The sequence below is a fragment of the Acipenser ruthenus genome, chromosome 23 (assembly GCF_902713425.1).
Source record: "Acipenser ruthenus chromosome 23, fAciRut3.2 maternal haplotype, whole genome shotgun sequence".
In the NCBI taxonomy this organism is placed as follows: Eukaryota; Metazoa; Chordata; class Actinopteri; order Acipenseriformes; family Acipenseridae; genus Acipenser; species Acipenser ruthenus.
The window spans coordinates 15,737,069-15,881,247 of NC_081211.1; the positions used below are offsets into that span (position 1 = coordinate 15,737,069).

A 144,179-nucleotide genomic window follows, 5' to 3' on the forward strand; every position below is an offset into this window, starting at 1 on the left:
CAGGGACTGGGCATCTTGTAAAAATTGAAGGAAGAATGGATGGAGCAAAATACAGGGAAATACTGCTAGACAACCTGCTTCAGTCCACTAAAAAACTGAAGCTTGGGAGGAAATTCACCTTTCAGCAAGACAATGATCCCAAGCACAAGGCCAAAGCAACATTGGAGTGGTTCAAAAACAAAAAGGTGAATGTCCTACAATGGCCCAGTCAAAGTCCTGATCTCAATCCCATTGAGAATCTGTGGCACTATTTGAAAATTGCGGTCCACAAGCGTCGTCCAACCAACCTGAACAACCTGGAGCAAATCTGCCAAGAAGAATGGGCCAAAATCACTCCGACACTGTGTGCAAAGCTGGTACATATTTACCCCAAAAGACTTAAAGCTGTTATTGCAGCGAAAGGTGGCTCTACCAAATATTAATGTGTGGGGGTTGAGTACTTATGCAAGCAAGATATTTCAGTTTTTTATTTTTCTTAAAAATATTTCCCAACATAAAACCAATGTCACCTTACAATAATTGATTTTGAATTTCAGTGTTTTAAAATAAAATATGAAACGGAATGAAATTTCAATGTACCATTTGTAATTCAGTAATATGAGAGAATTGGTCAGGGGTCTGAATACTTTTGCAAGGCACTGTATATGTGTGTGTGTATATATATATATATATATAGATATAAAAAATAAAATTAGGAAAGTTACTAAAGTATCATTTGATATATACATCAAATGATACTTTAGTAACTTTCCTAATTTTATTTATTTATATATAAAGAAAATCTATATATCAATCAATTCTATATATATATATACTGTATATAATATATATAATTGCATTTATGTAGCGCTTTTTATACAAATGTATCGCAAAGCACTGTACAGTACATAGCAGAAAAAAAGAATAAACCACAGTACATTTGTATAGCATGTCACACATACAACTGCCACAATCAGACCATTTAAATAACAGATTTAAATAACAGTATACACATAATATAAAAGCAGCAATTTTAAAGTTACATTAAAACCCACTAAGATAAGAAAGCTGTTTTATAAAAGTGTGTTTTTAGTCTTGACTTGAAAACTGTAATGGTCCCACCTTCCCTGACAAACGAAGGCAGAGCATTCCATAATTTAGGAGTTCTACAAGAAAAAGCCCTTCCTCCCGTGTTGCTTTTCTTGACTCTAGGTATAACCAGCAACCCTGCATCCTGTGATCTCAGAGTGCGGTTTGGAAGATACGGGGTCAATAACTCCTGCAAGTAACTAGGTGCTAATCCATTCAGTGCCTTGTAAATTAACAGCAAACTCTTAATCAATTCCATACTGCACAAGCAGCCAGTGCAAAACGGGTAACGTTCACTTTTCCTGGTTTTAGTCAGAATTCTAGCAGCGGTATTCTGAACAAGCTGCAAGCGGGATACCACACGTTTTGGGATACTAGAAAAAAAGTGCATTACAATAATCAATTCTAGATGATACAAAGGCAGCATTAGTCTATCAGCATCAGATAATTGGTCTAAGTTTGCCTATATTTCTCAAATGATAAAAAGATACTTTAGTACGTTCCCTAACGTGAGTCTCAAATGAGAGATCAGGATCAAAGATTACCCACAAACTTAATTTCTAGTTTAAGTTTTGATGGGAGACTGCAAGGGTTGAGCTCATGTAATCCCATATTTCCTTTTAGTTGGTTTTGTGATCCCACTAGCATAACCTCTGTTTTATCTGAATTCAACATTTAAAAAGTTCTGAGACATCCAACAATGGATGTCTGCAAGGCAATCGGCTAATAACACCCCAGCAGAAGTATTTACTGGCTTTAAAGACAAATCTATGATGAGATTATTGTCAGTATAACAATGGAAATTCACTCCATGTCTGCGGATAATGTCACCTGAAGGTAACACATGTAACGAAAATAACAAAGGACCTCAAATGGAGCCCAGTGGAACACTGCAGACAACTTCACACAATGCTGATCTCCACTCTCCAACAGACAAACTGAAACCAGAAATCAGAAAGATAAGACCTGAACCAAGATAGGACACCTGACCATCCCACTGAGCTTTCAAGATCATTCAATAACATTCAATAAAATGGAATGGTCCACAGTATCAAAAGCAGCACTTGGATCTAGGAGAATTAAAACTGATGGAAAGTCAGAGCTTATGAACAGATCATTCACTACTCTAACAAGGGCTGTCTCGGTGCTGTATGCTAAATGAGGTCCAGATTGAAATTTTTCATATACGCTATCAAGAGCTAGAAATGTGTGTAATTGAATTGCTTTGCATTTCGTCTGTTCACAACATTCGAGCTAGGAAAATAACAGCTGCTATACACTGCAAGTCTCTACTGGAGGTGGTGTTTCTCTTGTGCAGGGATGACGATCAGCTGAATACAGGATTCACCCTGATGAACCCTAATGGAAATATATTCCTTAGTTCAAACTGAGCTGCTCTTCACAATGGTCAGGTTTGTCGCACAGGCAGTGCTGCACAGCAGGAGGTTCCAGGACAGTGTGTGTGTGTTAGTTTTGAAACAGATACCCAACAAGTTTATTTAACCTGGGTTTGACTTGTTTGTACAGTATAGGAGTTCAGGACGTGATGACATGTTGATGCTGTTATTATGAATCAGTACAATGCACAAACACACTCGCACAGTATATGAACTGCAGTACGGTTGCTGAAAGCCTTAGCGCTGTGTGTTTGAGAGTTCTTTCTAGGTCTAAAATCCACTACAGACTGTAAAAGGAATGCTTTGGCTTCATTGGCAGGACTGAGTATCGAAGGTTATGGAGCACAGAAACTCACACTGATAGGAATTGATGAGTGTAGTATCATGAATATGTTTAAAATGTAGGTGTGGCATGCATGCATACAAGTGGTTCCGTATATTCACCTGTATCTTCATTTATTCAAAATGCTCAATCAGAAAAGGTAAAACTCAACTTCGATCAAAACTGTTCGAGCTCTGTCAAGTTCCTTGGGGAGCGTTGATGGACAGCAATCTTCAAGTCATGCCACAAATTTTTGATTGGATTTAGGTCGGGGCTCTGACTGGGCCACTCAAGGACATTTACCTTTTTGTTCCTTAGCCACTCCAGTGTAGCTTTCGCTGTGTGCTTTGGGTCGTTGTCATGCTGAAAGGTGAACTTCTGTCCCAGTTTCAGCTTTCTTGCAGAGGGCAGCAGGTTTTCCTCAAGGACTTATCTGTACTTTGTTGCATTCATTTTCCCTTCTATCCTGACAAGTGCCTCAGTCCCAGCGAATGTGAAACATCCCCATAACATGATGCTGCACCACCATGCTTCACAGTAGGGATGGTGTTCTTTGGGTGATGCGCTGTGTTGGGTTTGTGCCAAACATAACGTTTTGTATTTAGGCCAAAAAGTTCAATTTTAGTTTAGTCAGACCACAAAATTTTTTGCCACATGGCTACAGAATCTCCTGAGTGTTTTTTTGCATACTTCAAACGGGATTCAAGGTTGGCTTTCTTGAGTAATGGCTTCCTTCTTGCCACCCTACCATTGTCCCGGAGTTCTTTTGAAAGCACCTTGGTGCTCATGGTTGAGTCTTTGCTTTGAAATGCACTACCCAGCAGAGGGAACCTACAGGAACTGCTGAATTTATCCTGAAATCATGTGACTCACTACAATTTAACACAGGTGGAGGCCACTTAACTTGATGTGTGATTTTGAAGGCGATTGGTTACACCTGAGCTAATTTAGGATTGCTATTACAAGGGGGGTGGATACTTATCCAAAAAGCTATTTCAGTTTTTATTTTTAATTAATTTTCTACAAATTTCTAGAATATTTTTTCACTTGGAAGTTGTGGGGTAGGATGTGTAGATAAATGAAAAAAATGAAATGAAAATTTTGAAAGGAGGAGTAGACTTTCTATAGGCACTGTATGCAAGCACCAAAAAAATAAGGAAGGAAGGGGACATCTTAATTATGGGAGACTTCAACTTCCCAAACATAAACTGGGTCCACATGACCTCAGACAACAGTTCAGACATGGGAATGATAGAGTTAGTGCAAGATTGTTTCTTTTCACAAATGATGAATGCCCCGACTAGATACAATTCATGTCTAGATTTGGTATTAACAATGAAGCAAGGATACACAACTTACAGGTAATAGTAAAAACCATAATATGACAGAGTTTGTAGCACATAAATCAAGGGCAGTATTAAATCAAAAACAATTGTTTACGATTTCAGGAGAGCAGATTATAAAGGAATGCAACAGGGGCTTCTAAACACTGGGATAGGATACTAATAGATAATGAAGCTGAAAACAATTGGATTACATTCAGGGATATAATGTTAGAAATGCAGGATACATTTATTTCAAAAATAAGAAAAGGTAAAGTTAAGAAAAAGAAACCACGATGGGTAAATCAATCTATTAAGCTGGCTATTAAAAACAAAAGAAAATGATATCTTTCTATTAAATCAAAAGGAGCAGCCTCACAAATAGAGTATAGAGAAGCCTGTAGAAACCTAAAAAAAACAGACTAGGAGAGTGAAAAGGGAATTAGAGAGACAAGTAGCGGCAGATAGTAAACTTAATGCAAAGGGCTTGTTCAATATGTTAATGCTAAAAGGAAACTGAAAGAGGAAGTCAGTAGTGTACGTGACAGCAGTGGTAATTTAGTGACTAAAGACAACCAAATCACAGATGTACTTAATCAATGAATCAGTAGGAATAAACGGTAAAGTAGCAGCATGGATCATAACTAGTTACAAGATAGAAAGCAGAGAGTTATAATTAGAGGCCAGGCATCAAACTGGAGTAACATAACAAGTGGGGTACCACAGGGATCAGTATTGGGACCATTGTTATTTCTAAACTATATAAATGACCTGGACCAAGACATAATCAGTAAACTACGCACATTTGCCGGCGACACAAAACTGGGAAGGGTAGCCAACTCCAAATCAGCAACTTTAATAATACAAAGAGATTTAGACAAGATTCAAGCTTGGGCTGACACATGGCAGATTAAATTTAATGGGAATAAATGCAAAGCCTTGCACGTAGGGAGCACAAACATTTGAGGCAAGTACGGCATGAACAGTAACAAAATAGAGGAGGCTATGTATGAAAAGGACTTGGGGGTAGTAGTGGATGAATCTCTTAAGCCAAGATTTCCATTACACGAGAGTAGATGTTAAAACTTCATGCTGATTTGAACTCGGCTCTCGCCAAGATAAGCACCAACTAAGACGTAGCTTTACAGTAAACTAATGTGATCTATATGTGTCTCCATCCATTTACGTTTCCTTCCATATGATGATGTAGATATCCTTCTGTCTGGTGTTAATGGCTAAAGTGTAATGCTGGTTCCAGGGATCAGCTTATTTTGCCTCCCTGGCGCATCAGCACACACAACGGCTGCGATGCTGGCTCCGGGGATCAACCAAAGTGCGGCCTCCCCAGCGCATCAGCATGACAACCGTCTGGATTGAGCTAAGTAGGGTACATCTCTGGGGTTTTCAAGTGGGCACCTTCCATCCTCAGTGTTTCGTCGACTAGCCCACGACACCTCAAGAGGGCTCGACGTCCCCCACTCAACTCAGCCCAGCTTACTTACCTGTACATCAGCGTTTCTTTCTTTCTATTGTGCTTGAGATCCCCAGCCAGAATCTTTCCGTCTCAAACACAGCCAGTTGCTGCTCCTCTCTGCTGCTTCAGATAAGTTCTTCACTGTGCGACGCAACTCTTGGCCACTGAATCCGACATCTCTGAGAAACCGGGTTGTAGAGTGTGCCACAAATCCTCGACAACCCACTTCCACTGGGTAAACCCGGACTCTCCATCCTCGCTGTTCCGCTTCAGTGGCTAGTTGAGCATACCGCAGTTTCTTCCTCTCATACGCCTCATCTACAGCATCCTCCCATGGCACTGTTAACTCTACCAGGTGAACAAGGCGTGCTGATCCAGACCACAAGACAATATCTGGTCGAAGGTTAGTGGTGGCAATCTCAGGTGGAAAAATAAGCCGTTGACCAACATCTGCCAGCATTTTCCAGTCTCTAGCAGCTTCCAGTTGTCCTGGGCGAGGATTGGTTTTAACACCTTTTCTTGGTGGTTGCTCTCCTGGGCGGAGGAATGTTGTCTTTTGTGTGTAATGTTTTGATGGAACAGGTGACAACTTATTGGTCATGTTACGCTTGTCTTCCAATGCTAAGGCCAAACATCGCAGCACCTGGTCATGGCGCCAAGTAAACCGTCCTTGGCTAAGAGCCACCTTACATCCTGTCAAAATGTGCCTTAATGTTGCAGGTGATGAACACAAAGGACATGAGGGATCCTCTCCTACCCAGAGGTTTAGGTTCTGTGGTGATGGGAGAACATCATATGTTGACCTGATGAGGAAACTGATCCTGCTCTGTTCCATTGACCATAGGTCTTGCCAGCCAATCTTGCGTTGTTCCACACTCTCCCATCTCATCCATTCTCCCTGCTTGGCCTGGGAAATGGCCTTTATACACCTCATCCTCTCCTCCTGCTTTTGTACCTCGTTGACTACCAGCTTCCTCCTTTGAGCTGGGGCTGCCTTGTGCCATGTAGGAGGAGCTGAACTGAAACCAAGACCCCCTCTCCCATGCTGAACTTGCCCCATGATATCACCAATTCGAAGGGCAGCCTTTGCATCTTCCACAGCTTTCTTTGCTGCCCACTTTCTTCCAGTTTTCAACACAGGTGCTGCCTCCCTTACGCATTTATCGCGTGACTCTACTAATGTCATTTCCAGTCTGACCTTGGCGCACTTAAACTCCTCGGTTAGAGCAGAGACTGGTAGCTGCAGTATTCCTTTACCATAAAGTCCCACTCTGCTGAGGCAGCGTGGAACTCCCAACCATTTCCTGATGTATGAACTGATTAAAGCTTCCAGCTTCTCTACTGTTGTCAAAGAAACCTCGTACACAGTCAGTGGCCACAGCAACCTCGGCAGTAGACCAAACTGAAAGCACCAGAGTTTTAGTTTACCTGGTAGAGCGCAGCTGTCTATGCTCTTCAACCCTTCCACTGCTTGTTGTCTAACTTCTCCCACACGAACTGTGTCCTTTAGATCCCCGTCGTACCATCTCCCAAGACTCTTCACTGGCTTCTCAGACACTGTTGGTATTGCCTCACCATTAATGAAGAATGTTTTATCTACTACTTTGCCTTTAATTATAGAGATGCTCCTTGATTTAGTGGGCTTGAATTGCATTCGTGCCCATTCAATGTTATTGGTTAATTTGCCCAATAATCGATTAGTGCAGGCTACTGTTGTAGTCATGGTTGTCATGTCATCCATGTATGCTCGAATTGGTGGTAGTCGCATTCCAGAAGCCAAGCGCTCTCCTCCTACTACCCATTTTGATGCCCTAATGATTACTTCCATTGCCATGGTAAAAGCCAGTGGAGAAATGGTGCATCCTGCCATTATTCCAACCTCTAGGCATTGCCATGTAGTGCTGAATTCTGAAGTTGAAAAACTGAATTGCAAATCTCCAAAATAGGCTTTCACTAAATTTGTTATTGTTATCGGTACACTAAAAAAATCAAATGCTGCCCAAAGTAGTTCATGTGGCACTGAACCATATGCATTAGCCAAATCCAGGAATGTCACATGGAGCTCCTTCCTCTCCTTTTTAGCTGATTGAATTTGTTGCCAGATCACATTGATGTGTTCTAAGCAACCTGGGAAACCTGGAATGCCCGCTTTTTGTATTGAAGTGTCAATGAAGCAGTTCTTTAATAGGTAAGCTGACAATCTCTGAGCAATAATGCTGAAGAAAATCTTGCCTTCTACGTTTAATAGGGAAATGGGACGAAACTGACTGATGCTTGTAGAATCTTTTTCTTTAGGTATAAAGACTCCACCTGCTCGGCGCCATGCTCTTGGTACAACCTGTTTTTCCCATGCCACTTTCATCAATTTCCACAGAATTCGTAGAACTCCTGAAGCACTCTTGTACACTGTACGGAACTCCATTAGGCCCTGGAGATGATGAAGCCCTTGCTTTTTTCACAGCTTGCTCTATTTCTTTCCACTTAGGTGCACAGTCCTCCATTTGGTATTCTGGTGGATTGATAGATGGGATGTCTGACGGAATTGACATAGGCTCCTGCCTTTTTGAATCTGTATGTGTTTCCTCCAAATATCTCTCCAGCTCAACCTTAGATGCTTTTAGTTTGCCATTCTTCTCACTGGTGAATAACTTCTTTACAAATTTGAATGGGTCTTTATAAAAGTTAGCTCTCGCACGCTCCTTCTTTTTGTAGCGTTTCCGTAGGCGCTCAGCTCTGCGCAATGTTGCAAGCTTATCTTTTATGACCCTTTGTAAGAGATTGAGTCCCTCCTTCTGACTTTGTTCTGCTCTTCTCCATTGGTTCCTCAGCTGTCTCCTTTCTCTAACTAAGCGTTCAATCTCCTGTTGCCGTCTAGACTTTCCAGGAATAGTTTGTACTTTTTCCTTCCTTTTTTCAACTCCAAACCTCTCACTTCCATATGCGTAGATGATGTCCCCAAATTTATCCAGCTTCTTTTCAACTGTTCCACTTAATCTTTCCAATGTAACGCAGAGATCTGTGTTTACTGTGTCCCATGCAGTTTTCTCACAAGCTCTTGGCCATTTAACTCCAGGCTTGTGCCTGTTGAGGTTCTTTTCTCTCTTATGCTGGTTTGTCTGACCGGGTTCACAAGGATCATTAGGTTCATCACTAACTGTGTCCATGCAAGTCCTCCTCACATCTATGACAGGGGTGCTGATATCCTGCGAACTGTGGTTTGCTTCCTGTCGCTGGATTTCATTCGACTGACTTGACTGACTTTGTAAGAAGTACTGATCAATGCGAGGCCCTTGTCCCTTCTCCCTCAAGCATTTCATTCTCCCTTGATGAATCTTCAAACCCCTGACCATTGTCGCCTTGCTCCAGCCGCAGACACAAACCTGGAGTTCCATGTCTTTGTTAACTGCAGATCTTGAACTAGTCTTTTGTGAAGTACTCTCCATACTCATATCCGTTTCCGTTCCTAAGTCGTTAACCGTGTTGTCCAACGTTGAGTCATCTTCCGCCCCCGCTCTCGCAGACTCTAGGGGTATTTTTCTCTTTAATTTCTTAGAAGCCTTGGGCGGGTGTCTCCAGCATCCTGTAAACACAGAGCTGGATACTGCCGACAAGGATAGCTAACCCTTACCAGCCCCAATGGGGTCTCTTTCCTCCTGTCAGCTGTCTCTCCAGGCTGTCACAAGGTCTTTCCCTTGTTGCCAGCTGCACTATTCACAGCAGTCACTGGACATATCCAGATCTTCATGATTTCCATTACACGAGAGTAGATGTTAAAACTTCATGCTGATTTGAACTCGGCTCTCGCCAAGATAAGCACCAACTAAGACGTAGCTTTACAGTAAACTAATGTGATCCATATGTGTCTCCATCCATTTACGTTTCCTTCCATATGATGATGTAGATATCCTTCTGTCTGGTGTTAATGGCTGAAGTGTAATGCTGGCTCCAGGGATCAGCTTATTTTGCCTCCCTGGCGCATCAGCACACACCAAATAGAACTAATGGGAATAGCCAAGATGAATTCAAATCTAGAGAATTTATATTAATTATATAGCACTGGTACAACCACACCTACAATACTGTGTACAGTTCTGGTCCCCATATCATAAGAAAGACATAGAGGCCTTGGGTACAAAGGAGAGCAACACGATTAATTCCAGGATTAAAAGGGGGGCAGTGTGGAGTAGTGGTTAGGGCTCTGGACTCTTGACCAGAGGGTCGTGGGTTCAATCCCCGGTGGGGACACTGCTGCTGTACCCTTGAGCAAGGTACTTTACCTAGATTGCTCCAGTAAAAACCCAACTGTATAAATGGGTAATTGTATGTAAAAATAATGTGATATCTTGTAACCATTGTAAGTCGCCCTGGATAAGGGCGTCTGCTAAGAAATAAATAATAATAATCATGAAGATAGACCTTAAGAGCTGAATCTGTACAGCCTAGAAAGAAGGAGAGCCAGAGGCGACTTAATAGATGTATTTAAAATTGTCAAGGGGTTTAACAAAGTAACTTCTGAGAATTATTTTTCACAGGTCACAGAGAACAGAACCAGGGGCCCCGGGTGGAAACTGAAGAAGGGCATATTCAGAACCGAGGGGAGAAGGAGCTTTTTCACAGAAAGGGTGTTGAACCATTGGAACAGGCTGCCGAACAGAGATGTTGAAGCAGAGACTATTGGATCCTTCAAGAATAGACTGGATGTTGTCATCTCCCCCCTCTCCCTGCTCCTCCTACCCCCACTGTCACCTCTCGCCGTAACCTCCGCTCTCTCTCCCCCTCTGTCCTTGCCTCCACTGCTCTCTCTCACCTCCCTCCTATCGACTCCTTTTCACAACTCTCCGTAGACTCTGCTACCTCCACCCTCTTCTCCTCACTCACCTCCTCCCTCGACTCCCTCTGTCCCCTCACCTCCCGACCTGCTCGCCCCTCCCCTCCCCATCCCTGGCTCTCCTCTGCGCTCCGCTCGGCAAGAATCACACTGCGATCTGCTGAAAAGAAATGGAAGAGAACCAAACTCCCTGCTGCCCTAGACCTTTACCGCACTCTCCTCTCCTCCTTCTCCTCTACTCTCTCCTCTGCTAAATGTGCTTATTTCCAATCTGTAATCCAAGCCTCCACTAACAACCCACGTAAACCATTCTCTACCTTCTCCTCCCTCCTAAACCCTCCCCCCCTCCTCCTCCCTCCTCTATCTCCCCTGATGACTTTGCCTCCTTCTTCTCTTCTAAAATCTCAGATATCTGCAAACTCTTTAACACCTCTCCCTCCCCCGAACCCCCTCCTGCTCCAACCCCTACACCCACTACATCCCCTACTTACTCGCCCTCCTTCTCCACCTTCTTGCCCCTCTCAGACTCTGACCTCTCCTCCCTGCTCCAGGGTCACAAACCCACCACGTGTGCCTTGGACCCCCTCCCCACTCACCTCTTTCAAGCTGCTGCTCCTGCTCTACTCCCCTTCATCTCCTCCCTCCTCAACACCTCTCTACTTTCTGGTATCTTTCCCTCTGCCTTCAAAAAAGCCTCTATCACTCCCCTCCTCAAAAAACCTACCCTCGACCCCACCTCCCTCCAGAGCTACCGTCCTGTCTCCCTCCTACCCTTCCTCTCCAAAACCCTCGAGCGGACTGTACACTGCCAGCTCTCTGCTTTCCTGTCCAACCACTCTCTGCTTGACCCTCTCCAATCTGGCTTCCGCTCTGCTCACTCCACTGAAACTGCCCTCCTGTCTGTCACCAACTCACTTAAGTGTGCCCGAGCTGCCTCTTTCTCCTCTGTCCTAATTCTCCTCGACCTCTCTGCTGCCTTTGACACTGTTGATCACTCTATTCTACTATCATCTCTTGCTGACCTGGGGATCTCTGGCACTGCTCTGGCCTGGTTCTCCTCCTACCTCTCCAACCGCACTTGCCAGGTAACCTGGCGTGGAGCAACCTCCACACCTCACACTCTCTTAACTGGAGTCCCCCAAGGGTCAGTCTTGGGTCCTCTCCTGTTCTCTCTCTACACCCGCTCCCTGGGCCCCCTCATCGCATCCTATGGTTTCTCATACCATTTCTATGCTGATGATGCTCAGATTTTCCTCTCCTTCCCCACCTCTGACTCCACCATCTCCTCCCGTATCTCTACCTGTCTGTCTGCTATTTCCTCCTGGATGCACTCGCATCACCTCAAACTCAACCTCTCTAAATCTGACCTCCTTTTCTTTCCCTCCTCCTCCCCCTCCTCTGATCTCTCTATCTCTATTCCTCTGGAATCTACCACACTCTCTCCCTCTTCCTCAGCTAAGAACCTTGGAGTCACCCTGGACCCCTGCCTCTCTTATTCCCAGCACATCTCCACTCTGGCACGCACTTGCCGATTCTTCCTGAGCAACATCCAAAGAATCCGACCCTTCCTCACCAACTATGCTACCCAGCTCCTGGTCCAGGCCCTGGTACTCTCCTGCCTAGACTACTGCAACTCCCTCCTGGCTGGCCTCCCTGCGTCCGCCACCCATCCGCTCCAGCTCATCCAGAACTCTGCTGCCCGCCTGGTGTTCTCTCTGCCTCGCTTCGCCCACGCTTCTCATAATGAGTCTCCACAGACCTGGGCACGCTTCTCATAATGAGTCCCCACAGTCCTGGGCACGCTTCTCATAATGAGTCTCCACAGTCCTGGGCACGCTTCTCATAATGAGTCCCCACAGTCCTGGGCACGCTTCTCATAATGACTCCCCACAGACCTGGGCACGCTTCTCATAATGAGTCTCCACAGACCTGGGCACGCTTCTCATAATGAGTCTCCACAGACCTGGGCACGCTTCTCATAATGAGTCCCCACAGACCTGGGCACGCTTCTCATAATGAGTCTCCACAGACCTGGGCACGCTTCTCATAATGAGTCTCCACAGACCTGGGCACGCTTCTCATAATGAGTCTCCACAGACCTGGGCACGCTTCTCATAATGAGTCTCCACAGACCTGGGCACGCTTCTCATAATGAGTCTCCACAGACCTGGGCACGCTTCTCATAATGAGTCTCCACAGTCCTGGGCACGCTTCTCATAATGAGTCCCCACAGTCCTGGGCACGCTTCTCATAATGAGTCTCCACAGACCTGGGCACGCTTCTCATAATGAGTCCCCACAGACCTGGGCACGCTTCTCATAATGAGTCTCCACAGACCTGGGCACGCTTCTCATAATGAGTCCCCACAGACCTGGGCACGCTTCTCATAATGAGTCTCCACAGTCCTGGGCACGCTTCTCATAATGAGTCCCCACAGTCCTGGGCACGCTTCTCATAATGAGTCTCCACAGACCTGGGCACGCTTCTCATAATGAGTCTCCACAGTCCTGGGCATGCTTCTCATAATGAGTCTCCACAGACCTGGGCACGCTTCTCATAATGAGTCCCCACAGACCTAGGCACGCTTCTCATAATGAGTCTCCACAGTCCTGGGCACGCTTCTCATAATGAGTCCCCACAGTCCTGGGCACGCTTCTCATAATGAGTCTCCACAGACCTGGGCACGCTTCTCATAATGAGTCCCCACAGACCTGGGCACGCTTCTCATAATGAGTCTCCACAGACCTGGGCACGCTTCTCATAATGAGTCCCCACAGACCTGGGCACGCTTCTCATAATGAGTCTCCACAGTCCTGGGCATGCTTCTCATAATGAGTCTCCACAGTCCTGGGCATGCTTCTCATAATGAGTCCCCACAGTCCTGGGCACGCTTCTCATAATGAGTCTCCACAGACCTGGGCACGCTTCTCATAATGAGTCTCCACAGACCTGGGCACGCTTCTCATAATGAGTCTCCACAGTCCTGGGCACGCTTCTCATAATGAGTCTCCACAGACCTGGGCACGCTTCACATAATGAGTCTCCAAAGATCCAGCATGCTGGTTCAGAAACATCTCTGCACTGCCCTTTGGGAGCTGGCTGGGTTTATATTTAAAAATAGTTTGTAAAGTGTAATAGAACACGGGCAGGCAGGCAGCTTTTAATAACTGTGCAAAATCCCCAGTCACAGTACACCAGCTCCTCTGCTAAGCAGTAGAGGAGGGTGAGGAGGAGCAGTGCAAACTACAGCCTGCCCCAGACACGGAGAGAACTACCTGTACTGTACCCCTCCCAGCCTCACCACCGGCCACGAGCTCACCCGACTCTCACAGATTAACAGATTGACAGCAGGCTGCTGTGATAGGAGTGCGCAGAGCAGAGGGAGGCAGGCTGCTGTGATAGGAGTGCGCAGAGCAGAGGGAGGCAGGCTGCTGTGATAGGAGTGCGCAGAGCAGAGGGAGGCAGGCTGCTGTGATAGGAGTGCGCAGAGCAGAGGGAGGCAGCCTGCTGTGATTGGAGTGCGCAGAGCAGAGGGAGGCAGCCTGCTGTGACAGGAGTGTGCTGTAGCAAGCAGGAATGTAAAAATTCTGCTTTCTGATTCAAGTGAAACAAGGCACTGGAATAAGGTGGTAATTTAACCACCTAAGCAATTCCATTTTTAAAACATTTATATTCAAATTGAACGTGAACGTGGGACACTGACTGCACCTTTCAATACAGAGGAGAAATGAGTTAAAAGGAATGATTGTGATGAGTTCAAAGGAATGTTAATTCTATTTTTGTGAAGTTGATACAGTTCTGCTGCCTGAAGTGTGTGTGTATGTGTTGAAGTGTACATGTAGATCCATTGCTACAGCACCGGTGGACCATGATGCTGGATGTCTCTTGTGTCTGGAATTCTAATTCTAATCTCTATCCCCTCAGAATCCTATATCCCCTAACACAATGCACATGCATAAAATAAGATCTGCCCACAGGCACGGCTGACTCTTCTTCTGCTCATGTCGGAGGTGAATTACAGGTACGGTGTCCGTTTTAGGACATCCTCAGTCCTCACCCCTCCTCGAGTCAATCCTCACCCCTCCTCGAGTCAGTCCTCACCCCTCCTCGAGTCAGTCCTCACCCCTCCTCGAGTCAATTCTCATCCCTCCTCGAGTCAATCCTCACCCCTCCTCGAGTAAGTCCTCACCCCTCCTCGAGTCAGTCCTCACCCCTCCTCGGGTTAGTCCTCACCCCTCCTCGAGTCAATCCTCACCCCTCCTCGAGTCAGTCCTCACCCCTCCTCGAGTCAGTCCTCACCCCTCCTCGAGTCAATTCTCATCCCTCCTCGAGTCAGTCCTCACCCCTCCTCGAGTCAGTCCTCAACCCTCCTCGGGGTGAAGTTATGTTGTTCCATTCTAAACGTGTATTATTTCGTATTCCCTAAGAACTGAGGCAGTGAAACATGAAATTCACACAGTACTTTTGTTTTAACCACAGAAACATGTTTTAAATGATGATACATGTATTTACAATAATAAACCAGGATACACAGGAAACAGGATCAGAGTGCTGTCTGTACCTCAGAAAGCCAATCTCACACTATTTTGGTAACATGATAATGAGATAACTAGCTAGACACTGTTTATATACACATATAAAGCAGTGTGGAGTAGTGGTTAGGGCTCTGGACTCTTGACCGGAGGGTTGTGGGTTCAATCCCAGTTAGGGGACACTGCTGCTGTACCCTTGAGCAAGGTACTTTACCTAGATTGCTCCAGTAAAAACCCAAATGTATAAATGGGTAATTGTATGTAAAAATAATGTGATATCTTGTAACAATTGTAAGTCGCCCTGGATAAGGGTGTCTGCTAAGAAATAAATAATAATAATAATAATATACAGTATAGAAAATGAGTCTTGCAGGGTTTTTCCATGTTCTCTTGTAGAGACAGCCCTTTACATGGACAACAAAAAAATATTTATCATGATATTTTTCCCATAAGAACTTGAAAGTAAACTGTGAAGTATCTTACAGTACTGAATTACAGTCGAGTCTAGTAGAGTGAATCAGTAAGTCATTTAGTTATTAACTGAGCTACCTGAGGAAGGGCCCATGAACTCCCACATGTCACCAGCAGGTGGTAAATAAGAGCAGCTGTGCTTTGTTTGGCGCAGTAAATGTGCCTGAGGCTGATTTTTATAAAGTATGTGTAGGATTTGTATTTTTTACTCAGTATGGATCAGCTATCCAATTCATCATCCCCACACATGTTTTGTGATGATCATAATATCCATGCATTTATAAAACATTCAAAAAGGAGTGATCATGAACAGGCATGCAATGGTGAATTACAATTAGTTTTTTTTTATAAAAAATGATTTTGAAACTGAAGAGGCATGCAGTTGTGTAGTATGAGAAAGGAGCATGAATTAAACAGAAGTATGTGAAGTGTGCTGTTTGTGGGACCAAGGCATTCATAGCTGTGAACCTGAATTGAGAAGTGCGGGAGATCTATTTCAGCAGTTAACCAAAAAAAAAAAAACAATCGCATTTAGAAGACATCAGGGACAAAAGTGAAATCAATTTAAATGCATTTCTGGCACTCAGTTCCACAGGGACAGTGACAACACTCTTTGAAGAATGATTTTGGTTTTGTAAATAGCATAAACTAAAGCAAACAAAATGCACACAATATGAATGTCAGAACCCTGGAAAACCTTGTTTAGAAAAAATAGTTGAAGCCCTCTCCCAGGAAAATTAATAAACCAATCCCAATAGTTGTGATTCAGCACTGTACAGGGGGTGTTGTTACCTGCTACGTCAATCGTGGGTGTCCGCTGAATGACCAGACAGAGGGATGCAATTGAAAAAAACACTAAAGTCACAGTCTTTTTCAGACTATGATAATCCATGTTAAGAATCCACTGCACAATGGGCTCCCGAGTGGCGCATCCAGTAAAGGCGCTCCTCGCAGGATGTGCCCTATAGCCTGGAGATCGCAGGTTCGAATCCAGGCTATGTCACAGCCGACCGTGACCGGGAGTTCCTAGGGGGCGGCGCACAATTGGCTGAGCGCTGCCCGGGTAGGGAGGGCTTAGGTCGGCAGGGGAATCCACGGCTCACCGCGCATCAGCGACCCCTGTGGCCGATAGGGCGCCTGTGGCTCTGCAGTGGAGCCGCCAGATCTGTGTTGTCCTCCGGCACTATAGGTCTGGTGGCATTGCTGTGGATCTGCAGTGCGAAAAATGACGGCTTGGCAGGAGCAAGTTTCGGAGGACGTGTGTTCCAGCCGTCGTTTCCCGAGTCGGCGGGGGGGTTGCAAGCGGTGAGCCGAGGATACAGATAATAATTGGGCATACTAAATTGGGGAGAAAACCGGGGTAAAAAATTGGCGACGACTAAATTTAAAAAATAAATAAATAAATAAATAAATAAATAAATAAATAAAAAATAAGAATCCACTGCACAATGGCTGTGCATACAGCAAACTAACAGCTATTCTGCACTGAGACTGACACAATGCTCATTTGAGTAACTGGACACACTGACTCAGTGGCATTGCTGGCGCACACAACAAACGCATGTCAGGTTTCTGTAATCTCAAACGCAGTGCTTAACGAATCTAATAAAACACACATCAACACTGGTGCACTTCAGTGAGCAGTTCTGTGTGCGTCCTTACACAGGCTACGATGAAGGCTACTAGCAGCGCCCTGCAGGGCCAGTGTGCCTAACAGCAGAACTAGGGCTGTCATCACGATTACATTTCTTTTTAATTCAGTTAATCTTGGTTTTAATTGCATATTTACCTTACTGCATTTCAAAATAAACTGTATATTTTATTATCAGATTCCTTTAAAAGGGTCTCTGTTATACTCAGACATGCACAGGAATCCTCGTTATTACAAACGAGCTTTATATAGGAATGTCATTCCCAACGTTGGACAAAACAAGGGCAACAACTCAGGTAAGACAACTATTAAATGTATTTATCTTAATGCTAGAAGTCTCAGAAACATAATGTTAGAACTTGAAGCTACTGCACTAACAAGTAACTACGATGTGATAGGTGTTACAGAAACATGGTTGTCTAAGAGTGATGGAGACGAATATAATATTAGTGGGTACACACTGTATAGGAAAGACAGGCAGGACAGAAGAGGCGAAGGGGTAGCGCTATACATAAGAAATAGTCTTGAAGCCCAGGTGTTAAATCTGGACAAAGAAAACAATGCCAAATCAATATGGGTCAGAATAATGGACAAAAATACAAAGGGCATAATAATAGGAGCATGCTATAGACCACCAAATTCAGACACTGAGCAAAATAATCTGTTATACAACGACATTAGAAATGCGTGTAGCAAAGGAGAAGCCATACTAATGGGGGATTTCAACTTCCCCCATATAAAATGGGAAAACCCGGTGGGGAGCACGACGGACAAAATTGAAATGGTGGAAATGAAAAATGACTGCTTCCTAACGCAATTTGTCAAGGCATCGACTAGAGGGGAGGCATGCCTTGATTTAGTCTTTTCAAATAATGAAGACAGAATAACTAAAACAGAGGTCAGAGATCCATTGGCAAACTCAGACCACAACATGGTCTCATTTGAAGTATTTTTTAAAACCCCAAAAGTAATGACTAAAGCTAAGGTTTACAATTTTAGAAAAGCAAACTATGAAGGTATGAAACAGAGACTAACAGGAGTAGATTGCAGTAAAATAGAGAAAACATCCACAGAAAAAGGATGGCTGTTTTTTAAAAATGTAGTACTAGAGGCGCAAAACAATTACATCCCAAAAGTAGACAAATCTAAATCTAAAACAAAATGGCCGAAATGGTTTAATAATAGATACCCTTGTGTGATACTGACTCAATGGTTTAATAGAAAATATTCAGCGAAAAAAGGCACTTTACAGAGCGTTTAAAAGGGACCAAAAACAAAGCACACAGAAAGAGTACTTGGAACTGCAAACACAAGTCAAAAAGGAAGTTAGAAAGGCCAAGAGAGAGATAGAAATCAATATTGCTAAGGGGGCTAAAACCAATTCCAAAATGTTTTTCCAATATTGTAACAGCAAGAGAACATTCAAAGAGGAGGTTAAATGTCTTTCACCTGAAGATCTACAGGTTTTTACAGACGCCACTCCTTCTTGCACTTTTGGAGGTTTTTTTAAAGGGAAATGTCTTTTTTTGGGGTTTCTAAGGTGTTCAGGGTTCACAGCATCTTCTCATCTCTTCAATCCTTCGTTTCACCCTTGTATTAATGACCTCTCCATTCTCTCTTCTGACACTCTTACCTTCCACCTAAAAAGAAGTAAAACCCATCAAGAATGCAATGGCTCTTTGATCTATTACTTCAAACTAAATTCCTGCCTAAGCCCTTATGAATCTCTCCTTTCCTTCCTTCAACTTCGCATCTCAAAGGGAGCTTCAAGTTCAGACCCTCTATTCCTGAATGAAAAGGGAACTATCGTCACTCGCTATTGGTTTATCCACCATCTACACCAGATTCTGTCCAGGTTCTTTTTCCCAGCAGAAAAATATTCAGGCCATTCGTTCAGAATTGGAGCAGCCTCTTCCACTTCCCATCAAGGAATCCCGGACCATGTCATCAAGCAATTAGGTCGCTGGTCTTCCGAAGCATACCAGTTGTACATCAAGATCGATACCACCGATCTTAGAAACGCATTTAACTCATTCTGTTCACAACCCTCTCTTTAGTCCCTAGTTTGTTTGCCTGGAGCAAAAGTATTTCACTTAGCATAGATTCAATGCTGCATTCAATCATAATTCTCACTTTTATTCCTACAGTCAACATCACATTTTCTACTCGTGGCATTGAGACCTGCTTGGATCATTTTTGGGGTCTCCTGTCTCGTCCTACTGCCAGGTAGGGGATCTTCGATCCAGGTAGGTGTTATGCCAGATTGTTTGTTCTATGTTCATTTGCTTCGCATACCTCATCAATAAAGTTTGTTTATCTAATCATTGTGTAGTGGGGTTTGTCCGTAATTAGTGTGTGCTCAGTAAGTACATATTGAACATTTTATGGTGAAACACCTGCCCAATTGTGTAGGTTTGGAATTACTAAAACTGTTTGCTTGGTTTCTTAAAGCTTATTAATTGAAAAATAAATCAATGCATTTGACTTTCTACGCTCTGCAGATAGTCCTTCCGTTTACTGCCCACTTTTTAATAAAGTTAGGCGCCTATGATTGAGTCACAGTTCTTGGACAGCTGCTTCTGACATTGATTAAAACACTGCATTGTTGTACTGCTTTTAGAATGAAATCGGTATAGGTACCAAAACTGACTTGGTGTTCTTGAATAAGAAAGTTTACTGGTCCAGAGCTTATCTACATTCAAAGTGAGTATCATTTAGATTTTTGTTATTATACAGTTAAATAAAATAATGCAAAAGCTTTATTTTTACAGTTGGTTATATTGGTTATCAACACTGAAAACGATGTCAAACTCCTGAAAATTGTTAAAATGGTCCTTGCAATTTGTATAAGAAAAACTGTATGAACCCTGAATGTTTATCTGTTCAAGCAAAACAAGGGAGAAAAAAATCAGAACAAAGGAGAAAAACAGGAGGCAAGGGGCGTTTTAAACAGTGTCATTCATTCTTTCTTTACCTTGGGCAATTCAGAAATCTGAAATAAATATTAATGGCTGACTGCTCTAAAAACTTCCACATTATTTTCACCTGACTAAGGTGACGGTCATAAGATCAATTCATCCAATGAAAGACTGTGCGGTTTTATGAGCCAATGAGGCATCGCAGTCCCGCACCCAAATCTCGTTTTCAGATTGATTATTCAAACAAACTAATATGGATAAGACCAGACTGGCAAAAGTAAACCAAAACTATTATTATTATTATTATTATTATTATTATTATTATCGTTAATTTCGTAAAACTGAGTAAGGGTATTTTATGTATTTATTTATTTTCAGTTACGTTATGTTTCAGATGGGCTTGCCTAGCCGCCCCCAGTCTCTGGTCTAATTCACCGCAGACACGAGCAGAAGAATCAGTTGTGCCTGTGAGCCGATCTTCATTTTACGCATGCACATTGTGTCAGGGGATACAGCAGTCTGAGGGGATACAGAATTGATTACAACACCAGCGGTACAATTGGGTTGCTACAATATATTTCCAAAATGGTGTGCTGGCCGCTGAATTCGTTTTTTCACTGCAAAGTACCCACCTGACTATCTGCAGAGATGTAATATGGGGTTATTTGCAGTACACAATGTGGCCACATGAGGGCACCAAATACAATGCAATACAAGTGAGGTCGGTCCAGTCTCATGGTGTATTTTCTTCCTGCTGTTCTCGTTTATTACAGAATACTGCTACAGAGCTAATAAGAATAAACAGATGTGTATTGAATTTGAAAATACACCATTAAAAAATTCACCAGAAACATTATAAAGTTTACATTACGTGTAAATAACTTGCGTGTTTTGTATTATTTCTGTGTGACGAGGGGAAATCCACCCTCCACATTAAGGGTCTATCTGGCAACTATTTGAGTTTGCCATGTCAAAATAGATTCGGTCTCCCCAGGAGCGCACATCCTGGCCGGGCCATTTTTGAAAGGGGCTCGGTGGCTTTGGCCGCCTATGCAGGACATCGTTCCTCGCTGGATGCTTGATGCGCCCATGAAGCCTCCATTTGAGCCCTTGCATTCAGCTGAGCTGAAACTTTTATCGCTCAAAGAGGCTTTCTTGCTTGAATTACCTCCGCTAAGCGGGTGAGTGAGATGTTATGGTAAAGCCCTGTTAAGCAGATCATCCTGAAAAGCTCACTGGTCATTCCACCAGGGGCATGGTGACTTTGTGGGCTTTGTTCCAGGGTGCATCTGTCACGGACATTTGTAATGCAGCGGTGTGGGTTACTCCGCATACCTTTACTAGGTTCTACAGACTACATGTCAAAACGCTTTTACTGTCTTCATCAGCATTTTTACTAAAGATAAATGTTAGTCTTCTTAAAGTAGTACTGTAGTTTGTAAGTCCTTAATTCTCTTCATTCCATCACAAGGACAAGGAAATCAGACAATTGTGTGAGAGATGTGTGTAACTCTTGACTGTGCAAGCATTTAAAATACGCGTTGGTTATCAGAGACTCCGATGGGGTGTACCATCAAAACTGATATGTAGGGAATCGGACACTGATATTTTTGTTCCCAGTGCCTGTTCAATGGAAAGACTAATTTGATTTCCCCACAGAAAATAGATCACTTCATTGATGTCCAGGCACCGAAATTAGACCGGTTGGGCGCGAAAGCATTTTTATAATCGGCAAAGAGTTTTAAGTCAAGGTTCTGTCTATGAAAAAAAAAGTACCAGAACAATGTTCCGGCTTGTTCCGGCTCGATTACACCACTGCTCCCAGGGTACCCTGGAAGGCCCCATAGTCGTACATATTTTCAACACACAGGACATACAGAATGACGTCCCCATCACCAACAATTTAGCCTTGGTTGCTCCTAGTGGCCTTGGTTGAATTCCAGGTTCTATGAAGGTACAGTATATCCAGTGATTTATAAAGGGGTCTGCTCTGCCACCCTAGAAGAAACACATGGAGCAGCAGTGCCCACAAGTGGCGAGAAACTGTATGTGCTTCTCTTACTTGGATTCACGCCAGAATAAATAGCAGGTAGTGAGTTAGTCTTTTTCTCACCTGGCAAAACCCTTTGATGTGGGAGACATGAGAAGCTCCTGCATGTGAAATGCAGTCATCGGCTGCTGGTATCACCTCTCTCTCTCCTAGGATCATCTCGTTGGTATGTTCCAGTCTGCATATAGTCAACCAGGGCAAGCTCCTGATAATATCACTTTGGTATCTATCATTCATACACCATCTATGGGGAGCAGTGTGGAGTAGTGGTTAGGGCTTTGGACTCCTGACCGGAGGGTCGTGGGTTCAATCCCTGGTAGGGGACACTGCTGCTGTACCCTTGAGCAAGGTACTTTACCTAGATTGCTCCAGTAAAAACCCAACTGTATAAATGGGTAATTGTATGTAAAAAATAATGTGATATCTTGTAACAATTGTAAGTCGCCCTGGATAAGGGCGTCTGCTAAGAAATAAATAATAATAATAATAATCTATCTATCATTCATACATATCTGTTATTCATACACCATCTACTTCTGTTGGGCCTGTTTGTCAAAAATAAAATCACCAGCACAATATAAATATATATATATATATTTTCTGGAAGGACACAGTTCCAGTTTTAAAACACATTTCTTTCCACGTTTGTGCCATTCCGATTCCTGTCATTTCTCATCACATCTTTGAGGCTTGTATTTTTATTTTTATTTTAGCCACAAGCCTCTCTGCCTTGCTCACCTTAGTTTAGTTTATCACAAAGGCTTTTCTGCAGGGAAACTTTCACAGGTGTAGAAGATGAGACTAATAATCACATTAAACTCACTCTCTTAACTTTTAGTCTCACTTGACGGAACATACCCTTGTGTGATACTGACTCAAGGCTATTTGAAATGGTATTTACTAGCAAGGCTGGAGACTTTGCTGAGCTTGCACAGTGTGTTCTGTTGAATGCATGAACATAGCAACACTGGGACTGTTTTACTGGTGCCCATAAATGTTTATTGTGCAAATCTATTGTTAAACTCCTGATAAGATCCATTCGTTTTGCTCAGTCCGTGCACTGTGGCTGACTGTGCTGCATTCCAGGGATAGGTGTAGAGTATATCAAAGTTTCCTTTTCTGGGTGTGAGTTTCTATTACTGTCATATCAAATAAATCCATTAGGAAGGGCTGTGCATATTTAAACAATATTTTGCAATAAGCTTGGATTTGACAAAACTGCAAACACCTGTGATACATAGCAAATAGAGAGCTTTACCCTCATAGGCATGAAGCCAACATAACTGATAAAACACTCAGTAGGGCTCCAATATAGAGACACTAAAAGAAACGGAATCTCTTCAATGAAACATGTTTCGACAAGAAGCTTTCATTGCTGAAACCAACTACAGCGTCAAATAGTTGCATGAATGTCAAGCTTAATCAATGGAGACTCTAGAGTTAAAGCTTAGCCAACAGAGTCTAAACATCTGTAATGTATAAAAGTTGAATTCTTCTCTCAGATTCACTGGAGATGTTGAAATAGAAGCGACAGGACATGCAGGGGGTAGGCAGGGTGAGCAGTGATCGCTCTCAGTGCTACAGTGCCAGTTGAGACAATGTATTGCAGTAGACTGAAGGAGTGGTCCTGGGATACTTGCAAGCCCCCCTCCCACAGTCCTGGGCAGCTGCTGGGAGGAATCCAGGGAGGCGAAGCGTCCCTCAGACACTGGCATCTCTTCCAGGGTCTGTCTTTCTGTGAGCTCCACTTCATCAGAGACAACGCTCCCTTTCCCTTTCTGAACTAGTTTAGAAAGTTCATGAGGAGGGAAAACCCACATCACACTTACTCGGTTGTTCTGCTGAGTATAAAAAAGCAGCCTCCTTTTTCAGTTTTTTTTACTGTTTCTAAATGTATCACTATTGAGTGTTTAATAGGTAGGGTGATCTTTTTAGCATGGAACAGTGACCTCGTCATGATCTCTGCACCTGCACTAGTTCATGGAACATTAACTTCCTCATGATCTCTGCACCTGGACTCTGGACTAGTTCATGAAACATTAACCTTCTCATGATCTCTGCACCTGGACTCTGGACTAGATCAAGGTAAAACAATCTTTTGAATAAAACAATCTTTTGAATAAAACCCCATTCATTCATTTAAAATTGTGGGCTGTTTTTCAGATCTCCATATGAAGTATGCAGTAGGATTTTCAGCACTAACAGTATTCAGGGGGGTTCCTAATAAAGAGTGCACGTCCTGTATTTTGTATTGTGATTAACTTTTAGGTCTTGGTTTTGTCTTCCAATTCTCCTCTAAGGCAATGCACTGCTTTGGGTTTGAGAACAGGACATTGGTGGATTCTCCACAGTGACTCAGAGGGAACCCAATCTGTCTTGAAGAGCGGCTCAGACCTGGTGCAGCCCCCAATGGAAAGGTGATCACTGCAATGTTATTATGATAACCCTGCCAGGAGGAAGGACCAGACAGACTCGTAGGCAGCCCGAGCTCGCATGGACAGTCTGTGAGGCCGTCACTGGCCCATGTCATGTCTGGGTTTGTTTAAGTGTGGGAAAGGCTCTAATAGGGATTTATGAACTGAGAAGCACCACTGTCTGGTTTTCTGTCAAATATCAATTCATAATTGAAGCTTTTGTTAAACTTCCCAACACTGAGTTTTACAGCAGGTTGTAAGGATTAGCAAATAGTGAAGTTACAGGCCACTGCGGCTTGCCAGACAATGAGGGTCTGGGAAATTCCATTCACTAGATCAGGATTTAATCAAAACATGAATGGCTTAACATTGATCCAGATTAGATCTGTAGATTTAGGAGTACTCTCTGGGGGAGGTATGTGCCTGTCTTGTACTGTCTTATTAGTTATAATCTTGGGCTGCCTGATGTTCTAGGTGAGGCGGTCCACGATTAGTCCTAATCAGGGCCGTGAAACCAGCTGTTCCCAAGATGCAGATTTCATGAGCTCACCATTCCCAAGCCAGACACGATGAACTAGTCTGATCCTTTCAGGAATGTGTGCTTCAGAATGTCTGAATGAGAGGTTCTCTACAATATACCCTCAACCTACAATGCACTTAACAAAGGAATTCAATTTACAAAGGGGCGTGGCAGCCCCCAGGGGACTGTTTTAAATGTGTTATTTCTAGAAATCTTTATTAACATAATCTTTTTTTCCCCCTTACAGAGAGAGCCCAGTAGAAACATGAATTATTATATTGTCAACATTATTAGAATTTATTTAATTATTTTCTTTGGAACATGGGAACCAGACATACCAAATGTATAGCAGTAGCAGGCAACACCCCCTCAGTCTACCCCCTTGGGTACTAGCATCTAAACCTTGAGAAGACAGAATGCAATGAAAGACAGTGCAAGTATAATGAGGCTGTGTGCTTTCTTAGGTGTTCTAGGTCATATTATAATTCTCAAGATAGTTTTACAATGTTTCTTGGTGTTTTCATACTTGTTTACTGGTAAGAGCAATGAGTTGCATTAGTGACTTCATATGACTTCAGTGACTTCATATGTACAAGCTGATTAAGTTACATAAAGTGGCTTGGAAGCAGCGCTGGTCTCCAGACTTCTGTCTTACTTAATGTGACTTTTACACAGATTATGAAAGTGCATGGAATTCAGCCACTTAACCCTCTGCTCCTGATTCTCTCGTTGCACAAATCTGTGGGTCTGAAGATCTTGTAATCCACTCAATGCTCTGGTGACTAACTTAGCTTAATGTAGCTGGATGGACGTTACTATTTTTATTTATTTTAGAAGGTGAACCGGGTTCTGCTCAGTTTCTGGGAGGTCTCACATATGAGACACGCATCACATATCCTGCGGAAAGGGCTGACTCAGGTCCAGGATTCCAGAGCACAAGTAAAAGCACAGCCACGGAGCTGCCATTTCACATGTGGATGTGATTGGTCTGAAAGGAAGTCTGCTGAAGACCAGACATGCTGTAGGAGTGCTCAGGAACCCTGAAGCCAATGTGCCAGCTGCCACTGTATGAAATGGGTTAATGTTTCCTGGCAGATGCTGAAGCTTCTAAAACACTTTAAATATACTATTTAAGCGTTATGTATTGTAATGAAACACTACCCGTATTATCTGTGCTAATGAGGATGATTTTGTTAGCTATAGTCGCTTTAAGAGATTTCAGTAATGTGACATGATGTGTTGCTGCACTGATGGCTCCAACTTGAACTCAAATAATTATCTGAAAGTAATAATCTGGATAATATTTACAGCACTGCATCAAAGTTATTCAGATCTGCAGTTGTTGTAACTGTTATTCTAAGTTTGAATTATACTGAGCAAGATCACCACAACATTCTGAGACCAAATGACTGACTTACTTGTGTGTGCATTCGTGTATGTGTTAACCAAGACCCTTGGATCCACAACTTCAACTGCTCAATCAGAAGAAACGCGTCGGAATTAGCAGAAGCATGTAAATGATACTTAAGGGATAATTGCATTTCTGTGGCATGTTCCTTGGTCAGTACATTTATTATACTACAACTTTGTAAATGTATTTCTTTATTTCCTGAAATATTCCCTGTGAAAAAGCTATTTGAGAGCAGGGCTGGCAACAGTTCTCACCAGCATCATTGCAGCCGTGCTTTATTTGCTGTTTTGTTATTTAGTAATAACAGAACAGATGTACTCAGTGGGGTGCTACAGGGCTCTGTCATTGGACCACTGTTGTTATTTTATTTACATCAGTGAATTAGATCAGGGGATAATTAGCAAACTTGGCAAATATGCAGACAAAAACCAAGCTTGGGGGAGCGGCAGACACACTTACAGCCACACAGGAAATCCAAAAAGATTTAGACCACAAACAGAACTGGGCAGAAACGTGGCAAATTAAATTCAGTGTCAAAAAATGTAGTGTTACACGCCAGACAGAAAAATGTCAGATTCAATTGGTATGCAATAGGAGTTTTATTTCCATTCCTGTAGACATCTCTTCACATGTTTTTCCAATGTGATAGCCAAGTCCTTTAACTCTTCAACACTCCAAGCATGAGCCCATTGATCAGCACACGATGATCTGATCATCAATACAGGAGAAGAAAAGATTTGTGTAACTGAACACATTTTTTTATTAAGCTGTCTGGTTTATGCAAGACATTGCAGTGTTGTGTGCAAAATAATTAATAGCCATTAATAAAAAAATTTAAAAAACACAACAAAAAAAACAAAAGTGGTGGACTGTTCCTGTGCTGCTCTTCCCGAATCACTGAGACCTCCTCGCCATCAGCATCTCCCGGATGTTGTCCTCGGCATCCTTCACACTGCGCTCCAGGTAGGTCTTGCGTTGCTGGAAAACACAGAGAATATGGGCTCAGCGTGAAGGCTACAGTGTGCGCTTTGTTCTGATGAGAATTCCTGGGTGGATGTTTACTGCTGTACATTCTAGGGATTCTGTTTAATTCTCTATGTGTAAAAACTTTAGGATTAAACATTTAAACTAGCATGTTGGGTTTATTGTTATAACCAATTAAAAAAGCCATCCTGAGAAGCTGTCCATTAGTTTTTATGACACTACAACAATGTGGATGAGAATACATGTGTACAACAGTTACATGTGCATGGAAAAGAGAATCATTGTTGAATAACTACACTGCACACATGCTACTGTATAATACAACAGCTGACCTCTAGATTTGACATGCATATCTCTGCCAACAGATTAAAGTTTAGAAGCACTTAGAAAACATTTAAACTCTGAACTATTAACATAGTATATTTTTCAACCCAAAGCTCTGTTGGCTATCCATTTGGTTTACAATATCTAAAGGAGTTTCAGCAGCAGGCACACAAGCCTGTTCCCTCTTTGAAGCAGTCTTTTTTTCACACTCACTCAACCACACAGCTAACCCATATCATCTAAACTCTCACTCCTAAATGTTTAACAGAAACTATAAGAAAGCAAAGTTTGGGGTAAATGCCTTTGCCAGTGTTAGGTTGCACTGTATTAGAGATTAGCGGAAACAGTGGTCTCTCAATGACCTATATTCACAGTACGTTGAATAACTTCTAATAGATGTCCAAATATGTATTCTACAAAATGTTCACGCATTTGTAAGTGTTGACTATTGAAATTCCTTGTTTGCTGGTCTCCCAGATGGCTCATTGACAAGGTTGCAGCCAATACAAAAGCAAGAATACTTACACACCAAGTGTATTTGCCATATTTCCCCAGTTTTAAGGCACTATGTTGACTTCCCGTGAATAAAACCTGTCCGTCAGAATTTTAAAACATGGTTTTGAGCTCTTGGCTTGCTGTTTATTTTTGTACAGCACCCTGGGATAGCATGGTAAAATCTGGTAAGTGGTTCCTAAGTCACAACCTTAAATAGCTCACGCTCTTCAGCTCTCTTTAGAAAGTCCTACACAGTTTCTAACAATGATGTACAGGATGTGTGTATCTATGCACTATTTCCCCTTTATGGGGGATATACAGCACGATTATAAAGTCAGTTGGTTTCTCTGCAATGCTGCTATGGATAAACCCATACTAACATGTTCTTTTTCAAGAGGTGGTGTGTCATGTCCTTGTGAAAATGCTGCACTCTGTTGTTTTAAATGACATCTCAATGATGGAGCCCTTGAAAAACTGTGCCCCTATTGGCAGGTAACAGAGCACACTCTATGACCCTGGTGAGCCGAGTCTTGTCAATCATTTGGTGCCTCTAACTGACAAGTTCCATGATATCTGCAGTGAATGTGGCAGCAAAACCTGGCTTTAAAATAACTCTTCAAGGAGAATAACTTCCACGACTAGCCTACAACCCACAGGTCAAACATTAAACACCAGGAAACCTTAGAAGCTTACATTTCAAAAGGGTATGAGGTATTGGTGAGGTCATGCACTTTGTAACTCCTGATAGCATTACAATCTGACAGTGTTACCCTTAGGGTCAACTCAGTAAAGGAAAATGACTGCCCACTAAAGACACTAATCCTGGTCGGAGTAAAAGTAATACAAAACATCAAAAACAAGGTGGTAAAACTATGTCAACCGTGGTAATCTCGGTCGATGCAATCCAGGTGGATTCCCTGGCACTGTACAACGCTGTAATAAAACCCACCTCTGCCTTACCCATGATCTACTCAAACCTTCAGTTTCTTATCACCTGAAGACAGCGAGTGAAACAATGGGGAGGAGAACCCTTCCGACTGGGATTGTCCGTGCTTTCAGAAATGCAAAGCCTGCGAGTGACTCAAGTCTAAGCTGTAATACGAGCAGCCCTCTGACACACCACAGAGGTATTTGGGATTGCCTGCACATGTTGCAGTGACCTGCCGTCCTGCTGTAAAACTCAAACCACACAGTGACGACTGCTGTGTCCTCATCAAGAGCTAAAGGTGAGTTTACTGCTGGATACATGCCGCTGGAGGACACACAGTATTTATCGGATATGAGTAAGAGCACGTTTCTTGTGTTTGAGCAGGTGCTGCTGTGTGCATTCGTTTTTATTGCAGAGTGCGAGTGAGACGTGGAGGATTGGACACACAAAAACACCTTAAAACACTAAGGATGTATTACGTTTAATATAAATTAGATAAACAGGTTTAGGTCAAATTCAAACTTAAAGATTATAACAGTCGTTGTTTGGGTGCTGGGACCCAGAATGTGTGATGGGTCCCTATCAGATCCTATTATAATACAGGATAGATCAATCCTATCAGATCCCATTATAATCCAGGACAGATCAATCCTACCAGATCCCATTATAATCCATCTGCTATACCTTGCAGACCACAGCATTACAAGCAATGGCAACACAATGGGATATATGATGCCAAAAACAGCACAAGCATGCAGACTCCATGAGCATGACAAGTCACAATATTAAACACCAAAGCAAGTTGCCTTAATCACGATATAGCTGTATAAAATCTGGAATTAAATTCAAATGAAAGCTTTTCAAGTTTCACATACAGCAGCAGGACTTATACAATCTACTATGATTTTGTCTTATATACTCTAAGATAATTGCACAATTAAAAAACAAAACAATCTTAAAATCAATAGATACAAAATACGCTTTAATTAAATCAATTACCATTATAGTTTATACCACACACCACTCACAGTAACGTATTGGTTCTAAATCATTAAATATTACTTTAAGCATTAAATACAGTAAATTATATAATCGCCCATTATTGTAGAGTATAATTCTGCCACATGCATTTCCTAATTATTTTGCATCACAATTATTTAGGAAAGGAAAAAGAGATTGTTGGAAGTGTAATAGATCACCATCTGATGTACTCGTTCCTACTTCCAATTGGCATGTCAATACAAGTGCTACCAATGCATCTGCCATTGTGCGATTAACGCCCTTAATGCAGGGACATTGTATTGCCATTGAACAACATTTGGTAAGGGGCCATTTAAATGCATTCTCTAGCCCCAGAAAACCTAGAGTGTATGATTTATAATACAAAAATCCAACCAGAATTTAAAAGCAGGAGAGCAAGGCAGGAGAAGTAAATCATTTAGTAGCGTTTTACGCTCTCTGGTTAGGTGAGCTGGTATTAAGTATTGTAAATCTCTCAACTAGGTAATGCTCTAGTGGTATTTTCTTTGTTACTCCTTCATTGATTTATAAGCAGTAATCTCTGCATTTTATCTCATGAAAATAAAATCAGGAATGAACATGTTTATTATTGTTCTCCATGTGTTTCCATACACCCATTCCTGTTTATCCAGGGCTGCTATCAGGGATCCTCATGGAAAAACAGCCTGGACTCCAGTTCTGTTTCCTGCACACTCGTAGGGGCCAGTGCTGATTTCACTCGATAAGGTGCCTGCTAGCAGACATTTATCAAAGAGAGGTATTCTGAAATGCTATGCCCCAGGCTAGTATAACACCAATTGCATTCACTACTCACCCTGTTCAGCAGTGTCTCCAAGCCTTGGGAGATTTCCAGACTTGTTTTTGGTTGTACTCTGTTTCATTTGCCATGTGTAGCTAAGTGTAATTTTTATTTTAATTATAACCCTATGGCTTTGATCATCTCACCCATTCAGGTTCCCAGTACAGCGGTAATATCCTGCAGACACCCTCTAAAAGCTACAGAACTTCAGAATATTGAAGCTCTCATTAAACACATGATGAACTTCATGTAAGTAGCCTAGAACAAAGAAGAATTTGGGGGTGGGAGGCAAAATTTGTCTTTAAAATCTTAAAAGGAATTGACACAGTTAACCCTAACAAATACTTTAAACACAGTACAGAAACCAGGACCACAGGACCCAGCTGGAAATTAGGTGGAGACAGACTTAGGACAGAGGTAAGGAGACACTTCTTCACACAGAGTGGTGAGAGTATGAAGTGGTCTACCTGTTCATGTTGCTGATGTACAGAAAGTTAAAGAAAGCCATTATAGCAAGTATGTCACTAACATTCATCTTCCATAACTATTAAACACTCAATTGTGCAGATTACTGTAAATTCAATGACAAAGACTCAGTGCCTGAACTCTCGATCGCCTCTTTTGTAGTAAAAGTGAACCGTTACATTTCTATTTCAGGGAACCAGGGTTATGACAATAACCTAACGTTCCCTTTCAAGTACGAAATGTAACCATAACCATATGGGTGAGTGAATCAAAGCTGTCGCAAGGGCAATATTGTAGAACGACTGGTATGGTACAAGGCTAAGCCGAGAGGCTAGGGTGAAAAAACTCGGACTGCCTCCAACTTTTCATCACTGGACAGAGTGTATGGAGCTGTCACTCTCTGTCAGACTGGAAAGGAGGTGGATGGAAAGCCTCCAATTCCACAGACTGGTTGACATGGAATGCCGAGATCGTCTTTGGCAAAAAGGCAGGATTGGTACCCTTTGTCCTGGCCTCTGTAAATATTAAGCAGGCTTTCGCTATGGAGAATGCCTGCCTCTCATTCACTCGCTTTGCGGAGGTGGTAGCAAGCAAGAAAGCCGCTTTGAACGATAACAATTGAATGTATGGGGAGGAGGAATGGAGGCTTCATGAGTGCATTAAAACACCATGCTTAGCCTCCAGTGATGAGCAATGTCCTTCCATAGTGGCTGAAGCTGCCAAGCCTCATTCAAAAATTCCCCAGACAATCTTGGTATGGCAAGCTGAAATACCTGCCAGATAGACCTTTAACGTTGAGGGGGATTTCCCCTCGTCAAAAAAGTCCTGCAAAAATTGCAATATAACTTCCATGGGACAGGTCGTGGGGTCAAAACCCTGAGGCTGACACCATGTCAAAAAAACACCCATAACGTCTCCCAAGCCTGATTTTCAGGTAGTGCAATTGGGCAGTCTCCACGGCTGGCTGCTCAGGAGTTGCATCATGTCCAGTAAGGGGCTACTAGGAGCACCTTGGCCCGGGCCTGCCTTATTTTTTCCAGACACTGTGGGAGCAGGGCGAGTGGTTGGAAGGCATATAACAGTTGCTTCTGCCACTGGTGTGCCAAGGCATCTATTGCTAGCGAGTCCCCGCCTCCTATTATGGAGAACCAGAGGGGACAGTTGGTCGATTCCAGGGAGGCAAAGAGATCTCTCTCTGCTCTCCTGAACCTCTCCCAAACGAGACTCACCACCTCGGGGTGAAGACTCCGCTCTGAGGTGCTGGGGACTCTCCATGGGAGGAGGTCCGCCACCCAGTTTGTCAGCCCGGGCAGGACAATAGCCATGATGTTAAAAAGCAGGGCTAGACATTAACTTTTTAAGGCAGTAGTGAGGATTTGCTACCTGCCTGGAAAGTAGGTAGCAAAATGGTCTTATTCAGTAGTGGTTTATTCAACTAATTATATATAAAAATTTAAAAAATAAACACCTACCTACTGTTTTAAATAGACTGAATATCCCAAACTATCACATAGTAGGCCTATATTTAAATCAGAAAGTATTTATTGAAACCACATTGTGCTCAACTAAAATGGAATTAATGCAATTCCTTGTCGAAATGTATTTTGTCTTATCCTTAAGTTCTACAAAAATGCAACAATATCTGTCGTCTAAGCATTTGATATGCCATCAGTACAGTTATGAGGTTATGTTTTATCGGTGCATCTTAAGTGGTTCAAAATGATCCTCTTGACTGATATTTCGGTAACTAACAAATCATACACACCTATTAAGACAGCAATTTAAAAAAAAAAAGAGAGTAACTTGTGCCACAATATCGTTGAATCCTGCATTGTATGACCTTAAGGTTATAACCACAATCGAGCTGTTTTGAAAATGAAAGCTAATTCCAGAACGGTATCGCTAAATTTAAAAGATTCATTCAATGTGTTATACTATCTGGTTTGTTCATAAATATGTCAGCTCACACCCTGCCTTTTCACTGGATTTTTCACTACAATTTTGAAGAAATTAACTAAGAAGTAATAACAGAATAAGGGATATCAACCAAGAAAAAAAAAAAAAACCTCAGTCATCTACAAATCAGGAAGCTCTATTAGCAATGGTATCCCACTTTACGATACTAATACACGTGTTTAAAACAAATAAATACCGGTATTTCGTGTTCACTCAGGGTCAGTCATATAAACTGCAGTGTAAGGTATCAGAAAAATGCTACTGCATAAAAAAAAAACTAGTAGCAAATTAAGAGTTTTGGGTAGCAAAATGCTACCAAATATATGTTAACTTCGAGCCTGAAATCCTCCTTGACTATTAAATAATAAATCTCAAATTCATTGCAGTACAGTACAGAATAAGAATGTGGTCAAGTCCTCAGGAATGCTTTAAAAGGTGGCTCCACACAGCTCTCCAGTGCCATGCTCATAAAAGGTTAAATGATCCACTCGGGAAACGTGAGGTAGTGGCTGTTGGAAGTCAATCAGGCAGACGTGTTTTGCTGCATGCTAAATAGCATGCTTGTTCTGATTTATGAGTTCTGGACCAAGTACTGATGCAAGCTATTTCTAGTCAGCCCGGCTGCAATTTTCACAAATCCTGTTGTATAAAAAGAGCAGCTAAACTGACGTGGATGTAATCCCAGCAGTGCATTGATGGAATAGCCTGGCTGCAGTGTGCCTGGGGAGCAGTCACTCCAAGTTTAAATGTGAATACACGTCACATCGCTGTGTGTCACCCTGCAGTGCAAGATTAGGACAGAGCTGTGCTCTCCTGCAGTCATTTTACAGACTCCTCTGTGCTGTGGATTTAAAATGCAACACACTAATGTACATAATATAGCTTAAGGGTACACGTGTTGTATTCTAATTATTAAGAAGGTTAATAGCTTAAACATTTAAACGTAAAATTTAAAACATTTGTCAAAAACATGCATGTTATGCAGTGGGATGTGTACAGTGCAAGATCATTTAAGACTACAGGTGCACAACATTCACGTTGAGATGCCTACATCTTTAACGGCACCCTAATGGAAATTAAACAGAAAACATCATCCCTAGTAATTGCATGGGGAGCCTCTTTCCTATATGAACATTACTCTATTGCAGGGCTTCTTATTAGTTAGAAACATTCCTGGTGGTAAAGTTCAATCTTATACTGATTTAAGCTAACATTCTACTCCGTTAAGGGCCCAGGTATCCACAGGCAGCGATTCACCCTGTACCCTAGGAGACTGGAATTCCATCAGCGCAGAGGTGAGTGGCTCAGTCCTCAATTCAGCTCCTGTATCAGTCGCAGCCTGCCATGGGCATCGGGACAAATGGGGGCTACAATCTCTGGAAACAATGGTAACTCCGGCTAAGTTTGCACTGGTTTCAGTTCTGTGTTTGCAGAAGAAGGGTAGGGCAAAATGCTCAGATTGGCTACTCTCCCTGAAAGTGCAGTTCATTGCCTTTGAACAGTCACAGTCTAGGAATCTTGCTACATGTTTCGTTTCTCAGTAATGAAACTACATCATTACGGTAGTTCTCAAGGTTATGTTTTTTGAAGTTACTTAGTGTTTACAGAATTACTTACAATCTCTCAATAGATTATAGCAACAAACTAGATATAACAGTACCCCATGTGACTGGAAACAGGCAGTACTAATGTGGTTGCTGTTAGTGTATTAAATGGGGAGGTATAGTGGAGCTGTCTACACGTATGTCACACTCCTGCATACACCTACAGAACCTGCTGTGGGGGCTACTGAAGAACACACACCTCTATTTTTCTATACGGTGGATTAAGGTCATGCTGATCTTTTATCTTCCTTCTGATACCGACAACACTAATTGGCAGGGGATGTGTGTTGTATCAGCCCTGATAGGTTACAAACCATCTACAGACAAGTTGTGACAGAGCTCAGGCAATGCAACAAGGTCCTGAGGAATCCAGGAGAAGGGAAGCCCTCTCATTAGCGCTGCAGGATGACATGCTACAGCTGAATGCAGCACTTAACTGTTAAACCACTGCTTCCAGTGCGATTGTAATAGCACCTTCCAGGGACTGCTAACTGTTTACTAGTTTCAAATGTGTTTACCCTGAGAAAACAAACCGTACCAAGGAAGGCTGTCCAGTATACTGCTCAGTCTCTGTACATGTGAACATTTTAAAAGATAAAGCAGGAAATAATAACTTTGCAACAATTAAGCATCAGCCGTAGAATGTTTTCTATGTGACTGTATTGTGTGCACAATGCTTCTAGCACAATAAAAAGCACCACAATGTTCTGGAATTGTGTATCTTAATGGGACCTGTTTATTTATAATGTCCTAAGACTGCACACAGCCTTGTGAAAAACAGTGTTATCCAATCAGACCCCAGCTTCATACCCAGTGGAATTTCCTTCGGAAAAAATGTCATATCATAGATACAGTAAGGAAACAACGACTATTTTTCTAATAGGTGTGGCAACAAAAAGAGAAACCTTTATTCTAATTAAATACTTTTACTGCAAAAAAAAATAAATTACAGAGAGAGAGAGAGAGAGAGAGAGAGAGAGAGAGAGAAAGAAAGAAAGAAAGAAAGACAGACCTTGAAGTTATGTTGGCAGCCTTCTACATTGTCAGAGGTCTTTGTTGGCTTTTTATTTGCCGCTGCTGGACTGGCAATGTTACAGGTGGCAAAGTCTAAAGCCTAATTCCCTACAGTAGCCCCTGCTTTTCCAGGAGCTGTCCCGGCACTTTGCACTGGGATGTGAGGAGAGCTCTGGAGGAATACCAGCATGCTTGTGCAGAGACTGACACATTGCCTGATTGGAGAATACAGTTCAGACACTTGGGTGGCTTGATAAAAAACAAGCATGCAAGTAACATACAGCCCACTGCAACTTTCTTCACACAAGATAGAGAGTATAAGCATACCGATTACAAAAACAGGACAGTACTAGGTTTCATCACAACTGGACAGGCAACCACCACACAGTCACTTTCATCCAATGGAAACAGAAACAAAAAATAAACAAGACTCCTCCATCAAATTACCTTGATAAGTAAAGCAATCTGGTTTAAAGAAGAAATACATTTATTTAATCAAACTCATCTCTTGTTTTCCCCTGGGAAGAGCTCCATTTGTGACCAGTATAGAACACCATTGCCAACAGGCGACAGCTACACTCGCTGCTTCTCTCTCAAGCAGGGACTGGCAATTGTGCTGAACAGTGTGGAGGGTTTTCAATGTGAACCAATGCTGACACAGCCTCGCTTCACCATTTACTCCCTGACTTAAAACTAAAATATGTTACACAACTGTAAATGGAATGTATGATTTGGAAAATCCTACACAGTACATGTGTTTTCAGGCCCATGTAAAATGTAAAGAATCTACAACAAAAACATTAACATCTCAGGAATGCTCAAGAGCTCCTGTTGAATTCTGAAGACCAGATACACTGACACTGACATTACTCTGGAAAAATGCCTTGAACATTATAGGAATTCTGAAATACTGAAAGGAACTTCCATTCAATGACAAACACTTTGACTCAAAATCTTTTGCAATGTTTTTGAAATGATGAGTCCGAATGTTTATCATTGAATTTAGGTATATTTCATTATTTCTAAATTCAGCATTATTGTGTTTTTAATAGATATGGATGATACAGGACTTCTGAAAAACGCTGCTGCCCATCTGATGGGAATGGTCAGAAACAGTGTTGCCTTGCTACAGAGTGCTCAGTGAGACAGTGTCTCCGGGGAGCATGGGGAGTGAAGCCGAGGTCAGTCTGCTCCTCTTCCCAACCGATTCCTTTCCGGATCTGGCAGAGCCTTCTTCCCACTGGAATCTCCAGACGAGTTCACCAACCACAGCCTTCCTTCCCCCTCTCCTACCACCCACCAACCTCACACCCCTGCGATGACACATACCCTGCGACAGCACATTAATCACAGTGAAATTTACAGTACCAGCTTTTCAAGACAGAGAGGCTACACAATATTTATAATTAGGCTTTTACAAATTGGTTCAGATGAAATCCCCCAGGGTGGTGCGAAATTCTACCCAGAGCGACAGCTACTTTCTCCCCCCCCCCCCCCTCTCTCTCTCTCCTGACAGCAGATGCTTGACATATTTCAATCCGACACAGACCATAACCTAACCTCTGGCCTGCTGACAGGCAGAGAGCAAAACAAGCAAGGCTTTCTGTGGACAGACTGCTTGATCATTAAAACCTCTTACCAGGCTTTGTAGACAACAAGCTGTAACATATAATGAGGTCTTCTGACAAGCCATAAAGAAAGCCTCAATTACAACCACTGACATCTTGACAGTGCAGGCTGCAAATGCCTTCTCACCACTCTTCTTTTAAACAACTGCTGACAAATCTCATTTAATAGGAAGAAAGGACGGAGCACAAAGAGGTTAAGTGACTTGCTCAGGGTCACACAATGAGTCAGTGGCTGAGCCGGGATTGAAGCTGGAACCTCCTGGTAGCAAGCCCCTTTCTTTTACCACTGGACCACCAAGCCTCCTTTAGGGCAGTAGTAGCAATGTATCAAAGTTATTGTTCTCAATTCCAATACACCCTTGACATGAAACAATGATTTGCTGCAAGCGTTTTGAACCATTACGCCTCACATTTTTAAAGCCAGATAACAGCAGCATCCAAAAGCACAGCTTTTTAGAGAATAACTCCCTTTGCAAAAACACAAATAACCGCAAACAAATGGTGGAGTCAACATTGCTACAAATCCACAAGATAAAATACAAATGGTTGTTTTCCCATGTCATTTATTTGAGAGCACGTGAAACCTAGCCTGTTGACGTAAATGTATATCAGTAATGGCTGTATAATCTCATTGTATAATGCAAAATACTGTAAGAAAAATGCACTATACATTATCAGCGAATACATTATCAACCACAACATCACAAAATTCAGTAGCTGTAGTATACTGTATCAGTGATCCTCAGTTTCTGGCTACGGGCAAACAGGTTTTTTCCAGACATTTAAATGCAATAATCCTAGTAGTAAAATAAAATGACATTAAAAAGCAAATTTATCAAACAGCACAAAAGTCAAAATGATGAGCACAGGGGCAGATGAATGCAATGATTTGAGTTCCTCTGCTAACACACCAGTATAGCAGCGTTACAGATTGTGTTATCTGACTTCACGGGCATAACTTTGCCAAAAGGACCAGCTTTAAAGGACCACTGACCTAAACAGAGGGAGGCTTTTCTTTTTACTGGACTGTGATCCTGCAGTGTTGAATAGATGGATTGCTGGCTCTTAGGAGTGTTTAATTAAAAAACAAACAATGACATTCCTCCTTATCGCCACATCAAAGTGGACAGGCTGGAATGGGGTAAATAAAGCTCACCTCAAAGCTCTGCTTTCATCTCAGCGGACTGGTTGCCTTGTCATTTGAATTGCACTGTGTCAGTATTGACCTGGTCAGCTGGTCAGATGGGCTTCACTATTCTGGAATGTGGTTTGGTTACATGAGTCAGGGTTTTACTCTTCTAACCCCCACTCCACTGTTACTTTGAAGTAAAACGGTCCTTTTAGGATTGTCAGTGCCGGGGGCACCCGAGTGGCGCATCCGGTAAAGGCGCTCCGCGTGGAGTACAGGATGCGCCGTATAGCCTGGATGTCGCTGGTTTGAGTCCAGGCTATTCCATTGCCAACCTTAGACAGGAGCTCCCAGGGGGTGGTGCACAATTGGTGCAAGTATTGTCAGTGCCCACTTCTCTCCACTCAATCGTAGCCCTGCATACCAGGAATTTCACTTTCAGGTTTAAACAAATCAATGTATTTATTTATTTATTGAAGACATAAATGAATCAAGACCACATCATTGGCAAGCCCACTTCTGTTTTGGGTTCAAGTATCTGCCAAACAGAATAGGACACAGTGAAATATTCAGGCTTTATTATTAGGACCCCACCCATTTCACAGCCTTAAACAGGACAAGGACTGTGAAATCTGGTCTGTTTTGTGCACTTTACCCTGCACTAAAATCCAATGAAGTTATGTACCGTTACAGGTATACATATATAATTAATTTCAGAGACTTCACATCCCTAGCTTGGTGCTGTCTGTCAATTCCAACAAACTATGTGGATGTAGAGAGCTGTGTCTAAATACGGACAGGTATTTACACCGCAGAGACAGGGAATGAAGAAAAACAGCATTTCAGAATAGTTTTGGAGTTACTATTGCATACAAAGACGTTTAAAACCAGAACAGTTTTTTTTTTATTTATTTATTTAAATCACTAACAGAAACGCAACAATCACAGAGCAATCCTCTGGATTTCAGATTAATTTTTACTTTGGTGGTCACATGATTTAAATGTTTATATTTTGCCACTTTTAACCACATGTTCATACTTTGTTACACCACTGTGAAATTTAAGATTTAAATAGCTGAAACCGTGAAAATTTAAGATTTTTAAAATGTTATGACTGTGAAATCTACAAATATGTACCATGAATTTGGTAGGGCCCTATTTATTATACTTAGCACTCTTGCTAAAATTCAGAGTCATGCTCCCCTTTAAACGCTACAGTCAGGCGCCTGGGAGCCAATACCAATACACAGTGCAAACAGACATCTTTTAATGGGGATTATAAACTCATGTTGCCACGTTGCTATATTGCTGTGTAAAAAATAAAGCACTGAAGATTCCAGAGCTTCCACCACTGATCTCAAAGGGCCTGGTACTGTTTGAACAGAGGGGTTTCAACAGCGCCCTCCTTACCAAGTAGTTTTTTATACTGTACTGCAATGTGTGTGAATATACTGTATCCCAAGCTAGCACTGTATAGACTGTAGGCACAAACCCTGATTTTTACATATCTCTGTGTTTTAATGATTTGTTCAATCTAATATTTGTCAATTCCAGGATATCTCTGGACTTTTGTTTGCGATTACACACATTAAATGAGATGACTAACAAGAGGCTGCAAATTAATATAACTGCTTCACCCCAACTGAAACTGCAGAAAAATTTAATACTTCGCTCTCAATTACCACAGTGCAAGCGTGGCAGCACAGTGAAATATTCAGGCTTTATTATACTTAGCCCTCTTACTCAGCTTCAATCATGTTAATCATGCAAACAAGGCAGAACACACTTATTTATAGTGATTACAACATCAATCAACTGCACAAAAGTAGACGTTTAAAATGTGAAGCTTGATATGCCAGTGACAAAATAAAACAGCAACCTGCTGTCATCAGCTGAAATCAATTTGGCTACATATGTGTACAATGTGTTTACTGGGGAAAAGGGTTATCTGCTAGCTTTCAGTCCTGTCCCAATGGGTTCCTGCAGAGACAACAAAGCTGACATCATCATGGGCCGGCTGATGAAGAGTTCAGTACCTTCTAAGGATCCGAAACTCAATATCAGTACTCCGACATGCGCTATCTGACTGGGTAGAATAAAATGCTATTAAAAGACAGCAAAGCTAAGGTATCAAATGACAGAGTTAAGAAGCCTTTAGCACCATAACTCACTGTGTCAGGGATCCCAGCACTGCTGTCCTGCACTAGGTTAAATAAAGTTCTCAGTTTGCATGTCTTACTTTCAGGAAGTCTTTTACTGTTTCACTTCCTTGTTCACGTCAGTAGTTGTTTTTGTGGTCTACTCAATTACTGAATATAAAACATGTCAGTTAACAGGGGAAGAAGCTGGCTGGTTAATATTAGAAAAAGAAAAGGAGCTCCCTCCATCCCAGGGCAGGCTTGATGTAGAGAAGGTAACAGTGTCTCTTCTTGGGCTAACCCTACTCATTGAACAATTGGCATGACTCTAGTCTGCTCCAGTGCTACCAACTCAAAGAACAAAGTGTTGCAACGTTAGGTGAAGTGTTTCAAAACCTTTTGAATCATCTGCATCCGGCTCCACCAGCAGCACTGACGGGAAACCACCCTTCTTGAAAGCAGACATGAGGAAGTCTTACTATTTTCCATTAACATATAATTAAACTACCTATGCAAGAGATCCAGCCAAGTAAGTCAATGACATTCACCCCTGCCAAAACCAAGAAGAAGATTAAGAAAATCAGAGCTATCAGTAACATAGAAAAGTAGATCTTCATGACCTACGTCCACCGCATGAACACATACAAATACAGGTTTGGTGTACATAAAGATTCCTTTGTATACCCCAGATACTGATGCTTTCAATAACCTGTGCTTAGTAAGTTTCATCCCAGCTGGATAACTGGTTCTCAAGATACCAAAAATGCAAGTGTAACAGCCAGCCAGCCAGCCTCCATATAGCCCTATAATCTGATATATTCAATAGCCATGCCAAATTTCATCACAATAGGACAAGGTAGATTCATGTAAAAACATAAGTGTGAAAATACTGATTGACAGACACACTTCAAAACCCCAAGTTTCATCCACAAGTGGAAAAGCCAATCAGTTCATTTTTGTGAAACGCTAACATGCAAATACACACAGATCTGCAATATCTACCAGTAACACTGAGCAAGGCATGTCGCTGGCGCATTAGCTGCAAATGCCGCTTTTCAGAGGGCTCTGAAGTGACTGAATTTGTATTTTTATTTGTGGCAGTATTTGGAATACCAGACAGGATCCAAACAAGCTGAATCAGTGTCTCTAAAAAGAAATGAGCAGGGTCCCAGATAAACCCAGAGTCCTGTCTGTCACGGCATGGCAAAGGTAATTTCAACCAGGAAATAATACTCCTGTTTCACAACAGTCTGAGCCGTTCCACTCAACTTTTACAATGAGCCAGAAAGCGGTAAGCCAAGGCTTTACATTTTCTTACCTCTTCTACCCCCTTTTGAGAATATCAGGCCTAATGAAACAGCTGTGCAGATACTTGGATTGGAGGGGATTATAATAAGGGATGTGATTTTGTCACGGCGGTCATGAACCTGTGAATTTATTTCGACTCAGCGTGAAAATAGGAAAGGAACAGTTCACGTATTTTGAATTGGTTTCAGTGTAAAGTTAAAGCGGTTAGCAAGCGTTAGCGGTTAGCAAAAAGTGGCAAAATTAAGTTCTAAGCAATTAGCAGAGCAATATCCCAAACAATTACATGAAAGCGGAGGGAGCAGCTTTAAGGAGAAACAAACTTCAAATTAACCAAAGTCTTTTGTGCAGAAAATATACCTCTGCATACACCTGATCATGCAAAACCTAAAGGGAGGACGGTTTACAGTTCTGCAGAAGCATGAACCCCGATTTGCGGCTCTTGCTTGAGGTGCTTAAACTGTCAACAGTGTAAATGCAGAGCATTTCAGTGCTCAGATTATTATTTAATTAATTATTTTTTTACATCGGACAAGGTATACATGTTAAGGCAAGCATATTCCTGTTACGGCTGTTTTATTTATTTTTTATTTTTTTATTTTTTTAAAGTACTGCTAAAAAAAATCTGTTTACTTTTGACTAGAAGTGTGTGTTAAAAGAAAATACATTAAATACATGTTAAATGCATTCAATATATGTTTACTTTGCACAAATACTAAAATGACAGTATATTACATGAATACATATATTTAAATTCAAATCTTTGTGAATTACATATCACAAGCCTCTTACAAGTGTTCATTTCATAACAAGAAAAGCTAAGCTGCCTTTGCCTCATTTATACACTTGAGTACCAAATCAACGGCAAGAAACTTCCACACCGAGTGATTTAGAAGCTAATTTTCCTCTCACCCTGGGCAATGCCTTACTGCTAGGGGGAGCAGTAAACTGACACAAAACAAGCAAATGCCCCCGATTCATTCACCTTTCCTTAGCCCTGCCTTCAGAGCTAACCACTCGGACTGAATTATCCAGCAGGGCTGTATACTACTCAGTACCCCTGGCCTAGGTTTAGTAGGCTTTATAGATACCATTAAAATGTATCATTTCGTCATACAGGAAAAGTGAGAGAAATCAAAAACACAGCACAAAAACTTTCAGGCAAGATGTTTTAAGGTCAAATTGTTCCCAACAAAGAAAAAAAAATCTGTACAACACTATGAAGGTTAAATGAGGATGCCAACTCTTTAAATGGATGTTTTTCTTCCTGTCTGTGTAAGGACAGTCCGGTCACTCATCTTGACTGACAGCAGAGTCACTGGCTGGTTAAACAGCTGATATGTGCCAGGATTTAACAGAGGAGCGGCTTCGACTCGGTCCATATAAGGAATTCGATTCAATCGCTGGCCGACCGGGACACTGCAGCAGGTCTGCATACAGGGGGTATAAAAAAGTGAGGTGTTTGTAAACAATAACCGCCTCAGTCACCAAAGAAAGAGGAGAAAGCTGATTTATTGATAACGTAAGCAGCTATATCTGAAAGCGAACTGTCTCTAAAGATTTACAGCTAAGACTCAAGAGCAGCAGCTAAAAGCAGTCTGGTATCTGCTGCTTAGGAATCGGTTACACTACAAACTCATACATTTAAACTTATGACTTCTATTTATTTATTTTATTTTTATATAAGTCTGACCCTGAATATTTGTGCCAGTGCCAACCACCAGCCTGCCATTAGAATAGCAGTAACCGCCAGTATGAAGTCATCCTTTCTTTCAGCATGAGCTTGAAACACAGTTATAAATACAGCCAACAGGAATGCCTGCTATGAGGTGCTGTAGTGGCTATGGCAGCCGGCTTTTTTTCTTCATATAAATTTCGTGAAAATGTACCCCTGTAAAATTTGAAGCACTCCCAACCAATGTATTAGCTGCAGCGTGGGGGCTTAAATTAGATGACCAGAGATTCTCATTACTATGACGAAACAGCACTGGAATGCAACACCATAATGTTCTTGCCAGGATCTCACACGTGGCCTGTCAATGACCCTGTTAGAGGCTGAGAACAGGGATGGGCAATATAGAGTAGTGGCAAGAGGTAGCCATGGCAACCACTGCATGTTTACTAGGCCCACTGAAAAGACTGTGGTCAACCCATACTCAGGTAAACAAAATAAATAAATAGGTTTATCCACTGTAGATAAACACACCCTATTCTCAGAAAAAGAGAATTCCACTGCAGTGATGCTCCGGCTTATCATTATATTAATCACACCCGGTATATGCCTGCTCAGAGTATACTATACAATTTAAAGGATACAGTTTGCAAGCTGTGACAGGCTGAGACACTGTGAACCACCTCATACTGCAAGGAACAGCTTATAGATGTAGCAATGCTAATGTTCCACTATGACAGGATGCAAGCTGAATACGTTTCCCAAACAAAAAGTGATTAACCCCGTGTAGTTCTTTTGAAAGACAAAGTGGACGTGACTGACAGGCAGATTCTGAGGATCCTAGCTTTCACAAACCAAACAAATGGTTGGTCAGTACAACTTGTTTTTATGTCTGGACTCCTAAAGCTGTCTTAAATGTATGTATCCATTTAAAGCGAGTTTCACGATTCTGAAAATCCTGTTAGCTTTTACAGGCCGTCTGCTATAGGATAACAGACTCTACGCGTACCCTGGTTGAGATGTTCCGTAAGGTTTCTAATGAGGCATGTAAACCTGTACATGTAATAACTGCTGCAGTTAAACTAGGATGGTACACCCTTGCCAATCTGATCAATATCCCTAAACAGGTCATTAAAAACACCATTATATTTTCACAAGCACGTTGTCATATATTTAATAGTTATATTAGTTTGTGAACTACAGAATCAGGTTGTTTTACCACTTGTGCATTTATTTTCTACCTCCATTGTACCCTCCAGGAAAAGGCATTCGGTATGGTGATCGCTTTACTTGCCTAGAGAACTGAATGTCAACAGGCATCCTCTGTCTCTGTGGTCCAGCCAATCACGTCCCGAACCGTGGAGGTCTCTGCCTGGCCTCGTTGGACACCAGTAGGGGTCTCTGAGGCAAACCATCCTCATCCAATTTTTCCTTCCTAGTCTGTGTGAGCACAATAACCAAAGCATCACTCCCTGTGGGACCCTGCTAGAATAGATGATCGCTTAGGGCTAGAAACGTTTAGTTTTCACTAAACTGTATGCATGCAGTGCAGTGAATCTTTTCAAATCTCTCCTTTATTCTTTTCTCGTTTCCTGCTTGCGTCCGGTTTAGCGAGGGACTACTGATTAAATAAAAAATATGAAAACCTTTTTGATAGACATTTTTTATTTTTATTTGGGGGTGAAGGTGGGGGGGCATCGGCCCTGCTCATGGTTAACCCCTGTATTCCGAATCCTACTTGTAAGTAATTGCAGTGACAGGACAGTGTGCGTGACACCTGCCTGTCACTTTGATGGGGTCATTGATTACAGCGAGACATTTCAGAGAGACAGGCAGACCCCAGGGTCCGGTAGGGAGAGATGCAGGAGGCGCAGGTTGTCAGCACACCTCTCAAGTGTCCCAAACTTTAACTTTGGATTTTCAAAGCGATCTGCCATGCTGCTCAGAAACTGGCCGCTCAACAGTTTTTTGTAGCTCTACTGAATTCTGCATCAGCGGCTTTTGAGTTCAGTGTAGAAGGATGGTAAATGTTTAGTTACATTGCACAGCACCTGTAATGCAACTTGTCTGAGAAAATCATTAAATATGAAGACACCAGGTCAAGATGTGTACACAAATCCTGAAGCAGTGAACGTTTTATTAAACACCACCGGTAATGGAACTTCATTGAGAGAATCACATAATAATAGACAAGGGAACCAAATGTCAAGACCCCAATATACCAGCCATATAATAGGAGAGACATCAATTTCATAGTCAGCAGCACATGTGCAGATTATTATTTACCACTGTAAACTATTCTTGTACCATACTCATAATGCAACGTGACCTAGAGAATCATAGAACACAGTTATTTGCTAAGGACAGTCGACGTCGCCTAATCAGGATACTGATAATTGGGATTGCTGCTTAAATGGGATACAACTCTAGGAGATGGCTCTTCCCAATGCTATTTAATGTTGTTTAATTGAGGTGTCAATTCGTTTAATTTGGATACAGTATTTTCAAATGATGAACGGAGATCACTTTTCAGAGCAAGACAGGTTTGCGTAGCACAGAGCAGCGATTACACTGACTTGTGTAAATTGCGTAAACCACGTTGAAGGAGCTGGAGTCTCCTGTGGTTTCTCAGGCTGCTGTTGCAAAGAAAAGAAAGTTGGCGTGTCAACATCACAGGTGCCTCGTCTTGTGAGAAGAAGTGATTTCATTCTTTTTCATTTCATGTAGTAATAAAAAACAGCGATTAATTTTGTTTAGGAATATTAAAAAAAACAATTGACTCATTTTAAATTATGTATTTAACATTTCATCATAATGTATTATTCTCTCATTTGAATTTGCTCTTATTTACCACTGACTATTGTATTTCACAACTGCTCTTATCTGTAATGTGATATTTTGTAACAACTGTAAGTCGCCCTGGATAAGGACATCTGCTAAGAAAGAAAGAAATAAATAATAATGATTTCATTCTTTTTCTTTTCATTTAGAAACAAAAAAGTATGACTGAGGTCATCTCAAATGCCTCTCGTTTAATTGGGACAGCTGCTTATTCTGGATATTTTTCTTTCTCCCGAGGCGTCCCGATAAAGTGGCGTCGACAGTATGCCGCTAATATCTCAAAGGGTTGTCCTAGCGTCAATCTTTGACATGATGGATTTCTATGTACCCTCACACACTAGGGCATTGCGGCGCGTCCAGATTTCTGATGAGCCGCTCGTCCAACGCGTCTGCACTCAAGCACTAGCAGTCAACTACTTAGTGACGTCACCAGAAATGAAAAACTGACAAAAAAAACTTCAAAGAATGGAGGAAATATTAATTATTAAAGTACAAACATGTCCTGTATTACACAACCCATCCTGTCCCAGCTACAAGGATACAGAAAAATGTTTGGAGACTCATCGCTTTGGAGATGAACAATCCAGGTGATTTATATACAGCTCTGTAATTACTTTGGGAAATTGAATGGGGCTTTGTCTCATCATCTGCCTTCTCCCGCTTTCATAAAAACTATAATCCAATAAACACAGCTAAATCTAAACCCTGTCAATAATGTCAAACACTCTGTACTGCAATCCTATGCAATGAGAAGTTGAAACGTGTGTTAAAACTGAAATATTGCTATCATGTCATTGCTGATACAGTAGAAGTAAAAAATAAATAAATAAAATCAGTCACTACTGTGAATTATCGACATCCCTGTCTGATTCACATACTGTGACTTGATTTGTTGTTAGGTTAACGTAGACCATTCCTTACATCATAGTGTTATGTACACTTTTTCTTCATAAATTATTTGCATTACACAATTCATTAATATGACTGTTGATTATTTTATTTGTATGTGCTTTGTTTTGCTGATTCATTCTTTATTAAATGAAAAATATCAAGATGTAGTGGTCAGATCTTTTGCTGAATAATCAGTTCCTGTAAAACTGTGGTCCAGTAATATTAGACTATTTACACACGTCATACAGGAATAAAAAGTACACCCCCACACACACAAACACACACGTACCAATACGCATAAACACAATGTGATTATCTGTCTGCTTAAAATAGGCATGGTACTAAAAAGAGAATTAAAGACAATGGTCCTTTATTTTAGAAGACTATTTAAAAATTCCCTTTAAGAAGTTTAAGTCAAATGGAAATGTATGTTCAAACTTATGCACAGTACAAATCTCCTCTTCATCCTCTTCTGTTGATGTCACACTTTAAGGGTTGACACCCCTCATTGGTAAACACCGGAATTCTGGTTCCACTCGAGTGGGGTTTTATAAATTCAAGTAATTCTGGATCTACCTTTGCCATTGTGATGTGTATATTCCAAGTCATCAGTATTACACCAACAGCAAGCCCAGAGTCACTGTGTTGGTGGGTCTGTCCTGATACACGTGAGAAGGCGATTTATGCACCTTTTAAAGTCGTTCAGTGTTTTAGACACACACTTTCTATAGCATGTGGAATACGCGTGCTAAGTCACATAAATCATGACGGTGGACTGACTTGAAACAAACCATCTACAAATTGAATTGAATGTAAATTCAATGTAAAACAGGCCATATGATGCAATTCAAATATTTTAAGTCCCATAAAAACTGAGCTAGCCAGAAGCAGAAAACGTGGAAGATTTACTGCACATTGCAAAAAATTGGAAGAACAAAGCAAACACCCCGAGCCCTGCTTTCAACATCGGAAGGAAGGAGCGTCCAGAGGCTATGAAAGTTCAGTATGGCATTCTGCAAATCACTCCAGTGTAATCTGGAGCAATGAATCAGAATGGAGGGTTCACCTGGCTGTGTCACCCGATACCTTCCGGTGACAGGAGTAGTATTCACAGGAAGCACTGAAACAATATTTACTCAACTTACTACTACACTTACCTGCCCACACCCCAGAGGCTACTATATTCCTGATGACACACAATCAAGTGGAACAAGATAACGCATGTGTGGGAATTACTTAATAGCAGCTATATTCAGCATACCATAAAACATTTACTTTAGAGCACGCATTTCCTATGTGCATATGTTTAGTTACAGGCTACCTAAAATGTTACCCAGTTAACTACTTCAGAGTTGTTTGTTTGTTTTCTAATTTCAATGGCTGTTAAACTGTTCTCATGAAACTCTGGAGAAGAAAGTTTGTAAATGGCCCTTCTGTTTTCACAGACAGCTGTACTGATTGTCTGGACATGCAATACCCTCATGAACACGCTGATGTCTTGTTGGAGGCGTAGTTCCAGGGAAAAAGTTGTTTCAGACACACCCAACCCATACATTCACGTCACTGCCCCTATCAGGAAGCCGAGACAGCAGGCCTGCTTTGTAGCGGTCATATACTTAAGCAATTCCTTCTTATCAGCTGCTGTAGCACTGCAGCACTGCAGCAAGCACCCCACTGTCTCCCAGCCTGCACGGGCAGAGAGCATGCTCTGCAACAGACTCTATTGGGATATCGGCGGTTAAACAGCACACAGGAAGCTCTCCTCTGTCTCTCTCGCCTCCATTCCTTAAGAAGAGGAGCTTTCCTGCCTTTAAGGAGCATGTTCTCAACACCACAGATATTTCCGTGTGTTTCTGGAATGACGGAACAATGAAATGCTTCTGAAATTTATATTTATATATATATATATTTTTATAACCACCAAATGCCATTTGTGGACATGCCCAGAAAACATATGTCCTATTTTCATTATCAATCCAGCTATATATAAGCATTGTTGAATATTTGTGACCCCATGCCCCACTGGTTTATCTTTGGTCTGTTTGACCAGCAGGGGAAAAAATAATAGAAAAAATGAACAGAAAACAGGAAGTTCAGTCAACAGAAGGAGCAGCCATAATAACAAGTGAATTCTAATTCGGTCTGGTATTAGCAGCTTTAACACGCCTCACATTTTCCACCTAACAGTTTACAACAACAAGTACCGAGGTCATCAAATATTACACAGCCATGACCAAATACCAAAACCAGCAAGAACAGAGACAGAAGCAGCGCAGGTGTCCTTCAGTGCTGCAGCTGTCACCAGCTAATGGAAGGGCAAGCTCTAAGACCTTCAGATTAGCTTTGCAGTCTGATGGGCAGCTCTGCCACGCTCCCCTCCCACGCAAGACAGACTAGATTCCTTCTGTCCCCTTCCCTCACATACCCATCCCCATCCCTTTCTAAGAGGCTCCTTATTGAGGGTGGTTGCCATGCAAACAAACAAAGCTTTCTGTATCAGTTACTTGACAGTGACGTCAAGATTATACGATTGTTAGCAAATATGTCCAGACAAGCATTTATATCACACAGACACACGCACAGACAAACCAACTGTGCTTCACTGCCCTGCTGCTACCCTGATAAAAGATTAATCACCATAGCATAGCAGTTCAATAGTAATAAAATCCCTTTGATAGTGTAGTGTGTCATTTATGATCAACCTTCCCAATGCCACACCAACAACATCAGCGCACAATACTAAGGTAGTAGTAGGATACTGTTGTTAGGGAGACCAGGATTCGATTGCCTCACCAACCTGTGGATATCATCTCATTCACAGTTTATCCTTGATAAAAGGAGATAAGATTTCCTACACAGAACAGAGGATATGATAACAGGGTTGAAAAAGAACAGCTTGTCTCTAAATGTAATGTTGCAATCCTTATAAACTGTTTTGTATTCCCACTGATCATTATTTGTAAGAAACGGTATATTAAATTGTTCCTAATAATTGGGATTTATAGCGAGAGAGTACTGTATTTCATCGGATTACATTGTGCCAATGTGCTTTCTAAACCACAGCGGCAAAGTTGACGTCACAGACCTTGGCTCGCGGCCAAGGGGCGAATTGCAGTTTTCTGAACTTCGGGCGATTCTGTTTCTCAGCTAAAAAACGGGCTGAAGGTAGTGTAATTATATATTATACATATACACACACACTTCTTTTTTTTAAGAAAGGAAACAATACCCGCAAATATCATTATGTAAAGTAACAACTTTGAACGGTGAAAATGCCTATCACCTTTAAAGCTTCTTATACGGTATGGTAAAGGAGGGCACTGTGCTACACTATCTGGGCTGTGGACATTAAACACTCCTTGTGTACCTTCTCTCTTCACTAAAAGATGCAGGACTGCAAGTACCAGAATGCATTGCAGTGAGTTGGGAAAAAAAACTGAACCTGGAGTCACATGGTCATGCCAGGGTTCATCATCAGTGGGACTGGGAGCAACACAGGGACACTGCATGACAATTGTCAGGGTTATAAAAACATGTTTGCAATGACGACCTTCATTTAAGGCTGTATATATTTTACAGAAGTTCAGTGGATTTCCAATAAAAAAAGATTCTTGCAAAAAGCAGGGCTCATGAAAGGAAGCAGTCAGAGGAGTAAGAATGCAAACCGCCCAGCCCAGGAGTGAAACGGGCTGAATGGAATCTGCATGGCAGGCAGCAGTGAGAGGTGGATTAAGAGAGGAGCCGATGGGCCGGACTGGGAGGGTTTGTGTGGCTCATCTGCGGACGCATCTGAGAAACACTGCTTTACTTGCTCACTTCTTACTCTTGAGTTTGTTTTTGTTTTCTATATATATATATATATATATATATATATATAAACCCCCAGCCACCTTATCAAAAGGAAATAAACACGATGAGAACTACCAAGCACCAACACTAAAAATAACAAGGATTGTAACTAATTCACATTCCATGAGAACAATGTAATCAATGGAACATTTTTGCTGGCATTTTTGCCTTCCAGTGCTGTAAGTGTGGATGGTTTAAGAAACCCCCTGGTGATGCACACAGCCTTTGAGAAAAGATCCTTACAGTTCAATACAGTGGAGAGGGTTAGACAGTGTGTCACGGAACACACTGCGCATTTAAGACTCAACTTAAAGGCACAAGAAACTAGACAGTTTAATAACAATATTCCCAATTTTTTTTTTTTTTTTTAGGGTGATTAATAAAATAGAGACTCTGATGCGTTGATCCTATCTGTCCATCTCACTCAGACGCAAGTGCCTTGATTCTGCACCAGTCTTCACCAAGCTGCCATCGTACACTCCGAGTCTCCTATATACGTTTCACACTGCATTTGGCTATGACATGATAAACTCAAATGTTTTGAGCCTGCGATTATTACGTGATTAAGAGGATCCTCTGTATGTGCGGGTACTGGTTTTGTCAAAATTACAGTTTGGAGTCAAGACTTTTCTAAAAAGACACAGTTAAGTTTGCCGCATTATACGTGAAACCTGGCAAAGTGTACTGAACAGGGAGTCATATGGTTTGTACATTCAGGTCATACAGAGAATCTCTGCATGTTGACTAAATAGAATACAAAACAGGAAGCTAGTGTTTCATAATGAATGGCAGCAATAAACTGCTTGAAAAATGATGTATGAGGAAGCCAAAGCTATGTAGGGTTGAATGAACAAGCATGCCTTAACTATGGGGGTAACGCCGCCGCGCCCGCTCTCGGGGGTAACGCCGCCGCGCTAGCTCTCGGGGGTAACGCCGCCGCGCCCGCTCTCGGGGGTAACGCCGCCGCGCTAGCTCTCGGGGGTAACGCCGCCGCGCCCGCTCTCGGGGGTAACGCCGCAGCGCCCGCTCTCGGGGGTAACGCCGCAGCGCCCGCTCTCGGGGGTAACGCCGCAGCGCCCGCTCTCGGGGGTAACGCCGCAGCGCCCGCTCTCGGGGGTAACGCCGCAGCGCCCGATCTCGGGGGTAACGCCGCAGCGCCCGCTCTCGGGGGTAACGCCGCCGCGCCCGCTCTCGGGGGTAACGCCCGCTCTCGGGGGTAACGCCGCAGCGCCCGCTCTCGGGGGTAACGCCGCCGCGCCCGCTCTCGGGGGTAACGTCCGCTCTCGGGGGTAACGCCGCAGCGCCCGCTCTCGGGGGTAACGCCGCCGCGCCGCTCTCGGGGGTAACGCTGCCGCACCCGCTCTCGGGGGTAACGCCGCAGCGCCCGCTCTCGGGGGTAACGCCGCAGCGCCCGCTCTCGGGGGTAACGCCGCAGCGCCCGCTCTCAGAGGCCCATGCATTTGTACTTTGTGCTTCTACAGGTTTTCCTGTAATGGGGCCAGTTTAGGTTTAACCTGGTCATCCTGACACCACGAAACACACCGAAACAAGTCTCCTGGCAATACTTTACAGGTGCTGTGATTCTAACAGGATTATATACAAGTAGGAAAGCTAAAAATGTATTTTATATTGAACACCAAATGAAGTCATTCGAAATGAAAGCAGTTACTGATAACACAGCAATTCCATCAATCTTTCCTGTGACGCACTTCCATAGAGAATGGAAGTACACAGCAGGTACTATTTATAGAATTATTTTATGAGCTATTTTAACCATTTTAAAGATATATTCAAGCTAGCATGTAAAAACATAACACAAACTATTTCACACAGAAGCCCTTTGTGTAAACTACAGTGTTTATTCCAAATGCCTTGATGTATTTATAGTGCTTCACAACTGAGTTTCAACAGACTGTTTCTATTTTTGAGTCAGGGGCCTATATTTCCTTCAATGGGAAAAGCACAGACGATCTGCCCCGTCCACAGTAAATATATTAGATGGCCATTGTGCCCACAGTGGATTTTTTTTTTTTTTTTTTTTTTTTTCTGATTATTCAGAATATTCAAACCCAGCTCCCCTTGGTGAAATGCATGACATGCCAGTAAACCGGTTGCATCACCTTGGCCTCTTACTGTGTGCATTAACATTTCTACAACATGTGTTAAAAGACGTAACGTTGGATAACTGTTTCATGTTCAACTATAGAGTTGACTTGCACTGTTCCAAATTACTGTACGCTGCACTGCTAACCAAATTAATTCCTAGAATCCAGATAATGCATTTAGGGTTCAACATACGGTCATGTGCATGGTCGATTGGCCATGTTTCAGAACTTTTCATTTGGATGAATCATTATCTAATGTTCTGAGTAGCTTCCCTGGTACAACCTGTGATTATATCATTTTAAAAGATTGATAAGTGAGGCTTGCTAAAACAAAAATAATAATTGAAAAGATTCAAACTACGTCAGACTTCACACACCAAGGCCAATAGAGATACATTTTATTCTGAGCTGCAACATTTCAGTATCTTAGGTTTTGGGTTCAGTTACAGTATATACCATGATTTTAAAGCGCAGCATTACTGAAGACAAAGGCAATGTAATGGTATTGTTGCATTAATTTAAATGCGTTTGTTACTGTGTGTGACTGACGGTTTGTGAATTAAAAGGATGTGTACTCTGTATATATTTTTTGCTTTGATGTTTAGTTGAGCATTTTTTTTTTTTTATATGCGAGAGTTTAGTTTTCAGGACCTTGCGTGACTCCCTAGAAATCTAGGGGAGTTTTTCTAGCAAAAGAACGTTGCGACAAAAGAAGAAAAAAAGTACTTGTCCGACATGCAGAGTATAACAGTAAAATCTGTTGTCCCTCACACAAATCTTGTTGTCCCGGGCGTCGGGTGATATGAATTGCACACCCCTGCAGTCACTCAAAACGTCTGCTCTCTCAGCCAGCAGTAACTTTGGAGAGGACCAATAAAAGCTGGAAGAAATGAATCAGCACAGCATGGCTTGTAACTGGTGGGTGTGTGTCATATGTATGAAGAGGCGCAGTGTGATGTTTGTATTTGTTATTATCACTTTGTCTAAATGTCTGAAACTAGTCAATATGCAGCAGCTGTCTGCCCAGGATACCATGGTCCACAAAACATAATAAACACACTTGAATCTCTTGTACAAGAGCCATGAGGAGCTCTCGTCTCTGGATGCCTTTGAAATGAATCTACACTGAACCCCCAGAGGATATCCTCCACACCACTAAACCACCGCAGTGAGGTCTGTGCTCGAGAGGCCCAGGAGTGACTGCAGGCAGGGGCTGTTCAGCTCAGGACTGAGGTGCAGAGCTGTGAGGGGAGGCTCTCATGGTACCGAACTGTAAACAGTGCCTTTGTCTCTCCTAAATTTGAAATATAAAATAAACGAAAAGGTCTAACTTTTATTCAGATTCACTGACATGATAACGCAGAGCAGTGCAGGCCATGCTGTGACTCGTGCCCTGCTGTATCATGGAAGGAGTGCGGGTGTGTGAAAGCACTTGCTCTCTATTTCCTAAATCCCTTCTGAATGGTGCTAGGGTACCAGTGAGTGGGCAGCATCACTGCAGCAGAGTGGACAAAGCAGACGAACTGAGTGACGTCTGTGTCAGCACTTTCAAAAGAACGCTTTACAAAAAAGGTCACCTCATCTTCAGCCTTTCAGCACCGCCAAGAGCTGGAGAAAGTCCCCAATAGTCCTCCCACGTGTTATTTTCAGTATTGCCCTGCCAACGCCTGTCTACTAAAAGTTCCCAGAATAGCAGTGCTGGGAGAGCGAGCATATCACATGTCAATAATCAACAAAGAAAAACTAAGGAAGTCAGATTGTCATACTGTAAAAGTCCATATACAGATTGTAGACACAAAACTCCAGAATAGAAACATTATTTCCTGCTACAGAACACAAGTTCCGTCTCTTTATCTAGCTCTGATAACTCTGCTGGCTCTGAGGGCTTCAAACACTGCAGCTTTCAGACAATCTCTCCCAAAACAGACTCTGTCTTCTCATACTTGGACAAAGAGATAGGGGGGGTGCCAAAAACATTATCTTTAAGGAAAGATGTCATCAAAAACAAATATTACAGCACACTAAGCAAACAGGGAACACAGGCTCTGTCATCAAACAGGGACCACAGGCTCTGTCATCAAAGCTGTGCTGGATCAATAGCTGCGATCCTCGAGTGTAGCTGCATGGCCGCCCCAGACACCAGTCTGAAAGGGGTAAGCTAGGACAGGCAGTTCAGGAGAGGTAAATCCAGTATTAGCAAAGGAAGAAAACACACTCAATACCAGGATTAGATTCAGCAGACAGACACAAGTAATAGCAACTGCACAGCTGCCAAGCTGAAGTGGAACGAGCAGACACTGCTGGAGGGGCTACAAAAGAGGCCCTCCAGAAATTCATGTGAGAATGTTGGTTGTTAGCTGTGAGAGAGTGCGTATAGACTAGACAACTGAACTCAAGCTTGATTTCATCTCGAACAGAAAGCCTGTTGTGGCAGTCAACGTTAGATCATGAGCATGATGCACCCAAACCATTGTGGTGCAGAACAACGACACTAACGTCACCGAATTCCATTTCAGAATATAGCAAGTAGTGTACAAATCCCTCCGCCCTGTAAATACAAAATCTAACCTTCCATTATTAACATGAAAGAACTACTTCACCATATGTACATGTAAAAAAAGACATCTCTCTATATCTCCAGATTCCAATACTCTCAATAAAATGTAGACACAAGGGCCTATTGGTACAACAGTGAAATACACACGGACAGATGTACTGCACAGACACCTACAATATAACCCCCTCAGGAAAATGCATCCTCTGAAGGGTACAAGCATGGACAATGTTGATATATGCTAGCATTCAGGGTAATCCTTATTTTTAACCACTGTTGTAACAGAAATATTTTAACATTCTAAGATAAAACTACCCAGCAGACTAAACATTTTGACCAATGACTAACACAACTGCATTCAAGTAATTTAACTCCAACAGAAATAGAAAAAGCATCTGTGTGAGTGAATGTATCGTGCCATGCGGAAGGAGACAAAACAATGGAGCTTTCTAAGGGAGACAGAAAGGGGCGCCTTGAGACGGAGAAAATGCAAGAGCTTGGCATGGGAACACTGGGAGAGTTGGAGCTCTGCTACAGAGCAGTCTGTGAGGCACTGGGGCTGGAGAGGCGAGTTCAGACACTGCAGCGTCAGCACCAGCACAGCACAGCACAGCAATCCACCTCCACTCCATCCACTGCCCTGAGACAGCCTCCTGATCTCCACACTGCATCCACTGCCCTGAGACAGCCTCCTGATCTTCACACTGCATCCACTGCCCTGAGACAGCCTCCTGGGGAATTCCTCTGAGGCAAGCAGGGCAGCAATCCGTCACCACACTCCATTCACTGCCCTGAGCCAAGGGAAAGCGGGTCGTGGACTCTCCAGGGAGAGCAGCAGCTCTTTCCATCAGTAACACCTATTGTGGGTCGTGGGCGTACAGGTTTCCTTGTATTTTTACATTAAATATCCAAAGTAAAAAAATTACTGTATATACAGCACAAGTCAAATCCCTATTAGAATGTAGTACGTACCCAGAGTGTAGATCTCACTCTCAGAATGTAACTGACAAAAAAAGTTTAAACCACAACATCTTCTACATAAACAGATCAAATACATTATCAGCCTTACATCTGTTTTATTATTTAGATGCAATGACTTCTAATACATTCATAAGTGTTTTGTGGCTACCTCTAAACATGTTGAGTGGATTCTGTTCACTTGCACTCTTTGACAGAGCCCGACACCCCTGAGCGATATGAAATATACTCGCAACATGATCACATTTATCCACAGAACACCAGAGGCCAGAGTTTCTCTTTCCTGTATCATTGCTTGTTTAGTCTCTCTTAGGCAAGGAAACAAAAGAGGGAGCCCCAATGCCTGAACCACAAACACTCCTTTTTCATAGCACTGAGGAGTTCACATACTCCAGTTTCTCTGAGAGAGTTGAGAAATGTTTACCAAAGCATATGCAGGATGTTCAGATCAAATATATATTACAATTTTTTAGAATAACAAAACTGATTTTAGTTCCAGTTACAGCACACGTGTACATACATCCAAGATCCACGATCCAAGATCCAAGAAATGTAAAAAAATGCAATTTTGAGAATCTCTTGGCATGGTGTCAAAGAGAAACATCAATAAAATGAATTCTTACAGCATTTTCCAAGGACACTGTAGAGCTAGACATGGGCATGCTGCTGTTGCTTCTCACAAAGTGGGGATTTTTGGCTTGTGAAAGCCCAGCGCCTTTTCCCTGACATGTATACCAGCTCAGCAAGTAACCAGCGAGGGCTCAATGACAGTCTCATACAGACGGACTCACAGGCCCAGGTTAGCACTGATCTTCACTCATGTCATTTCCGATCTGTAATGAATCGACAACACCTCGGTATAATGATTTTGACTGAAACAGGTGCCTGCCTTTCTCCTTCTCCACAGTGAAACACTACAGCCCTGGTTCAGGACTCACCTCAAGTTCCTTTATTTTCTCATCTGCTCCCTTCTGCTTTTCCAGGAGTTGATTATGAATCACTTCTTTAGACTGCAGGATAAACCTAAAACAACAACATTACACAATATTAGAATCCGAGACAAGCTGAAATACACAACTGCCAAAACCTTCCAACAACAAGCTTACTCTAGCTCCCAAACACAGGGCAAAAAAAATAAAAAATAAAACACTATGGCTGGCCAATTATTTTATCACTAGCTAATTGCTGCTAAAAAAACAAAAGTACATTTAAAAATTGATGATGTGTGCGGCTTTCATGCAAGCCTTAAGAGAAATGTTGCATTTGTTGTGGTTTATGTTACTGGCAAATTTCACATGAAACATATATTTCCTTCTCCAAAACCAAATAGGGGTAGGAGCGCATGCCTGCAATGGAGGGAACCAGAGAAACAATTCTCATTCAGGGACAGGGATAGGGATAAACTAAACCAAAACTGTGAAGCACCTGGACACGCCTCCTCAAACTGTCATCCTTGACATGCCCAGTGCTGCGATGTTACTAAGCACTCGTACATTTAACAGTGAAGACCAGGAACAGCACATCTATTATGAGTCTGTGTTCTGATCCCCTGTGTATGTGCACTAGAACAATGTTCCAAATGGATGGTCATCCCATTCTGAATCCACAGATACAGGTTCATGTCACCGCACCACACTGCTATGACTAGAATGAAACCACCTCTTCATGGGGCATTGACATCATTGCTTGGTAGCTGTGGAATTTCTTATTTTATTACATACACCAGGCTAGACCATGTACTACCAATGTGACAGACTAGGTGAGATACTTATTCTTCATTTGTTTTTCTGCAATGAGGACTGTCACAACTTGTGTACTGGGGTACCAACTCAATTGTGTGTGTGTGTGGGGGGGGGGGTCTTGTTATCCTAAAACACTTCTAGATTCAGGGGTGTGCAATTTCTGAAAAAAAACTTTTTGTCCGTGGGAAAAACCTACTTGTCCTTAAAACCAAAAACATCTACTTGTCCTTGGTTTCATACCCGGATGGCTTTTTTTGGGGGGGTGGGGGGTGGTTGGGCAACATTCGTTCCCTGCACTGCTCTCACTGAAAAATAAATACATACATTAATCAATACATAAACCCATTATCATGAGATTTACAGGCTGTTTTATTTTAAAATAATAGTAGAATATTGTACAGATAATCGCATATATAAGCATTTCATTTCTATCACTATAAACAAATTAGTCAATCTCTATGTTTTAATAGTTTCAGAAAACAATGGATTGTGCATGTCCAATAAATAACTAATATCGTTTCTGTTCAAATCTAGTAAAAAAAAAAAATAGGAACACTAAAATCGAATTAAAAAAATAAATCATTACATTTTTTTGCCAGGGAAAGTTTGTCTTGAAATGCTTCTGAACAGCAAACTTCCTGTTTTTTTTTGTTTTTGTTTTAAACATCCCAAGTACACACTTGACCACAAAGTAGACTTGGAAATAATTTTATAAATTACAAAACACGACTTTTTCTAATCCGCTAACACCTTAGCAACTATAGTATTTTTGAACACTACTAGATTGCTGCATTTAAATGTCAGGTTCATGTATTAAGAAAGCAGCATCACTTATTTGCCAATTTACAAAAAATTTAAATAACGTGTTAAAAGATTAGTCTGTGCCTTGCCAGAGGCTCTCTTGGAAGCCATCTGGCAAAACTTGTCGCTCACACAAATGTTGTTGTCCCGAGCGTCGGGCAATATGAATTGCAGGTCCCTGTAGATTGAACGTTTACTTGTCAGAGGTTGTTATTTTCTTGGTATGCAAGGGTTTCTGCAGTGGTCTGATGGTATCACTCATGAAGTGACACCTGTAACAGGTTATTAATAGTATTTGTGGGGGTATTACTAGAGTCACTGAAGTTTCTTTAACTAGCTCATTAACGATGCATTGGTTGACAGTGAGTCATTCCAACCCGGGAGATGGGAAATTCCCCAGCACACACTGAGACAGTCATTCAAGCAGCAAAGCTACTGAAACTCTGCCAAAACAAACCTCGGAACCTTTGCCTTCCGCAGAGGTTTCAATTGAGCAGGGCACGACTGGAAGAGATCCTGTGAGAACTGATCATCCTCCTAGATTCTGAGTCACAAGCCCGAATAGAAGGATTGTTCCTGGGATAAGCTAAAAGACAAAACTATAGCAAACTGTGCAAATCTTTTTTGGAATGCAGTACGGTTCACTGCGCTTGTCTTAATTTCTTGATGAGAAACGTGAATTTGAAAGCAATTGTTTTTTTCAATGGAACACCAGGCTTATTCAACCTTGCGCCCACATGCAAAACTCTGATTGGCCTGGGAAAACTTTTAACCCCTCATTAACAAGAAAAAGCACAGAAAGTATATATTACATTTTTTAATTTGATAAGAGTAAATGAAATGTGGAACATATGAGAGCATACAACCACGAATGCTGAAATTCTGTCAAAGTCAGTATCTGACCTGCAATCGCTGGTAGTATCAACAAAGAGCAACGCATTTCTGGAGAGTCTGACAATGGCACAGGAAATGTTCGGAGGCCCTCTAATATCTGCTTTTGCTCCCTTTTATTTGATTATTCGACCTGATGCTTGTGAATTTAGTTCCCATGAATGGTGCTGAACAATGGCTCTGGTAACACAGTCACTGATTGGGCCTTGTTTAAAATGAAGATGGCCAATCAGTGCCAGAATGCAAGTTGCATTTGTGATAAAGAACAACTTCTAATAAAATTAGCCTGCTGGTGCACCCAGCCCCATCTCAAATGAAATCCAAATGTGCAGGTGGGACAGTCTTTATGGTAGAAGAATTCGGACTTACTTAACTTTCTGAAATTCCAAAACCAATAAAACACCTTGCTGCTGAAAATAGACTTCAAATAGACGCAGATTTAAATATACAAATTCTTATCTTTTCAGTGAATAGGATCCATTGTGTCTTTGTGGGATGCCCTTCAATAAAGAGTTTCATCGAGAGTGAAATGTGTATGCAACCCTCCAGAAACTGTCATAAAGATGAAGGTGCACTGCTAGAGACGCACACTGCTCCCAGTCCCACCCAGTCACAAGTCCAGGGAAGCCTACAACAAACAAGGCTATCCCGGGTTAATCATTTCTAGGGCTGCAACGAAGGGTACATTTTGACCTTCGAAGGATCCGAACACATTACCGAAGGAAGGTTCTAACCTTCGATGGTACTCATTTGCATAATTTACTAGTGACATCACCATAGCTACTTGTTTATATTGGACTAAAAATCCTATTATTTTACCATTATCCATATAAATGGAATAAAACATTCACATATAGTTTAAAAATACATTATATAGAACAGTAATCATGTTTTTATAATTTAAATAAAAATAAAAATGCATGTTGTTTACACGTAATTGAAGATGTTTGTGATATATACAGTAAGCTTGCATTGCAGCAGCACCAACTGCAGCGGACTGAGGCAAAACAAAGCTTTATTTAACAGTGACCGTTCCAAGCAGGTTATCAGTCACATTTCACTGCTACTAAAAATATTAATACTACTAATAATAATAATATTGGTCGTCTGGGCATTTAACAAAAAAATCCCAAAACAGCAGGGGGGTTTCCAAGACATTTCTTGTAACACAGCTTAAGCTATAAAACGCTTTGCTGTCATGATGGTGAATTAATAAATTGAAGGTTTGCCTCTGGATAAGACGAACTGGAGAGGTGAGGGACAGACGGTGCTCAGTTTTCAAAATTAACATGGATTAGTGTTAGCGTATATTTTGCATGTTTCATACTTATTCTACCATAGCACTTCTCTTACACGGACTTGTACACAATGTAATCAGTACATATTTTACTGAGATCTACAACCCCTCCCCCCAGTGCTTTGGATACCATACCCTGCTCCAGTACCCAGCACTGGCGCCATATAGAGTTGCTGCGTATAAGAATTTGGTAGTGGATTTTATATAAATAATACAACAACTTTTGTTTACGTAATATGCATTATACTAAATCAAAAGGCTGAATTGTGCATGTGAGTGACATTTAACGTGTGATTTATAACATTCACACATTGTCAAACAGTTTCTGTTGACAGGAAACAATGTTCACTTTTGCATGAATGGCGTCTGACGAACCTTTGAAGGTTTAAAACAATCTTCAAATCCCTGGCAAGAGAACGAACCTTCGAACACAGCCCTAATCACTTCTAAAAATGTAATTAACTTAATGCAGTAAGGGGGAACCAAATGGACTAGCACTACCATAACTGGCCATAGTGGGAGCTGTAGCTTTACAATGGCTAAATAAGGACAAGACCCGAGACAATCTTTTCTGTCATTTTTTAAGCAAGTTCCACCGCAGGCAATGTTCAAGAAAAAAAATCTTCACATTCATTTTGAAGTCGCCTTCTGTTCTGTTTTTCTCATGAATAAAAAGAGTATGAACACATTTAAACCTAAATTAGTCTCAACTTTTACATTTCAGGTGTTGGCTTGGTATCATGAACTGGATAGAGAATAAGCAAGTTCAGATCTTTAATTAATTAAAATGTTTAAAAAGACACACCAATATCATACCGAATATTTCAACATGCCTTCTGAGCTAACAATATTAAAAGAATGGCTATTTCATAAACATTGCCAGACCTCATCATTAAGCTACATGGCATTGCTGCAGATCACTTCCCCAGACTTCATTTTAAGCTCATCCTGCCACCACACTACTGATTCACTTCCTGTGCAACAAGCACTAGGAGTTTCACTCACGTTGCTACACATAGGACTTTAGCTGGGGTCCAATTCATTGCGTCAAAGTAAAGTCAGTTTTGAATACAAGACAAAACAATTCCTCAGGGGTGAATAACTGCTATTGTAGACTGGGGGAACAGAGACCCCCAGTGCTGGCAATGGAAAGGGTTTTTAGATCAGTCCACAAAACCACGACAAACACAGAGATCTTTAGATAAGGAGTAACAGGACAACTGTTAGGACTCCTACATTAGCAGCAGATGAATAACCCATTATTCTCATCTCAAGTTTCCTCGGCACAGTCTGCCATTCAGTTAGGCTTTATATGCGCTCTTCCTTTTCTACTTAAGAGTTATTTTCGGATTGCAGACGCACAGAATGTTGACAGGTCTTCAGCATTTGAATCCTCCTATTTCATCTTAAAGCAGTATCAAATTTTAGGTAGTACACCGCATTCATGTTCAAAGTTTACCTTTCTTTGCACTCAGTAACCAGAACTTGCTAGCCTTCTGGTTTGTTTGCATTACTCCCCCTTGAATTAAAGAAGGAAAGCTCCTGTGACTACCTGCAGCAGCCGGAGGTTATGCATTTCATATGTAGGCTCTGCTGTAGCTCAGGGAAGCATGAACTAAACAAATGAAAAATGATGATCTCTCTTTTCTAAAATTGTGTTTTGGTACCGTATTGGCCACCACACCAATAAGATAGACAGAAATGTTTTGAACTCCTAAATGATCAGCCTTTCTTGGTCTGAATTCACAGAGACCCACACTAAATATGATTCATGGTTTTCCATTCATAATAAATTATTTTTGCCATTGCTGGATTCATTTTTTGTTTAAAATAGTTCTAACGCAGTTGTCAAAAACCCAACACGGATAAAAGCGAACAAGCCCTGTACAGTTGCTATGTTAACAAGCAAAATGTCGCTCAGTTTACCCAGTAACCACATTAAAGTAACCATATCAGGGAGGAAATAATTCAAAAAATGTCTTCGCAAGTATCACAGCCTACCTTCTATGGTTGGAGGTATTGCCACTACTTTGAGATTACTGAGGACGACGGCAACAATATCAAAGTCAAATGTTGTTTGTTTGACACATTTAATAAACTAATTACCAGTATAGTTAAAACGTAAGGAACTGTTTCATAACGAGTAACATGTAACAAGTAATATAACGTGCTTCTTTTTTTATTAAGTAATAAGGAAGAAACAAGTAATAGTTACTTTTTTCAGTAAAGTGTCCAACACTGCCTATGCATTACAACATTGATGCCTTTTAGTGATGCAATAAAGCCCAGCCGCTACCCCTTCTATATTCTACACTGAGCATCACTCATGTGAAACACTAAGCCTTTCTCCGGTGCTGAAAGTCAGGATATGCAAATCATATAACTTTGGAAGCACAGTGCTTGCACTTCCACAGCTATTCCAAACAAAACAGTGTGAGCCGTCAGCAGTCTTTGTGACACTTGCTTAATGTCATGGTCCCTGGCATCCACTTCTCTAACATTCCTCAGAAACCTTTTTCTATTCAACACCTCTCATACAATCCGCTCCAACACAGAGGAAGAAAACGCAGAATGAATGGAGGCGGGCCGCTTTGTATCCCTTTTACCCCACTCAAAGAGCATGCTCATTAAATATCTTGGCGCAATACTAAAATAAATTATTGAAATTCTTTTAAACTACTGACCAACACTTTGACTAAAGGTCTTTCTCAATTTCTTAAACTTTTGTCAAATAATGTAATAGTTTCTGTTAGTATTACATATACACTAAATGTATTGGAATCCCCGAATGCACAATCTTCAAATGCATGCAAAACATTTTAATAAGAAAGATGTCCCTCAAGGGCATTTGTACCATTTATCGGATGTGCCATTTATATTATTAGACCAAAAAAAATGTAGTTGTGCCATACCAATTCCCAAGACTGGTACCCAGTGTCACCCACAGACATTTTCAGGCCCTGGACAAGTTGCTATATGATTTAATCCAGGTCATTTCACTTGCAGTCAGGGCCCCTCTCTGAATGTTATAGGATTTGATCCAGGTCATTTCACTTGCAGTCAGGGCCCCTCTCTGAATGTTATAGGATTTGATCCAGGTCATTTCACTTGCAGTCAGGGCCCCTCTCTGAATGTTATAGGATTTGATCCAGGTCATTTCACTTGCAGTCAGGGCCCCTCTCTGAATGTTATAGGATTTGATCCAGGTCATTTCACTTGCAGTCAGGGCCCCTCTCTGAATGTTATAGGATTTGATCCAGGTCATTTCACTTGCAGTCAGGGCCCCTCTCTGAATGTTATAGGATTTGATCCAGGTCATTTCACTTGCAGTCAGGGCCCCTCTCTGAATGTTATAGGATTTGATCCAGGTCATTTCACTTGCAGTCAGGGCCCCTCTCCTTCCTCAGCAGGTTTCCTGCTTTTAGATGTCATCCTGTCAGGTTGTCTCAATGTTCTCGCCAACATCTGCTGCCTTTGTGTTGGATACGCAGCTTGTACACCGAGACAATGAGTGCTTTCTGACATTAGTGTAGAAAAGACTAAGTCACGGAAGAATGTCAAAAACAGACTGCAAGGCCTGTAGAACTGAGTGTGGGATGCTGTAGCTCAGAAGCAGCTAGCACAGCCATCAAACACTTCACTGGAATTAGAGATGCAACAATTACATTTACATGCCTTATTTAAACATCCACTAATCAATAGCCCTATTTGGAGGCTGCCATAGCTACTGTAGATACCCAGAAACACATGCTTTCCTTGCACATTGGTGGACTAGAAGCTCTTCCGTTTCTATTTGTTTTGGGAAGAGAAATCCAGAATCTAATGAAAAAATTGATGTCTTCTTGCATTTTAGTAACTGTTCTCAATGCATTTATTATAATCACTAAAGTGTAATAAAACGAACTTATTGAATACTAAAGTGCTCTCAATGCATTGATTGTTAACGGTCTAAAATTCAATCAAGAAATCAGTTTCTGATTGCACCTCTAGTACTTAAAGCGCCTTTCATAACATTTTCCAAAGCTCTTAACACCAAAGTTTTTTTTTTTTTTTTTTATTACTATTTTATAGCTGTTTCTACAAACTTTGTAATAAAAAATGTTGCAAAACGTTACACTGCAGCTGAAGCTTAGTTCATCTCTCCTGATGTATATCAGATTAATACATTCATACTCCCCACCCCCCACCCCCTCCCCACTGGAAATAGTTAAGCACCATCACTTGAGGTTTCTATTACCTCAGCTTACTGAAATTTGCAGAAGCTCCCCAATGCTGATGCATTCCCAGACTCTGACTTGGCAGGCAAATTTCTACCATTGTCTTCTAATTAACTTGAGGATTGATGTGTGATTTGATCCCGAGTTCACCTTTAATGATTATTAATAAAGTTCCTTGCAGTTACACATCCTGAAAGCAGTTCTGTTTACAGTGTCAAGCAGTCCCAGCCTCCATAAAAGGTAGCACACTGGTAACAGGAGCTGCACAGTGCAGGAGGGTGAGGGCTCACAGATTTATAGCCCAGCAATATCTCACACATATATTTCAATGGCTGCTGATTTTGGTTTCGGTTCTGACAAATGTCTCTTTAATTTAACACTGATTTACATAAAGGGCATGAATAGTGGCTGGCATTAAAAAAGAAAAACATGAAAAACAAACTAAAATGTCTAGCCAACAAAAAAATATTCTAGGTATGCCAGCGACGTTGGCCCTGGTTCCATTTTTTCTGCACTGCCAAAGTCATAGATCCTGATGAATGAAAATCTTGGTCTACCTAATGCCACCAAGGCAGTGCTATTAGTGCCTGGGTATGTGGAACTAGCCAAGAATGGTAACTGAAATGCTCTCTTCTGCATTTAAATGAAGCTTCAATCAAATAGATTTGTGTAGTGTTCATAACACTCTTTGTTGACAACCCAGTTTGTTCACATTCCCAGAAGGTAGTTTTAGCTGTAAGGTCAAAAAGTTTCCTCTCAATCTTCAGAGGCAACACACTCCCAGCCTGAATCAACGCTCTTCAATATCAAGGGCTGTTTGTGCCAGAAGCTGGTTTAGCAGTTTAAATGCCTGGGTCTGACATGGGAAGGTTGCAGACTCAAATACCTTTTTGTCCTGTGTGGGCAATGGTAACAAAAGCTGGAAAGATCAGGCTGCTGTGCGCTTTCTCCTCAGACTGCTCTTTGTAACACGATGATGTCAGGCAGAAGGGGGTTGAAATAGCCATGCAGAAATGAATAGCGCTGTCAGGATACATAGCAAGGCCTTCATTGGGACATGAAGTAACAGATTTACAATTCACTGGCAAACCTCCACAACAGTAGTAGTATATTTGTAAGCCCTGGCTATTTATTTCCATATGACAACACCTTTTAAACATCCACTATAGTTCTTATATGTAACTTCTTCCAGCAGCCATATTCAGATCACGCTATCATTTCCAACGCAAGAAATAAGATAGCAGGGAGTTGGTTGAGAGGACAAGCAGGCATCATGGCTTTCATAACATTCAACATCCATGCTTCAATGATCTGTCATCCCCAATTACTGTAGTTTTATGTGCAACAAAAACTAATATAGCTGGAAGACGTATGCCAATCTAATATTTTTACAATCTCCTCCCTCTAAACCAATTAATAAGAGAGACCATCAGGACACATGGGTATATCATTGATAATAAAAATAAGTGCTAGCAAATCTTCCAGAGACTAAAATTGTTTCCACTGCTCTTAGGTTCCAGTTGTCCAGTGACCTGGTATAGCTTTTCCTTCAGGTCACTTGAAATCAATCACAAGCTGGGCAACTACCGGCACGTGCATCTGAGAGAAGCCCCCAACCTGCACACAGTGTCCTCTCCTGATCCTAACCTGCACACAGTGCCCTCTCCTGATCCTAACCTGCACAGTGTCCTCTCCTGATTAACTAGTAAGGTATCAATACCACCCAGATCCCCACTCCTCCTGGGCACATCATCACAAGCAAGGGGAAAGAACCCTTAGAAGAGTTTACCATGGCAAACCTGCACACTCATTTTAGCTTTTCCATGCTTGCCTCGTGGTTATACTATGCATTTACCATAGTTTACCACACATTGTAAGAAGCTTTACCATACCGCTATGTACTTTACAATGCTTGCCTATGCTTCTACACTTTGCTTTTACTGTGGGAACCTTTTATATGGGAAAGCAGGAATCTGGTTCAGGTACCGGGGGGGAGTGACTAATTGTTGCAGAATTGACAAACCAAAGTTTTGTAGGCTTTGCCCAAGCAGCAGTTCCTAATTTGGCAAACTCCCTCATGTTCCCTAGTGCACATGTAGAAATTTAGGACGGCACTGATGGAAGGAGACCAGTGGTTTTTAAAGAAAAAGGGGATACACTAGAAGAGTGGAAACAACAAGTCAAGTTTCCCATCCAGAGACAGTCCCAGCGCAGTGTGAGGATTCTAACACATCCACACTGAGAAGGCAGAGCTCATTCCAAACGAGTATTCCAGATATTCAGCTGCAGCGCCTACACAATGGCACAGGAAGCAGTGCTGTTGTTGTTTTGCTCAGGCAAACAAGATCAAAACAATGGAGTTTCCACAGAAAAAAAACCTGTAAATACCAGACACAGCTCCTGCCCTGCAGTCAAGATTCTAATCAGACCAGATAACGAAATGGGGCTGTAATTTGTAACTTAAAATATTAATCTTTTTTCAGCATTTTTAAGAGTAATTCATAAAGTACTTCCAATTACCTGGAAGCATTGGGAAGAGGCTTTTCAACATATATCCTTGTTCTTTATGTACTGCAGCGTTACTGGAGCAACATGCCACTTTCAGATACAGCCGCAGACAAAAGTATTGGCCCCCTACGCTTATTATAACATAATTCAAGGTAATAGATTAAGGACAAGCATTTAGTAAACCACTTTGTAATAAAACAAAAAGAAAAATACACCATTTATAGTAATTTAACTAATCTTTATAAAAACAATAAACTTATTTCATTGAAAGTATTCGTTCGTGGCAAAAGTACTGGCACCCCTGCTTTAGTATTTATAATAGGGGCACTCTGCATAAGTCATAAACACAACAAGGTAATAGTCTGAGGAAAACCTGGGAGCATTCTGATAAACAGGTTAGGATTTCTGTTGAAATGCATGACTTAGTGTTTTTCATTTGTGAAATTCTATTTGGCTGTATTTTTTATTAATTGTTCTAATCTTGATTAGGATATATTGAACATTATTGTGTCAAACATCCCAACTGTGGGTACTTTTATTACACAGCTATGTCTGGGACTTTTCTAAGAAGTTATATTAAAATAAATATCACAAGAAAATTAAACAAGTAAATCTTACCTACCATAAAAACCGCTGTATAAGTTGATTTTCTAGGCATTTTTGTGGGATCCTTAAAAGGGGGGAGCGACTAATACACCGGTGAGACATATGCACGGTGTGTCTAATATTAAACTACTGTACCAGTGCCACAATGGGATTATTACAGCCACAGTTATGGCTCACACAAACTTAACTGTCAACAACCAAATTATTTTTTTCAGGATCTACGGCACTCAGGTCACGTTGCTAGGTAGAAACACAAAACCACTGTTCCAATTAAAAGTTTTCTGAATACCCTTAGTGATTTTGAATGTTAAAACGCAAGCTTTCAGACTCTTGGCTGACCTCCTCTTTACCCAGATGCATGTACGTAGAGAAATCTGAGTGCGCATCCGGAAAAGGCACTCCGCCTGGAGTGCAGGATGCACCCTATAGCCTGGATGTTGCCAGTCCAAGCCATTCCACTGCCGGTCGTGGACGGGAGTTCCCAGGGGGCGGTGCACAATTGTCCGTGCGCCGCCCGGCTGAGTTTGGCCAGGGTGTCCTGGGCTCACCACGCACCAGCAACCCCTGTAGACTGGCTGGGCGCCTGCAGACCTGCCTACAAGCAGCCCAGAGCTCCATGGTCCTCCAACGCTGTAGCTCTGAGGTAGCTGCATGGCGGGGCTCCAGAGTGAAAAGAAGTGGACACCTGACGGCACACGTTTCGGAGGACACGTGTGTTCGTCTTCGTCTCTACCGCGGGGGTTGCAGTGGTGAGCCAGGCTTACGAATTGGGCATTTCAAATTGGGAAGAAAATGGGGTAAAATACAACTGGCGATTCCAAATTTTACAACAATAAATAAGTAAAAAAGCTTCGGAATATGAAAATGTCACAGCTTCACTGTTAACACAATAGCTGTCCACCTCTATGAATCAGAGCCATTGATTTGTCAACATTCAGACTGAACCCGCCCCTGGAATCCCTAGCAAACAGCTATTGGTTAGAAAGCTGAGTAAACGTATCAGTCTTCCGTTCGTTGCAACTGCAATGCTATAATAATGCAGGTGTCTTTGAGACTGGATAAAGTAGGACAGTCAGACAAAAAACAAAAATGCTACTCAACAGGTTTGAAATTGCGCGTTGTTGAATTTGCCAAAATGCATGGCAATCACAATGCTGAAAAACAGTACGTGACTGGAGATGAAACAAAGACAAACTTAAATATGGTGAAAGAAAAAACGAGCTGATAGGAGGAATGATTTAGTTTGTGGGCCGATGTAGAAAACATTTTGTTTGAACGGAGGGTAGTTCCACAACAAATTATCATTTGAGGTTAAAATTAATTTGAATCAGTTACTAATTAATTTTGCAGATGATGTTAGAGGAATATTTACAGTGTCAGAAATCAAATGATATTTGCTGCTAATGCAAATCATGTGACAAGCAGCCATCTTGTTTTTCATGTCATGTGGTCCAGTGCCTGCAGTGTGATTTTTCACTTGCTGTGATTTTTTTCAACTCTGCCTATATTTTACCACATTATTATTATTATTATTATTATTATTTATTTCTTAGCAGATATCACATTATTTTTACATACAATTACCCATTTATACAGTTGGGTTTACACTGGAGCGATCTAGGTAAAGTACCTTGCTCAAGGGTACAACAGCAGTGTTCCCCATAATTACCTACCCTCTGATGCAGGTAATTATTCCTTTTCACTTAGAATACTTAAGATTATTGTATAAATAGCAAATTACCAACAAACAACAACACTGTGTGATAATCACAGAGACATTGCCCCCCCCCCCCCCCGCTGAAGTGCCATGTCAGTTACGTTTGTGATGTCAATTTTACTTTCTATAGATTGGTTGTTTCAAAAATAATGAAACTTTGAATAATCTCAGCTTTTCTCATGACTAATGTCATGGCGAATTATTAACAGAATAATTTTATTCATACTTTACAAAATTATGTAACTGACGTGGCACCTCTTTGTAACTGACGTGGCACCTCTTTGTAACTGACATGGCATCTGCAGTTAATTGCAAATGCAGTTATTTTAATCTGTAATATATTGTTGCATGAAGCAGTGGCCACGGAGCTGGGGGAGGCCACCTGGGCCATGGCCCGACCACTTTAAAGCAGGTAAATGAAATGAAAAAAAAAACCTTCTAAAAAAAAATATACGGTCCCTGGCAGTGACGTCTCCGTTCAGCTCCCTTCAGAAACCCCCTCCCCCACAACACCACGGAAGATACAAATCTCACACTGGGAAACTGAATTAATTGAGAAACCATAACGTTTTCAACAATAACTTTGGAAACCTATTCTAATGACTTTGATTTTGACCGCTTGCACACACAGCTGCTTACGATGCCTGACATTTTAAAAGAAGCAAGGGGAAAATTAAATGAAAAAGGTGACAAGCATCTGACCCATCTCTAATGCAATGACTGTAGTGCCAGTGGCTAAAAGATTACTTCCAGAAGTTCACAAACTGCTCCTCTTGAATTGCACAATACCACTGACCACAGCACAGCAGAAAGGTGCTTTTCATCTCTTCGTCACATAAAAAAATATTTACGATCAAAAATGACACAGCACAGATTTAATGACTTGATGTGTGGGTATAGCAATAAGGAACCCCTCGCCTGACAGATAACCTCAATTGCATCGGAATTTGCACAGAGAAATACAAACAAACAGGATTTCTTTGGAGAGTGTTTTTGCTTTCATTCTACTGTGTTCCAAATAACCATTTTAAGTATTGTAGTGAGTAACCTCTCTACTATAGGATTTAAATTTCCAATTTAAAATACCTGTCGTTATATTATATTAACTTTTCACTAGGTAAGTTATTTAAAATTTAATTTACCAGATTTTTGGTTAAATACAAATGTAATAGTCAACATAAAGCAACACAACATACTATTTCAAAGCAGGAATTGTTGAAATAAACTTAAACCAGAATTTACCACCTAATAATGTAATCCAGTCATACCACCTTAAATATGGTGATAGTAGGCTACTATATGGAGAAAATCTATAGCCCCCCCACTTCAAGTGCCTCTCCACAGCCTTTGGCATGAAGCACTGAATTTAATTTATTTAGCATATTTCAATTCAATACAAGCCACAAAATCCATTGTAGCTGGATCAAAAGCACTGAAACGCACTGTCTGGCGGCGGATTCTGCAGGGAAAGGCGTTGGTGAATTCTCCAGAGGACTTTGCCTTTGTTGCTATATCTGTTTGCCCAAATATCAACAGTCTGTATGCTGATGCAAAGGAAGTTCAGGAAGTCAGAAAAGAGCTTTCCACCCTTTGGTCTGATCACACACCTAAAACGATTCCTGACACACGCAGCTTTCACTACTTCAGTCCTGTCTCAAACTCAACAACAGATCTTCAAGTCGCAGCAATAAGAACCTTCATTCCTGAACACACTGTAGAGTCCAAGACAGTTTCTATGTTCAAGCCAAACCCCAGTACCACCAATAGGGGAAGCCGCCAGGGTGAACCTCAGGATTTTGAATACTCAGATGCAGATGAAGAAGAAAAAGAACCTCAGGACTACGTGTGAAGAGCCTCTGCTGAAGATCAGCAACAATGTGATGTTGCTCCACAGCCTCAAAATGTGTATCAGCCAATAGAAGTGCTGAAAGGGTTCAGAGAGGAGGCTGCTGAAAACATGAGTCGTTAAACATCATTTCTTTCCTCAAAAAATTACAAACGCTATGGAATCACACTCAGTGATGGAAACTGTTTCTTTTGGCCTATAAGCAGCCAGCTTGAGAGAACTGGACAGTTTTCTCTGAAGCCGAGTGGACTTCGCAATATGGTTTTCAATGACCTGTCAGATCTGTCCAAAGGAGAAAAAGATGCCCTACATTACATGGCCGATAAACCCTTTCATGTCTATCTTGCTGATCTACGCAAAGATGGTACATTGTGAGGGATCCTGTTGACAACATTATTGGAGACCATGAATCCAACACATCAATGCTATACGTTGGATACATTCCAAGCATCAGTCACTAATGTGTCCATTGAGCCAGTGCAAGATTCAAATCCCTTGTTACGAGAAATACAGCCTGAACTCTACTATGGAATGGACTACATTGATCGCTTTTACATTGGAAGAGTGCTCGAGCAAGAAAAGAAACCAGATTTCTAATCAAACTTCCCAAGGTGGACAACTTCGTTTCTCCTGGCCTAAAACTGATGACATTGATGAAGTATATCAAAGAAACATTTTCTATTGGCTAGTCACACTGGAAGGGTGTGAGGATTTCAAAGTTCCAGAACTCAAGGCGATACAGCAGCAGTTTGAATCACTATAAGATATCAGCATGTATTATGACTGATGTGCCACGTCAGTTACGTGATCTTTCAATGTCTACCTTGGAAAGAAGTTGAAAACAATTATTTTTACTTCTACTACCTTACTACTAGTGTTCTTACGCTTATGGAAAAACTTTGTTGGAAAAAAAAATGGTAACATTTCACAGGAATCACTAATTAATTTTCGTTACTGAAACAACAATGATATTATGTGCCACGTCAGTTAAATTTTTTGGGGGGTCAAGATACAAGACTTAATAATCTTTTTCTAATGTCAACTGGTAAAATGTGTCATTTTGCAAAAGTTCTTAGCAGTTTGCATTCATAAAAACTGTTAAAAGGATCATTGTGTCCTGTAAATTGTTTATTGTTTGTAAATTTTTCTCTAAATGCCACGTCAGTTACGCTGGAATTACCCTGGAGTTCTTTGAATAACTTTAATACGTACTGTAACTTGTTCCAGAGTCTTGAGCAAGTCTGATTGTTACCATCCACTGCTAAAGGACCCGACCTGAACACGCAACCCGCTGCAGCACCGTCATCTTACCCGTGACCCGACTGGCTTTAATAAGACCTGCAACCTGACCCGAACCCATAAGTGTTTGTTCTTTACCTACTGTCTATGTTGACTGACTCACGCTCTCGCATTAACACAAAGATATCTCCACAGATTTATATTTATTAACTCTCTCTACTTACTTTACTATAAAATACCTTTCTATTCCTTTCATGCCACCAGTTGAAAGGGAGCTACACCTGTGCTTTCGCAGAGATGATGTATCAGTTTTGTGGCTGCCGTACACAAAAACACAATTACAGGTTTTACAAGCAACGAATCCAGTCACATGTTCATTATTTTCACTCACTATGATTCCAAAAGAATTCCACACTTCTGATTTACCTCTCGCACTATTATCCACTACATGATATAAACCCTACGCTATCTTTTGTTTCACCTCATCCACAGACACTTTTACTATCATGAAGCAGACCTGATAAAAGAATCTTGCAATGTATCAAACAAGCGGCAAAACAAACCGAGAACACTGCTTAATCAGCTGACTCCTCCCTAATCTCCTCCTAATCTCCAAGAAATACATTGAGCCAAAAGGAGCAAGGAGCAATGAGTACATTTAAAAAAATAAATAAACGCTACCATAGTGTGTGTGTTTCAGATTTACAGAATGATGGGGATATTTATTAGGTAAGATTTACTGGAATAATCTGTTCACTCTATGTACTTTAAAACACATTCCATATGTCATTAGGTAAGCAAATGATGTGTTTGCTTCATGGAAAATAAAAATGTCTGACTCACAGTATGTGGAATAAGTTCTCCAGATACATGTAAAAGTGTGACACAGTCAGACGGGTGTACAGACAGAAAGACACCTGTACATATCCCCAAAAAGCCCGGGATGTGATGTAATGATGCGACTGTGACTCACACCTAAAACGAGCATTACTGTGGGACACTACAGTATTCATTAAGAGTTGTTGAGGTGACTTACATTCTTCCCACCCCCTCGTACATGCGGGTCTCGTCTGGCAGAGTGGTGACCTCGCTGTCGGTCAGGTGTGCGTGCTTCTTCATGCGGTTCAGCTGTTCAATCTGCAGGTCTGCCAACTTCGCTTTCTGCTGTGTGTCCATCACCTTCGCCTGCAGCTCAGCAAAGGCCTGGGAAACACAGCCAGGAATGAGACGTCAAGGACTTTGTTTGATCAGATGCAACTTTGACACCAACTGGAAAAAATAACTGCCCTTAAATGAATGTCACAATCCATTCTCTGATTTATATATAGCGTAAGTATTGGGGCAGATAAATAAATGCAGAATCACTGGGGTGGAGCATTTCTTGCCCATTAACCCCCTAGCTTTGTGTGGGTCATGGCAGGTGTGCAAGTTCTACATCATATTCCTTAAACCACAAACAGTGATCTCAAAACACAGGAGTACTAAACACATCTTGTCCATGGTAAATGTTAAGCATTGCGGATCAGCTATGATGCTCAGTAACAAATTACATTCACTTTAGTGGCAACCCTCTCTAAAGGAATTGCAGATCAACAAAAGCAAGGCCAAATCATGTCAGTACAATAAAATCACAAGTTTGTCTCCATTTATTTGACAAGGAGAGGAAAAATGTAAATGATTTTCTACCGAAACGCAAGCTGTTTCTTGTTATTTTTTATAACATTAAGATTAAGAGTTCTTTGGAGGCCCTAGTTATGAGGCAGTGAAATACAAACCCTTTCTTTACTATCCACCGAGACTACGTACAGTACCTGATCACCTTGATGAAGCCAGTATCTACTTTGTCTTTGTATTAAATACCTGGGTGGGGGTGGGGCAGGTATTCATAATAAAGTGTCTGGACACTGTACATCTGTTACAGTAAGTAGAAGAAAATGGGACTGGCTGTTATTCCTTATCAAGCACCAGAACACATGAAGTCCACTTTTCTTCGAGATCTGTTGTCTATCATACAGGGTGGCTGGACTGCCGAGCAAGGCTTGTGGACACAGAGCTCCTAAATCAATGTGATACCCAGAATGAAGCTGGTCTGCTTTTACAAAGAGCTTTCTAGAACCGCGTTGTCCTGGATGCAATTGTTTTGTTTAAATGGTATGCACTGATTTTACTATGTGTGTAACAGGATGAAATGGACATAGGGTGAACGGTGTTTGTTGTTGTGGTGTAACCAAGTGAACTGCTGTCCTCAAGTGCACAGAAAATTCGATTCACTTTTCAATGGGTGAAATTTTCTTAAATAACTCAATAAAACGTAATTTAATTTAAATGATGGTTTTGAATTACAGAAGCTATAACTAAGGCAATTAGCGCAGTGCTTCTGTTCTGTGCCATGCTTCGACTGGTGCACGCCCCGAATGTATTTGCTGGAGAAGAGGGCTGAAGGCACATACAAAATTAAATTGTGTTTAACAAAACAAAGTCAGTTAGTAGTAGAGAAAACAATAGATACTGATTTTATAGTATGTGAATCGTAGAGTCTGTATCGATAAACTAGTAGTATTTCAATATGACAGCGTATATTTGCCAGTGCAGAATATTAGTAAGAACTGCGTATGCTATAGTAAAAACTAGTAAAACATATTTTATAAAATATTTTAAACCTCAATGCAGGCAAAGAAACACAGGCCTCTTTGCCTAGCGGTTTAATTCATACACAGTCAGTCCCAGACAGCATGCTTCCAGCCCCGAAACAAGTCGCTACTTTCAGTATTCATCTTTCATCATTGTAGCTAATATTTAAAAAGACAACTACAACAGCTTTCCACCTGGGTTTGAAATATTTATATATATATATATATATATATATATATATATATATATATATATATATATATATATATACACAATTCACAGCGTTTAAGAAGCAAATAGAATATCTTTACCTTTTTCAATTCTAAGTCTACAGGAGCTGCCATCTTTGAAGGGACCGTGCACATGCGCAATCGGCTCCTGGCTAAACTGAATTTACTGCGCGAGGCATGTCACACTTCCCTCTCCGTTGGGTTCGTTCGCTTTGTTTGTGGGGAATTATACACACTGCAGTGCACAATGTATACTTTTTATGATTACAGTTACACAAATAAACGATTTAAGATTTCTTTCAAATACATTATTTACACATTATTTTACAATCTTGTTGGATGTAACACATTATATTGCTAGAATTGTGAAGTGTGAAATCCTGATATATAACAGTAGGGACATGTTGCAGGGCATTGCCCATTGCCGTTCTTTTCATTGAGAACGGCAAAACCTTTCCTTTCAGTTAAAATTACTGTCAGGGCATGTAAACAAACTGTACTGTCAACAAATTGTTATTTACCTTAAAAGCTCTAGTGAGCTGTTGTTGTGTGAATGTAGTGCTTGTGAAAGGGGCGAAACTGGCACGGGCACCATGAGAGCTTCCCTGACAGTGCTGCAAGTGAGAGAGAGAGAGAGAGAGAGAGAGAGAGAGAGAGAGAGAGAGAGAGAGAGAGAGAGAGAGAGAAAGAGAAAGAAAGAAAGAAAGAAAGAAAGAAAGAAAGAAAGAAAGAAAACATATTACAGGTAGAGCGAAAAACACCAAACCATGCATGCAGGGCTGAATTAGGCTGCTACCCACTGCTCACCAACATTGAAAATTCTGGATGCACCTAAACAGAAGTGAGCCAGACTCTTTCCAGTACAAGGCCCTGCTCATCCCAGAACAGAGTCCCCTTAGCCAGCTGGTCCTGAAGCTCACTATACTAACCCACACAATACTAACCAGCTTCAGGACAGCACTGCTAAAGCATTGGGACGAAGAAACAAAAACCTGATATGAACTTGTTTGCTTTTGGGCCCTAAAAAGAAACTTTACCCTCGCAGAGTATCTCTTCACTTTCAAAGATACAAAGCAGAAGCAGATCCTAACCAAGTACAGGCTCAGTGACCACAGCCTGGCCATGGAAAAAGGCCAACACAGGCAGACCTGGCTACCCAGAGAGAACAGGCTCTGTGGTCACTGTGAGACAGGAGAGGTCGAGACAGAGATGCACTTTCTCCTACACTGCGATAAATACGCCAAAACAAGGAAGATATTCTTTAAAAAGACAACTACTCCTCTCCCACATTTCCAACATGACGGACCCAGAAAAACTGACAGTCGTACTGGGAGAGGGACACACTGCCCCACTGGCTGCCCAGTATGTAGCCGCCTGGCACGGCCTGAGGGACACACAGTGAGCACTCTGCATGGGGGGATTACTGCTGGGGAGGGAGGGGGGGTTGTTTAGTATTTAGTGTTTCAATGTTTAATTCAGTGTATTTGTCTTGTTCGCTTTAATATTTGTATTTAAATATGTTCAGAATGTTTATAAATACTGTATTTGAATTATTATTATTATAATTGTTATTGTTACAGTTATTATTATTGTTAACTGTTATTGTACTATTGTATTGCCGATGTTAGTCATGCCAATAAAGCACCTTTGAATTGAATTGAATTGAGTGACACACAGGGAGAGACAGAGAGAGAGAGAGAGAGAGAGAGAGAAAGAGAGAGAGAGAGAGCACCTCAATCCTATGTAAAATGTAATATTTTTATGTCTGTCGAGTTGTTTGCTCTTATTGTGTTGTAACTACAGTTTTACCATAAAAGCTCTGTGCAATGTTTGAATTGTGTGGTAACAGCTTTTTATAAGAAAAAGTATGATACAATCTACTAACATTTCTAGTAAGATGCGTCTCGTAGCCGGAAATAAGCAGAAAATAGAAGAATATCTGTACTGAATTAGGAGGAATTGTGACATACACACACACACGTCCTGACATGCTCTAGAACTTCTGCTAAAGAATGTTTCATCACCCAGTTTCATCACAACTGGGTGAGCAATTCTTCATATACACCGGCGCCCAAAATGATTCAACCTCCCCTTTTCAGTGCTACTGCTGTAATTCGCGTAGATATTATTGCCATTAAGGAAATGTGAATGTGTGTGTGATGTATTCATGTAGTGTTCAATTACTCATACAACTACCTTCTGAAACATCTGAATTCAAAATGTTCAAGCTGAATGTACAGAAGTGAATTATTATTAATGATTTCCTGATTGATTTTAATGTTTGGAACCATAAAACCTTCATTTAAAAATGTAGGAAAAGGCTTTGCTTTCTCACACTCAGGTTCATGTAATGTTTTCAGATCCAGATGTTTTGCACAATAGTTTTTAACTGCGAGTGTTGAGAAGCATGTTCATGAGATGTGCACATTTGGGAGTTATCTCATTTGACATTGATAGGAGGGTACCACTCTAGGTACATTTTTACACAGGGTTTGTGCTGTTCTTGTTAGTACAGGATGTCATGTTGGAGCCCCAGACTGCACACGAGACAGCGGCTCAGTGCTGTGTATTTCAGGCCCTGGGTTATTTTCATCTCAGCTCTCTGGGGGTCCCTAGGGAGCTGAGATTAGATTGTTTACTGTCAGATGTGTTTTAAGTGCAGTGTAAGTACTGCTGTTGATTCCTGTTCCCCACTTTCTCCTGTGCGTTCCAGCTTCCTGAAGGTAGTTCCGCTGGCACACAGCAGCCTTCCTAACAGGCACGTTCCTGCTTCAACCTGCAGCAGCAGGAGGTTAGGAATGACTTCTGTAAGCTCCATTATAGCTCAGGGAAGCAAAAGATATATATATTTTTTTTTCAATGTAGTTTTATTATACTAGAAACATTTTACCGGGTCGCTATTTTCAACATAAGTTACAACATTGTTTAACATGCTAACCACTTTACAGCATGAAGAATTTCAGCATTAACAGCTGACATATCTGGCATAACCCGCCAGACAATTATTATAAACACTTCTTTTGCACTTTTCCCATGGTTTAGCATTTTTTTAATATGCTTTACCATACCTCTCTGTGCTTTACAATGCTTGTCTATGCTTTACAATGCTTCCCTATGCTTTACCATACCTCTCTGTGCTTTACAATGCTTGTCTATGCTTTACAATGCTTCCCTATGCTTTACCATACCTCTCTGTGCTTTACAATGCTTGCCTATGCTTTACAATGCTTGCCTATACCTTACCATACCTCTCTGTGCTTTACAATGCTTGTCTATGCTTTACAATGCTTCCCTATGCTTTACCATACCTCTCTGTGCTTTACAATGCTTGTCTATGCTTTACAATGCTTCCCTATACCTTACCATACCTCTCTGTGCTTTACAATGCTTGTCTATGCTTTACAATGCTTCCCTATGCTTTACCATACCTCTCTGTGCTTTACAATGCTTGCCTATGCTTTACCATACCTCTCTGTGCTTTACAATGCTTGCCTATACCTTACCATACCTCTCTGTGCTTTACAATGCTTGTCTATGCTTTACAATGCTTCCCTATACCTTACCATACCTCTCTGTGCTTTACAATGCTTGTCTATGCTTTACAATGCTTCCCTATGCTTTACCATACCTATCTGTGCTTTACAATGCTTGTCTATGCTTTACAATGCTTCCCTATACCTTACCATACCTCTCTGTGCTTTACAATGCTTGTCTATGCTTTACAATGCTTCCCTATGCTTTACCATACCTCTCTGTGCTTTACAATGCTTGCCTATACCTTACCATACCTCTCTGTGCTTTACAATGCTTGTCTATGCTTTACAATGCTTCCCTATACCTTACCATACCTCTCTGTGCTTTACAATGCTTGTCTATGCTTTACAATGCTTCCCTATGCTTTACCATACCTCTCTGTGCTTTACAATGCTTGTCTATGCTTTACAATGCTTCCCTATGCTTTACCATACCTCTCTGTGCTTTACAATGCTTGTCTATACCTTACCATACCTCTCTGTGCTTTACAATGCTTGTCTATGCTTTACAATGCTTCCCTATACCTTACCATACCTCTCTGTGCTTTACAATGCTTGTCTATGCTTTACAATGCTTCCCTATGCTTTACCATACCTCTCTGTGCTTTACAATGCTTGCCTATACCTTACCATACCTCTCTGTGCTTTACAATGCTTGTCTATGCTTTACAATGCTTCCCTATACCTTACCATACCTCTCTGTGCTTTACAATGCTTGTCTATGCTTTACAATGCTTCCCTATGCTTTACCATACCTCTCTGTGCTTTACAATGCTTGTCTATGCTTTACAATGCTTCCCTATACCTTACCATACCTCTCTGTGCTTTACAATGCTTGTCTATGCTTTACAATGCTTCCCTATGCTTTACCATACCTCTCTGTGCTTTACAATGCTTGTCTATGCTTTACAATGCTTCCCTATACCTTACCATACCTCTCTGTGCTTTACAATGCTTGTCTATGCTTTACAATGCTTCCCTATGCTTTACCATACCTCTCTGTGCTTTACAATGCTTCCCTATACCTTACCATACCTCTCTGTGCTTTACAATGCTTGCCTATACCTTACCATACCTCTCTGTGCTTTACAATGCTTGTCTATGCTTTACAATGCTTCCCTATACCTTACCATACCTCTCTGTGCTTTACAATGCTTGTCTATGCTTTACAATGCTTGCCTATGCTTTACCATATCTCTCCGTGCTTTACAATGCTTGCCTATGCTTTACCATACTTTCACTGTGCTCTGTTACACTTTGCTATGACATACAGAGGCTGAAAGCAGAGGTCTGTTTAAGCACTACGAGTGTTGACAGAATTAATACACAGATGTTCACCAACCTTTATTTAGTCCATTGTCAATTTCATTGCAAAGACGGAAAAGGTTGATGAAGAGGATACAGTTAAGGATAATATTGTTATAGTGTGTACAAGCCCTGGAAGTGTGCATGAAGCATCAGAAATAAGAACACCTCAATCCTGCTGCCTTTCCTTTGCTTTTGTATTGAATGGGCTTTGCAGTTGAATGGAATTGTGGGAGGTGCCTCGGGTATGATGTTTTAAAGAGGTTAACTGTGCTGAGCAGGAGAATACAGCACAGTATAAACTGTAAGTGGCATGGGTGATGTCATGAAGAGGGTTTCTCTGTGATGTGTCGCGGAATACAGAAGACATTTGGCTGAAAGATCCTGAGCAGCCTATAATATCTATCTATTACAGTTCTGAAATACCAGGGTTGGGAAAACCTTTAGCATACCAGTTTATAACAGACCACAGCTTTACCAGCAATGCAACCCAATGGGTTTGAAGCAAATGTGCACATTGCTGATGTAGTAGCATTGCACTGAAGACATTTCCACAATACCTGTTAAATGAATCAGGTGATTAACAGAGGAACTTCTCCAAGCTACCTTACATCTCTGTGGAGGCATGTTACTCTGCCTATGCACTTAGATTAAATGATGTGCCTACTTTTACAATCAAGACCTAACATGGGCCAGCGTCCCATCGTATCTCAGGCCTCACATCTCTGGAATTCACAATTATTTTTTAAATCCCTCAGAAATATTTCTTTTTTTATCTGACCAGGGTTGTAAATCCTGCAAATACTAACTGCTGATTATGAGCAGGACCATGTCAATTGAAATTGTTGGCTTTACCATGTTTTTATTTTGTATTTCTGTTCTATAACAATTGTTTTTTTTTTTTGGTTTTTGTTAATTGTTTTGCCCCATTTGAATGATTGGTTTAGTTTTTTGCTATTGATTTTCTGATATGACATTTCTTACCAGGAGCTCCTCTATGCTGGTTAAATAAATACATCTGAAATACATTTTCAAAAGTCATGGACATTTTTTTTTTTTTAATCTGCCATGCCGAGAGGACTAGCATTTTCTCAGAATCTTGACATAAGAAAGTCTTTGTTATTTATTTCACCCTGCTGCAGTATACTGGTCATTAGTCACTAGTTTAATTAGTGAAATGTGCACAGCTGTTTTGGTACTGCCATCTACACTGTTGGAGGAATGCCCCTGCCCACCTAGCCAAGGTTATCCTAGGATTACCTCTGAGAATAGGTGGCTGATGCAATCCAGGGGTATTCCAGGGGTCAAATGCTCTAAAATCGAGCTTTCTATTGGTTGAGCAAATCAACCCCATAGCTACAGTGCTACAATATATTTGTAATTATGGATATTGAAACTCACTTCTTTTCTTCATTTCTGGTGCCACTGTATCCAGCAGTTCAGACAGATTATCTTGTCATGTCCAACAACAGTAATAAAAACAAGACATGTAAATGTTTTCTGAAATTCTTTATTCCATTGCAGTTAGGAAAACTTCTTCTACTTATAATTCTCATACAAAATGTTATTAAATGACCAGAGTTTCTTGTTCAAACAGTTTTACATGGTTGTACAATAGAGAAGAATACACAGGAGGTGAAACTCTGAGTTTACTCAGAAGCAGGACATACAGATACCATTCAGAGGCTCTGCGTGTTAATCAAAGACACTGGAGAGAAAGACTCAGACAGGGAGCGATGTGCTGCCTGGTCTTGCTAAATACATGTATAATGCACACAGGTGGACCCTCCATTTCCAGTTATTATTTTACACTGATTTGCATGTCATTTCTTATTGTATTCCAAAAAGGAAAAAAAAACAGTGCAAATCAATTTTTAGCTAAATGTCTGATTGAATATGGTAGATGGACAGAGAAAAACACCAAGCATTCATTAAGCAGTAGAAGCTAGTTATTTTTTTTATTTGGAGAAATGGTACCAGTTATATTAGGTTATATATTTTGTTTTACATATAAACAAACAGGTATTTTCTTGTGTTATTGGTGAAAATTGAAAATAACTTTTAATAAACCTGTAAATTGGTACAACTGAAACCAAGGGCCTGAGTATGCAATACAGCTTAGTCCATAAAGGAAAGCTATCTCTAACAAAGACACAAACATTGTTCTTCTTATAAAACATTTCCAACCGTTTATACTCCAGGGTGCAATTTGAAGCTCATTGCAGTGAACACACCAGCACCGTCTGTTCAAGCGAAACCAAAAGCCTCAAACAGAGGCATGCACAGCCTTTCAGAGGCAACGGTTACAAGTTTAGTGAACTAAAAAGTAATCATGTTATTGATAAAATTAACTTGCCTTTATCAAAGCCAAATAAAAAAAGCAATGATTTATTGCTGCTTAAAATGACACCCCTCTGCAGGTAATTTTGTGCAGACTGTCCCAAACCATGGCTGTGACTTCCAGCTTTCCCCCTGTACCATCCTCCTTGCAGGCAGAGAACAGGATAATCCTGATGCACTAAATATTGAGCCACACATGCAAAACAATTGCAGTGCGCTCTTAAGATGGCCAGAAAAGCTAGGATTATTAGGGGGTCTTTATCGCAAATAATTAAATTATTAAAACAGACAGTGTTTTTTTTTTTTTTTTTTTATAAATAAATACAGCAATGTCTTGAACAATCGCAAAACATTTTGAGAAGTAACAGTTAAGGAGGTCCATCGTCCTATCAATGTATCTGATTATTGGGTCCCCATCAATGGTCAAGCCTATGCAAAGTTTGCTACTCTGTTTTTAAGTGACAATTGCAGAGCTCCCCCCACACCCTGACTTCAAACCTTCTAGAACTGGAACCCTTCTCTAGCTTTCCTGGAGTGTTCTGCCGGGACTGAGGGAGGCTATTATCAGGAGTCTGCCTTTCAGTTTTTATTTATTTTTTTTAGAAAGGTTTACAGATTTTTATTTTTTTTTCTGAAAAGTGTCCTGAACAGTTCAGCAGGATCTTTGCTGTGCTGATGCAAAGAGAACTGCCGATCCAAGGCAGATCCAGCACACAGGAACCCCATTGTGTGCTGTACTGTCTGATTCACAGCCCACAATCAGACAAGGTAACCAAGGCTTTACAATTCATCTTACCTAGAAACATTATCGATGATATATTTCATTTAATTGGGCTTAGAAAGTTTAATACCATAAAGACCATACTCTAAAAGGTGCTGCTTCCTGTATCCTTCTCAGAATCTGCACCACACTGTGACAAGGAACCGGGACGCAGCCATTTCTAAGGCAGTAACGCGGTATTTCAAAAATCTTCATATCCCCCAGTAAAACAAAAACAAATGAAGAACACCACTCCATGTTCTACTAATAAGTGTTCAGTTACTGTTTCATTTTGGAATCGTTATTTCTCAGTTAAAACCCAGCTCTACAAATGTCTTTTTATTGGACATGAATGCACCTGCTGAAACACTAGCGAGCCCCAGCACTAAAGAACTTGAGAAAAAGCATACTACACCAGTAACATGAACTATTATTTAATAAAAAAAAACAACAAACACGAATCTCAGCCAATATGCAAAACAGACAGAGAAAGTTCTGCCGTTTTATCAAATTCGCCAGTAAAAACCAGAAATAAATATAATATAAAAATGTTATTTAAATAAATAAGTTAAAAAGCTTGTATACTAAATATAAATATCCATCTTGTATAAGTATTAATAATTGGTACAGTACATTAGCAAGTGTAGCAGTATCTGTAATATACAGACCGACAAACGCTACATCTTTTGGAGTGCACTCAGAGAATGCAAGTAACTTTCAACGAACTCGTAACATTTTCAAACCTAACAGACAGTGGAAGTTGCATTAAATAAATTGGGATTACTGGTTAATAAAGGTACTGTCACAGCTGGCCAGATCCCAGAACACTGGGCCAGCCTTCGAGTCTTTTCACATATCCTTCAGTGACACAAGTTTCCATTGGCCAGCCCTGGCTGCTTCTGCTTGCAGTGGATGTTTCCTTCCAAATTAGTCTCCTTCGAATGCTCTCCTTGTCTGCCACTCCTCCGTGGTGAATTAAATACTTCTTTTCAAAGAAACATTCAAACATCCAGAAGCTTCACTCCCTTTCACATTCCTCCTCCTTCCTTTGAGGTAGAGCTTCGATTCCCATTTCTGGAACAAACAAACAGCATGTTCACACTCTGCCTGTCAGGAACAATCCCATCCCCACCCATCACAGCCAGGCAGTGTCATGGGACAGCACGAGACCTTCCCATCCCCACCCATCACAGCCAGGCAGTATCATGGGACAGCACTGAGACCTGCAGCCACAGGACGCACAGTGGAAATGGAAGTATCACACTAGGGCCCCTCCTCTTTGTTTCAGAACCCCTCTTTATTTTGTTTCTTTAACAATGAAAACACAGCATGACATGATGGTTCCTGCACGTTTTTTTTTTTTTTTGAGGAGGATGTATTTAAAATACTCTAAATGGAGATCTGGATTTGTGAACCTTTTTAGCCTTCCGAAAGTAGAGCTTATCTTTTTGTATCAAACAGCTAAGCGTTGCTGATGTACATCAGAGCTCCATGCTTACCTTGCTTTTTTTAGTGGTTCGTTGCTGTTCCCAGCTTGACCTTCTCTTCATTTTCCACATCGTACGCTCCCCTCTTATGAAACCTAAAGACATTGGAAATACGTTTCATTAAGACACCATGCCGCACTGATTGTACTATTTTAATGCAAAACTTGTAATCAACTTGCAAAGATTTCGCCTCAAATGAACTAATTTGAAAGTGACCTCTTTCATGCATGTCAGGGACCTTTTATATGAAACACACAGCATACTGCTGCAGAAGAACATTCACTGCAGAGCAATGAAACCTCTCAGCTAATCGCTCTAAAGTACGGGCTGCAAAATTATAATAAACCACAATAGGATGGGTGGTCAAAGTGCCTTGCAGTGCATCTGGAAAACTCTCACCCTACCTCTCTGAGAAGAGTAGCTGTACAGGACCCGAGAAACTCACCTCAGTGCTAGAAGCGCTGCGATTCCAATCAAGCACACGGACGAGAGCACCACGGCCACCACAGCGAGGGCAGTGGTCCTGTCGTAGCTGTCCTTGTTCTTAACCACCGGCAGGCTGAAGAGATGACACCGCTCTCCCACGTATCCCTGCTGGCAGCTGCAGAGAAACACAAGAGAACATTAAAACAGTGTCCACACACTCGGGACTTACTGGATTTCTAACTGGAAACCACGTTTCTGTTCCACATGCCAAGTGATGCACTTGAGCAAATCATTACGAGCTAATGCAGCACAACGGAAGAGTGTGGATATGGCAGCATACTGTCTGGTATTGTACTGCACAGGGTTACCAGCAGTGTTTCACACCACTGTGATAGCACTGGTACAGTATGTGAACCAACATGGTGCCCTTCTGCCTCATCCCATTGTTAGTACAGAACCACTGGAGTGGGCCACTGAAGATCACTTCAGCAAGGCCTTCATGGATTCCAGCTGCTAGTAGGGTCTGATATAGCAGACTGTCACACATTTTTTGATATGAGCCAATTTCACCTTCTTGTAAATATTACTCTTATATTTTATTAGTTTTAAACTCACAGCATACCAATTCACAAAACCAACTTAGGTGTTCTATCCCAGCACTACAGTTTCTCAGTGAACTGCGTATTTTGAGACATGGTACATTATGAAGATATATATAAGCATTTGTGTAACCAATTTTAGATTATGCAAACCCTAACACAAGCTCTTACTGCATGCCTATCATTCTGCTGAAATGCAGCTTGTACAGTTTGTTTGCACATGCTGCAGCACGGTACTTACACACAGGACGGCGCTTTGAGATCTCGGATGTATTTGCACTCCCCGTGGATGCAGAAGTCTTTGTATTTTCTCTGGCAGGGGTCTCTCTTTTTGCCTTTGCCCTTTTTCTTCCCCATGCCTTTCCTCTTTTTGTCTTGTTCTTGGTTTAAAGTGGTGGACAGGTCTAGTGGTTTGGTGGAAAACGCCACTGTAAAATGAGAATGCGATTAGGATTCGATTGACACGGCATCGGTTTCGTGTCCAAACAGCGCTAACCGCAACTGAATGACGTCATTTGCTCGTTGCAGCGTGAACAGGAATGCGTACTGTTCTGGGTAGAGTGAAAAGATGTTGAGTTGTTACTGTAAATGCAAAATGACTACTTTCACCTCAAATAAATAACAACAAATTACACTGTAGCAGGTTCACTACATTATTAAGAAAAATCTAGGACCCTAAACATTGAAATGTTTTCTTTAAATGTTATTATTCGTGAAAATAAAGCAAAATAAACATTTTAAGGCATAGTACGCCAGTCTATAGAAGAGATAATACTTTCTAAGTTGCAACAGTAACAATTCATTTCAATTGAATGTGTTTGTTTTTTTCTTGCTGTTAGTTTTCTTGTCAACGTGTACTTTGACAAGCATTGCCCAGTAGATTTGTAAAACGGGATTCTCCGTCAATCGGCTGTAACATGAAGACCTTGGTTAGTCACACGAACTTTAAATTCCTAAACGTCGTTTTAGCTCTTACCTCTCGGGAATTCAACGTCATAGTCTCCGGACCAGGGTTCCTCCTCGTATTCCAGCTCTTTGCTGCTGTCGTAGTAGTAACCATAGTCGTCATCTCCGATTATTTTGTTGCTGAGCGCCTCTTTGCTTTCTACACTGGGAGACATGTCGGTCTCGAACCGTTCAATGGCAGCTCCCTTCACTAAACTGCAGAATACTGGAGGAAAAAGCACACAGTATGTTATTAACGCATCAGTCTACAGAGAGCAAAACACCTGAACCCCACTGAAAACCAAATCCATGTGCCGGTGATGAGTTTATAGCAAAAATAATAATAATAATAATAATAATAATAATAATAATAATAATAATAATAATAATAATCCAAGAGGAAAATTAATCTTATTTGCAAGATGTTATGGTGTGTATGGTTTAACTATCTATATAGATAGATAGACAGACAGACAGACAGACAGACAGACAGACAGACACACAACACACGTAGCCTAAACACATTATTTCCTCATAGGTAGAAACATACTTCTGAACAAGCTGAAGCAAGCCTAGTGTTACAAAATCAATAAGCCTTTTCGTTTTTGCTGGTTGCTTGTTAAAGTCATGTATACGGTTTAAACATGCAGGCTGGTTGTGAGCATTTTGTAAATATGTGTTCTACTGAAAGTGCCCCAGAAAGAACAGCGCCTTCGCAACCCCATATTCTTGTACTCTGAATAGAGTCTTTGCGTTAGCATTGCCCTTCCCGTGGCAGGTAAATCACACTTCATGAAAAGCAATGACATATTATTCTCGTTCTTACCGGCTGCGTGGAAAAGCACAAGCGCAACTGTAACACGCGTCATGACTGTAGCTTTGTGTGGTATAATACACAGGCTGTAGTTTAGTAAAAGCAATCCCGGCAGTGTATTCACCAAAGTTTTTAGATTGTATTCCCAAGTCTGTAAATGTATTTTCCAGTTTCTTCCAGATCGTAATTCCGTTCAGGTTATCCGCCTCACAAACCGTGATGTTAAACCGTCTTCAATAACCTCGGAATGCGCCTCCTCTGCCTTAACCCGTTTATATAGCCTGCCCGCGCCCAGCTCTACCGATTAACACACACCTCGCAGTGAAGTTAGCACCGCCTAGCGAGCAGAAAGGGAAAACATTTAGTTGAAACCAATCTGTCTTGATATGATTTATGAAAATATGGATAGCGCAGAGATCTACAGAAAAAAAGCAATGTATGCAATAGTTTCCATTACATTTTTACATATGTGGAGGTTGTTTAGAGTAAAATATCGTTATGTATTACATGTCTGGGCAAGGTTAAAAAGTAGTCACCAAATCCGTGAGGTGAGGCCGGTAAAAATGATAATGATTAATGATTGCATTTGCAATTGAAATGGCGTTTTAAAGCACCTTGTTTGAAATGACTGCAGATCTGAGGACGTGTCTAAACTTCATTCCACATAGCGCTGACAGATGATCTTACTGGACCAGACACAGCGCCAAGGCGCAGAAGCATGACTCTCCACATTAGTAACAGGGCCTGGTTTACTAACGCAACGGCCTTGCTGGGCGTGTTATGAGATAGTAACTCCCGAGTCAATACAGCCTGAGACCGGAGGACTAATTAACGTTGTTTATTTACTTCGGGTTATCTCAGAATATCATTGTAGTCGACTGAACGAACTTCTGAGACCTGGGCTTGAGCGGCCCTGTGAGGCATTTCATCAGCACCCAGTGGCGTTAGATTAGGTCAAGGGCACCATTTGTTTTAGAAAAATAATTTCTAAAATTTACATTTGAGAGAATTATTTGTAAATCTAATATAAACTGTATTAGCCTACTGAACGCAGAGTTTCATCTGGGGAAAAAATTGATGAATTCACGGAGATCATTCTGCGCAGTCTGTACAGAATCTGACCAATTTAGCCAATGAAATCCCCTTATACCAATACAATGACTTTGCGACCTCACTGCCCTGTGTTACCGCAGAATAGTTAGTATTGACACAAACGCTTCAATTTGGGACATGATAAGACGTTTACTAAAACAATCATTGCAGTGGGGGGAGTAGATTTTATTTTATAAAACAAAAATCATTTATCTCTACTAAGAATAGTGAACAATGTATCAAACTGTGTGACTGGTATCTGTGTTAAGACTCCAAGATTGATACATCAAGGCTGTGGGATCAGATTGCTTAGCTTTAAAAGTTTCTTGATTATCTTGTGTCGGTAATTTTGTTATCGTGTGACTTATAAAACATCTAAGAAATAATCACAGAACATGCTCCTGTAACAAACTGCTTTTTAAGTTTTTACTTAAAATAAAACCAAGAGCCTAGGCCCCTGGACCCCCGCTTAAAGTTGCCTCCCCCTCCCCCTCCCCAGTGAAATTTGAAATGGCGCCCCTGGATCAGGTGTCCTTTATTAGTGTCCACTCTCAGCCATGCTTTACATGCAGTTCTGTTTTCAGTAATAACAGAACGGTTATTATCCATATCAAGCAATGGGAGAGCAGTGTCCAGTTGCTGTCGAATTTCATTTGATACAATACCGTATGGCAGTGCATGCGTTCCAGATACAGTTTTGCTCAGGTAAGTCCAAATACGGCCCAGCGTTTACAAGAGTTATGGCGCCATCTGGTGGACGAGGGAAACATTTTCTTCAGTTCAAATCTGAAGCGCCTCACTCTTCCACGGGCTTGTAATTCAGTGATGTCTGTTTAGCGTCCTCGCTGGGGTATGTCCAATACAGTTATATTTACACGACAGTGTGTACTATGCCTGAAAAGAGCACAGCAGCGCTAAGCGTGCATGCAGGTAGCCTGTAGCCTACAGTTCCTTGGAAACCTGCGTTTGTATTACATAATGCATATACGCCTATGAGTCTGCAGTCCAGTTTGTTTACATCCTCACTATTTAGTTTTAGACGTAGGGAAATAACCCCTAACACCATTCATTTCAACCCATGTGCCAATTGAACATCATCCAGCTCAGATACAACGGCACCAGAGCCTTTCCAAAAGTATGGGGGGGGGGCAAGGTCCAGGGGTGGGGCGGGTGCAACGGTTTTTTGGATAAATGAACATATTCTTTTGAGAAGGCACTGCTATTTCAAACAAACTTCTCAAGAAGCACAATCATACGCAGAGTATAACTGCACCCATAGCCGCCAGAACATCCTCCACCGTACTGGTGCTGTGTCTTACAGTGGTCACGTGACACACATCATCCTGCTGTGGTTTACAATGGGAAAAAAAACATTGCTCATACCTACGGAAACTCGAGTATACAACCACGATACTCATAAAATGCATTAAATCTACTATTTAAAAGTGTATGTCCATGTTCGACAAACTGAACACACTGGCCATTTTACAACTACAATATTAACCTACATCTATGGTTAAACTTTTTCAAAGTCAGATGTCAAAAAATGTCCACATTGTCAGGTTACTGGTAATATATTTACAAAACTGTGTCAATAAGGTAGGGTTACCATATGGCTCCAGATTAACCGGACGCTTTGAGACAGACCGGAATTTCAAAATTCCCCCTAAATTGAAAGTAATTCACGTATAAATGAGCTCCACCTTTGCTGAGATTAATCCTGCTGTGGTGGAATTGCTTGGGCACAGCAAACAATTCACACTGATCAGCTGCTTCTGATCAGATCTTAATGAACGAATAGCTAATTTATCGATAGAGCAACGAGATGATGCGATTGTATTTGCAGAATAATATGGGCGATTGAATTTTAACAAACAGAAAAAAATAGCGACTGGCTGCAATTCATTCTTGGTATAATACAATTATTTGACGCGCATGCGGGTATTTAAGCACCATTATTAATTGTAGCTAAGGATGGTTCATTTACACCTTCATTTATTTCAATTTAGGGGCAAGTTTGAAATCCCGTTCTGTCTCACAGCGTCCGGTTAATCTGGAGCCACATGGTAACCCTAAATAAGGATCCGCAATTAATAACTGATATGGAAATCAAACTCCAAACATTACAGTACTATGCTATGAACAAACTGGATGATATATTTACCACAATGAACAAAATAACACTCTGCATATAAATAAAGTATTCAGAGGTCTGCTGATGAGGATTAAGACTTTGGCTTGCCAAAGCAGGTTTCTCAACGCTCATTCTGCGCTATTGTAGCCGTCTAAAACTGTACTGAATACATAATTATTCCCCTAGCTATTTGTGGTGTTATACTGCCATCTACTGGAGTAATAAAGTTATGTATGAGGTGGTAAGAGGAGGCTGAAGCTGTGCGTTGTTTTTGGCCGCGCAGAGGAAAAAATAAAGACGAAGGTTTTTCGGCCATTGCTGATTTCACCTTGTAAGCCTGTCTCCCCTGGTTTTTGTTTTATTCCGTCAGTAAGTTAGGTCATCGACGCGAACGCTACATTGGTGGTAGAGGTGGGATTATGTATTCAGTACAGTTTTAGACGGCTACAATAAACAAGTTCATAATTCTTCCAGCATTCATGGTGTCACCTCTGCATTAAAAGTGTGTCAGTGTTTTACTTTACTGTGGAGAGTGACTCCTGCAGAAATAATTGAACATGTTTTTGCAGGTGGGTAATAATTTATAAAAATGTTTCTGTAAGTAAAAGTTAACTCGAAATCACCCTGTTAAGAACCGTGATGTTTTCATACATATCTTCAAATGCACAGTTAAAAGCATTCATTTTTTAAGTGGCGCCAATTATGTTTTGTATTTTCGCCCGTCCCCAATTTGGTTATGGCCAATCTTTGGTATTTGAAATGAAAAGGTTGAAAACCACTGGTTTAACTCGCAGAACAGTTTATTTGCGTGACAATGGCCAATAGTTTTATTAGAAACAGCGGAGCTGCTCTCTAGATGTAACTGAGTAAACAGACAAACACATTCAGTGTTTTCCCACCTGCATCACATACGTTTTGCGGGTATGGCGAGGATACAGGCATCAGTGTGGGATTGCTCAGGTCTGCTCACTGTCATCATAACGTGATTGCTCAGGCTTGCTATCAGTCACATGTCTGTTTTGAAGATGGCTGAAGAAGCTGAAGATGTCAACAACAGTTCCGGAGACAGCAGCAAAGAATCTTATGAGATTCTGGAGAGCTGGCAGGAGACCGCCGGGCGGGACGCAGACAAGGACAAAGCCGCGGAGGAGGGTGGCTGGTCGGCTCCGATCTTGTCGCTTGCCAGGAAAGCCTCGGAGAGTTTGACGAGCGTCAGTGGAAACGCTTTATGGTCTGCAGCGGCTGTTTCAGTGGGATTATCAGGCAAACAGCAACCCGCCACAAGCGAAAACAACGCTCCTAAAAAAGGTACACTGTATTTATACTGCCTGGGACTGATGAAGAGGCTTTCTGTAAAAACAGTAACTTTTACGCGGCGATCCTCAATAACTTAAGTGACTTACATCGATTGTTTACCTGAAAACTTTAATTTTTCTTACATCCCAGTGCATTATATAAATAACACCGCTTGGTAATGATGCTGTCAAAACTGTGGGTTACGTTACACTTAACTCACATACTTTAAAAAAGCAAAATTCTGCCAGGTTTGTCATCCTTAACCCTTATTAGGTCTGTTTTGAGGCGGTGTTCGGGAGCTCCTGTCCCGTTCTAGTTGCTGCTATAGATATGAAACCGAGGCTAGATCAGCCACCCCAAGCACGTGTTGGTGTTCACGTACACACACGTTACGATCTAGCCTACATTGCATAGACATGTATGACAGGCAACTGGAACCGAGGAGCAGTGCCAGGTTTGTTTTTTATACACTATAGCGGTATAGCCTACAGTACAGTGTGAAGCAAAACAGTATTAAATAAGCTACTGGTGCATGCTTGCTTTAAATATATTCATTTCACAGCCATTGGTTGTGCTCATAAGTTGCTACAGACCTTAGCATTGCGTTAAAACAATATGCAGATTTAAGCTCGTGGAGTCTACATTTTCACATTTTTACATGTGACTGTGTCCCCTCATTTAAACAAATGGATAGACTATTTAATACTTGTATTAATTAGGTGTATATGCATGCTGCCTGTGTGTACCAAGGACTCAACACTGGATATGTTATGTTGGATAAAGTTTGGAGATAAGTGTTTGCAGTATACCTGTTCACTCTGTATAGGAAAGTTACCATGTGAATGTAAGCTATCTTAATATGTACAGTTGACCCTGACTGTAATGGTATAAGAGTGTCATTTAGTGACAAAGTGCCATTCGTTTCTCATCAGGGAAGTCTAGTGGGTATATTTCCTGACTACCCTCACATGAGATTATGTCATAAACATGATTGAGACAAGTCATCGAAATTTGACACCAAATCAAATGACCCTCCTTCTTGACCTTTTCAGGATCCTTCATGTTTTGAAGAATAATCAACATGCTGACCACCCGTTGAACTTCACTGCAGCCCAAAATACCTAAACACTGCAAAAACACCTCTACAATGTTTCCATTACACCCATTCATAATATACACCATAAAGCCAAAGACAGTGTACGTGATTCTCTAGGCTCCCCACTACAAACACAAGCAGCAGAGCGATGCTCCCACACTACACACCTGAGCATCCCTCCCCTTAATGAACAGAATAATCCAGCAGAGCGATGCTCCGTTCTGCTCCTCCCACACTACACACCTGAACATCCCTCCCCTTAATGAACAGAATAATCCAGCAGAGCGATGCTCCGTTCTGCTCCTCCCACACTACACACCTGAGCATCCCTCCCCAAAATGAACAGAATAATACAAAACAATTCCGTACGGAATATACAGAACCTGAAGCAGGAAATCCTCCTGTCAGTCATGCAGCTGCTTTAGTGTTTACACAGCAGTAAGCGCACAGTGTAAGCTAGTTTCTTTAATATTGCTGTACACGTACAGAAATGTTATACACAGATACATTTATTTCCGTTTAGAAAAGTAAACGAAGAGTAACACACCTGTCTGTCTGCAGTGTGTGTTGCCCTTCTCTCTTGCTAAAGCTGTTGTTTGGTTGTTGTTTAAGCTGTGAAGGACCACATGGCTGTGGAGCGCTCCAACCTGTTGAATATGATGCAGCTGAGCGTGAAGGTGCTGATCCAGTCTGCTGTGAGTCTGGGCCGCTCGCTAGACTCTCACTCCCCCCCGCTGCAGCAGTTCCTTGTGGTCCTGGAGCACTGCCTGAAGCACGCACTCAAAGGTGAGACACACCTGCTGGCAGGAATACCCAAGTGCTGCTGGAACAGGCTGCTCCCACTCTATCCCAACTTCGTTTCTTCATACAGAGTGGACTGTATGATTGAGTATCTTAAGTTATGGCTTGGACAAGGCATCTGAAAAACAGGTTCTATTTTTGTAACTGATTCCATAAATGAATATAAAGTTTTGTGTTTTTTTTTTGGTTTTTTTCATGATTTATAATAATAATTCATATTTTCAGTGTTGTTCATTTTTATTGGCTACGGCTTTATGCATAATTATGTGCTAACTGCGAATGAGAGTAGCGATTTGTATTTCACAAGCACAAGAGAAAATACTTCAAATTGAACTTCTCAAAGAAGAACATTGGACTTGGACACAATTGCTGGCCCAGTCTGTAGGTTAAAGTAGAAAATCAGTAGCCATCAGATTTGCACAACATAATTCTGATTTCCAGCACTGGGAGTCGAGACCCACTCCAGTCTCCTGCACTTCAACCAATACGACCCCGCTTTCAAACATGCCTGCGTATCAGTCTTGTGTGCTACCAAAGCAATAAAGAAAGACAATCGCACAGGTAATAACAGACAGCCCATTCGGAATCAACAAAATAACACGATAGGAAAATGTTTTCCACTTAAGATATTCCCAAATCTTTAATTCTTCCATATCCGCTCACCTTTTCATTATAAAGCTTTACCACGGTCATTTTTCAGTTTTCCCATGCCTTTCCCACAGTGGCAACACCAGGGGGAGGGCGCCACCCCTGAAATTTCCCAGCCTCCCCTAGAATTTCCACTAAAAACTACATTTCCCAGAATACCATGCCTACTTTACTTAGCAACCATAAATGAGCAAAATCCACCCAGCAAAACATGATCCAATCTCTGATTAGCCGTGTTACCTTTACAGCCTATCTGAGTAGGAACATTTCAAAATTTCTCCGAGTCATTGTCAGTGACCTAAGCAAACGAGTGAGAAAGGAACAAAACTGGACCCACGACTTGTACCACCTGCTAGTAAAATTAATTATTTTTTGACAATGTATGCTAATTCACTTTATAGTGTTTCAAACAGTTGTTCATAGAAATAGATTTAGCTTTACATTACACACCTCATTTGGAAATATTTGAGATGTACTTCTTGCACTGGGGCGGGGGTGTGTCTTAAACAGCTGTGGTTTGTCCAGTCTTGAAAATGTGGAATGACTCTTGATTGCAAGTTTAAAAGAAAAATCCAGATGGATAATGTTCTACTTGAGGCTCCATTTAAGCTATGTAATGTATTGGCAGTGAATGTATTATATTATAATTATTATTTATTATTATTTATTTCTTAGCAGACGCCCTTATCCAGGACGACTTACAATTGTTACAAGATATCACATTATACATTATTTCACATTATACAGATATCACATTATTTTTACATACAAATATTGCAAGTCACCTTGGTAATTTTGCGTTTACTAAAAACAAAAATTCATAAAAACATTCAGCAGCAAAAACACTCCTTCAGTACTTTGTTTGAGCTGCTTAATTTATCTCCCATGGGTCTCCCTCCTCTTACCCCCCCCCCCCCCCCCCAGAGTTAAGCATGCCACCACACTATAAACTCCATTCATGTACAGCAGGTATTTAGACCCCACCTGAGTGAGGCTGTGGTGCTTACCCCCACCTGATATGTAAGAACAAAAGAAAATGTGTGAAAGAGAGGGGGCCGTTCTGCCCATCAGTGCTCATCCAGTTCCTAGAAGCTGTTTCATCTCAAAACTTTTTCAAGTTGGTTATTAAAGGAGGCTGTGTGGTCCAGTGGTTAAAGAAAAGGGCTTGTAACCAGGAGGTCCCCGGTTCAAATCCCACCTCAGCCGCTGACTCATTGTGTGACCCTGAGCAAGTCACTTAACCTCCTTGTGCTCCGTCTTTTGGGTGAGACATAATTGTAAGTGTCTCTGCAGCTGGTACATAGTTCACACACCCTAATCTCTGTAAATCGCCTTGGATAAAGGCGTCTGCTAAATAAACAAATAATAAAGGATCCCAGTGATTCATCATTGACAACATGGCTGGGTAACCCATTCCATACCCTCACCACTCTCAGTCAGTGCTGCACAGTAATTTTAATTTATGGTGTAGTGGTTGTATAAATTGGCTTCATCCAAGTCCAAGTGAATATAAAGTCTGAATAATCTACAGTTATGCTAATGGTCAGTGAGATTGTGTCTTTAAGCCTTGGTTATTACCTGGTCAGCACACACCAATGAAATCTGTACACTGTACAAAATCCCACGAGCCCTCTGCTTTAATCCTCAGTAGGAGAACAAACCTGTTCAAAGTATTCCATGTAGTGCAAAAGTACATGGTCATTTATTCCACCGAGTACATTTCAAACTGGGTTTGTTGTAATATTCCAGTGTTTGTTCTTTCAGCAAAGAAGTCGTTCATTGGACAGAACAAGTCCTTCTGGGCTCCCCTGGAGCTGGTGGAGAAGCTGTGCCCAGAGTCAGCAGACATTGCAGCCAGCGCTCGGGATCTACCAGGGCTGAAGTACGTCTTTACCACTCTTCATTGGCATAGCATTCCAGAATAACTCGGCTGTGATACAGTCTGGATATAGGGTCATAGTGCCCACCTTTGGGGTGTGTGTGCGTCTCTGGGTACGTGTGTATATATGAGGATGTACTGTGTGTGTGTACGGATGTATTTAATGCATGTTTGTGACACCTGTTGTTTATTAAAGGACCTGTGTTGGGCGAGCAAGAGCCTGGCTTCACCTGGCCCTGATGCAGAAGAAAGTGGCCGACTACATGAAGGCTCTGATTGAGCGCAAGGACCTGCTCAGGTGAGCTCTTCAGTAAAACTTGGCAATGTGGCCTGTTGTTCAGGATGCCGATGTGATGGTATTTTCTGTCCCTCTCCACTCTGCGTTGTGTCTGCTGTATGAGCACCACACTGGAGACTCCTTCACACACAGCCCTTTGATTTTCACTGCAGAAAATCTGTAAATCAGCACTAGTGGAGCCTGTGGGTCTTCACTGTTCTCTCTCGCTCTGCAGGCAGATATTTTTAGAGAGAGCGAGTACTACAACTCTCAAGGCCCAAGTGCCTACAGCTCCCAGAATACATCTAACTCTCCATTTAACCTTTTCACTACCACTCGGGCAAATTCCACTTTCCATCCAACATTTTTAACATATCATGCACATTAAAGCAAGCTAGAATTGCAAATAGAGTAACGTGTATCTGTATCTACCACAGAAAGGAGAATTTAGCAGAACCTGACATTTACTTTGTTACACCAGCCTAAACCTCACCTACAGTGTGGAGACAAAGGTGTTTCCATTGCTGCATAACAGCTGACCTCTCAGGAGGTCGCAGTCATTGTGAGGTGCCTTGGAGATGACTCTCTGATGGCTCTGCCACACCCTTTCTTTTGGCCAAGCCTTCGGAGGCACATTGGGAGAAGCTAGGCAGTGAGTCTGGGTCTGACTCCCTCTCTCTCCGCAGTGAGTTCTACGAGCCAGGCGCGCTTATGCTGGAGGAGGAGGGCGCAGTGGTTGTGGGCCTGCTGGTGGGACTCAACGTCATTGATGCAAACCTGTGCTTGAAAGGAGAAGACCTGGATTCTCAGGTCTGGACCAGTCGTGCTATCGTTTTGAAAATTGCTGCTTAACTGTTTTGAAAATTTAGCACCAGAGAGCCTACTGGTGCAAAGTGATCAAACCCAGCCATAATCATTATAATTGTAGGTTGCTGCTGCTATAGGGCCATAGTGCCAAATTTGCACCCGTTTACTGTCAGCTCGGTAATGTTGTACTGAAAGGTTACGCAGCTGCAATTCATAAGCACATGTTCATATGGATGATACGGTCCCCTTTGTAAGTGCTGCATTCGTTAGCAGCTGTGTAACACTTCTTATAGCCTTCACGTGCACTGCAGCGCCCTCTATGATCCGTGGTGGTAGTGCTGCAGTGTTGGTTTCTTCACCTGTCTAGTTTTCTTTGCTGCTTGGGGAACAGTTTTTCACATCAGCAGTGCCAAATGACTTACAGTATCCACCTGTATACATTGAGCCAGATAATCCTGCAGACCACACTGACTTCCATCCTGTGCACATCATTTATAATTTATAATCTAACCAATTCAAATTCAGAAAAAGAAAGGACATGGCACATTTCAAAAAGTAATGAAAAACTGTTTGAAACATTGTTTTGTCTTTTAGTGTTGTGTGTCACTGGTGCTCAGTATCCTTTCCTGTTGACAGGTTGGCGTCATTGACTTCTCGTTGTATTTCAAGGATCCCCAATCCAATGAAAGCCCCAAAGAGTAAGTATTTATTCAGTCTGTACAGACGCTGGTGTTCAGGGTTATTTGACAGTGGTGTGGAGTGAAATTCCATTGAAAATGAGAACAGTATTCCTCTACAGCAATGCAGATCTGTCCTGTTGACTCAGTGCTGTGCATGTCATGGCATTTACTAAGTTTCTTTTCGTATTTCTAAATTAAGAGAGTTGGATTAAAGCATGGGCTTATTGTATGTAGTAACTAGTTCTTTTTGTTCCAGTGATGGGGAAATGACCGCTATACTAGACCAGAAGCACTACATTGAAGAACTGAATCGCCATTTAAGGTAGGACACTTTACACTGGAAGATGAAACTTGGTTAGGACATTCTTTTAACACATGTTATTGAGAGGATTCCAGTTCCACAGTGTAGATTAAGACTGTCTATAATTCTGAATCCAATCAAGCAGTGTCATTCACACATGCTGCTGCTGCTGCTGCTGCCAGCTGAACGGTACTGATAGAAACTGATTTATGCACATTTTATCATGGGTCTAAAACAGTAAATTCAGCTTGTAGCAGGACACAATGAATTCAGTTGCAGATAAAAAGTATGTAGTATAACAACTCCCTGTGACCCTGGAACCTGTTCAATCGGATGTGACAAGGTCTACTGTAAATCAACCCTAATGACATGCTACTCCGGGGAATGATGCTGAAGCGAGTAGAGGGTTCATACCTATGGGCCCCACTGTCACACTTGCCTGTTCGCCTGCACATACAGTAAGCATGTTGGTTTAGGGTGTTGATGAGTCATTATAACCCTTTACCCACACACTATAGTCTGTTCAGCCAACTTGACAAGTCTATCCAATCAAAATAGCTTAAGCAGTCACTTGAGCCCACCTACTGCCAATCATATTGGTGATATCAGGTCACCAATATGGAGCCATGGTGATGTTCTTATTCCTGATGGCATGTCACTGGCATTCTTGTTTTTCACAGCTGCACAGTGACTGATCTCCAGGCCAAGTTGGACTCTTTGGAGAAGGCTAACGCAAAGCTCATTGAAGAGGTGGGTGTGTGAAATCGAATTGAATCACTGAACCTGTATTAGAGCCCCTAAGCCCTGCTTCCATCTGGAGCGCAGTCCTCGGAGACGCTTGACACTGTGCTCCTCCTTACACACAGGGGTGGAGGTGCTTGATGCAGCCTGTCACTCACTACCGACTAGATCTCTGCTTCACCCCAATATATAACACAGTCAATCACAGGACACGTCGTGCGGTTCATAATCGGCTGAATTATTTCTCTGGGTGTTTATGAGAAAACCAAAGCTTTTTGTTCTATTCATAGTAGATGGCAATGCTGGCAGTTAGGATTCTCTGGCACGCTCTGGTATGTTTTGAGAATGACTGGATGTGTGTTTTTATTTGTGGCTCTGAAGTTGCAATTAGTTTCATTTGTTTGTAATTCCACCGACATATTAAGAGGTGGCGCCACATCGTGCTCTGAATTGAATGAGGAAATCTCTTCAGTGCTGGCAGTTAGGATTCTCAAGCAAGCTCAAAGTATGGCAGTCAGAAATAGAGAAAAATTATAATAACTCAATATTAGAAAAACGTATTAGAATTGTTATGAATTATAAAGGCACTGTGCATTCCAGTCCTGCCAGCCCTGCAGGCGATACAGAGCAGCACAGGGCTGCAGTGTGTAACACTCTGTACAGAGCAGCACAGGGCTGCAGTGTGTAACACTCTGTACAGAGCAGGGCGGGGCTGCAGTGTGTAACACTCTGTACAGAGCAGCACATGGCTGCAGTGTGTAACACTCTGTACAGAGCAGCGCGGGGCTGCAGTGTGTATCACTCTGTACAGAGCAGCGCGGGGCTGCAGTGTGTATCACTCTGTACAGAGCAGGGCGGGGCTGCAGTGTGTAACACTCTGTACAGAGCAGGGCGGGGCTGCAGTGTGTAACACTCTGTACAGAGCAGGGCGGGGCTGCAGTGTGTATCACTCTGTACAGAGCAGGGCGGGGCTGCAGTGTGTAACACTCTGTACAGAGCAGGGCGGGGCTGCAGTGTGTATCACTCTGTACAGAGCAGGGCGGGGCTGCAGTGTGTATCACTCTGTACAGAGCAGCGCGGGGCTGCAGTGTGTATCACTCTGTACAGAGCAGCACGGGGCTGCAGTGTGTAACACTCTGTACAGAGCAGGGCGGGGCTGCAGTGTGTATCACTCTGTACAGAGCAGGGCGGGGCTGCAGTGTGTAACACTCTGTACAGAGCAGGGCGGGGCTGCAGTGTGTATCACTCTGTACAGAGCAGGGCGGGGCTGCAGTGTGTATCACTCTGTACAGAGCAGCGCGGGGCTGCAGTGTGTAACACTCTGTACAGAGCAGCACGGGGCTGCAGTGTGTAACACTCTGTACAGAGCAGGGCGGGGCTGCAGTGTGTAACACTCTGTACAGAGCAGCACGGGGCTGCAGTGTGTAACACTGTACAGAGCAGCACAGGGCTGCAGTGTGTAACACTCTGTACAGAGCAGCACAGGGCTGCAGTGTGTAACACTCTGTACAGAGCAGGGCGGGGCTGCAGTGTGTATCACTCTGTACAGAGCAGCACGGGGCTGCAGTGTGTAACACTCTGTACAGAGCAGCACGGGGCTGCAGTGTGTAACACTCTGTACAGAGCAGGGCGGGGCTGCAGTGTGTATCACTCTGTACAGAGCAGGGCGGGGCTGCAGTGTGTAACAGTCTGTACAGAGCAGCACGGGGCTGCAGTGTGTAACACTCTGTACAGAGCAGCACGGGGCTGCAGTGTGTAACACTCTGTACAGAGCAGGGCGGGGCTGCAGTGTGTAACACTCTGTACAGAGCAGGGCGGGGCTGCAGTGTGTATCACTCTGTACAGAGCAGGGCGGGGCTGCAGTGTGTATCACTCTGTACAGAGCAGGGCGGGGCTGCAGTGTGTATCACTCTGTACAGAGCAGGGCGGGGCTGCAGTGTGTAACACTCTGTACAGAGCAGGGCGGGGCTGCAGTGTGTATCACTCTGTACAGAGCAGGGCGGGGCTGCAGTGTGTATCACTCTGTACAGAGCAGGGCGGGGCTGCAGTGTGTATCACTCTGTACAGAGCAGCGCGGGGCTGCAGTGTGTATCACTCTGTACAGAGCAGCACGGGGCTGCAGTGTGTATCACTCTGTACAGAGCAGAGCGGGGCTGCAGTGTGTAACACTCTGTACAGAGCAGCACGGGGCTGCAGTGTGTAACACTCTGTACAGAGCAGGGCGGGGCTGCAGTGTGTAACACTCTGTACAGAGCAGCACGGGGCTGCAGTGTGTAACACTCTGTACAGAGCAGGGCGGGGCTGCAGTGTGTATCACTCTGTACAGAGCAGAGCGGGGCTGCAGTGTGTAACACTCTGTACAGAGCAGCACAGGGCTGCAGTGTGTAACACTCTGTACAGAGCAGCACAGGGCTGCAGTGTGTATCACTCTGTACAGAGCAGCACGGGGCTGCAGTGTGTAACAGCTGTACAGAGCAGCGTGTGTAATGCTCTGTCCCTCTCTCCTCTCTCCACAGATGGCTGCCGCGACAGACCGGATTCAGGCTCTGGAGGAGGAGCAGGAGCAGCTAAGAGAGGAGAACTCATCCATCAAGCAAAGCAGCGAGCGCAGAGTGGAGGTGCGCAATGCAGGGCTACAGCTTAGTGTCAGGAGGGACCATGCTCTACTCATGAGCTTTGTGGAAAACCAAGGAGACTCCATACAGAGGCACATACACCTCATCCAGAAAGTTTGGAACATGAGTGCACAACCACTGGGGCTGGGGATTTGTTTGCCCCTTTTACCCCACTCACTGACACCCCTTGCCCGCTACATTTCTGGGTATGCTTGAGTAGATGTCATCTTGACTTTGTGCAGTGATACCCCAAATCTCCATTTACAACCATTGATGGGACATTCTTAATTTAACCCCATTGTGTGCAGGACTGGTACCACGAATATTTATCCATCCTTTACATTACATAAACACATTCTAATTCATCTGTACTGTTTCCAATAGCACTGGATTCATGTCAATCTTAGAGTTTTGCCTGTGTTTAAAACATTGGTCTCACTGAAATGCTTAATTATGGGGCTGCGTCACTAGTGTTGCCTCTAGAGGTTTGGGTTTGAGTCCGACTCCTTAGCACCCACTGATCATTACCCCTCACGTAAATGAAAATATAATAACAATATATACATTGTGATGATGCCAGTCCTTGTCACTATGGCTACCGTCGTAGATGTTGTGTTTCTTCCAATAAAGTGCTCCAAACACCAGAATTGCCAAAAAACGCTGTAGCATATGTTTATTGTTTACAACAAAACAATATAAACAAAACCTAGCCCTTCTTCGGGCCTTAAACTAACGAGATATAGCACTATCTAAACGGGGGCAGGCTAAACCCGTTTACCCTGGGAAACACACAAGTCACTTTTTAAATTGTTACCTCTACACACGCGTTCCATATCTCCTTCTCTCTCTCACTCACTCGAGCTCTCGTGCCCCTTTCAAGATCCAACAATTATCAGTTTAATTTTTCAATAAACCAATTAATTAAGCAATTATAAGCCCTTTTGAGATGGAGTGCATGTTCATAAACCCAGGTTCCTAGATCCTGCACATTACTGTTAGGAACATGCACTCCCTCACAACATTATATGGGCTTTTAAAACTATTTTCCCCCCAACAAACATCACTGTTTTGATTAAACTGTAACCTATAGCTGTATCCCATGGATTAATCAATTCATTTGTTCTGGTCGTGGTGTGTCTCAGTGTGACTGGCTCTGGTTGTGGGGTGTGTCAGTGTGACTGGCTCTGGTTGTGGGGTGTGTCGGTGTGACTGGCTCTGGTTGTGGGGTCTCAGTGTGATTCGCTCTGGTGGTGAGGTCTCGGTGTGATTGGCTCTGGTCGTGGGGTGTGTCTGTGTGATTGGCTCTGGTCATGAGATCTCATGTGATTGGCTGTGGTTTAGGGGTGTGTCCGTGTGATTGGCTCTGGTCGTGGGGTGTGTCAGTGTGATTGAATATGGTCATGAGGTCTCGTGTGATTGGCTCTGGTCGTGGGGTGTCTCGGTGTGATTGGTTGTGGTCGTGGGGTGTGTCCGTGTGATTGGCTCTGGTTGTGGGATCTCAGTGTGCGGTGCTCCTCTTGCAGGTAACGAAGCAGGACAGCGAGGTGGAGCTGGAGACATACAGGCAGTCGCGGCAGGGCCTGGACGAGATGTACAACGAGGTGTGGAAACAGTACAAGGAGGAGAAGAGAATCCACCAGGTCAGTCAGTGCCGGGGTGCGCTGATTATTGATTGTTAGCTGGGGGTGTGCTTGATGTGTGTTGTGTGGGCTACAGTTGACTGTTTGCTGCTCCCATCAGGAGCTGCAGAAGGAACTGGAGCTGCAGGTGGGGATGAAGCAGGAGATGGAGCTGGCCATGAAGCTGTTGGCGAAGGACACGCATGACAAGCAGGACACGCTGGTTGCGCTGCGGCAACAACTGGACGAGGTCAAAACAATCAACCTGCAGATGTTTAACAAGGCGCAGGTACTGGGGAGCTGTACAGGGCCACTTGAGGCCCCAAACACACCCATGCAGCGCGGGCTGCATACGGTAATAAGCAAGTCTTTAAAAACCCTGGCTACCTCTGATCAGTATCACCTCTCTCCATTCCCATGTGGTTTTGCTGTTGATTTCCACACGTTATTAACTCTCTCCTGTAAAGTTCATTTTTGCTGCCAATGTAGTTTAAGCTATTGTGATCAGTAGGACCCCACCTAAGCCTCTCATTGTATTCAGCACATAAGAAACTATTTGGGGTAATACAGCACAGAAGTCAGTAGGGAGAGGTGACCAAGTGTTTTCAGCAGACTTGCAGCATTTTTAATGTACTGTTATTCTAATGGTGAAAGGGGATTCCATATTGACCCGATGCCTTCCTTGTTTTCACTCCCAGAGCGCAGAGAGCCTGGTCCAGCAGAAGAACGAGATCATCACTCAGCTGGAGGAGAAGATTAATCAGATGGGGTCTGCCATGAAACAAATGGACGAGAGGTAAAGGAAGGGAACCGGCCCCAGCTTTCTGTGTAGTGAAGCACTCTGCTCAGGATCGAGCTGAGTGAGGAACTGACACGGATTGAAGTCACAGTGCCTGCCCGGGGAATGGATCTGTCATCTCATTCTGGGATGCATATTCCAGGTGACAGGACTCCTGTCACACAGTATTTATTGTCGTGAAACTTGGTTAGGACATTCTGTAACAGGTTTATGAGTTTCAGAATCTGTTGGGGGTGTTGATTGTGGTGTGTCACTGGCGCTGTGATGAGGTTTGATTTCAGGGCTGGCTGTACTGTATTTGGGGGTGTTGATTGGTGTGTGACTGGTGCTGTGATGAGGTTTGATGATTTCAGGGCTGGCTGTACTGTATTTGGGGGGTGTTGATTGTGGTGTGACTGGTGCTGTGATGAGGTTTGATGATTTCAGGGCTGGCTGTACTGTATTTGGGGGTGTTGATTGGTGTGTGACTGGTGCTGTGATGAGGTTTGATTTCAGGGCTGGCTGTACTGTATTTGGGGGTGTTGATTGGTGTGTGACTGGTGCTGTGATGAGGTTTGATTTCAGGGCTGGCTGTACTGTATTTGGGGGTGTTGATTGGTGTGTGACTGGTGCTGTGATGAGGTTTGATTTCAGGGCTGGCTGTACTGTATTTGGGGATCTTGATTGGTGTGTGACTGGTGCTGTGATGAGGTTTGATGATTTCAGGGCTGGCTGTACTGTATTTGGGGGGTGTTGATTGGTGTGTGACTGGCGCTGTGATGAGGTTTGATGATTTCAGGGCTGGCTGTACTGTATTTGGGGGTGTTGATTGTGGTGTGACTGGTGCTGTGATGAGGTTTGATGATTTCAGGGCTGGCTGTACTGTATTTGGGGGTGTTGATTGGTGTGTGACTGGTGCTTTGATGAGGTTTGATGATTTCAGGGCTGGCTGTACTGTATTTGGGGGGTGTTGATTGGTGTGTGACTGGCGCTGTGATGAGGTTTGATGATTTCAGGGCTGGCTGTACTGTATTTGGGGGTGTTGATTGTGGTGTGACTGGTGCTGTGATGAGGTTTGATGATTTCAGGGCTGGCTGTACTGTATTTGGGGGTGTTGATTGGTGTGTGACTGGTGCTTTGATGAGGTTTGATGATTTCAGGGCTGGCTGTACTGTATTTGGGGGGTGTTGATTGGTGTGTGACTGGCGCTGTGATGAGGTTTGATGATTTCAGGGCTGGCTGTACTGTATTTGGGGGTGTTGATTGGTGTGTGACTGGTGCTGTGATGAGGTTTGATTTCAGGGCTGGCTGTACTGTATTTGGGGGTGTTGATTGTGGTGTGTCACTGGCGCTGTGTTGTCGCTGTGCTCCCCAGGATGCAGAGCTCGGAGCAGGGCAGGAAGGAGGCCAGTGAGAAGGACCAGGACATGAAGCAGGAGCTGACTGGGAAGGTGGAGGCTCTGCAGAGACAGCTCACAGACCTGGACAAGCACTGGTACGAGTACAGCACTGACAATATAACAGAGACAAACCCTTACGAGTTAACTGTTTGGTTACATTGCACCAATTCCATACACAACACTGGTGTCAATATTTCTGAATGCGGCGTGACGTCGGTCTGTAACGGACAAAAAAGGCAGCATATCACAGGTTTAAAACTGTGGCGCGAGAGGGACAATAGCAACCTGATCGAACACAAATGCTTGGCAGTCCAGAGGTGCTGTCGTAACACCAGCAGAATATGGGATCCACAGGTTCATGCAGCAGCTGTGATGGTGACAGTGAAACATTGCATTCAAAAAAATTTAGAACAAGAACGAAAAACTAAATCACACGTGCCATTAACAAAATGCCCAGATAATTTATAATGAAGGGCTGAAATGCAGTAAAAGGTCAATAATTAAACAAAAAAATCAGAAGTGAAAAGGTTACCGTATCAAGCCGAAAAAAGTTATGTTTGTGAAGCACATACTCAAATCGTAGGTTTCCTAAATCAAGTTTTGAGTTACCACGAACAGATTTCAGTTGCCTGGGTCATCTGCTGCAGGTAAAACTGAGTTTATTTCTCAAACTGACCATTAAGGACGGTGACAGCAGAACGCAAGTACTCGAGACTGTAATTAGAAAGTGTATGCCTGTGGAAAAAACTAAAAAACATTTAGAGTTAAAAATGAAATGAACTGCAGCTTACTTGATTGCAGTAGAAAAACCACCATATACTAAACTGAGCTTTCATATTGTGTTAATGAAAAAGAGTGGTTTGGAAATATCTCACATATATGACACTGTGCTTACTGTGGTGTATTTAACATAAGAGCTGGCTGTGTTGCATGCTGTCTGACCAGGACTCCACTACACTGAGCATGCGAGCTGCCGCCATTTCCAATACAACTGGACACAATTAAAGGAGCGTCGGTCACCAATTCAATACACAACACTTATCTCAAATATAAAATGCGGAGTCCATTGCAGTCATCAGCTGCATAGGTTACCTTATTCAACAGAATGAGGCAACAAACCAGTGAGTACTAACATTAAGTTACTGTTTTAGTATCACTTTAGCGTCTGAGGAAGTTGTTGTATTTTAAGCAGTTGAATGTAGTAGCAACCAACTTGCTCTAGTGGCACCCAACAATTGGATTTGGAGACCAATTTTTTTTTGGCCTAGGAACCATTGGGTCCTAAGAAAAAAAGTTAATCTGGAGCCCTGTCTAGGCTTCAGCGTAATAAAAAAAATAAATAAAAAAAAAACATTTTCTGAATAAATAGTTATTATTCAGTAAACTGCATTGTTTCTTTTTGTCTTCTATAGTTAGCTTTATATATGAATTCTAAGCAAAATTACACAACATCCTAGACTTTGGTCTTGATTTATGTTTAGTGGCCTTGGTGCTTCTACAAATGTATTGAACTGAAGGCCATTTTGGCCTTGCCCTTTTTGTTGCCATTTTGGAGCCCTGCTGCAGTAATAACTTGGCACAACAGAACAGGGAATTGTAATGTATTCACAAGCACAACCAACCCCAATATCATTGACCTGGCGCACATTATTCTGAGCAGTGTGTTAACAGCAGGCACAAACAAAATGAAATACTAAATCAAAATATATTGTGTAAAAGTCCACAGTTCGTTGAAGAAACTTTGATTGGATGAAGAAACTTTGATTGGATGAAGAAACATTGATTGGATGTTACTGAAGATGTCCTGAGCGTCCTAGATCCCCCGTCTACACGGATTAGCGTCCCACTTTTAGATGTGCCAGAGTATTGTGATCCAGTCCTAAGAAAATAATGTCATCCTCGAGAGTGACTCGTATATAATACCACAGTAGGAGCTGCTACTTTCTTTGTTGCTTAAACGTTTCCAATAGTGTATTTATCCATACTGGATGTTACAGTAACCATTAAAGAAAGTGTCCAGCGACATCTAGTTAAACTGCTTCATGCACTGGAATATAGAGTATATTTATTTACGTTACCAATGGAACCTTTCATTAGAAATGAAACAAAATGAATCAGACAAAACAACTGCAGTATTCTCCCGGAAACCCCATACTAAGGTACACTGCAAACTTTCTTATTGAGCTACAGTTATTCATTTGACACCCAATAAGACCTTATTAATATACCAGCAACAATAATTGAATGATGGGTGACAGTGGGTTCATGATTTATTTTATTCAGTACAGAAAACTTGAAAACTACTATTCGGTCTTGTTTCACTTTTTTTGTTCTATTTCCTTTTTTTACAAATGCTTGATGTTTTTTAAAAACCTCTGGAAATCTATATATAATATCAAGAGCAAGCCTCCGTCCAGCCAAACTCTGCAAACTCACCATTGCATGTGTAACTGGAGACCACACACACTGCAAACAAGAGCCTCCACCACAATGCCCGTCTGCATGGGTGCTTATAGAGCGTTAACAGAATTTGGATTGCCAGTTGTTTTACCTGTGATTATAGAGCTGTTGACCTCATCTCAGAGACTGGGATCCGAGTCTATAAAGGCAGCACGTCACACAGCACTGTCCGTTACACACAGTCACAAGCCTGTTTACAGTGGGGTCCAGTAGTGCCTTTCACCAGGGACCCACTAAGCCCACACTGTCGTGTATTTCACAGCGCAGGGCTGGAGAATCAGTTGAAATCAGAGAAGGAGCAGAGACAGGACCTCCAGAGAGAGATACACAGGGAGAGAGACACCACGACCCAGCTGAGAACACAGCTCCAGCAAGTGGAGGGCCTGGAAAAGGTGGGTCTGAAACCGGAGGGAGAAATTCTTTAGCTTTCCCGCTGATGCAACAACAACACTTCTACTATAATAATAATAATATTATTATTATTATTATTATTATTATTATTATTATTATTATGTATTTATTCACGGCTGTACATAATAAGGCTGTAATTTATCAAGGGGATCCGGTGATGCAATAAACCACAAGAGTTTATCAAGGAACCAGAAGTGGAATTCCAGCCTTGTATGTACAGTTCTGGTGCTTTTTATTTGTTATAATACATGGAAATAGACACAGACCCATTTTTGTGCCTACAGAGAGAATGACATTTGCTAGTGCCAAGTGAGCATGTTGTTTTACTTTTATAGAGAATTTTCAAACGTGCTTTGAACAATCCAAAACCCTGCCTTAGATTTGAGAGTTACGGCACCAACACAGAATCATTTCTGAACGTTTTCAGTCATGTTTAATTTCATCATTCGTCGACTGCATTGCGCCAGTATTGCAAAAGAGATACAAGCAGGAAAAATAACACAGCATCTTCCTAGGCAGGGGCCATCGCTGTGCTGCATTGCAGATTGTGAAATGTGGTCCAGAAACACACTATTGACGCTCTTTGTGTATTCTTGTTTTGTATGTACTGTACAGTATACCTCCTTTTATTTTTTAACTCATTTCTCCCAGTCATTATTCATTGCAAGAATATTTGAAACGTGCTGCTTGTTGTCTTTCCAGGAGCTGTCAGACCTGAAGGATGAGAAGAAGCAGCTTCAGAAGATCTGTGAGGAACAGGAGCAGGCTCTGCAAGAAATGGGTCTCCACCTCAGCCAGTAAGCACTGCAGAGCCGGCAGGGAAATCAAATTCAACAACCATGCAATGTCTTATCTGATACGTTATTATGAGAATGAATGCACAATAATGAATCACTGTCCCCTCAAATATATGCAATATGGGCCATTTGTTCTTCATTTTCTGCAATGGTGGCTACCTAGACTGGCACAACCTTCATTGGTAGCACAGGTAATATTTTGGATACCACTGCACTTATGGGACGGATTACTCATTAAAATATTTTGAATTTCTTTGACAATGGGACGATTATCCATTTGGGATACCAAGCTATTTAGTGAGTTAGGGGTCCGACTGTGGTAAAGCAGGTAACAAATGCTCCACTCTATTCATTCATTCATTCATTCATGTGTTTGTCCCTGTGCTTATTAAGGAAAGTGTGTAATTCTCTCGCCCCTGTGTCTCATTTCCTTTTTGTGTGAAGCAGGGCAGGGGAAGACATCACTGGAAGAATCTCTCCAGATTCCAGCTTGCACTGATATCCACTCTAAGAGTAGCCGTCAAACACTGAAACAGTGTTCTAGAGAGGCAGTTCTGAATGCATAACATTTCATTGAGGAGGAGGAGCATGCTGATGTAGAAGGGAGTGCACAATATCATGTGAACATTAAAACTGCCGCTGTTGGAAGTAACGCTGCATTGCATTGCTTTTGTTTTAGATCAAAACTAAAAATGGAAGATTGTAAAGAAGTCAACAAAGCTCTGAAGGTAATTGCCTTTTCATTAGCCTAATATGAGGGCTGTCAATACCAAGATGCTGAGCGTTGTATTCACTAAGAATGTGCCACCATGCTGAGTAAACACCAGCTGTTACAAATCTTAAATACAGCAAATAACACAGGAGCTCCTACATGCATTGTAATTATTCCACTCTAGTTCTGTAACATTAGCAGTTTAATTTGATTTATCCTGCTGTGTTGGTTTCCTGCTGCAGTAAGCAGAGACTTTAGATTCCAGTCAGTAACCCTCTCCATGACTCTGTTTGGGATTTCAGGGCCAAGCCTGGCTGAAGGATGATGAAGCAGCTCAGTGTAAACAGTGCCAAAAGGAGTTCTCCATCGCACGCAGAAAGGTAAGCGCCTGCTTTTCTCCTCGTACTGAACATATTGGATATTGTAAAACTTCAATCATTAGAGTCTTGAGCACTGGAGCTCAAGTCACTGCCCTGCCCTGCTATCGGAGCTCCTGCCAGTCACTGCCCTGCCCTGCTACCGGAGCTCCTGACAGTCACTGCCCTGCCCTGCTATCGGAGCTCCTGCCAGTCACTGCTCTGCCCTGCTATCGGAGCTCCTGCCAATCACTGCCCTGCCCTGCTATCGGAGCTCCTGCCAGTCACTGCCCTGCCCTGCTACCAGAGCTCCTGCCAGTCACTGCCCTGCCCTGCTATCGGAGCTCCTGCCAGTCACTGCCCTGCCCTGCTATCGGATCTCCTGCCAGTCACTGCCCTGCCCTGCTATCGGAGCTCCTGCCAAACCCTGGCACATGCAGCTTTTATATATTACAGAATACATGTAGAATGAGTTCTTGTGATGGTGGACACCTCATTTATGTTATAATGTGTGTGCTACAGGTGGCAGGTGTTTAATTTTTTGCCTGGTAAGAAACAGAAATGCAAGCCCTTGTCATTTTCTACCTGTGACTTTGTTTTGTGTTTTGCTCAGCATCACTGCAGGAACTGTGGGGATATCTACTGTAACTCGTGTTCAAGTAACGAGCTCTCTCTGCCATCCTACCCCAAAGCAGTGCGGGTCTGCGACACCTGCCACACGTTCTTACTGCAGAGGAGCTCCTCCAGCAGCTCCTGAATCCACGGAGGAGGAGGAGGAGGAGGAGGAGGAGGAGGAGGAGGGGTGCACCGGCCCCACGTTCTGACTGCAGAGCAGCTCCTGACTGCACCTGCCTGAGCCTCCGCGGCATTGGGGATCTTTAACTTTGTTAAGCGCTTCTGAAGTGGGAGATCTTTATTACTACGTAGCTGGGAATGAAGCTGCTTGTGTGCTATTGGGTGAAACAATGGCTGTATTTCAAAATGCAGGTACATTAACTACACTTTCACATTGTGACCTTGCATTCATGCATTGAGCATGAGAATAACTACTGTGTAATAGACGTACCGTATGTATTTCAGTATCTTCACTTATAGTGAACACAGTACCTATAGGATGCAGTAGATAATGTACTTGTATTTGGATGTGTACACAAACACTAGGCACTCCATTAAGATCTGTATGAGATTTTGTAGATCACATGTTGCTTGCAATATTGGGAACATATCTGAAACCGAATGTATTTAGTACGATTGTTTTTATAGATCTTTGCTATAGATTTTGGAGATGTTATTAAGGTGCATGAATAAAATGTGCACCCCATTTTTATGATTATAAAATATAAATAAATAAAAGTACCATCATGTTCTTAATGTTGGGGTAAATTACTGATTACTACAGATGTCTATTTTGATTGAAATCCTTGCATGCTAGTTCACACATCACAATTGAATGTGTTGCAGTTCATTTTTTAGTTTGCATATGCTTTAGTGATTCAATCATTTTTCTTAATATCAAGATGAAATAGTTTTCTATTGCTGCAATTAAACCCTATATTACTATATTTCTGAATGTGTCAATGCTGGGAAAGAGAACAACAAGACTGTTAAATCTGTTTTTAATATTGTACTGTAAAAATACTTGGTTACTGTGCCTTCGTAACAAATAAATATAATTCAGAATCAGCATGGTCTGTGAAACCAGCCATTCTTGAGCCATTCAAGTCCTTTAAACTAGATAATATTTCACGCCAACTTCTCATCACGCCACAGAATATTATTATTATTTACTTTTTTATTTTTATTTTTTAAGGGTCTATAAATTGGAAATATTGTCAACAGAGGACGGCAACAAATTAAATATTTGTTACAGAAGTTGTTTCACCTTTAATGAAACCACCGCAGGGTATATTTGCAGAAATTCTTTGCTCTATTGCCACATTCTCATTTTTTTCATGTATCAAGTCTTCGTTTTAAGGTCAGTTTTCCTATCCTGTGTTGCAGCTACTTCTTAATGTGAGCGCCATCTTTAAACAATAAAACCTTTTAAATATGCTTCACACTTCACGATGCTAAACAGCATGCTTCACATCTCACGATGCTAAACGGCATGCTTCACATCTCACGATGCTAAACGGCATGCTTCACATCTCACGATGCTAAACGGCATGCTTCACATCTCACGATTCTAAACGGCATGCTTCACATCTCACGATGCTAAACGGCATGCTTCACATCTCACGATGCTAAACGGCATGCTTCACACTTCACGATGCTAAACGGCATGCTTCACATCTCACGATGCTAAACGGCATGCTTCACATCTCACGATGCTAAACGGCATGCTTCACATCTCACGATGCTAAACGGCATGCTTCACATCTCACGATGCTAAACGGCATGCTTCACACTTCACGATGCTAAACGGCATGCTTCACATCTCACGATGCTAAACGGCATGCTTCACACTTCACGATGCTAAACGGCATGCTTCACATCTCACGATGCTAAACGGCATGCTTCACATCTCACGATGCTAAACGGCATGCTTCACATCTCGCGATGCTAAACGGCATGCTTCACATCTCACGATGCTAAACGGCATGCTTCACACTTCACGATGCTAAACGGCATGCTTCACACTTCACGATGCTAAACAGCATGCTTCACATCTCACGATGCTAAACGGCATGCTTCACATCTCACGATGCTAAACGGCATGCTTCACATCTCACGATGCTAAACAGCATGCTTCACATCTCACGATGCTAAACAGCATGCTTCACATCTCACGATGCTAAACGGCATGCTTCACATCTCACGATGCTAAACGGCATGCTTCACATCTCACGATGCTAAACGGCATGCTTCACATCTCACAATGCTAAACAGCATGCTTCACACTTCACGATGCTAAACAGCATGCTTCACACTTCACGATGCTAAACGGCATGCTTCACATCTCACGATGCTAAACGGCATGCTTCACATCTCACGATGCTAAACGGCATGCTTCACATCTCACTATTCTAAACGGCATGCTTCACACTTCACGATGCTAAACGGCATGCTTCACATCTCACGATGCTAAACGGCATGCTTCACACTTCACGATGCTAAACGGCATGCTTCACATCTCACGATGCTAAACGGCATGCTTCACATCTCACGATGCTAAACGGCATGCTTCACATCTCACGATGCTAAGCGGCATGCTTCACATCTCGCGATGCTAAGCGGCATGCTTCACATCTCACGATGCTAAACGGCATGCTTCACATCTCACGATGCTAAACGGCATGCTTCACACTTCACGATGCTAAACAGCATGCTTCACACTTCACGATGCTAAACGGCATGCTTCACATCTCGCGATGCTAAGCGGCATGCTTCACATCTCATGATGCTAAACGGCATGCTTCACATCTCACGATGCTAAACGGCATGCTTCACATCTCACGATGCTAAACAGCATGCTTCACATCTCACGATGCTAAACAGCATGCTTCACGTCTCACGATGCTAAACAGCATGCTTCACGTCTCACGATGCTAAACGGCATGCTTCACATCTCACGATGCTAAACAGCATGCTTCACACTTCACGATGCTAAACGGCATGCTTCACATCTCACGATGCTAAATGGCATGCTTCACATCTCACGATGCTAAACGGCATGCTTCACATCTCACGATGCTAAACGGCATGCTTCACACTTCACGATGCTAAACAGCATGCTTCACACTTCACGATGCTAAACGGCATGCTTCACATCTCGCGATGCTAAGCGGCATGCTTCACATCTCACGATGCTAAACGGCATGCTTCACATCTCACGATGCTAAACGGCATGCTTCACATCTCACGATGCTAAACAGCATGCTTCACATCTCACGATGCTAAACAGCATGCTTCACACTTCACGATGCTAAACGGCATGCTTCACATCTCACGATGCTAAACGGCATGCTTCACATCTCACGATGCTAAACGGCATGCTTCACATCTCACGATGCTAAACGGCATGCTTCACATCTCACGATGTTAAACGGCATGCTTCACATCTCACGATGCTAAACAGCATGCTTCACATCTCACGATGCTAAACGGCATGCTTCACACGATGCTAAACAGCATGCTTCACATCTCACGATGCTAAATGGCATGCTTCACACTTCACGATGCTAAACAGCATGCTTCACACTTCACGCTGCTAAACGGCATGCTTCACATCTCACGATGCTAAACAGCATGCTTCACATCTCACGATGCTAAACGGCATGCTTCACACTTCACGATGCTTGATTTCCATTACACGAGAGTAGATGTTAAAACTTCATGCTGATTTGAACTCGGCTCTCGCCAAGATAGGCACCAACTAAGACGTAGCTTTACAGTAAACTAATGTGATCCATATGTGTCTCCATCCATTTACGTTTCCTTCCATATGATGATGTAGATATCCTTCTGTCTGGTGTTAATGGCTGAAGTGTAATGCTGGCTCCAGGGATCAGCTTATTTTGCCTCCCTGGCGCATCAGCACACACAACGGCTGCGATGCTGGCTCCGGGGATCAACCACAGTGCGGCCTCCCCAGCGCATCAGCATGACAACCGTCTGGATTGAGCTAAGTAGGGTACATCTCTGGGGTTTTCAAGTGGGCACCTTCCATCCTCAGTGTTTCGTCGACTAGCCCACAACACCTCAAGAGGGCTCGACGGTGATTCTGGCGTCCCAGCATCACCCCCCTCCATCCCCCACTCAACTCAGCCCAGCTTACTTACCTGTACATCAGCGTTTCTTTCTTTCTATTGTGCTTGAGATCCCCAGCAAGAATCTTTCCGTCTCAACCACAGCCAGTTGCTGCTCCTCTCTGCTGCTTCAGATAAGTTCTTCACTGTGCGACGCAACTCTTGGCCACTGAATCCGACATCTCTGAGAAACCGGGTTGTAGAGTGTGCCACAAATCCTCGACAACCCACTTCCACTGGGTAAACCCGAACTCTCCATCCTCGCTGTTCCGCTTCAGTGGCTAGTTGAGCATACCGCAGTTTCTTCCTCTCATACGCCTCATCTACAGCATCCTCCCATGGCACTGTTAACTCTACCAGGTGAACAAGGCGTGCTGATCCAGACCACAAGACAATATCTGGTCGAAGGTTAGTGGTGGCAATCTCAGGTGGAAAAATAAGCCATTGACCAACATCTGCCAGCATTTTCCAGTCTCTAGCAGCTTCCAGTTGTCCTGGGCAAGGATTGGTTTTAACACCTTTTCTTGGTGGTTGCTCTCCTGGGCGGAGGAATGTTGTCTTTTGTGTGTAATGTTTTGATGGAACAGATGACAACTTATTGGTCATGTTACGCTTGTCTTCCAATGCTAAGGCCAAACATCGCAGCACCTGGTCATGGCGCCAAGTAAACCGTCCTTGGCTAAGAGCCACCTTACATCCTGTCAAAATGTGCCTTAATGTTGCAGGTGATGAACACAAAGGACATGAGGGATCCTCTCCTACCCAGAGGTTTAGGTTCTGTGGTGACGGGAGAACATCATATGTTGACCTGATGAGGAAACTGATCCTGCTCTGTTCCATTGACCATAGGTCTTGCCAGCCAATCTTACGTTGTTCCACACTCTCCCATCTCATCCATTCTCCCTGCTTGGCCTGGGAAATGGCCTTTATACACCTCATCCTCTCCTCCTGCTTTTGCACCTCGTTGACTACCAGCTTCCTCCTTTGAGCTGGGGCTGCCTTGTGCCATGTAGGAGGAGCTGAACTGAAACCAAGACCCCCTCTTCCATGCTGAACTTGCCCCATGATATCACCAATTCGAAGGGCAGCCTTTGCATCTTCCACAGCTTTCTTTGCCGCCCACTTTCTTCCAGTTTTCAACACAGGTGCTGCCTCCCTTACGCATTTATCGCGTGACTCTACTAATGTCATTTCCAGTCTGACCTTGGCGCACTTAAACTCCTCGGTTAGAGCAGAGACTGGTAGCTGCAGTATTCCTTTACCATAAAGTCCCACTCTGCTGAGGCAGCGTGGAACTCCCAACCATATCCTGATGTATGAACTGATTAAAGCTTCCAGCTTCTCTACTGTTGTCAAAGAAACCTTGTACACAGTCAGTGGCCACAGCAACCTCGGCAGTAGACCAAACTGAAAGCACCAGAGTTTTAGTTTACCTGGTAGAGTGCATCTCATCTCAAAGCGCATCTCAATGCTAAACAGCATGTTTCACATCTCTGCAAAACAGCATGCTTCACATCTCACGATGCTAAACAGCATGCTTCACATCTCACAATGCTAAACTGCATGCTTCACATCTCACAATGCTAAACAGCATGCTTCACATCTCAATGCCAGACAGCACACTGAAGACTGGACGTTGTTTAAACATGGTACTTTGTTTTTTCAAAAGGCAACAAGAGATATAAACATGGTGCTTTGTTTGTTTCTGATTTGTAGTGTTTTTTCCCCTTTGTGTAATTTACTGTGGAGTGAAAGGGTCTGGAAATTAGCTGGAATAACAGAATACCGCTGTGAACAGAATACGAAAACAGTGTTTAAAAACGTAGGGGCTCAATTACAGCGTACCAAATGTAGTCCACTTGATGTGTCTCCCTAGTGGATTAAGCAGGTTTAGTCCACTTGATGGACTAAAGTTAGTACACCTGCTAATCCTGATTGCAGCGTACCGGAAGTTAATCATCACAGGTGGATCATCTGCTAAATCAGACTAAACAAGATCCCGACTGCAGCAGCGTACCAAATCATATTCATGATGATCCTGTTCAAGTGGATTAACTTAGCACTGTGAAGGATAAGACTAACTTGGTATGCTTGCTCATCCTAAGCATTTACTGCCTAAAATGTTTTGCAGAGATGGCTGCGTTTTTCCCCTGAAATGACTGGTACATCTGAAAGTTTAATTCTGTACATTTCTTATGTCTGTCGCATTCGGGCAGCCAGATCTGTGAGAATAAAGTCTTGCAGAGTAAGGTCATCTATATCACACATAAAAAAATACATATATAAGGGGTGTGCAATGTTTTTTAAAAAAAAACTGCTAGAAAATATACTTCTTAAAAATTGACTTGTCCCCTCCACATCACACAAAAACGTAGAATATAACTTGTAGTATTTTGGTTATATTTAACAGTGACCTCAGTCAATCAGTTAGTGATTGACAAGGACTGATCAAGACTTGTAGCTTGACTGGTTCACTACATTCTTCAAGATATACAAGCGCTTCCCTGTGACCCCACCTCACCTCAACAAATGTGTAACATGATTATAGACATACAAGTTCATTTGTAGCCACTCATGGGTAGCTGCTCTGCTTTGTAGCGTGCATGTCTTACACAGTACCTTTACTATATGTGTTATAATAGAATATAAAGAATGATTTAAAAACAAAGCTAACAACACAAATCACGGTTAATATGCTGCCAAAGTAATATTTCTGGATAATCAAGTCTAGCAGCTTTACTACCCAGCTTACAGATGCTCCATCTGAGGCAAAGCAGATCAGATGCTCTTGGATTATTTTTTCTTCTTTTTCCTCATTTCACTCGCAATATGATGAGAAATATTAGCATGACATATCAGAATGTGAGGTACGTCAAGACCATTTAGAACTTGCAAATCAATGTCAGTAGGCAGATCAGTAAATGGCCTTCCTGATTTTGCTGTCCTGTAAACAGTCTGAAACACTTTATCTATTATTTCATACTTATCTTTTTTCATTCCAGCAGCACGATTTAATTAGTTTTTCTTTGGCCTGTCGCATAATTCTCTCAGCTTCTTTGTATGACATAGATTTCTTGTGTTTAAATATCTTTTTCCTCAGACAGCTGCTGACTATGGTTGGTGTTTCTATAAAAGCTAACTACAGCTTTTGCCCATTCGTCAGATAAATGAACATGTTTACCAGTGCTAGGGCCCAGTGACTGTAACTTTGCACAAATTATACCTCTCTTTTTTTCTGCACAAATCAGCCAAGGGTATGTCATCATTTTTTTTCTTAAAACTGGCTTTGTGTCCAATATTCAGGATCCTCTTGTGTATTCTGTGTTTCTATAACATCCCCAGCAAAGGGAGCAGGCTCATCCTCAAAGACAAAGATATTCAGCGGCTGTCTTAATCAACGGCAAAAGCTCTGTGGTCAGCGAGTGCCTCCTTGGCATGCTCTGGTCCCAAGCAGGAAGAGCACCTGTCGTGCTTATCTTCCAGTTATGGTTACACTTCGTACTTGATAGGGAACCTATAGAAATTCTAACAAGCCCCGTTAACCAGAAAGGCAACTGCTAAATATTTGTTGGTTAACATGGACGGTTCTACAGATAAAAATAAAAACACATTTTTAAATGTTCATTTTTTTAGGAAAATAAAATGGAAGCCTAATACTTTATGGACCCCAATAGCTGTTGTTGATTTCAACTCAGAAACTTCACATAAGGACTAGCTAGTTCTTCAGACTACTACCGCAATTGAGTGGTATGTACAGGTTAAAAATATTCTTAATAAAATGAGTTTACCAGATTATAGACAAATTCAACTCAAAACATCTGCAGGAGACTAGGAGTGTATGATAAAAGTTTGGTGAAGATTGATGCAAAATGAAGGCCGTTATGTTCCCCAGGTAGTGTGACCGATACAATTGATGTACAAAGGTCTCATTTTTAAAACGAGGACCCTGAAGGAGTTTTATTTATTTTTTATTTTTTAAACCTAGATTGTTGTGATTTTGAAGCATTGTACTATTTCAATTGCAAGCCACAAAAATCTGAAAGCTATATAACTGATGGTGGTGAAGGCACAATCTTGAGACGTGTGTGAATTGAGCCTTTATTGAAGCACATGTTTAATACCAGCACATTGGAAAACAGAGCCTGCTGAGGTACCATGACTAGAATGGTTGTTGCCACATCATACTGCAACACATTAAACTCATTCAAGAAATTATGAAATGATCACATTTCAATGTTAGCCACAGTTACTCAAGTTTATTAACTTTGCGCAATACATAGAATTAAACAAAAAAACAAAACAAAAAAAAAAAAAAGATACCAAATTTTTACTTCCATGACAAAAGGCTTAAAATGTTTCTCTGTATTGCGTCTTTAGGCAAGTTTCCACGGAATTTTAAAAAAGCAACTCAAACATGCTCTTCCACAGAATATAAAAAACCCACTCCGATTTAAGGTCCTACACCTTAAGAAAATAATGGCTGGAAATCCTTGCAGCTTTCAACTGAACATCAGTGTCCATATACATCTTAACCATATATTTACAAAAGCATGTCTTCATGCAATCAAAAAACGTAAGGAAACAAATCTCAGAAAATGGTTACTCTCAAGACCCTATAATTCTAAATTGAAGGCCTTTAGCCCTTGGTTACTTACTGCTGAAAAAAGAGTCTACGGAAACTTAAAAAGACTTACACAGAACAAAAGTGAAGACCAGCAATTAACTTATATTTAAACATCGAAGGGTTAGGCTGCCGAGACATCTTTCATCCTTCCTTGGAAAGAATATTTGAAATGGCAACCCTGATTTCCAGTACAGTAAGCAAACCATCTTAAATCTGTTACAGCAAAGCTGGAGTCCATGTATTTTATTGATTTTTTTTGTACAGAATTCTCATTTGTTTCTTCCATTGGAGCTGCTCACATTCCCCATCCTCCACTCATGTTCATGCTGCTTGACATTCCAGCCATTCCATTCACACCCACCGAGCCTCGGCTTCCACTTCCATAGTAGCTGCTGTTGATTCCACTTTGACCACCTGTAAGTACAAGAGAAGAGCTTTACTAACCCATTTCAACTCTTATTCACCACCATTTACTGGCAAGGCCATCACAAAAATTTAAGCAGCGGACCCACCTCCCCTCTCCTGTCAAAGAAACACAGGTCTGGCAACACCTGCCTAAAATAGGTATGCTTCAAGACAAAACTGGGGACACTAAACAGCTGTCAGCTGGGACAAATATCATCGAATGAAAAAAAAAATTATTTCTGTGTGTGTCAGAAATTAGTGCAAGATTTTTCTATGTATGTAGTAGCGGAGGCAGGATTTACTCTGGAGCTGCTGCTCACTTTCCCTTCCTTGTTACCTGCTTGCCACAGTCACTGCTGCAAGTCGGGGGAGTGTCCTGCCGACACCCCATTGGCAAGTGTGGAGCAGTGGGGGGCACCCCGATTGTGAGCTATGATCAGCTATGCACGCTAGTGACTGTTGCTGTTCACTATTTGCTAAATGAAACAGCTATCTGTTCTGGAAGATAAGTTGTACTCTTGGATTCTTACTGGCGCTACAATATCTCTATCTACACCCATCTATATCTGGAATGTAATAAGACATAACGATGAGGGAACTCAAATTTGCTCACAGATTCTGACCATCTGTTTGCAGAAATTAACTAATGTTTTTACTTAAATGTGTCTATGGCCACTTTGTTCATTGCAAAAACACAGCAAGGCAGAATTAAACAAAATGCATTGTCCACTTTAATTTCTTTTTTTTTTTTTTAAACCATAGCTACTGTATTGCAGTCTTTGTTTTGTAGTTAATTCATGTGGGTAAAGGCCTTTATTTCTTCTGGGATATTTTTCAACTTTAATACAGTGTTACATATAATGTTTTGAAAATGAGTATCTAAATCTTAAATGAACATCCAAACATGAAAACTCCATGCTTGTCCCAGCACTATTAAATTGTAAGCTACACTATCAACATTTGCGGTAATTTACGTGCTTGTGTTGTTGCATGTGGTGTAGGGATGTAAGTTTGTTCTGATCGTTTTTTGGTTTTTTTTAATCCCTTTCATCTGTTTGACTGCCAGTCGCAGTAAAACCAATGAAAGTTTAAAACCGAAAAAAAACTGCTGTATTTGTTTATTGTGACAAATAAGCTGAAGTGTTACTGTATCACTGACACCAATGTATTAAACACAATGTAGAAAGAATTAAATAATGCATTAAACTTATTTTCCTGGTAATCCACTGTCACCACAGTTGTGTAAGTGGCAAACCACATCTGAGTAGAACTGCAGCTTGTGGCTTTCGAAATTGAAAATATTTAAAAACATGTTGCCTTCCAAGTGACAGATGTTTGGCAGCATTCTAAAATAGTTTGAGTAGGAAACTCTAATCTAAAATGTCACCTAAATTTGTCAGCAAAACACTAAAGCTAGAACTCAGGGCCGTTGTCAGCCTCCCAAACATATGCAAAGTTGTTGTGTAATATGCTGGTTTGTTATAGCCTGTTACTTTAATGCCTAGGCCCTTGCACCTCAATTCAAATGAATATGCCAATAGCATGCAGCAACCAAAGCGAAATCAGACAAACTAAACTCATTTCAATACATGCACAGTAAATGAAGCTGCCTTAAATAAAACTGACCCGCTCACAGAGGCATCTGATTTAAAGTAGCTTTCAGATTTGTCCGCAGTATCCCCGTTGCTTCTTTCAGTTTAACAATGGTTCGGGACCACAACTAATTGTCTTTCAATATTTTTGTATTCAGTTGTTTAGGTCAGTTTAGAATCATTTAATGTTAAATACTAGGAGTAACTTAACAGACTTCTAAATTTTTTTTTTAATAAAACAAATTGTTTAGGTTAGGGTATGCAGGCCAAGTGTTTGCCGATGCCTGGCAGTACCAACCCCAGCACCAATCAACAAACCTGAACACCCAGATCAAGCATTAAGCCGCAATTAACCGTACCGAGGGCAGTCAGAATCAAATCGGGGAAGTCTCGACACAACCTTTGATTTGCGTTACATATTAAGGGATGTTAATATGAACCACCTACATGCAGCAAAATGTGGAATGAGCTCCCCAAAATGCAGCCAGGTTAGTGCCGAGACTGCCAATGCTTTTTCATTGTACAAACAAAAAAGAAAAGTCTGTTTCGGTTTGAGAATCATAACCATTGCATCCCGAATATAGAGATGCAGTGTTTGAGCAAATCACTAATTGTTTGCTGGATTTGAGAATTCCCAGGATATGCTTCTTGCAATGGGTTTGTTCTAGCTGATGTTAGGATAGCAGACCAAACCAAAGTTGTTGTGGATCTGCCACAGAGATGCCAACTTTTAAAAGGAGAAAATAGTAGCATGTACCGATCAAACCTAATTAAAAAAAAAAAAAAAAAAAAAGTATATTAAAATTTAAGGTCAGTGGCTGCTAATGGTTTAATCTCTATAGAGAACGAGTTTTATATGCCAACTCGAACGGTTGGAAAAGGGAGAGAAGCTTTCAGAAATACTGCTGGACTAAACTGGTTCGAAACAAGGATGTGGACTACAGCAATTTGTTTTTAAAATTGCTTTTTCATACCAACAGGAAAAGTAGCAGGCAGGCTATGTGTTTTATTTGCAGCCTTTTTATTTCTGACAACCTATTTACATGTTTGATCTCTGCTTTTGATGCCACAGAGCTGCTGGTGTTTGAGTGGTTCATTTTTCTTGGATAGGACCAATGTGATCTTCTACAGCGAGCGGAAGATTTTCCTCAACGACAACGATAAAATGAGTCTGCCTGGCTTTATCACTGAAGTATCCGTCATTGAATACACGCCTATACTCTGAATTAACAGCAGATTCTGCATATTGCTTCTGTCTTCTTGTAAATTATCGATGCAAGTTGCAGTCATGACGGCCAGCTTGTTTAGAGAAGTCTATCCATCAGTACTGATAGTAAGCGCGAGTACTAGTATCACTCAAACACACTTTGACAAGCCATCCGGGATCTTAGGTATTGGAGGGAGGGGAGTCCGATTCCTTAATTATTTTAAACTGATACAGTAAGCAACGTGCAAGACTAATACTCACGCGGCAGTTTCTGAAGGACCCCTATACCGCTTGCTCAGTGACATGGCTGTCAGTAATAAGAGCTTGAGGGAGCCAGTTAGAATGCCAATACAACAGTGGAAATGTATTTAGACTAATGAAATTAAAGAATTTAACAAGAAAATCTACACGTGGTATAAAAAGAACTCATGAACGCTATGAAGTATTTTTTTTTTTTTTTTTAAATAAAAATCATAGCTTAATACCTCTTTGGCATAACGCCGTAGCAGAACCTCCAATATAGTAGCTGCTATGGTCAGATCGTAGCAGTTGGCATCTCTGTTGCCGACCAATAGCTTTCGACGGCCGATTCATTTTTATGGCACGTTACATCATAGATTTGTTTACCATCCAGGCCTGCATTTGAGAGAAGTTGTACAGCGGTAGCACAGAGGCAAAGATTTGTGTATGTATGGCTAAGATAAGCTTTACCAGCATTGATACACTGGAGCATATTCAAGAAGCATTTGCACACCAATGCTTTGAGTTCACCTGGGTTCAGTGTTTTTTTTTTTTTTACACTAATAAAAAGCAATCATAAGCATCTGCACATTGAAAGAACCTCTCAAGCTCCTACAGGTGGAGGGACTGCCCAAGGGCTGGCTGTCAAGAACCCAGCTGATGGGAAGTGGTACTGGGGGTAGGATGGGATTTAGTATTCACAGCAAGGCCAGTACGAGGCACTTTCAAAGATGCCATCTATCTATCTAGCCATACCAGAGGAGTCATTGAAACCTATTTGGCTTACCGTACATCTGAACAGAAAAATCTCCACTAATAAAAAACCATCACAAACCTCTAAGCAAATGAAGCTGTGTTTAACAGCAGATGGTTGCTAATAAAATGTGAGGCAGGATCCCGGACCCCCGAGTCGACACTCACTGTACTCACCGTAGCCGCCCATGCTGGTCTGGTTGCTGTAGCCGCCCGTGTATCCACCACTCAACTGCTGATTACTGGGGCCGTAAGTGGACTGGTTTGCTGAAGGAAAAACAAGAAATTATACTGTAGATATTCACATGATTCAAAACATAGTATCCTGTATAGAGGGAGAGGTATGAGAAATACCATGGTCACCTTAATATCACGCTATAAAATCATGAGGGCTTATTAAAAATGAAGAAATACTGCAAGTTAATTTGAAAAATGAGTAATTCCCCAAACACACAAAACAAAATGTAATTCTAGAGAAAAAAAAAAAAAAACACAAAAAAAAAAACTTTCCTTCACGGAATGCTTTAAACAAGTTAAAATAAGGCACAGCAATATTTTTTTTTTAAACTGGTAAATTATAGAAATCCTTAAAAAAAAAAAAAACACACTTACAGAAGTGCATTTAGTTGATAGTAAACCGTATTAGGAAATGGTCAGTCATATTGCTTAAAACACACATTTAATACAGGTTACATTAGGGCACTACTTAATTAGCGATCTGCGGATCCCACAATATTAGGTTTCTACCGCTATCTGTAGCAGTGCACCGGGACTGTGTTGCAAAACACAGAACTTCTGCAAGCAGTATGCCTGCCTGGTACACAATCCCAGGACTTGATGTTTACTTCATGGCACACACAATCAGCTACTGGGATTTGCAACGTAGCTTGGTTTCAAATGGAAAGCAGAGACCGATCTGATATCAAAAGCAAAATGCCAGTCAACTGTCGTATCCATGTTTAAATCGTAGCACCGAGTCGTGTTGTATCCATGTTTACTCGAGACTAGTCCCGATCAAGTGCCAGAACCAGTGGTGACGCAATGGAATTCGTGGTTTCAAGCAGTTCTGTATCACGCTGAGCATGTTAATGTATACAGCAAGTTCACCGAAAGTGAAATGAACATTTCACCTGACACACAAGTACTGGACACATTAATCTCGCTTTTAAGTGACTTGACACTGAGTTCATTGCCCTGGATGCCAAACCACTGAAAGGATCAAATATTTCGAGTTATACTCTGCTTTTATCCATGAAGCATAAAACACTAACTGATTTGTTGCACTGGGCAGACAATACAAAAGAAAAGCATAGCGCAGTTGCAGAGCGGAATGCATTTCTACAGGGGGTTTAAGAAAACAGCACACAAACGTATGGAATACTACTGCGGCGGTGCAGAAAGATAGGGGACCAGCCAGACAGGGACCGAGGTTCACTCAGCCCGGACTGGCATTCATTAAGGCAGTTTGGGTATTTGATGCGAGACAGGTGAAGAGACTATCAGAAAAGGTGCTGCCTAAGGCGCCGTGAAGCTAAAGCACAGCTTGCCCAATATAAGCATTTTGCTTGTGAATGAAGTAAATGATCTTAGGTAATTTTGGGATTCACCTGTAGTTCTACAGCGTTTTTCAAGCAGAGACAGCAAAGTGATCCCTATCGATCTTGCCCAATTCTGTAGATGCCAAGCGTCTCGGTATGGACAAGTCTTCGCAAAGCAACAACAGGGCATGAATGAGAAGACTGCCAGTGGGTGTTCTGCACTGACATTAAAGACTACTGGACTCAATTTTGTCCAGCATTTTTGTTGCAACTATAATTTCTTTAAAATCTACTGGTGTGACTATTAGACATGTTTTCTTTTTTGTATGAACGCAAAAAATGGATTTCGTAAATTAACGCAATTAAGAGCTATAAATTACTTTTCTGCAATTCACTCAGCAGCTGAGCCGCAATTCTTTACATTTTTACAACAAGGTAGGGCTCTAGTTATTATTGAAGATCAGTTATTTGTTTTTAGCACGGGGGCCAAATATGTATAGCAACACTATAAAAAATGTATTTAAAGTAAGTAGAGAATAAGTAGGCAGTCACTTGTGTCTGGTGCCAGTAGACACGTTTAAATATATTAATTTATTCTGGTAATTTCTTTTTTGTATTCCTTAGCAACCATAGAGTATAGTTTCTCATTGGTTATGGACTAGTTCCATGACCCACCCACTCATCTACAAAACTAGTTGAAGAGCGGGAGTGGGGCGGGCTTGATAATTCAGCACCCCTGATAAGTGAAAATAGCCTAAACCTAAGTTAAGCTACTAATCTACCAACTTCTTCAGCTCTTTGCAGTGCTTTTTCTATTTCTCTATTGAGTTGTATGTGTGACCTTTTCTTTCACCACTATTCACACACCATGGTAAACAGCAAACTCGAGTACCGACTCACCCCTAATCCTGTATTACATTTTAAAAAGGTGGCTGCCAGCTGCAAAATGTTTGCAATTTTATGTCACTTCACCCAATCTTTAGTCATGGGATATTCCATATTCTTGAAAAATGTTAAGCAGTTTAGTCTAAATGAAGTCTGACAGACTGCAGTGTGGGTTATAAATTCTCCAGTCTCAGGATATTAGATTTAACTTTTATCACACTGTGGCAATGTGCCCCGCCCCTGTGTGCATGTTATGTGTTGTATGTTGTGTGTGTAAATGTTGGTGTATAGAGATTGGTACACGGGATATAAACGGGTCTGTGTTTCACGTGTATTTAAAAATGTAGATTTGTATTTAGGCACGAGGGCACAAATCACTTCATGTGCTGGTTAAATGTAATATGTGAGCATGGGGTTGCACAGAATTAATTCACGTACTGGGATTCAAGTGAATAATTAATTAGTAATTGAATCCCAGCACAACAGTATATATAGATGCACATTTCTTTCACTCAGGGTTGGGTGTTCGATGAGTGGAGAAAGGGAGAGAGAGAAGGAGAAAATAAAACAAAGTAAAGTAATTAGAAGTGTTTTCACTCACCGTGTTTGTTCGTCTGTCTGTTTAAGTGTAGTACGTTTTGTTTGTCTTTATTTTGGCGTATAGTGCTGTGTCCCGTGTTTTGTGTTAAAACCTTTTATTTTCTGTGCTGTTTATTAAATGCTGAGCGAAACCAGCTCCACCAAACCACACCTCTCTCTCTGTTTATTTCCTGCTTCTGGTCTGACGCCACCCACTCCGGCCGTCTTTGTGACACACACACAATGTTATGCCCCAAAGTAAACGCATTCTAGGTTGCAGCCCAACAAACAGATGCCTCAAACATACCCATTGTTCCCATGATCTGGTTTCCATAGGCGCCATTATTTCCTCCAGCAGTTGAATTCAGGAAAAGCTCAACATATCTATGTTCTTTATCAAGAAAGAAAAAGAAAGGTTTAGAGATTAGAAATGACTCCGTCAATGTATTCTTACCAACTTGTCTCCTGGTTTCAGGAACTTACGCATATTTGCTTTGTCTTTAGACATGGCAGCCACAGCATCCTCGTGAGTAGCAAACTCCACATCGGCCTCTCCTGTTACCCTGCCATCGGGGCCGATCTCTATGTGAACTCTTACCGGGTTCAACGGTGAGAAGAACTGCAAGGAAAACCAAAACGACAATTCAGCAGCGTGCATTACCCTGCATAGCACTAACACTAGTACTCATGTGAAATACAAAAACAACTAAAACACACTAATTAAAACTTTCCAATAGTGAAAATTGCAGTCAGCAGCAGAAACTAAAAGCAGGTCACATTTCCTTGAAGCTGCACAACCACAGTTTTTCAATCCTTGCTTAAGCCCCTTTCACACTGGCACACCTACTCAGGTCCGGACCCATGTCACAATCCAGTGACCCACCTCAGGATGTGGGTCGACACGCTTTGACCGGGGTTGAGCGAGACAAAATGCTTGACAGTCGCTCGTGAGCCGACACAATAAACATCCACACCTGCGTGAAGGTTTCACTTGTGCAATGTTTCTGTTTATTCTGTTTAGTCATAGAAGAAACATGCTCTAATCAACATTTCAGGTTGACTCTTCAATCCAGAGAAGCTTGGAAGGAAGCGTACGTAACAATCGGGGTATTAATACGCATATTGTGCACTTGTGTCCGTTACCCAGGTCAACCCTGCTATACCAAAAGCAGTGTGAAATCAGGTACCCGACCCGCATGACACTGGGTCCTAACCCAGATAGGTTGCGACAGGTAGAGCATGCCAGTGTGAAAGGGGCTTTTGTTTCAAATGCAGGTACGCTGTATGTTGTACCACATACAAAAAGTGCACCTCTTTTTAGGTCACATACTACTGAAGAGCTTACTGAGCCTATGTTACCTTGATTCTTCTCCTGAAGGAGAATTTCTGAAAATGCACAGGATTCATCTAGTAAGGCCGTTCCATGAAAACAGATAAGTCTGCAATCAACTTATGTCAATCCCAAGATTCTTGTGGTGATGTGTCCAATTCCCAATACACAAGTCTTGGGCTTGCCAGTAGTCTTATATTGAGAACTTATCCAATGTAAAGAATGACCCAGCCTATTCGTGGGAGGCATGTACACTTACATTATATATGTCTGTTTCTGTAGCACGATAGGGCAGTCCCCTCATGTGTACACAGTGGCCTGTGGTGCTCTGGAAAGAGGAAGTTCCATCCCCATAACGACCATCAGACACTCCTAGAAAAAACAAAATGCAGAAATACCGTTTCATGACGAGTTCAAGATAAACACACGCGTCTTCAGTTTATACAAAACATATGACCAACCCTTCTTTTTCAGTCCTATGGAGCATCCGACTAAATAAACCCCCAAACTTGTAAATATAAATATTGTAACATCTGTATATGCAGATTTACATGCAAGTCTTGTAGCTTCCCTATCAGTGGTAACCAAAGGCATGAATAGTAAAAAAGGTTCGACATGCCTTCAGTACCTCGTCCAAACCGCTGGTCGGAGCCAAAACCATAGCCATCACTGTATCCATTGTAGTCATCATAACTACCATAGCCTGAAAAACAAGAGTGATCAGCTTTAAAAACAGGTCTAGATGCCAACTAGGCAACACCTGCAAACGTGACCCTAACATTACAAAGGGCATAGAACTCAAAAAGCAAATATGCAGCCGACGTATCCGAATTCTACTACAACCACCACGGACAGGCAACTAGTTGATTGAGGATTTAAAAATCACCAACAAAAGGACTATGCACACCAGAGGCGATAACGACAAGCGAATCAGTAGTACCACAACAAAACAAAAAAAATAGCATGTAGTTTTGATACGAACCATTCACACTGCTTGCAATGTGGAAAACTTAGAACTAGGGGTCTATTTTTGCAATTGTCCCAGGGCAGCTAGGGCACTGACGAATCAGAGGAGAGTCGCCTATCACAACAAACACGCCTGTCACCACTGGTGTGAAAGGTAGTGTCACAGCGAAAGTATCACTTTATCGGAGGACAAATCGCATCATGTCCAGTGTGGTAAAAACACTACCCCAGTGCTCCCCCCTTGACTGAGAAAAGCAGAATACTCTGCTTTCTGTAGTCTGTTAGCAAACTGAAGCGTGCAAGAAGCATTCCTAACTTGGAACAAAAGGAAAAACACTGTTTGCCTGTCGACCATGTATACGAGTCTACTCTACAACCAGTTAAACCCCTGCTAGTGTGCAGTGCGCCTCATCAACCGCTGGCCGACAGATACGAGGGTACCTGTAATTGTACACCTCACTTACCGCCACCATATCCTCCTCTCCTCATTCGGTCGAAGGATCCACCACGACCCATGTTGTTGTAGCCCCTTCCACCGCCAGGTCTGTCATAGGGCCCTGGGCGCTGCATTCCCATGGGTTTCCGCGGGGGCTCGTAATGGGTGCGCACTTCTGATCGGCTGCTCTTGAAAATTTCAATATACCTAAAGTTGTATATACAACGAAATTAGTGGGAACTTGTAAGCAACGCAACCAAACATACGTTCTCTGAATCAAACCAAATCTGAACGCAAAGTTTAAGTCAATTCCAGCACTTACTACTTATATTAATCCTTAAACAATTAAATGCCTGTCTTCAGTTGTTAACTGTATCACAAAGGTCCTCAATAAAAGTTGAGATTTATAAAAAAAGATATCAAGTTCAAGAGAACCTGTCCAGGTATGCTTTGAAACTTACATTGCTTAGGAATCTATAGTTCAAATACTTGACAAGTTAACTGGTGCAGGTGAACACATTTTGTATAATGATGAACAAGTCAAAAGCTTGACAAGTCACAGGACCATGTTCTTTTCAAAGAGATTATATTTTAAACAGTTACAGAACTTTTCTTATGGTTACCAGTTAGCTTAGTGTATCAAACTCAACTTGTGATCCTCTCATTAACAAACCCTACACTTCTTTCTTAACCCGCTAAACAGGAGCTCAGTTGTATTAGCAGATGCAATACCCTTCTACCTCATTTACATTAAAGGTTGCCTCAAGTTGTTGAATCCATGTTAGTGCTTTCATTGATGAAGTGAACAGGTGTGAATAGCAACTCCCGGTTTACAGTCTATGTATTAGAGGGCAAGTTAATTTATACAGTTTGTAATATTAAGCCAATAAAATACAGGCTTTCTCCAGACTCCTACGCTGAAAAACTGCGAATACCTAAACTAAGGGGGAAAAAAGTGTGTGTACCAGTCATTTGAAGTGTATACCATAAGAAAAGCGACTTAGCCAGCCAACCATCCATCCCCACCTGTGCCCTATTCTTTCCTTGTGTTTCTTTAGAGCCTTTTCAGCTATATCCTGTGAAGCAAACTGCACGAAGGCCTCCCCCGTACTCCTCCCCTGGAAGTCCACCGGCAATGTAATCCCATTTGGCACGATTTCCAACCCTTCAACCCAAGGACAAATAACCCCAGCGGGGGACATTAAATCACATGCCCAATCACAATGTTTACTTAATGCATCATACATACCAGAGGGTTCTGTGATGAATACTGTATTGGCACATAGCCACAATGGTGCGCAGGTGAAAGACCCATACGGGGATTGAAGCAAATGCAAGCAACAAATGATATTGGTTCTACAATCCACATTGTTTACTAGGACACCCAGTTTTGGTTTAAGGCAAATGTTTGCAACACATGGAGCGTTACACATAAGGGAGTCCACTTACAATGGAAAGATGAATCCAAAGTATTCAGACAACTTAACAAAAACATGCTCAGTTTACAGAACATGTTTAATTTCATACTAGTTTTATTTCATACTAGGGGCTCAAGTTATTTAACACTGGATCAAATATTTGCCAAAATATTCTTAAATCATCCAGCTGTAGAGCAGAATGATTGGTATCGATGTTTGCAAAACTGCCACTTAACGACAGTTTACTTTAACAAAAAAAATCAGGGGGAAAAAAAACAATTCTAGAAAATAAAAGCAATAGTTATAAAAAACAAGTTAAAATAAATAAAACTGCATGCAATGTTAATTTCTAGTCTTTGAATTGGAACCTGCATTTAAAAAGAAGATGTGATGTATACCACTACTTAGTGAGAACGACTAACTTTTTGGCATACCTGAGAAAAACTGGACTATTTCTTCTTTGCTGCAGCCAAACGGAAGGCCTCTGAGTCGGACCAGGCCATCACCCTCAGACTCAGGGCTGTTGGGACCAGTGTGTTTCATAACCCAATCCATTTCAACATTGTTCGATCTAAACACTAAAAGGGAAAGAAACAAGTTTAAAATCCACAAGATGCATTAGTCTTTAGCATACCATTCCCCCACACTCGACCGGTTACAACTGAAAAAGAAATATGACACATACCTTCCACATATCTATGCCCCATGGTTTCTCTATCTTTTTTAACTGCAATTTTCAGGTCTTCCTCTGTCTCCAGTTCAACGAAAGCCTCTCCACTTGGCCTCCCCTCTCTGGTATAGGTGAAGTGGATGGCAGTAGTGTCACTTGCAATTTTGCAGTCTATTAAATAAAAATGCACATAATAGTATTAGATCTCCAACCATCATGGCTATTGGTGAATGACTAATGACCAAAAGCAAAGGGCAACAGTTTATTCTAAGAAAGTTCATATGCCAAACTAAAACTTAGTGCTAAAACTATTCAAAAACATTGAAATTCTTGGACTGATTAACATTCAGACAAGCTTTATTCATAATGGCAGTTGCCTCTGCCACCTCATGGTGCACAACATCCCATTGTGAAAACCAGTTAATGAAGAGTCACCATTGCCGATTTTTAAACAATAACAATCCACATTGATGCTCTGGCTAGTTACCACATTTAAAATATCATTTTTATGTAAACGTTACCATGTAGTTATCCGGATCCTGACCAACAGCTAATTAATTTGGATAGCTTATTAAATCAATGGAAGAGATGGTCCCCTAATACAGGCAGCTAGTAATTACACACCTGCATTTAGTTTTGGGTCATTTTATGTTATTTTAATTTAACAAAACGGTATTTGTTAATACTACAGTGCACAGCCACTCACCTGAGAAAAACCTCTGAACTTCATCAACTGAGCAGGACCAGGGCAGCCCACGAACACGGACAACGAATCCCTCACCTTCAGACATGGTTGATTTCTTAACAGTGGTTTATTTCAAGTGCTGTACAAGTAAAACCAATTCTTAGGTTAGTATGGCAGGGGATAGAGAATCGTTATGATTAAGACTGAAGACAGGACAAATCCTAAAGCAAACTTTGCCCAAACCGACTGGTTTGCATTTGGGTTGAATCACACGTCCACCAAACACACAAATGACACTGGTAAAAACTTAATAAAAGCCTTACAAAATTTGCAAGCGTGTCAGTTCTTGCTACAGCAATTGTCTTAAATCCGTCGACAACACAGTTCACAACTGGATGCATTGTAGGCCCAATCTCACTGGCGTTTCCCCCACACCAAACAACGCGCTGTGGCGCACGACAATACTTCCGAGATGACAGAGATAGTCAGATCTAACTTGTAGTAGAAGAGCAAATACAACTTGATAAATGGCACACGGACTTTTAATCCTACCTCTACCACCCACCACCTAGGATCACATTAACATTTATAGATCACGTCCTAGATTCTGAGAAAAACGAGGCCGTTCAAAGCCACTCAATTTAAGTAGGCCTTACTGTTTGGAAGCATAAACAAGTACGTAGTCACCTTAAACACGCTAGATAAATATAAACAACGAAATTCAATGACAACCATTTCAAAATAATGGAATTCGTTTTCTGTGACATTATCATATACATCATGCGTTTTAGAAAGACTAGACGAGTTAGCGGTCTGCCGCCGACATTTTAGGTGCAGTCCGTCTGTGTGTAACTAACAATAATTTAACTCCATGCAGTGCAAAAATGCGTCACTACACTAAATACACTACAGCTTTTATGTTAAATAAATTATTTCAGAAATAACTGGTAACGGTGTAACAATTTGAACTTTTTGTTACAAACTACTGTTATCTACCATAAATATATCACCGCGGTTTCTCCCCGCTTCCTCAAAAAAATAGACAATGCACAAAAGGACTTAGGCCTCAGATCACAAATAAAAAAAGGATCGATTCATTTAAGAGAAAACGTTGGAAAGTGATTTCTGATTTCTTAATAGGTTTACAAGTTGGTACTATCGCGCATTTCGTTATAATATTTCACAGTGTAGCCACTATATTGCTTTAAATGTTAATAAAACGTGCTCTTACCTTACAGATGCTGCTCGTGTGTGATCCTCTTGCTTCCACAGCGAACGCGTTTGCGCTTCACTACCTCCGGGGCCGAGGCGTGGTCACGGCGGTGGGCTGGGTCAGGGTTTGATCGTTAATGAAACTGTTCCCATTGCGGCTCAAACTACATTCATGTTGTTATTGTAAACTATAGGACAGTTGAGCCGTAATGGACAACATAGGGTTTAGTTTCATTCCTTTAAATTATGTATTGGATCATCGTACGCGCAAGGATTACACTGCGATTCAACAAAATGGATACCTACACATGGCAGTTAAGCGATGAGTGTGGAGGTTAATTTTAGCACATGCTACGTGCGCGCCGTTTTCCACTTCTCTTCAGTTCAGTTATCTAGTCTCATAATCCGAGTCGTGGTTGTAGTGCCTAATTTGACAGTTTACAAAAATATAAATATTATAACTAACCGAAATGCACAAGGAATAGGAGCCTAAATGAGCCAGTGGTCTGCCAAAATAATGTTAATTTAGCACACCACAGAAGAAAGACGTTTTAATCTTGTTATTTGAGAGACCATTAATCCGGGTTCTTCCGCTTGGTTTATTGCACTATAATTTAAAGCGACTATGACAGTCTAGTTTCGTATATGAAGATGTGATCTTGAGTAAATGGTTTTTCAGCATCATTACTTTGTGTTCGGTATTTCAGCAGTCTTTATGCGCTGCGGAACATTTTTTAGTAAATTTTACGAAGGTTTACATTCATATTATTAGAAGATATTTTATTACTGTAAATGAATTTGTTGTTTAACATCACGTGTTTCTCAAATACACGTACGGTAATTTCAATTAATTCTAACCAACCAGCACGTTGTCAGTGAGATATGTATGTAAACCGGGCCCTTTTAATGTGTTGTTTTCACCCCAGTAGGCTGCTTAATGTTTTTCATATTTGGCGGGATAGTTAAAGGAAGGCAGATTCAATGTTTACAATAATGAAAACTACCAATAAGCTTTGTGACTCGTTTTAATACTACGTTAAATGCCGTGCAATTTTTTAGTTGTGAATTTACATTTTTTTGAGAGACAGAAATACAATTTACTTGAGTTCATTTGAATAGAAACCCAGCCACTGCATGTTGACGTGTACCCAGTGTTGCCAATTGTCTCACGAGAAAAAAAAGCGGCACTGCCTTTCAAAACAAGCCCAACCCATTTTTTTTTTTTTTTTTTAGTAGTTGTAGCTTTTCTTAGTTGAACTGGTGGGGATAGGATGATATTAAAATTCTAATGGCGTGCATATACACTGACACCAGTCAATCATGCAACCCGCGACTCTCAACTAATTAAAGAGACGTTTTAAAAATACAAGCCCAATTCATCTTATTATAAGCGGACTTGGCACGCGCGTGTGAGTCAGGTCTGATTGGTCTCTTCAAGTGGACCCGCCCGCAAAGGAAATCAAGTGATTGGCGGGCAGGTCAGTCGCGCCAGAATTAAACAGACTACAGAGACTTCAGACAGAGTTCTCAAAGAAAAACATATTACACATATTTTATTACTTTTAAGTTAGCTAGATTTTAAACTTTTATCGTCATGTCCACTCCACCAAAAAGAATGTGCGTCAGCCCGTCTTTCGACAACAGCTTTGAGAAGAGGGGGAAGAAAATTTCCATTGAGGGGAATATTGGTAAGTACAGGATTACGACTTTCACAAAGACAAAGTCTATAGTAAATTAACAGGACAAAAATATACTCCAGTAAACACATTTGTAGATTTGTAAAAACGATACGTAAAGTATCAGATGAATATTACGAGTAGCATTGTTGAAGTATATTGTTTGACTGACTGTTCAAGTATATTGCAAGCGCGAAAAATGGATGTAGTATTTTATTTTATTTTTTACAGTGCAACAGTGGATAGATTAGTTTTGCTTTATAAAATTGTAACGAGACCCTAATTTTAGCAACAAACAAACAAAAACAAAAATAACCAAATGTAGTCTTAGATTGATGTAACGGGATTTATAAAGTTTATACCAGAGGAAGATGACAGTTTGGCGCCAAAAGCTTTCAAGAAGGATCATTTATAATGTGTGCAAACCTATCCTACATTGCGGGGAAGTTGTACGAGTTTGGTATTAATTTTCACTTCGATCTTCCAATACATTTAAATTTTAATTAATTAATGTATTCATTCATTCGATTAACTGATTTAATAGATTTCGGTCTGTTTTTAGATTAAATATGTTATAAATTCAATAAGAACTCAAATCGGATTTTTAAACTTTAAGTGAAAAATAAACGCTGTTTTGTATTTTAATCACAATAGTCACTTAAACTTCTTAAGCCTTTCCTCACTTATAATCTGGTACCTTGTAGTGGTGTGGTCGAGCCAGAACAGCGTCCCGGTACTTTCTTTCAATAGGCAGGACCTGGATTTACACTTGTACGATTCAGTCAGTCGTCCTTGTGATGCAATGAAGAGAACATTAGGAACTTCTATTACAAACTACAGTTCTAAAGTTTAATAGGGCTAACAATGTTTTTTTTTTTTTTTTTACTAAAAATGCTGTTGTAAGCCAAATTGCAGCCAAAAACCGCACTTACATTTAAGAGTTTATATTTATTACAAAAGCATAAATACGTGCTACACATTTATTGAAAAAAAAACTAATGTTAAACTATGTATGTATTTATTTATCTGCTTTCCTTGTTTTTTTTTCTCACATTTTACCAGTACCAGAACCAGAACTGTCAGCGGATACATTATCTAAAAAATTTTGTAAAACGATTGTAATTGTACAGTTCTGAAATTGGTGACAAATAAAAAATAACTGCGTTTATGTGATTCATAATTGTATTGGATGCGGAGCTCCAGAAAAAGACAGGGAGAGCACGTGATATACTATACAGGACGTTGTGGTGATCGGAGTTCTGCGCTGGTGATGACCTCATAATCGAAAGGAACAGAAAAAAAGAACTAAACCACCAAAGACAGTATTTACCCGCAAGATGCGTTCAAAACAAGACAAATGTGGCTGGAAAATTGCCAATCTGGCAGCACTGACTAGGGCAGTAGTGCATTCATTACCTGTTAAATGTTACCTCAAGCTCAATGAACAAATACAACGGGACTTTGTATCATCTGTGTTTCATAAATGTACATTTTGTTGGCGTTCTGGTGCTTTTGGATTTAGAACTACACCCCTGCCTCTAATGATTCCATCTTCCTCCTCCATGTTTTTCCTTCCTCATACAGCGGCTGGCAAGTCTACATTTGTGCGGATGCTGGAGAAGGTTTCTAATGAATGGGAGGTCACTCCTGAACCTATAGCCAAGTGGTGCAATGTGCAAACCACTGAGAATGCTTTTGAGGTATGCGCATTTTATTATAGGCACCAGCAACAATGCCCTGATGCTGTGTGTGAAATACCGTTTTCATTTTATTAATCAGAAATACACACTTTGTTTTAAGAGAGTGATTACAGAACAACCACATTTGGTAATTGACTAGAAATCACAGCCCTTAAATACTCAATCTAAGATTGTAAAACATAGAAGAGAAATCTTACCGGTGACTTTTATATTGTATAATATATCATACAAAGACTGATTTTCTTTTTGCTATTACAACACCAGATTTTGATCATCTCTTGGGTTCAGATTTTATTGGTGTCCTAAATAAGACCAGGGTCCAGGGATGTAGAGGACTAATCAGTATTTTGTTGTATAACTTTTTTTGGTCATCCACGTATTTTACTCCAGCTGCAACATCTGAATTTGGGGACTGCTTATCCAATTGTCATGGAACCTGTAAGCTGAAAGTTATTTAGTGAGTCATGATCTGTGGTGGAGGCACCCAATCTGACCTGTGTGTTAAATTTTGACATCTAGATTTTGTCTGTCATACCATAATAGAGTGAATTAAATATGTACTTTCCATCCCAAGTTCCAACCCTTTTTAGGTTGGCAGCTTTGCAGACATTTTTAATGAAACGGTTTCCTTGTTTCCGAGGCTTGTCTGTGTGTACTGTACACAGGGCTTGTTCTAACGGGTCCCTTTCTCTGCAGGAGCTCTCCACATCCCAGAAGAGCGGTGGCAACCTCCTCCAGATGCTGTATGACAAGCCCAGCCGCTGGGCCTACACCTTCCAGACATACGCCTCCCTGAGCCGGGTGCGATCCCAGCTCCAGCCCGTCTCCCCGAAGCTGCGTGAGGCAGAGCACCCCGTGCAGTTCTACGAGAGATCTGTGTACAGCGACAGGTGAGCCGCTGTCCTAGCAGCAAACATGAGCTGGACTGGGCTGGACAATACATTTTCAGCATGGCAAAGATTCCGAGCAGTGCTCCGGATGAACTGCTGAACAGGGTCCCACCTGGTTTGCGTTGGTCTGCTGTACTGTGCTGGTTTGAAAGATGATGGGGGGGGGTTAAGATTTAAAAAGTAAGTAGAGGGTTCTGAAAAAATATAGCGTTATACCTCCCCCGCGTGTTGCTACAACTGTTTAAATAATGTACCTCTCATTTCTTTTCATTGTTAACATCCTGGCAATTTCTTTCACTTCTAACTTTAAAGTCTGTTTCAAAGCTCTTTTTGAAATGGCCGCTCTAGTGCACTGGGTTTTGAGGTCTGTCCTCTAAGTCACTGCAGGAAGAGCAAATATAATATTATTTCCTTTGTTTTTAAAACTTAACAAGTGCTCTGGCTTTTCAGTTCCGTACCACATCATGGATCCTTATTGCTGTATAACCTGTTTGGCAATAACCTTTACACCGTCGGTGCACTAGAGCAGACATTTTGAACAGAGTTTTTAAACAGACTTTAAAGTCAAGTATAAAAAGTTGTCAGGATGTTAATAATGAAAATAAAAATGACAGGTACGTTATTTAAACAGTTGTAGCAACACGTGGGGACGTGGAACGCTGTGTTTTGGAACCCGCTACTTACTCTTTAAATTGAACACATTAAGTATTTTGATAGGTTATACTTTTTGTATTTAGCAGAATCAATCGATAGCATGTGACATGTTTACTGAACTTGGTGTATATACCGTACATTCACTGATTGGATGGATTTACTAAACAGTGCTATTCAGAGCTTGCGCTACACTAAAACCTGCAAAGGCATGCGTTCATAAATCTGCATATTCAAGCTTTAAATATGCTTTTTACAAAATGTATTGCATTCCCGTTTACCATTTCAAACATGAAAAAGTAGTGTACTACTAGAAATAATTAAAATAGAAAAGCTTCCATTGAAAAATTATTTTGAAACATTTTAGTAAAACTGCAAACAAATGGTTTATAAAAAAACCTTGGGATGGTATTGCCAGTGCGCTTTCATTTGACATGCATGTGTACGTCCTGGAGCTGAAGTGGTTAACAAAGGAGGCCAAACAGCAGTTCAAGTTAAATGGTGTTTTGTTTAGTCCCGAAATAAACAGTACATAACATTGACACTACATTTTATTTATTTTTTAACTTTTTTTTCATTCCTTGCCGTTGCCATATCTTCACAGTAAACAGTGGCCATAGACACGTTTTCTTGAAGTAATAACATGAGGTTTACTTGTGCCTTTTTTTTGTAGCTAAATAAACAAAAACTGAAATGTAACTTTTAAATACTTCAAATAAAACAAACATGGAAATGGTGTTGTAAAATGAAGGGGAAAAAACTCATTTTTGGTTGCTGTTTATTTCATTCCACATAATTCACAACAAAAAATATATAATATATACAGTCTATATATAAAGCACTACACAGCATTTCCAGCAAGTTGGGCACTGTTTAAGCGAGGCATTTCAGAATGACGTGCTTGCCTTTTTTTCAGTCCCATGAGATTCTGGCTCGCTCTAAAGCAACACAACGTGTTTTTGTCCCAGATGGCGTTCCATAGAGATCACTATGTGTGCGTGCGCATAACCTGGTTTGTTTACTTTTTGCTGTCTACAACTTTTAAATAGAGGCTCAAGAGTCGTGTATGTAAAAAATACAAAACACTGTTCAAAAACAACAAAGAAACAAAAGGTGGCTGAGCGCTACTCCCACTGAAAGGGAGGCTCCTCTTCAGGAACCTTCTCCTTTGATATGATTAAAATCCCCTAAATGAATCCATACCTATTTTCCTAAGGATCCCGGTTAAACACATAGTGGTCCTCAGCGCACCCTGGTTACACATGCAGTTGTGTGGGTTCTCCTCTTTCACTGCCAGGCTTGCAAAAGACCGAACAAACCATCAAACAAACGAACAAAGAAGCTGGCTTTGCAGCCTTTTTTTGGTGCGTTTACAGTGGCAGTTTTTAGGACGGCTTTGGGCCGTCTCGGGTCTTTTTTCTGCAGTGTAAACGCACACGGCCGACTCAGCTGTCCTAAATGGCCAACAAAAGACGTGGCTCAGTGCCAGTTTAGGTCTGTCCGAAAGGCCGTGTAAACTCACCCGACTTCAGGACGGCTCACGCATGACGTGAGTGCCGCTCAGCTCCTCCCCCACGGAATCTAAACGGGAAGAAGTTGCAGTGCCATTGCAGCATCACAAAAAGAGCAGAACGACTTGAGACACAAGCGTCTTGAATATTTGACTTTATTAACATGTACAGAAGCCGGGGGATGTCAAAGAAACAATACACACTATTTACAGGCAACACATGCAAACAGTGATTCATAAAGAGAACATATTTTAATAACTCTAGTTTTCTACAACAAAAGGTTACAAACAAGATTGCACTTCCTACCGTGAGCCACTGGTCCCACGACTGTGTGCTCTGACCCTGTCGGGCTAATCATTGCTTTCTTTCTCTTTTATTTCAGGTATGTATTTGCCTCCAGCCTGTTTGAGTCAGGAGACCTGAATGAAACGGAATGGGCGATCTACCAGGACTGGCACAGCTGGCTGCTGAACCAGTACGAGTCTCAGATAGAGCTGGACGGGATGATCTACCTGCGAGCGGAACCACAGGCAAGGAGGACGCTGCAAACAGAGCTTCAGAACTGTGTCCCGGGGCTCCCGAGTGGCGCATCCAGTAAAGGCGCTCCGTGTGGAGTGCAGGATGTGCCCTATAGTCTGGACGTCACGAGTTTGAGTCCAGGCTATTCCTTTGCCGATTTGAGGACGGGAGCTTCCAGGGGGTGGCACTCAATTGGCCGAGCGCCACCCGGGGGGGAGGGAGGGTTAGGTCGGCCAGGGTGTCCTCGGCTCACCGCGCACCAGCGACCTCTGTTGTCTGGCCGGGCGCTTGCGGGCTTGCCTGTAAGCTGCCTGAGAGCTGCGTTGTCCTCCGACGCTGTAGCTCTTGGGTGGCTGCATGGTGAGTCCGCAGTGCGAAAAACAAAAATAGATTTGTATGTAGGTGGATTCTCAGAGCTAAAACATAATACAACTGACCAGACACCTCAAGGAAAAACAGAAAAAACACAGTGAAAGCATCATTTTATTTCACACCGCAAAATTTGTAATTACACTGCATCGTGCGGTTCCTATGAACAAAGTGAAGGGGAATATCCTTTTTTAAATTTTAAATTCAAATTCCTGTACAAAACAAGGCTCAAGTGCTACTGAGCTAGCCTCACACCTAGCCTCATACAACTCGCCAGACTTCAAGAAAGAAAAGCACTGCAAAGAGCAGCAGTCAAGTTATGTGAAGTCCATTAACATTTAACAGCATCCTTTATATTAAAGCTGTTTTCACTGTCAATGAAGTATTGTTTTTTTTATATTTAATTGTAGCCTTAGTTATAGTAGGGTTGTCTTTTTGCAAAGTTACTTAATGCTGAAAAAGTGAATGTTTTGTTCAGAACTGTACTGTAACTTGCTTTTGCTAATTTACACTGTCTATACCTGCTGCTGCTGCAGCAGCATTTGGAGGAAGAATAATAATGTCTCCAATGTAATCCCTTTTTGTCTAGCAATGTATGAAGAGGCTTCATTTGAGAGGGCGTGAGGAGGAGCAAGGCATTGAGCTGGAGTACCTGGAGAAGCTCCACTACAAGCATGAGTGCTGGCTGTACAACAGGACCACTCAGTAAGGGGCTCTTAACTGAGTGTGTGAGTGCGTGCGTGCATGTGTGTGAGAGCCTGCGATTACCAAGCCAATGTGCATGTTCTAAACCTGCTCTCTCTATTCAGGGTGGACTTTGAATACTTGAAAGATCTCCCAGTTCTGGTGCTCGATGTTAATGATGACTTTAAAAATGACAAGATTAAACAAGAGTGCATTATAGACAAGGTATGTTTCTGGTATTACACAGGTGGCACATATTGATGAAATTGGTGACTAACATGTAAAGTTAGTACATGCCCAGTATTATCTAGCTAATTTCATGTTCAAGTGTCTTCCATGTACACATATCGTGATCCCTTATTTTGCTGTCTGGCTTGGACAAAGATGAATATTGAAGGCAGTGAATTGGTGCCCTTTCTTTTCAGTAAACTATAGTACATGTGCATTTTACTGCCAGTATAGCCTAACTATCCTACTTCTGATGCGTGTGTGTGGTTATTTCTTATTATTTATTTATTTTTCACAGGTTAAAGAATTCTTGAGTTCATTGTAAGAATGAGGGAATGTTGGACTGCCATGGAACTTCGCACTGATATTTTGGGTGCCAGCACTGCAGGATATACCTCATACAACGATGATTTTATTTCTGAAGCATAATTCTCCAATCCTGTACTTCTGGTGGACATCTGAATAAGCATTACCTTCTGAAGCCAGCCAGATCTTTGGTGGACAATTCCATAAACTGTTACCTTGGCCAGTCTGGCTCCTTGAATGTTTGTGTGCTGTGCTTGTCTCGATTCCTGTGTTTTAGGGGTAACAACATTCTAGTACATTTCACCCAATCTATATATATAGATAGATAGATAGATAGATAGATAATATATAGATTGCTTTCATTTTATTAGACCGACAATTGTAAAAGTGCATTTAACTTTTTAAATGGTATTGGTTAAGAAAATGCATGGCTCTTTCCTGGCTGATAAAGGTACAGAATGCAGCC

The 144,179-nt window shown here is 41.7% G+C and overlaps 5 protein-coding genes across 13 annotated transcripts in view; 2 read left to right on the forward strand and 3 right to left on the reverse strand.

Annotated features, from left to right (window-relative positions):
* Positions 1-26,958: 26,958 nt before the first annotated feature.
* Positions 26,959-76,968, reverse strand: LOC117413421 (prefoldin subunit 1). Its single transcript, XM_034022597.3, has 4 exons — positions 76,864-76,968; positions 74,958-75,124; positions 57,996-58,080; positions 26,959-27,356 (listed from the first exon to the last, which is right to left on the reverse strand). Exons 1-4 carry the CDS (start codon positions 76,915-76,917, stop codon positions 27,273-27,275), a joined length of 390 nt encoding a protein of 129 aa, XP_033878488.3. The 5' UTR covers positions 76,918-76,968; the 3' UTR covers positions 26,959-27,272.
* Positions 76,969-83,114: 6,146 nt separating this feature from the next.
* LOC117412989 (proheparin-binding EGF-like growth factor) lies at positions 83,115-89,256 on the reverse strand. Its single transcript, XM_034021670.3, has 6 exons — positions 89,004-89,256; positions 88,209-88,403; positions 87,474-87,660; positions 86,653-86,808; positions 86,220-86,302; positions 83,115-85,794 (listed from the first exon to the last, which is right to left on the reverse strand). Exons 1-5 carry the CDS (start codon positions 89,044-89,046, stop codon positions 86,230-86,232), a joined length of 654 nt encoding a protein of 217 aa, XP_033877561.1. The 5' UTR covers positions 89,047-89,256; the 3' UTR covers positions 83,115-85,794; positions 86,220-86,229.
* Positions 89,257-92,767: 3,511 nt separating this feature from the next.
* On the forward strand, positions 92,768-112,654 carry LOC117413370 (RUN and FYVE domain-containing protein 1-like). Of its 3 annotated transcripts, XM_034908718.2 has the most exons (19): positions 92,768-92,786; positions 93,243-93,525; positions 95,222-95,395; positions 97,823-97,940; positions 98,134-98,235; positions 98,901-99,024; positions 99,658-99,719; positions 99,958-100,023; positions 100,683-100,752; positions 103,260-103,361; positions 104,882-104,998; positions 105,099-105,332; positions 105,676-105,773; positions 107,131-107,250; positions 109,878-110,007; positions 110,729-110,823; positions 111,503-111,551; positions 111,838-111,915; positions 112,505-112,654. In XM_034908718.2, exons 1-19 carry the CDS (start codon positions 92,775-92,777, stop codon positions 112,646-112,648), a joined length of 2,178 nt encoding a protein of 725 aa, XP_034764609.2. In that variant the 5' UTR covers positions 92,768-92,774; the 3' UTR covers positions 112,649-112,654. The 3 variants fall into 3 exon arrangements, with proteins under 3 accessions (XP_034764609.2, XP_058852672.1, XP_034764610.2); XM_058996689.1 differs by lacking the exon at positions 92,768-92,786 and having other exon boundaries at positions 93,153-93,525; XM_034908719.2 differs by lacking the exon at positions 92,768-92,786 and having other exon boundaries at positions 93,156-93,525; positions 105,099-105,266.
* An 8,069-nt stretch (positions 112,655-120,723) lies between these two features.
* LOC117413240 (heterogeneous nuclear ribonucleoprotein H-like) lies at positions 120,724-135,344 on the reverse strand. Of its 7 annotated transcripts, none has more exons than XR_004546034.3 (13): positions 135,199-135,344; positions 133,989-134,106; positions 133,298-133,453; positions 133,047-133,190; positions 132,221-132,359; positions 131,223-131,401; positions 130,412-130,495; positions 130,052-130,164; positions 128,946-129,081; positions 128,770-128,853; positions 125,638-125,727; positions 124,953-125,103; positions 121,476-121,677 (listed from the first exon to the last, which is right to left on the reverse strand). XR_004546034.3 is itself a non-coding variant. In XM_034022119.3 (12 exons), exons 2-12 carry the CDS (start codon positions 134,071-134,073, stop codon positions 121,559-121,561), a joined length of 1,320 nt encoding a protein of 439 aa, XP_033878010.2. In that variant the 5' UTR covers positions 134,074-134,106; positions 135,199-135,344; the 3' UTR covers positions 120,724-121,558. The 7 variants fall into 7 exon arrangements, 5 of the variants coding, with proteins under 5 accessions (XP_033878010.2, XP_033878008.2, XP_033878007.2 ...); XR_004546033.3 differs by having other exon boundaries at positions 125,629-125,727; XM_034022119.3 differs by lacking the exon at positions 124,953-125,103 and having other exon boundaries at positions 120,724-121,677; positions 130,421-130,495.
* Positions 135,345-135,478: 134 nt separating this feature from the next.
* The window catches only part of LOC117413166 (deoxycytidine kinase 2-like), a 9,169-nt gene continuing 468 nt past the window's right edge, over positions 135,479-144,179 (forward strand). The window contains exons 1-7 of the mRNA XM_034021951.3: positions 135,479-136,867; positions 138,440-138,555; positions 139,252-139,445; positions 141,990-142,137; positions 143,085-143,200; positions 143,305-143,404; positions 143,706-144,179. The exon at positions 143,706-144,179 is cut by the window's right edge and continues 468 nt beyond it. Of these exons, the coding sequence (XP_033877842.1) occupies positions 136,774-136,867; positions 138,440-138,555; positions 139,252-139,445; positions 141,990-142,137; positions 143,085-143,200; positions 143,305-143,404; positions 143,706-143,732 (795 nt within the window). The 5' untranslated portion in view covers positions 135,479-136,773 and the 3' untranslated portion in view covers positions 143,733-144,179. The remainder of the gene's footprint in view (positions 136,868-138,439; positions 138,556-139,251; positions 139,446-141,989; positions 142,138-143,084; positions 143,201-143,304; positions 143,405-143,705) is intronic.

Excerpts from the sequence above, each read along its gene's own strand:
- LOC117412989 (XM_034021670.3), bottom strand. The coding sequence starts at position 89,046 with ATGACGCGTGTTACAGTTGCGCTTGTGCTTTTCCACGCAGCCG. Across the intron at positions 88,404-89,003 it reads TGTGCTTTTCCACGCAGCCG|TATTCTGCAGTTTAGTGAAG; the intron begins GTAAGAACGAGA and ends TTTTTCCTCCAG. Across the intron at positions 87,661-88,208 it reads TGACGTTGAATTCCCGAGAG|TGGCGTTTTCCACCAAACCA; the intron begins GTAAGAGCTAAA and ends CTCATTTTACAG.
- LOC117413370 (XM_058996689.1), top strand. The coding sequence starts at position 93,228 with ATGTCTGTTTTGAAGATGGCTGAAGAAGCTGAAGATGTCAACAACAGT. Across the intron at positions 93,526-95,221 it reads AAACAACGCTCCTAAAAAAG|CTGTGAAGGACCACATGGCT; the intron begins GTACACTGTATT and ends TTGTTGTTTAAG. Across the intron at positions 110,824-111,502 it reads ATGGGTCTCCACCTCAGCCA|ATCAAAACTAAAAATGGAAG; the intron begins GTAAGCACTGCA and ends CTTTTGTTTTAG.
- LOC117413421 (XM_034022597.3), bottom strand. The coding sequence starts at position 76,917 with ATGTGCACGGTCCCTTCAAAGATGGCAGCTCCTGTAGACTTAGAATTG. Across the intron at positions 75,125-76,863 it reads TAGACTTAGAATTGAAAAAG|GCCTTTGCTGAGCTGCAGGC; the intron begins GTAAAGATATTC and ends TGTGTTTCCCAG. Across the intron at positions 58,081-74,957 it reads TACGAGGGGGTGGGAAGAAT|GTTTATCCTGCAGTCTAAAG; the intron begins GTAAGTCACCTC and ends TTGTTGTTTTAG.
- LOC117413240 (XM_034022115.3), bottom strand. The coding sequence starts at position 134,073 with ATGTCTGAAGGTGAGGGATTCGTTGTCCGTGTTCGTGGGCTGCCCTGG. Across the intron at positions 133,454-133,988 it reads AGTTCAGAGGTTTTTCTCAG|ACTGCAAAATTGCAAGTGAC; the intron begins GTGAGTGGCTGT and ends TTTATTTAATAG. Across the intron at positions 128,854-128,945 it reads TAAAGACAAAGCAAATATGC|AACATAGATATGTTGAGCTT; the intron begins GTAAGTTCCTGA and ends TTCTTGATAAAG.